Source organism: Sabethes cyaneus, chromosome 3 (assembly GCF_943734655.1).
Source record: "Sabethes cyaneus chromosome 3, idSabCyanKW18_F2, whole genome shotgun sequence".
Lineage (NCBI taxonomy): Eukaryota > Metazoa > Arthropoda > Insecta > Diptera > Culicidae > Sabethes > Sabethes cyaneus.
In genome coordinates, this window is record NC_071355.1 from 209,842,605 (window position 1) to 209,986,783 (window position 144,179).

Here is a 144,179-nt window from a genome sequence, read left to right on the forward strand (position 1 = left end):
CTGTGAGACCCAACTCCAAATCTTCGGTCAGACCTAAGTCCAAGTCCTCTGCTAGACCCAAGTCCAAATCATCGACAAGACTCAAGTCCAAATCCTCTGTTAAATGCAAGTCCAAATCCTCGGCTAGACCCAAGTCCGTGTTTTTAGTCAGACCCATATCCAAGTCCTCGGTCAGATCCAGGTCCAAGTCCTTGGTTAGATCCAGATCCAAGTCCTTGGTCAGACCCAAGTCCAAGTCCTCTGCCAGACGCAAGTCCATGTCATCTGCCAGACCCAAGCCCATGTCCTTGGTCAGTTCCAAGTGCAGTCCTCTGCCCAAGTAACACACAAAACATGTGAGAAAATAATATTCATGGATAGTAGTCGTTTAAGAGTACTATAAACGTATTTTGAAAACATATGTTGTTATTATTTAGGTTTTGAGATGTTTAGTGATAACATGAATTTATTTGACAGCTCTTATCAAATGAATAATGTTTGTTTTGGTCAACATGTCAACATGAAGTTTTTATTATGTCAACATTACTAAATTTTAACTAGTGGAACAGCAAGTTATAACTTATGCTATAATAACGTGTTAAATTCGTTTGAAATAACCTGATACATACTTCTTTCAATTGTTGTTTCATTAGACTTAATTTTTATGCACTTTTCTAGTAATAGAGAAGTTCCGATATATGTAACGCTCTACTGTTTTATAACAAGCTGTGTTGCTTGGGTGTTAGACCCAAGTCCAAATATTCGGTCAGACCTAAGTCCAAGTCCTCTGTTAGACTCTAGTCCAAATCATCGACAAGACCCAAGTCCAAGTCCCTGAACAGATCTAAGTCTCGTCCCTCGGGCAGATCAAAGTCCAAGTCCTCAGTCAGATCCATGTCTAAGCCCTAGGTCACATCCTTGGTCCAAGTCCTTGGTCAGACCCAAGTCCAAATCCTCTGCCAGACCCAAACCCAAGTCCTTGGTCAGATCCAAGTCCAAGTCCTCTGTTAGACCCAAGTCCAAATCTTCGGTCAAACCCAAGTCCAAATCATCGACAAGACCCAAGTCCAAATCCTCAGTTAAATCCAGGTCCAAATCCTCGGTCAGACCCAAGTCCAAGTCCAAGTCCTCGGTCAGAGCCAAGTCCGTGTTTTTGGTCAGACTCATATCCAAGTCCTTGGCCAGACTCAAGTCCATGTTCTTGGTCTAACAAAAGTCTCCAAACAGACCTAAATTCAAGTGCTCGGTCAGACCAAAGTTCAAGTCCTCTGTTAGACCAAAGTTCAAATCCTGGGTCAGATCCAAATCCAAGTCCTCTGGCGGACCCAAGAACAAGTACTCTGTTAGATCCTAGTCCAAATCATCGACAAGACACAAATCCAAATCCTCTCTTAAATCCAAGTCCAAATCCTCGGCCAGACCCATGTCCAAGTCCTCGGTCAGAGCCAAGTCCGTGTTTTTGGTCAGACCCATATCCAAGGCCTTAGTCAGATCCAGGTCCAAGTCCTTGGTCAGATCCAGGTCCATGTCTTCTGCCAGACCCAAGTCCAAGTCCTCTGCCAGACCCAAGTCCAAGTCCTCTGCCAGACCCAAGCCCAAGTCCTTGGTCAGATCCAAGTCTAAGTCCTCTGTTAGACCCTAGTCCAAATCATCGACAAGACCCGAGTCCAAATCCTCTGTTAACCCCAAGTCCAAATCCTCGGCCAAACCCAAGTCCAAGTCCTCGTTTAGACCCAAGTCCAAGTCCTCTGCCAGACCCAAGCCCAAGTCCAGGTACTCTGTTAGGTCCAATTCCAAAAGAAAGCAAGAAATAAAATATCAATAAAAAAGATAAAAGCAGGCTGAGAAAATGAAAACTGTAAAACGGCAAAAGAAAAAACGAAAGGGGACAACGAAACGAAAGGGGCCAAAGGAAAACAGTTAAAAGAAAGCAAGGAAGAAACACACAGAAAGAAAGAAAAAAAAAGTAAAGCAGAGAGAAAGAACTAACGAGGAAAGGAAAAGAAAAAACAAAAAGGAAAAGGTCAAAGAAATAAGGGATAGGAAAAAAAAGAAAAGATGCAGGTCAATGAAAACAGGGATAAAGTAAATGAACCTAAACAAAAGAGAAAACAAAAACCAATATAGAAAAAGGACAAAAAAGGACGGAGGAGCATATATGAAAGAAACCTTTATAGGAATTTCATAGAGCAAACCGATGCATAATTAGCTACGTGATAGAAGGTGAAGCTGACTGGGAAGGAGTCAACAAGGGGGGAGGGGGTAGATGGGGATTGGAACACGGAGCTTGACTATGGGTCCTATTCTGTAAGTCACGTCGAGTGTCACTTTGCTCGACTAGTCGACTTTAGGTATTATGTAAGTCACACGCGACCCGATTTTGTCGAGTTACTCGACTGAGTCCACCGCCAAAAAGCAAGTGACTAAACGGTTAGCAAATGACGCCTGAGCTAGCTTTGTTTTGGTCGTGCATTGAGCCGCTATGCTGCCCGTTCTTCTTGCACTCGACAGTGACTGAGTCGAGCCGAGATGCTCGACGTGACTTTCAGAATAGGGCCCTATGAATGTATGTTCCGTCATAACTCTGGAACGTCTGGACGTTTCTTCATCAAACATCGTTTGTCAAACACATATTTTTCAGCAGGTGGGTTAACAAAATAGGGAGATGGTTTCTTACAAGTGGGAGGAAAGTACAAATGGGAAAAGGGGTGCGTTTCTTTTGCATTTGAAACGAAAGCAGTCGTACAAGTGGCTGGATTTCTGAAAAGGGGAATAGGATGGCCAACATGAGGAAGGTTCAAAAACGTAAAAATGGTTTTTTGTCGATTTATAGGGATTACCAAGAAGAAGACAGCTTTACACGTGGCTGGGGGAGAAAAGGAGGGGAACTGACAAAAGGACTAGACACATTCAAGTTAAAAAAAATATGTTTTGTTTCTTGCATTATGTGAATAATCGTTAGAACAGATGTACAAGTGGCTGTGAGACGAAGGCCCCTCCGAGTAAAATCGGACACTCAACTAGTAAGCAATAAGCAATAAGCCCCAATTTCATTCAATTCTTGTGTTATTGTTCCTTTTCGGAAAAATTTACACCTTCACCTTTTGTTATTTGGTGCTTTGAGAGACTCCTTTCGAATTATGCTAGTACTAAGAGATTAAAAGGTTTAATTATAACTTTTCAACAAGTGAAACGATTTGATTAGATTTGGTAACAAACGAAACATACTTAAATGGGTATTTAAAAGATAATATTGATTCAAACCTTAAGTTTTATATAAGCGCAAAAATATCAAAAATATTTGATATTCCCTTTTTCCCCAGGAAATCCCTTTTTTTAATTATTGTATAGAAAGCTGAAATTTGTTACACAAACAGATCAAAAACTCAGGGATGTATATTTTAAAGATACCGTTTTTAAGGGAACAAAATTGCCGTAAATCAATGTAAACTCAAACTGTTTAGTTAATACTTAAAAGGAAACAAATAGTTTCGGCAAAAAACACCCGGAGATATTCGTTTCTTTACCAGAAACAACTCTCATTTTATAATTTCTTTGGTCCACAATCCATGAAAGTACCAAAAAGCAAATTTTTATAATGTTTTAGCAACTATGAAAAGATTTCATGTTCAAGCTAAAACTTTTCTGTAATGCTCATTAAAATATATTTATGAATCGATATATTCAATTTCGTCCTTTTTAAAAAGTGACGAAGTGTCTGGTGCGAAAAATGATAAATTGAATGAATTTAAATATCGGAATATAGAGCAAAAGCATTTTGAGTTGCTCAATGGCAGTTGAGGCTCGCATCCACGATCTTTCGATAGGTACCCGAATGTTTTACTGACTAAACAACTGTCGCACCCTTATATCAGGTGGACTAATACCTAGTTTTGTTTCTCACAATTCTATCATTCCACATACGCACCACACACTCGCCTCGTCGACCATAATTATTTTTGTATGACTGCTCTTTGTTTCTGCCACCGAGAAGATAGACTGTTATTTACTCGGTCAGTGCGATAGAAACAGGCAGTCTGTTGCCGGACGTCGCTATGGCAAGTTTTAGTGATTCTAACTCTACCGTTTCGTCCCAACCAAACTATCATAAAGATTTCACAAAATTCAAAATTTTATAAAAATTTCTTAAGAATTTAACCTTATGATCATTTAATGTGGGCTTTTTTGATACTTTTTAAAGATGTAGGATATATTTATAAAAAATGTTAACTATTAAGGATCCTAATAAGAGTTTCAATACGTGTCAGTTTTTTTAACAATTATCTGATAATATTCTCTACTTCACCCTGAATTCTATGTAATACGTGATATGTATCTGCAGCATTGAAGATCGACAATTCTGAATTAATTCTGAAACAAATATGTTTTAAAGTTTTTTGATATAACATTCCAAAAAGATATAAAATTTTAACTGTAATCTGCTAATGCAGAATTGCCCTTCCTATGAAGCAGCAGAGTTTCCCATTTATCGCTAAATTACCCCCAAATGGAAAACCGATCACGCGAAGTTCAGATCCCTCTTCTAGCTTTCTACATATCCGAACCCCCAACTTTTCCCCCAATAAATCATCGTTTGTCAATCGATAAACCCTTCGGTACCCCTTGCACACATCTTGAAAGAGCACCTTCACGCCTCGAACGGTTCGCTAATATCACGCGCAAAATCTACACCACCCCACCCCCTACAGAGGACAGGGAAAACCAGCCAGCGGCAGTGTCTCGATCAGCACCATCTCTCACACATTTTCCATCTTTTGCCAGCATCACGAACCGCGTAAATCAGGCACACGGCATCGGCGGCGGCGGTGGCGTCCGCACCACAGTCACAATTTTCCTGCAAACGACAAATTTTACTTCAGGCTTTTGTCACTTTGCCGGCCGCGCGCCGACCACCCGCACGCACCCACAGGCCGACTCGAACTCGAACTCGAACCAACCAAACCGGCGCGGCGTTCTCGTGAGGAGGCAGGAGGAGAAGAAGGTGGCAGTACCTTCCAATGGGCAAACTGCTGGAGAGCGCAACTTCCGCGAAATGTCGCGCCCATATCGGCACCATCGTTCAAAATTGGAAGCGAGAAAATGTCATCCCTCGTGGCGAAAAACGTGACACCGGCTTTCACGCTCATTGGTTGATGGCGGTTCGGAAGGGAAGAATCGCAAAAATAAATACGGAACCGAACACATGGGCTCCAGTTGGTTTCCTGGAAGCAGCAGCCGATACTCAAATAAATGCTCGAAATTTATGTTTTGATTAATTTGCATACATAAATTAATATATTGCAATAAGTCACTCTAGGGTTTTCTGTAGGGGGAACAGCATAGTGCGCACCTCTTTAGCGGATCTGGTGTGAGCTGAATTTGGTTGTTGGGAGAACATGTTCGCTTGCTCTAGAAGCATTCCCTGGCCGCTGTGGGAGGGGTTGCATATTTGCTGCTGGTGTCACTAATGCATTCGGTTGGTTATAAAAACGATGACAACCGTGGCTGTTCCATGCGAAGTGTTGTCAGTTCTTATTGTTTGAAATAGAACCAACTTCCTTCTGTCTCTGCTACAGTTGCCTATAACTTCTACATGGGAAAACATTTTCCATTCGCTACGGCTTCCAACACTGCGTTCAATTTAGGCAATGGATTCTCCGACAGTCAGTTGCCATTGTCGTCGTCCTCGTCGGTGGTCGTCATCGTGCCATTCCACCGACGACGTGGTCCCGCAGGAACGTATCAGTGAAATCACAAGCTTTCGAGGGCTGCGGTTACCGTCGAGCGGAAGCTGACGGGTGGTTTAAAACAAGACAAACGACAACATTTCAATCAATGTTTGTTTAGGCAAATTAGAACGAGAGGCGTCAGGGCGTATGTGTTGGCTTTCTAATTTGCATACGAGAGCGTGAATCTAGCCCGGCTGTCAGCTTCCGTTCTCCCGCACTTCCCGCATGCCATTCGCCAGCGATCCGACGCAGCACAAACTTCAAGTTTATAAAATATAAATTTGTTTTTTCCGATCTTTGCCCCTGCCGCGCGCCGTCAGGATGTGAAGAATATATGCGGCCTGTACCTTTCCGGGTGAAAGGATTCGGTCTGAACAAATTGGAACGAACAATTTATTAAAATTTTATACCATTTCGTTCAGAGCTTAGATTTTTTTATTACCTTCGTTTTGTCATCCGAGCTTGATGCATGAGCAAACAAATCAGAGGATCCGAATGTCAAACCGAGCTGCACGCTCGAATGGATGGTTGGTTGGTTGGTTGTGCGACACCGGCAGATCGCTATGTATGAAATATGGCTGCTGGGCTGCGAGAATTATAGACGGTTGGATAGGGTTTGCGGTTTGTTTTAATATGCAAATTGGCACTGGATTTGAAGATTAGAGAAGCGCAAACGTTGCTGAACGGAGATTGACGATTGAGCCATCTGATCGGTTTTCGGGTGTTCGATAAAATTAGGTACATTATTTGCAACTTCATAGTGGAAACCATATGGTTAAAAGTAAAGTTCCATCTATTTTTCCGACTGGTGTTTCTCTCTCCTAATAGTAAAGTATAGGTGCCACATTACATTACCCGAAATTGAATTTCTAATTTTATTTTATGATATTATTGACTCTATCAGTCACTTATTTAGGAGGAGATAAGATAACTGGTACTTGGGTATTAATTTGGATTTTATTATACTCTTATGATGGCATTTAAGACCAAAATTGGTCATGGAAACAACTATAAAAGTACAATAAAACTCAAATTGTTGCTTGGGTAGACCAGTGTCGCACCTTCTCATTTCCATCTCTTTGAATTTTTTCAATTTTTTCTTTTTACCTTATTCAATCTTTTATATTCTTCCATCTTCCACCTTCCATCTCCCATCTTCCATCTTCCATCTTCCATCTTCCATCTTCCATCTTCCTCTTCCATCTTCCATCTTCCATCTTCCATCTTCCATCTTCCATCTTCCATCTTCCATCTTCCATCTTCCATCTTCCATCTTCCATCTTCCATCTTCCATCTTCCATCTTCTATCTTCCATCTTCCATCTTCCATCTTCCATCTTCCATCTTCCATCTTCCATCTTCCATCTTCCATCTTCCATCTTCCATCTTCCATCTTCCATCTTCCATCTTCCATCTTCCATCTTCCATCTTCCATCTTCCATCTTCTACCTTCCATCTTCCATCTTCCATCTTCCATCTTCCATCTTCCATCTTCCATCTTCCATCTTCCATCTTCCATCTTCCATCTTCCATCTTCCATCTTCCATCTTCCATCTTCCATCTTCCATCTTCCATCTTCCATCTTCCATCTTCCATATTCCATCTTCCATCTTCCATCTTCCATCTTCCATCTTCCATCTTCCATCTTCCATCTTCCATCTTCCATCTTCCATCTTCCATCTTTCATCTTCCATCTTCCATCTTCCATCTTCCATCTTCCATCTTCCATCTTCCATTTTCCATTTTCCATCTTCCATCTTCTACCTTTCATCTTTCATTTTCCCTCATTCTTCTTCATTTTTCCTTCTTTCATCTTCCTTTTTTCTTTGCTCTTTCTTTTGTTTCCTTTTTTCTTCTTTTTTTGTCTTTCTCTTCGATTTATATTTTTTCCTTCTTCCTTCTTATCAATTTCTAATAATGTTCCTCTTCCCTTTTCCCTTTTCTCAGTTACCTTCCTATTTTTATCAATAAGGCAATTACAAGTATTTTTTAAAGTTTTTGTCCTTCCGATGCTGGACAACTGATGGAAGATGGGGGAAAAGTTGGTGAAACAAAAGAGATTTTTTTAATCACGCAAAAAAAATTGAGATTTTTAGGAATTTTTACTTAGAGTTTAATCGTGAAACCCGATTCTATTCTTGTTTTTCATGTATACGTTAGGCCATTACAAATGTTTTAAAAAGTTTTTGTCCCTCCGGTGTTGGGCCATTGGGGGGCGAAAAAAAACAAAGAGAATTTTCAATCGAGCAAAAAAAATGTGGATGTGAGGAATTTTTATTTTAAGTTTAAACGTGAAAACCAAATCTCTTCTTTTTTAATATATAAGTTGTTAATTTCCATGCAAAAATCTACGAAAAAAAAAGACAAAAACAAAAGAATTTTTTTTGGCCGATTTTCGGAAATTCCGTTGTATGAATTTCCATTTCTATTTCATGCTAGAAGCCTTAACTCAACTCGTACACCCATTTTTCAAGTTTTTCATGCTGTACAGCTCACAGACAATTGATTTAAAAAAAATTAACTCATATTCTACAAATTATTTTTTTGCCCCTCGATTTTTCAAGCCAATTTCCAAGGGGCCTCCCAAGGAGGTGACAAAAACTTTTAAAATGATTTGCAATGGCAATTATTTTCCATGCAAAATCCTTTCAAAATAGATTCAAAATCGAAAGATTTTTTTTCTTACCAATTTTCGGAAATTAGGCCATTGCAAATTATTTTCAAAGTTTTTGTCACCCCTCCTTGGAAATTGGCTTGAAAAATCGGGGGGCAGAAAAATAATTTGTAGGATATGAGTCAAACATTTTTTTATAAAATCAATTGTCTGTGGTCTCTACAGCCTGAAAAACTCGAAAAATGATTGGACAAGTTGAGTTAATGCTTTTAGCATGAAACAGAAATGGTAATTTGAACAATGGAAATTCCGAAAATCGTCCAAAAAAATTTTCCTTCGTTTTTGTCTTTTTTTCGTAGATTTTTGTATAGAAAATAATAAAGTATAGAATATAAGCAAGAATAGATTCGGTTTTCACGTTTAAACTTTAAATAAAAATGCTTAAACCCAAGTTTTTTTTGCTCGAATAAAAAATTCACTTTGTTTTTTTTCGCCCCCCCCCCCCTCCGGTGGCCGGACATCGGAAGGACAAAAACTTTATAAAATATTTGTAATGACCTTAATATTTTCCATGCAGAATCCTTCCAAAATAGAGTCAAAATGGAAAGATTTGTTTTTAGCAATTTTTGGAAATTACTTCCAATTTTGTTTCGTGCTAGAAGCGTTAACACTTCGTACACTCTTTTCTCGAGTGCTTTAGGCAGTAAAACTCACAGTTAATTGATTTTATATAAAAAAATTGCACTCAAAATTAACAAATTTTTTTTACCCCCGATTTTAAAGCCAATTTTGAAGGGCGGGGGGACAAAAACTTTGCAATGGCCTAACTTTCTCTTTACTAGTTTTGAAATTTTTTTTTTCTTTTGCATTTTTCCTCCTTCCTTCCTAAAAGAAAGGTGATATTTTCACTTCTCTTTCCTGTTTTCTTATTACATTTTTTTTCTTTTCTATTTTCTTTTCTTTTTTCCATTTTCTGTAAAAAAGTTTTTTCCAGTTTATTTTTTTGTAATTTTATTTCTTCCTGTTTACTTTTTTTCCTACCAAGACCTTGTGTTACCTACCCTTTTTCGGTTATTGATAGAGGTTGATTGATAGTTTTTGTATTATTATTGTACAATTCGTTCTATTGTGGCTTATGGACCGTTTTATGTTATCTTTATATTGATTTTTGAATATCTCTTACGATATTTTTGTATTATTTTTATATAATTTTTTTATTTCTAGTTGTGTAACATATGTGTAATAATTTTGTAGCAAATTTTTGTCTCATTCTATCATTTTTGTATCATTTATATGTTTTTGTGTCATTTTAATGTACTTTTATTCCATTTTTTATTTTTCTTTGTTTAATTTGGGTTTTCTTCTTTTTTTTAGAGTGGTCATTCACAAATTGGGTTTTCTTCTTGTCAACATTATTTTGGTGCCATGTCTGCGCTATTTGCCCATGAAATCAATATTTTATGTAATTTTTCAAGTAAAGATTGATCCAAAATGACACACTTATAATTTAAAACATTGAGTTTGAAGACAAAAAAATTGTTTGGACCTGTTTGCAGTCGTTTTTGTACCATGTTTGGGTCCTTTTTTATTTCTTTATCAGATTTTTTGTTATTTTAGTGCCTGTTTGGTACTACCCATGTGTCCTTTCATTTTTCTTTGTTTCATTATAGCGCTAGTTTTGATTTTTTTTGAACGATTTTATGTCATTTCTGTATAATTCTAGCATCATGTTTTAATTGTCACTCATGTAACGATTTTATTATTTTTACGTCTGATTTATGCTAGTATTACTTTGCATTATTTTAGTATTATTTTTATGTCATTTTTGCTAATGTTCTTTTCAGGAGCATATTAAGGAATGGGTAGATTTATCAAGGTAAGGTTTTGATAGAAACGTCGTCTCCGACGTGCTTTATTGATACAAAACAGACACTGCTTTTATGTAAATTCAGACAGACAGACAAGACAGACAAGACAGACAAGACAGACAAGACAGACAAGACAGACAAGACAGACAAGACAGACAAGACAGACAAGACAGACAAGACAGACAAGACAGACAAGACAGACAAGACAGACAAGACAGACAAGACAGACAAGACAGACAAGACAGACAAGACAGACAAGACAGACAAGACAGACAAGACAGACAAGACAGACAAGACAGACAAGACAGACAAGACAGACAAGACAGACAAGACAGACAAGACAGACAAGACAGACAAAACAGACAAGACAGACAAGACAGACAAGACAGACAAGACAGACAAGACAGACAAGACAGACAAGACAGACAAGACAGACAAGACAGACAAGACAGATAAGACAGACAAGACAGACAAGACAGACAAGACAGACAAGACAGACAAGACAGACAAGACAGACAAGACAGACAAGACAGACAAGACAGACAAGACAGACAAGACAGACAAGACAGACAAGACAGACAAGACAGACAAGACAGACAAGACAGACAAGACAGACAAGACAGACAAGACAGACAAGACAGACAAGACAGACAAGACAGACAAGACAGACAAGACAGACAAGACAGACAAGACAGACAAGACAGACAAGACAGACAAGACAGACAAGACAGACAAGACAGACAAGACAGACAAGACAGACAAGACAGACAAGACAGACAAGACAGACAAGACAGACAAGACAGACAAGACAGGCAAGACAGACAAGACAGACAAGAGACAGACAAGACAGACAAGACAGACAAGACAGACAAGACTGACAAGACAGACAAGACAGACAAGGCAGACAAGGCAGACAAGGCAGACAAGACAGACAAGACAGACAAGACAGACAAGACAGACAAGACAGACAAGACAGACAAGACAGACAAGACAGACAAGACAGACAAGACAGACAAGACAGACAAGACAGACAAGACAGACAAGACAGACAAGACAGACAAGGCAGACAAGGCAGACAAGACAGACAAGACAGACAAGACAGACAAGACAGACAAGACAGACAAGACAGACAAGACAGACAAGACAGACAAGACAGACAAGACAGACAAGACAGACAAGACAGACAAGACAGACAAGAAAGACAAGACAGACAAGACAGACTAAACAACCAGCACAAACAAGACATACAGAAGCGGCAAGACAGACGAGACAGACTGGACAGAAAGGATAAGCGGAATAAGAAGACAAACGTGACAGGCAAAATAGACGGGAGTGACAAGATAGAAAATGAATGTCTTGAAATGAAGAACTACAAGACATACAAGATAGATAAGAGAGAGGATAGAGATCAAACAGTCGGGACAGACAATACAAGTGGGATATACTGGGATTGTTTAAACAGGATAAAAATACAGACAGGCGAGATGGGACAAATTGGAGGAACAAGACATATGAGACAGAGTTATTATTCTTTTTGTTGGAATCAGCTTTTAATAAAGCTAAAATAAATTTACTTTTATGGTAAAACCTTTGTATACGGCAGTTCAAATCGACCAATTTGAATACAATATGTGATTTTAAAAATACAAGTTGTACCAACTTCCGATATGACATCATAGCAAGTGTTGTCTAAGGATTTTTTCTTTGTGTATCGACGACTATTGAATAATTGAAACGTAAAGAAAATATATGATATCCGTCTTGAATATTTTTCTTGGCTAAAACCAAATCATATTTTCAAACTAATTTCAGTGAATCTAAGACCAAGGTTACTAATTTTTACATTTCTTTTCAGCAAAGTGGATTCGTTATAGGCCCCTCTGTGACAAGTTTTCTGAACTTCACTTACAAATGCCTTTGCACCAATGTAGTGTCTTGAATCAGCCATTTCTTTCACCTGACTAAAACATGTATATTAGAGGCGAAATATCTTTCAAGATTGATTTTATTGCTTTCTTGATATCGTCAGGCCTACTATTCTCATTATTCTAAAATCTGTCTATATATAAATTTCTATATAATCTGTATCTGTAAAGTGGAATGCAATGTGCAAGTGGACGCAATATAGACTAACTTAAAAGCTAGATCTGAACGCAGAATGTTTAATCTTTCGCAACAGCTTGTCACTTGAGTACGCTCGTATTTGTGAAACTTCTCTCGAAGTTATTAATTCCATTCACAAATAAATGGCAGGCACACAATAAATAAATAAAGGCAGTAATTTGGAACCAACTTTCTTTATATTATTTCTCAACGACGCCGTTTCTGTCTTTGAAGTTGGAAAAAGTAGTATAAACTGATGATGAATCTAATTGACGGTGTAAAGGACAGGTTTATACTATATACGGGTCTACGTGATCTGCTTTGGCGAGACACAAATAGTTTTCCTCCGTACTCTTGTTGGCTCCGTACGCTCTTATTGGCTTGACATAACCCAGCAAATATTTTCGTACGTAGGGTATGTTGCTGCTTCGTCGTAATTGCCTATTCCCGTCGTATCCAACACAAATTATTAAAAATATCAGCGATTTTGATGACACACAATGCAAAACTAGTTATTCCCTAATATTTTAGTTAGTTGTCTATCATACGCAATCAATCAAAGTGAGCTGAGATCTATTTAAATGCTTTTTATCATTAAAGAAGTCCTACCAGCCAAATTTCCTACGTTTTTTCGTGCGACGAAGAAAACAATGTCGACTAATCGTGCTAATTTCCGTCATTCATAAATGAGAATAACTCACGCAAGGCATTGTCGTTATTCCACAGCCAGAAAAACTTGCCTGACCTGCAGAAATTTTGTAGAATAACGTTTGTCATGCCGTCCTACACAAATACATGCGCGTTAGCTTCGTAAACATTGTTGTGATTTTTAGTTCGGACGATGAAAAATTTTGTTGGACGGATTTTAAAACGGTACGACGAATTTTAGCAATAAAGTCAGTTGCGTAATTTCAATAATATGCTTTAATAGTCGCTTTTCAGTGATTTCAAAGTTCACGGATCGGAAGGTAAGTGTGTTTTAGTCAAATCAGTACAAGAACTTTTGGTGTATTCACTAAATCCATCCAGCAAATGATGAAAATTAGAATGGCTTTCCTTATTACGACGGGAATTAGCAAAAGACCCTATATCAAAGTAACAAATATGATATATGTACCGATATATATCTAGAAAAATCGCATTCGATGCACGAAACCAGCATATGCGTACTGTTTTGGAGGCGATATACGTATTGCAAATTATATGAAAACAATACTCATTCATTAGTATTTGCATACGATGAAATCCGACTCAACATGATTAGTTCCATAATGCAATACTATTCTGTGACGAAAATCGTATGTGGATCAGTTACTATCATTTTGTACGAATTGATGTAAACTAGGGTGCGCTTTATTAAACTTTATGTACGATTTCGAGATTGTTTAGCGATATTTAAGATGATTTTCACACATTATTATACAATTTGTGGTTTGCTAGGAAGAACGCGGACGCCGACGATACAAGACTTTTTTGCGACAAAAATGTTCGATGATGCCATGCGCCATGTGTCGTGAACGATTTCGTTTTCACGACTAGCTCAGTGGAATTAGATTAATTCCTGTCCCCTTCTCGAAGTTCTTGTAAAACGATTTGGATAAAATATTTGGACTGGTTAATCCACTTTTCCTAAGCCGCTGATGTTGGTTATTGTAGGCTAAGCAGACATCCCGGATTTTTCATTATAATCTCGGATTTGGAAGATTTATTTTGAATGACCAAACGTCCCGGAAAGTGTTCCGCATTGATTGAGCTCTATATCGTGCAATGTTGAAACCCTCAGAGAAATGCTCCGGATTATTTTCTGCAAATTTTGAAGAGATTTACAAGAAGTTTTTTGTTTACGAAGATTTGGTGAAACAAGCTTGGCTATCTTGGCAGTCTCTATAACTATCACAAGCTGATTCTTTCTTGAGAGCTACAGAAATTATTTTATCTCGTGGCAACAGAGCCCTTTCCACAGAAAGCAATTTTAGGGATTTAGCAATTCCTCTCATTACGAAGTATCAAACTACATCAAATAGACACGTAACGGCTAGCGAGCAAGCTGTAAATAGTACCCCAGAATGAATTACCTCGGTACTACCGTCACACATGGCTTCCTTCTAGCTCTAACGTAGTCCTGCGTCGTCATCATCCTCCTTATCGTCACTCCAAGTGTCGACGGCTATGCTCAGTCCCGCATGAAAATCCCCCTTCCTTAGACAATCTGCTTCTGATACAGTGCTAGGTTTCTCCCCGGTGACCGTGTCAGCGAGCTCGAAAGAGACCATTAGTTCCTGTCACAACGACGACGACGGCGACGGCGACTACGGTGATCAAACGGGAGTGAAAGAAAGAGAACGAACAATTGCGCGCACAAAAGCAACATAATTTTCTGTGGTTTTTCTTTTCCTGCTGTTCTTCGGTTGTCACCATCATCAGCACCGTCATTGACACCGTCGTCGTGGCTGGCGACGAAAACACGTTTGAGGTTTGCCAGCTGGGTTGAGCTCTTACTCACACATCGCTACGCTACGGTTGTTGGTGCACTGCACTTCGAGTGGGATGGGTTTATGCACGAGAACCGTATCCGTCGGTACTTCCAGTGAGTGCCGCGGGTGAGATGGCGAGCGCGCACGAGTCGTGAGCGCTCGAATGAGCAACGAATGAGTGCCCCAAAAGAGACACGAAAACAAAATGGTAGCGACCGGGTTCGGTGCTGAATTCCACCAACTGAGACGGGGTTCTCGTGAGATGCGCTACGATCGGTTTGCTGTTTTGTTTTGTGCGATTGTTCGTTCTGTTTACATGCGGACGTACGCACACATACGGATTCAGCGAGCAACTGGTTGCTGTTGAGGGGCGTGGCTTACGGCACAAACTGGTTCTTGTTTTGTATCGTATTGCTTCATTATCGCTGCATTCGCTTGAGGAGATCGTTGGGCTGGTGCTACGGCGGAGTCAACAAAACCGGCTCAGTGTTGCTTTGGTTCTCTGGTTTACTGCGTGTGTTATGTGAATGTTGTTGGCTTTGGCTGTGTTGGTTGATGTTGTTCTGTTCTGTCTGTTGTTCGCCGGAGAGGAGGGCTGTCGAACCAGTTGGAAGGAAGCTCGAGTGATAGTTGAAGTTCAGTTTCGAACTGTTCGCCTGAAGGCTCGTACATCGTATCGTGTCGTGTCGAAAGAGACTGAAGTATACAACGCACAGCGGGTAGGTTGTTTCTCAGCCTGTTCAAGTTTTCTCTGCCTGGTGGTACGCAAGTAGATAATAGTTTGCCGTCGTGCATTCGTGGTGGGTTGCAAGTGAGCGTAGAAAAAAAGCAAACATTGCGTGATCGGGTGCAGTTGTTTTTCACCGACCGTCGGTACTTGTGGAAAGACGAACCATTTGCATTGAATCGCTCGCAGTGACATGGTGAACTGTTCTCGGTGAAATTGAAGTAAATCGGTTGGTTGTCGCGAACCTACCGGACAACTGCGGTTAATTATATTTTTGGGTTGCCCATTTGCTGAGCGCCGCAGTGCTACGAAAAGTTATCAAAATTGAGAGAATAAAACGAAAACGTGAATCCTCTAGTGAGTTAAGTGGTAGCAGCAGTAGTAGCGGTAGCAGCAGTAGCAACAACAACAACAACAACAGCACCAATTCGGCAGCGCAGTTAGCGGCAGCAGCGGAAGTCCACCGGAAGCAGCTGGCTCAGCACGAAAGGATGCTGCTCGATACACAGAACAATAACAACAGTACCGGTGGTAGTGGGAACATGAGCGCCAGCAGCCGGAGTGTGGCCGCTTCGGCGGCAGCCCTGCAGGCAGCGGCCGCGGCCGCACTGACCGCCGCTAAGGGTGCGACGGATTTCTCAATTGCGGCAATCATGGCACTGCGGGAGGGCTCCGCAAGCCGGAGCCCTCTGGAAGCAGTTTTCGTAAGTGGCAAGTTTGTTTTCGATTTCCTATTACAAACCGCTAGCCTGTAAGGATTAGAGTTAAGAATGCAGGGAACAAGTTTTCCGCGTTACTACGGGAAATTGAGAGGTTCGAGGTATGTTACAGACGAGGAACTGGAATGAAGAGTTCCAGAGTTTCTGAAAGTTGTAAACACCGAATTTGTTTACTTAATTCCATATGTTCTCTTTCATATTTCGTTGCTGTTTAGGGCCACTACCTACATTAAGTGGCATTAAATTGGCATTAAAATTCCCAATCAATTCGATGTGAGTGTAACATACGACCTCTGTACGAATAAAAGTTATAACATTCCTTCTTTTTTGGCCCGATTTTGGAAACAGAAGTATTCGTTTTTGGCAGCACAAAATAATACAATAACAAAAATATATCTCAGTTTTCTCATACATGTTCTAAATGACGGGAAGATTATGCCCCAGTATACGCATAAAAAAAATTTGTGGTTCTAAAATGTTTCGGAAGGTAATATTTTAATTGCCTTGGGCCTACGTCTTACTATCAGTGTGTCAAAAATTTACTTGCATCGGGCGGACCGCTCCCGCCGGGCTTTTTAGATATAAAATGGCTATTCGTTGAAAAATCGTTAATTAATAATAATTGGTCAATTTATAACACATTTATATTCAATTTTCCATATCAAAAATGGGTCTCGATTTGGCACAGTTTCGATTTTGGCAACATACATTTGTTTCCAAACTCAAAATCCTGCTGTAATTCTTATGTATTGAAAAAAGAAGTATTGACCAATTCGAACTTAGTAGTTTTTGCAACCAATTTTTGAAAAATTGTAAATAGAATGGATCTAGTTAGAGTTCAGTAAAAATTACGATCAAAAATTGAGCACATAAGTCTTGTGCAAGGCTTGTCAAATCGATTTTTTGTGCCCCAAATTTTGCATTTTTTACGGTAACGATCATTCGATCAGTCGGTGAATATGAGAGAAAAAGCATGCTTATTTTGCCAAAATTTTGACTTAATTTTTAATTTTATAATCAGAACAACTATGTAGTTTGAACCAATTCAATCTCCATTCAACATTATGATCCATTTTCGCACAGTAGAGTTTTTACAAATCTCACTAGCAGAAAATTGATGAACAACAGCATTGAAAAATGAACGGTAGTTCATTTAAAACAAACACACTGCAGTGAATGATATTATAGTTTGGTAGAAATAAGGTGAATTGAATGAGTATGCGTGATATGTCAGAGTGAAACACTTCTATATAAATTCTGTTGGATTTTTCCGTTGGAGTTTGAATAATTAAATTTCATTGAATTGTTTATATGATTTCTTTTAAAGAAACCAATGTAACCACCTATTCTTTCCATGCACAAAAACATCCTTTCTTGCTTAAATAGAATTTTTATCTTTTCCATTGATATAAAAGTGAAATATGTAAAAGCTCTGTTTTCGTTTTTCTATATTTGATAAGGTACTTTTCGTAGTTCACGTGTTAGGAATTATATATTACCGCAAGCAAGTACCTCGCGTTACAGTGGAACCTTTTTTGTACGTGCAATTGTCTGGTGGAACCTCTTGATATAAGATTGATAAGCTCTCTAGCCGGATTCTACCAAGCCTGCGCCGAAAGGTTGGAAGGAAGCAATTTAAATTAGAATTAAATCAAAATTATGTTGAGTTTCAAAATTAAAATTAAAATCAAAATCAAATTGAAATAGTTCAGATTAAATAGTTGTAAGGTTATTTTATGTTTGTTTTTCTTTTCTCACCAAAAATGTGGTTGTTCGTCCAATTGTAGAAAGTAATAAGAAATAATTTTTACTCTACAAGTATTAGTCAAATAAATAAATAAATAAATAAAGTCTACTGCGCAGAATCAACGGTTCAGTAACCTTCAAGGTTCGATGCCGGTCTAACAAGCTAGTCGTCGTCCTATGTTCGAATCACGGCTGGTCGGTGCTGCTAGAGTCAGTAGGAACGTTGCACTAACTCTTTATTTATCCTATACTCTAATCCGGCTGTGAGGTCTGGGGATACAGAAGGGTAAAGTCTTAAAGACGTTTATTCTCAAGGCTTTTTTGCGCAGAATCAAACGAATTGCCATACAAACTACTTTTAAAAATCCGGGAGTTGGAACTTTTATAATAATTCATTTCGAAGTTGACTTTTTGAAAATTGTTTTATTAATTCACATTTTCATGCATAACTTTAATTGTTACTTTGTTTATCGATTCTTTGTGCTCGAACCCAAAGCTACTGTTCGAACATGCGATGTGTAAGCTATTTTAAGTTCTACAAATCAGCTTTCTTCAAATCAGCTCTGTATTTATAAAGTGTAAACCACTAGAAGCTTTTATTAAGCTGACAGCTTTTACTTTAAGGCTGTTAAAGGGTGTTACAGTGGTCTTACAAACTACTAGAATAGTTGGTCGGTGTTAAGTCAGACCGAACCAAGTCCCAAAACTCTGATTTCGAGAAAAACGCGTTCAAAGTTTACTGCTCTGTATGGTTTATACCTAACAATCGTTCGAAATCATCTCATAACTCTGGCTGTTTGCAACATTTATGGAGTAAAATGTAGCTTAGAAAATTCTTTATCGTTTGCTGTCATTAACTCGTTTTCTTAAATTTTGCGATTTGGTCCAGTCTGATTTAACACCGACCAGTTGATCCAATAGTTGTGGTAGCACCAATAGTTGCGCTACTATTCATTATTAATGCATATTTTCGTTGCTCAGGAGTATTGGTAGTTAAACTACAACATTTTTTTATATTGTTATTTTTAATGTGGTTTTAACCAATTGGTCATTCACCACTGCAACATTTAAATTTGAAGCATTAAGGTACACCGGGGCAAGTGGGACCTAAAAATGCATAGTTTGGGTTTATTCCACTGTGTTTTCTATACCTATGATAATTTAAAAATTCTTTTAGTACAGAAACTCTTCAGTGGTATCACTTGGAAGGATTAATTACGAAAAAGGCCTATCAATTTACATGAAATTAATCTGGAGGAGAATTTTCAAAATTATGGCGATAGGTCCCACTTGCCCCATTTACCGGGGTAAGTGGGACCTATATTCAAATTTGATTAAAAGCATGAAATAAGGCCATTGCAAATAATTTCAAAGTTTTTGTCACCCCCGCTTGGAAATTGGCTTGAAAAATCGGGGGGCAAAAAAATAATTTGTAGGGTGTGAGTTAATTTTTTTTTCATTAAATCAATTGTCTGTGGGGTCTACAGCCTGAAAAACTCGAAAAATGAGTGTACGAATTGAGTTCATTCTTCTAGCACGAAACAAAAATGGAAATTCGAACAACGAAATTTCCGAAAACCAGTCGAAAAAATTTTCTTTCGTTTTTGTCTTTTTTCGTAGATTTTTGCATGAAAAATAATAACGTATATTTATAGAATAGACGTTTAAACTTTAAATAAAAATGCCTGAAATCAATTTTTTTTGCATGATTAAAAAAATCTCTTTGTTTTTTTTCGTTCCTCCCCTTCAGTGGCCCAACACCGGAAGGACAAAAACTTTATAAAATATTTGTAATGGCCTAATAGTAAATTGTGTAAGTTAATATATAGCAATGTTAAAGCATTGCAAGAAGCAATCAAAAACAATATTTGCACGAAGGGTTCATTCAAAAATAGCGTTACAGATCGTGAGTAATTACGCTGTAAAGCAGTGATGGCCACATGTGGCCCTTCAAGATGATCCGTGTGGCCCGCGGACTGATCTGAAAGATGGAGGACTTATGAGAAAACTTCTTGATGACATAGGAGTCCCTGAGTTTAGTCGTAATGCCTCGTGCATGTTGTGAATCTGAAGGCTTTCCTGTTTAAATCTTGTGGCGATTCCTAGATAATGTTTTTTGCTGTCGCATATTTTGCATTTTGTTATGCACAAGAATGGTCAGAGATTATTGCGGCCCGCGGCATTCATGGACAATCTGATTTGGCCCGCACCATGCCTATGTCTGGGCACCACTGCTGTAAAGCATTATTGTAATGAAATATAGTTGAATACGTCGTTGTATCCAATTCTTGCGAGACGTAATTTAGGAACCTATTAAACCATTGTTTAATAGCTCGAAAATACGATTATGATCTGTTTGTTCTACCATGCCCAATTCGGTAGAGCTACTCATAAGAGACAGTTACGTTATAATAACCACAAAACTTTATTGTTTCAATTCCAGTTGCAGATTTGCTTAATTATATCAAATTTGACTTTCCAAATTCGATTAACATCGTTTGGGCGTAATCAAAATGTGACCAAACTGTTTGTTCCCTCACAAGCTGTGCATATGGGCTTCTTTTTTGGGCCCCTTGGTTTAGTCTTTTTCGGTTTTATTTTTAAGCTTTACTGGCATAAATATTATGTAATTGAACTGAAAATGTTCGATAGTTCATCTAAATAAATGTATTAAGACAGGAAGTTTTGTGCTGAAACACTTTATTTTTAATAGGTCCCACTTGCCCCGGGTGCTTTAAAGTGCCGACCTTATTTCGAGCCATTTTTTTTAATGCCGTTTGTCAAATTAGGTTTCTCAAACTAGTTTTCGGGTGTAATTTGTTAATACGCTCATTATGTTTACCTACTGCCAGAAAAACATGTACTTTTACGTAAAGCCTGTGGCCAAAATATCATTTATAGAAAGGTGCGTCAAACTTACAACGCAAATTGAAAATAACGCTCAAATTTAAAGTCCAATTTTGATGTTTGGAATGCCTGTTATAAATAAGCTATAATTTTAATACATGCGTTTGAGTTGTATCTTTCATTTCTAGAAAGGTTCGGTTGTAGAAAATGAGATTGAAGAGAGTTACGAGCTCCGTTCACACTTACCCCGTATTCCCACTTGCCCCGGTGTACCTTATTTGCTAAAATGCCGATTTTTTTAAATCTAACATTACTGTAGGCGCAGCTGAAAGACGCTCATTTCTATAGTTGCGCCACAGACAAACAGACATAACTCTTATAAGAAAAATCACCAAAAATTATCGTACCTCACATTTTGCCTGAACACTAGCACCACCTATGATCGACATTCCCAAATATCAAATAGCAACATGGGTATGGAAGTAGCAAGTATTTTTTATGGGGAATTCCACTTCTTTCGTCAAAAAGCGTCACTTTGACCAAAACGGAGACATTCCCAACTAAACCCAAATTTGAAATGACGGTTTAATCGGTACGAAGAATGGAAAATGAGTGTTATGTCTGTTTGTCGGTGGTTGCGCTATAATGCTTTTTCACCTAGCAACCTAGCAATGTATACTCAACTCGTATACTCAAAGCGTTGGACAAGAACAACGAAAAAACTATTTTTTGTACTCACAAACTTGAACTTCTTTTGATTGTACTTTCAGTAAAAATAGTCATTAGCTTTTAATAATAATAATTTCAATACAGGTCGGACTCGATTATATAGAGACGTCAAAAATTTTTCACTGGATATAGGGTTTATTTCTAATTCCCGTCGTAGTAAGTAAAGCAATTCCAATTTTCATCATTTGTTGGATGGATTTAATGAATACTCCAAAAGTTCTTGTGCTGATTTGACTAAAACACATTTACCTTCCGATCCGTGTACTTTGAAATCACTGAAAAGCGATTATTAAAGCACATTATTGAAATTACGCAACTGACTTTATTTCTTAAATTCGTCGTACCGTTTTAAAATTCGTCCATCAAAATTTTTCATCGTCCGAACTACAAATCCCAACAATATTTACGAAGCTAACTCGCATGCATTTGTGAAGGACGGCATGACAAATGTTATTCTGCAAAATTTCTGCAGGTCAGGCAAGTTTTCCTGGCTGTAGAATAACGACAATGCCTTGCGTGAGTTATTTTCATTTATAAATGACGGAAATTAAAACGATTAGTCGTCATTTTCTTCTTCGTCGCACGAAAAAACGTAGGAAATTTGGCTGGTAGGACTTCTTTATTGAAAAAAAGCATTTAAAAAGATCTCGGCTCACTTGGATTGATCGCGTATGATAGACAACAAACTTAAATATTAGGAAATAACTAGTTTTGCATTGTGTGCCATAAAAATGCTGATATTTTTAATAATTTGTGTTGGATAGGACGGGAATAGGCAATTACGACGATGCAGCAATATACCCTGCGTATTTCGCCTACGGCTTGCAGGCTTCATTCTACTAAGACGATCCAAAAACTTCAATTATTCAGTCTGTCTTGAACACACTTTTCATATTGCCAATTTAAAACAAACATCATATGTGGCTCTGCAGCTTCAGATGCGAAGGTCGTCTACGGACGATCTTACCCATTAAAGGGTTAAGCAGTTTAAGCGGATCACTGGTTGTTTTACTATAATATAAGCGATGGGCCGACTAAGTGTGGGATAACCTTCATGTTAACTTTAATTCTTTAAGCTGTAACCAATGAAAATGACTATTATTCAGCAAATTACCTGTTTTTTACATCAAAAATTGAGACGCTGGAACTAATTTTAATCAGTCCGAACGCATTTAGATAGCCAACGTGCTTTCTTAAGCGATTCTGAATTTTACTGATGTATTGCAAACTTATCACAAGTTATCACTGTTATAAGCTTGTGACCATTACGTCAAATGCTGCAAACGTTCACATGTCTTCAACAATATGTCATGTGAAAATTGAGTACTTTTAGAAATGCTGTAATCAGTGGGCAAAGTAGCGAGGTGGCGGTTCTCTTCAGTAGCTGAAAAAATGCAAGTTTTTTGAAAACTATTTTTAATTGATCATATTTCTTGTCGAAAACACAATAAATTGTGTTTGTCTAAACTACATCGATGGTTTAGAATCTATGATTAAGTATTCCAGATGATGTTCTTAACAAAAGATTCTGAAAATATGTAATTGTAAACATAATCAATAGTGGAATTTGATCGTGAAAAAAATTCTTTCATTTGACTTGATTAAATTGCTGTTCTTGATTAAACCCCGATTTAATTTAGTTGGCTCCTAAGGATTCTCCTGATCGGACATTCATGTTGATATTTCATGTGTAAAATTGAAAAACCTTATACCTCGATTTTTCGGAGAAAATATAAATAATTGAACAGATTATCGTGTGCAGTCATACTGATGGTGAATTAAAAGTTTCTTAAGCCAGAAGCAAACTAACTAAGCTTCATAAAAATTGTGCGTGGGGATTACAAGTACCTAAGGTACAAAAATTCTAATTGAAATATTATCAAATAATAAGTAGTCTTTTTCTAATTCCGGTCGTAATAAGTAAAGCCAGTCTAATTTTCATCATTTGCTGGATAATTTAATGAATACTTCAAAAGTTCTAGTGCTGATTTGACTAAAACACACTTACTTTCCGATCCGTGAACTTTGAAATCACTGAAAAGCAACTATTAAGCGATTATTAAAGCACATTATTGAAATTACGCAACTGACTTTATTTCTAAAATTCGTAGTACCGTTTTAAAATCCGTCCATCAAAATTTTTCATCATCCGAACTAAAAATCACAACAATGTTTACGAAGCTAACGCGCATGTATTTGTGTAGGACGGCATGACAAACGTTATTCTACAAAATTTCTGCAGGTCAGGCAAGTTTTTCTGGCTGTAGAATAACGACAATGCCTTACGTGAGTTATTTTCATTTATGAATGACGGAAATTAAAACGATTAGTCGACATTGTCTTCTTCGTCGTACGAAAAAACGTAGGAAATTTGGCTGGTAGGACTTCTTCAATGATAAAAAGCATTTGAATAGATCTCAGCTCACTTTGATTGATCGCGTACGATAGACAACTAACTAAAATATTAGGAAATAACTAGTTTTGCATTGTGTGTCCTAAAAATGCTTATATTTTTAATAATTTGTGTTGGATAGAACGGGAATAGGCAATTACGACGATGTAGTAACATACCCTAAGTTGATAAAATTAAAGAAAACAAAATTTTTTTGAGCAGTGGGAGAGCTCTACACAGGTCCTTTATATTGGAATTATTGTATTCAGAATGATCGATTTTTCTAAAATACAAGCAAACACACTATAAAAGCTGTGAAAATACATACAGAACTGAATATCTGAATCGGTTTTTGATCAAAATCGATGATCAAGACTGGTACATTCTCAGTACTAACGTCTCGATTAGTTTTACAAAACACACCATCATGGCTGCATTTTGTCGAGTTTCAAAACACTCACAACTCGAGTGCTGACTCGAGGACAGCTCGCTCACAGTTAGAACATATTCCGCCGATTTTCCTTCCCATAAAAGGGCATAAAAACCTGTCACACTGAAACCGCCACCGGGAAAACATCGGTAATAATCATTTGATTATTACAGAGCGGCCTAACAAGCTGCCTAGCATAGGATCGGATCGGATCGGATGGTTTGCTGGTTGACTCACCGCACTGGTCGCCGCAAGCCAGCCACCAATATGTGTGGTGGCATTCACGTAATTCAATAATAGCATACCTGGGTATTGAACCAAATCACCCCCAGAGAGAGTATTACTAGAATCAGCCTGATGCCTTCGGCTACTAAATTACAAGTGGACTAAATTAATCCAGTCGACAAACATAGACAAACACCGGGTGTAAAACCGGCAGCCAAGCTACTAGGCCCCGCCGTCTAGAAGGTTGATTAAGACAGAAATTGTGAAGAAAATTGTGCCCCTGTGTAACCACTACTGCCGCTCGGATAGGATACTTCAACAGTAGGTAAACACCGACGACGGCGACGCCAACAACAACGGTTACGTTGCATAACAGCATAAGTGCACTTATGGACAGGACAAGCAAGCACGGGTAAGGTGTGCAGCACGTCGCGCGACTGGCCAGCCTGCCGAGGACATTACAGTTACTTATGCCTTTAATGGTGGTGATAATCTATATTAAATGAATTTATACAGTTTGATAGCGGGGCTCACGACAAAGTGACATACGTGCCCAGGAAGCTAGGACGGTGGACGGCGGACGGTGGCGACGGGATTAACACCCGGATTGTGCTGCTGGCTGGAAGGCTCGACTGACTTTGGACGTCGGAATTTACGCGAGCTCGCGCAAATGTTAATCAGGGTGCAGCACATGAAAGGAGAAGGAAAAAAACTGTAAATTTTAGCTAAATCATCTCAACACCCGACGCGCAGTGCGAGCTGCCGGTGGCGGTGGTCGGCCAGTCGGCTTGCGGGAAGACAGCAAAACGGGCGGAAGAGGGAACTTCGTGTGTACACTAATCAGCAAACAATACGACATTCCACGGTTTCGGTGGCACGCCCACCAATGTGGAGGAAATAGATAAGCTGCTAATTAAGAACGACGAATGTTTGAAGCAAGGGGAAATACAGATGGGTCGGGTTCGCTCAAAAATTGCGGTATAGTTTTGCTGTTGAAGTTTCAACTTTACATTAGAACAATGGCTGATCTTTCAAACGATAATAGTTTTGAAACAAGAGATGTTTTGGGGTTTTTTATATTTAACTATATAAGGAAATATGCTAAATTAGACTGTACTTGAAAAAAAAAAGTTTGACAGATAAAACTGCTTGTGATTTTTTTTTGTCTGTCCGATTTTCTCCGAGTACTACTTTATGGTTACGTTTTTACAACAACCAGGTACCTCTTCTTTATTGAACCTCTTCTTCCAACCCAAATGTCCGCAGCTTTGCTTTCACCCAATTAATTAAATTTTTGTATAGTATTAGAACCAACTTGTTTAGACATTTTTCGCCACACTTTCTTCAATTTAGGTTCATTTTAGATCGTGCCTGAGTTTTGTCTCTGATGTGGCGGTCTCTGATGTGGCGAACGAATGACTCGTTTTGTCACATTCGCGTATCGCCTGTCATGCAAGAATTTTTTTAACGAATTTCGACAAATTTTTCTCGGGAGCTGCAAACTTAGGGATGGCGATATAATATTCCTGTCCTGGCATTTATCTGTGGGTTCATCTTCCATCACAAATACAGAACGGTTTGGTGAGCCACTTCCTGTAGAGCTTCCTTGCGCGAGTTTTGATCTCCGTGTTCTGTATGTCATTCCGGTTCGGTGCCTTCCGAACTTTGTACACATGAAGTCTAGAAGGTGTCGTTATTTTTTTGCCTGAAACAATTCGAAACATTTGCTTTTTTCCCACATTGGGTTTAGATTTGATTTGGTTAACTATCGTCCTGGCTTTCTTCAGATTTGCTGTTGTGTTTTTCCTATTGTTACATTTTTTTCTGTTTTACTTGGTAGTCTAATGTTGCTTGAGCGTTTTGATTAGTTATGATGTGGTTGAAATTGTGATTCCGAGATGTTAGCGTGAGTGCTTCTTTGAGTTTTTTGATCAGTTTTTCTTGTTTCAAAGCCATTACTGTTTTATTCAATCGATTGTGATGAAACTTTTCGATATGCACTGTCAACTACTTTCAGTCATTTTCACTCGCAAGCTGTAACACTGTAAACAAATGAGTTAATACATATTTTTAATGCAATTTTTTATGTCCGATGACCGATTCACATCATTCTTTATACACTCAAGTTGCTTTTCACGCAAAGCAAGCGTAACTTTCGAAGTACGCGCAAAAAACCGCGTAAATTGCGAAGCTTTCGTTGCCCTTCGCCCTTCATGTTTTTCAATTTGAGGAATTCACGTTGAAAAGGGGGCCATTACTGACACGATGTTTTCAAATATTGGGGTTTTTGTACTTTTGTAGAAATCCATTATTAGAATTGCACTTTGAATACCTCGAAACAGCGCGCCGCTCATTTGCCAAGGGGTCCGACAACTTAAAAAAAAAATTAATTTTCCGCAAACCTTGAGATCTATATCGTGTGATATTTCCTGAATTTTCAATGAAACAACTAGCAAATGGCATAGTTTTGTGAAGAACACGGCTTTCAAATGGAGCAAAAAAAAGTTTGGCGGCCATCTTGGAATTAGTAGCATATTGGATTTTATTAAAACATAGCCGGCTTTGCCATGAACCTCCCAATCGATTTTCATTTAAAAACCACCATTGGAAAGCTGCTATGAAATGCATTATTCAAATTAGATGCGCATTGGTATTAACCGAGGGCGAGGAACGTGACTATGAATGTATGTTCTGACATAACTCCGGAACGCCTGGTCGGTTCATCATCAAACTAGCGCACATGTTTTTTGGTTTGAAAAATCAACGCAGGGGGGTGAAGAAGCGGTCTGTTGCAGGGAGAGTGGGAAGATTCAGATGGATAAATGGGTGCGTTTCGTTTGCATCCGAAACGATAGCAGTTGTACAGGTGGCTAGATGACAAGAGGGGATTTCTGGAAAGGGGGAATAGGGTGGCCATTGACAATGGGGAGGCGCAAAAACGTAAAATGGGCTACGACTTATTTTACATGACATGTTTATAACGACAGGGAGTCCACAGAGGGGGGTACAGCTGACAATGGAAGTAGACACATTCAACTGAAGAAACAGGGTCTTGTTTCTAACCAGGGAATCAAAAATCATGAACGCACAACAAACAATGATATTGTCCTTACTTCAAAGTTTTGGGATAATATATAATGAAAGTTTGTCACTATTGCATAAAAGCTAGGACAATAACAAGATATCGTAGCTGTTTATCGTGGATACAGATACTTCATGGCAACCATGCTGATGCCACCGTAACGTTGGTAACTTATCAGAGGTAAGCATTGTACGTCACACTTTGGGTGAAAGCAAGCTAGTCTTTTTCTTGAGTTTTTTTACTGTTTATCACTTTTATTGAAGTTACTGATAAAGTATTGTCTTTAACCAGCCGACTTGCGACTATACCTGTAACACCAAATCAAGCGCTTGTGAGAGCGAGTGTGTATCAAAATATGTTCTCACCGAAAGTTATCCTGCTCACACCCGTGAGGCAACATTTGTTTGTCCCTTTATTTTGTTGTCGTGGTACATTGTGGTTGCTACGTATGTCTGTTTCATATGCAAAGAATAACCGGTTTATCGCTCTTCGATTTTGTCGTTTATTTCTGGGTATGAACAATGATATTGATTCCCTATTTCCAACATTATGATAATTTTCGTTACAATAACAGACGTACAAGCGACTGAGAGACAAAGGGGCCCCGAGTAAGATCGGGCGTTCAGCTAGTTGATCAATACTCCCTGGTGTACACTGAATTACAGCTAATTCTTCGATGTAAACAGTAAATTGTAAACTGTAAATTTTATTACCAAAATTAAATATATCCTGACTTAATAGATCAAAATAATGGTCGCAGTGGTCAAACCTTCCTACAAAACACCTCGCATTTATTTACTATGTTTTGGTTATGTATTCTTCTGGTCATAATCTCTCGATAATTCGCTTACGAATTTGCACCAATATCCGTATTTTTGCGAATCTAGAGATATTCACTTTTATTGATGAACATGGATGAAACTAGGGTAAAGGACCGTTATTTGACAAAAACAACAGTAAACAACCATTTTCCGTCAACAAATACCAAATAATCGAATTCTTCTTAAAGATTGCTTATTTATGACGAAACAAGATCAACTTTATCCCAGCGGAATCCAGGAATATGGACTTTTACGTCTCTTCATGTCGAGAAAAGTAAGAGAAATCCCCTCCCCCCTCTGTCCGATTGTGTCACAAAACTCAAACTCCCCCCCCCGCTTTGGACGTCACACAAACTCAAAATAAAAATGAAAAGCGTGTTGAAAGTAAAAGTGGTTTATAAAGCTAGCTTAAGCTTTTAAGAGTTAATGTATGATTAACAATTAATAAAAAATAATAACTACGAACAAGGGCTCTAACAAAATTCAATTGCAAATTGTTACAAATCAATGAAAAAATGAAGCTGTGGTTTCAATTGAAGTAGCATGGCTCCGCTTCAAAACAAGCTTCAATCTGCGTTGGCGAAGCAGGTTTCAATACATCGTGACGATAGCTTTTAGAGTTCATTATACTTTTCTATCCATTATTTAGTAAAAAGCTAGAAACTTTGATTGCAAATGAACTGAAATTGATGTGTAAATTGATCCTTCAATGTAAAGCGTGGTCTATATAGTTAACATTGACAAATTGTGCCTGACTTTCAAGCGCCGTCAGCTGGAACAATAAGTTCGAAAATGGAAATAAATCAATGAGTGATGAATGACTGAGAAACATTTTTGCTGCCTTTTGATGAAAATGCAATTTTTTTCGACGGACGTCACATTTGCCTAGACCCCCTCCTCCCCCTTTGTCTCAACCTGTCACAAAATTGACACCCCCCTCCCCCCATAAGCAATGGACGTTATCATTGAATGAACCCTAAGAGTAGCTTATTCAACTATTGTATAGCTAAAAGCGATGGAACAAGCGTAGAATAAGCTGCTATGCAACAAAAATGTTCCTTGGGTCCCCTTCTGTTGGCAAAACCGGCTGGAAACAGATGCGTACCGTTAACAAGCATCATACCATTGGAGTCCTTAAAAAAATATCTTTCTTTTGACGTCAAAAGATTGATCCTAGCTCAGCGCACAGTGGGCCAAAAGGGCGAAAAGCGGAACTTTTTTCTTAGTATCTTTTGCTTTCATTTTATCATTTATGGTCTTCAGCACTTTTGTTCGTATAAATATCCCCCTTAATCTAAAACTGTCAAAAGTTAGTCATTGCTTATTGTAATGAAAATAAAAAAATAACTTTTTTATGTTAGGAAATATAGACATAGTTTCTTTGGCAAAGTTGTAAATATTGGAAAAACAAGCAACTTTGCCAGATAAATAAAATTTCTATCTTTATTGAGTGCTGAACTATAGGACATATTCTTTGACATTTCTTTAAAAATTAGTTTTTCATTCTTAGCTTTTTTAGTTGCATTTTATAAGAACTAGGGGTTCTAGGAAATTATCGAAGCTCTCAAAATACACGTTTTTGCAGAAGACCGCAAATCTCTTGGACCCTTACTTGCTGAGTCATCGCATATTCATGCTTTAAATTTCCACAGCTTCACGAGCCCATGGGGTAAAATGGGGCAAGTGGATTTACTAAATCAGTGTTTCATCTTAAAGCTTAAGTCGAGTACTATAAACCTGTATGGGTTCCGCTTGTCCCCAACCACCCAAATGAGAGTACGGCAAGCATAAGTTTTATATGTTTCGCGTTCGCTAAAAGCTCGATACACGTCCATTGTTCTTGTGTTAGTAAATAGACGCTTGGTATCTTCGGCAAAGCTATGGAAAATATAAAGGCAAACAACTTTGCTAAGGAAATGACATTTCTATCTCTATCGAGTGCAGAGTTAGTTTTTTAGAGTTTTTCATACTTAGCTTATGTTGGTTGCATTTTAGAAGGACACATAGCTCTAGGCGATTATTGAAGGGCTCAAAATACACGTTTTTGCAAAACATTGCAAATCTCTAGGACCTTTCCTTACAAAGTTATCGTCTTTGGCTCGTGAAGTTAAAGAAAAAGAAGTTTTAAAGAATATGCCCTGTAGTTCAGCACTCAATAAAGATAGAAATTTTATTTCTTCGGCAAAAATGCTTGTTTTTACAATATTTACAACTTTACTGAAGAAACTACGTCTATATTTCCTAACACAAAAAAGTTATTTTTTTATTTTCATTATAGTAAGCGATGACTAACTTTTGACAGTTTAAGATTAAGGGCGATATTCATACGAACAAAAGTGCTGAAGAGGAAGACCATAAATGATAAAATGAAAACAAAAGACACTAGGAAAAAAGTTCCGCTTTTAGCCCTTTTGGACTACTCTGCCCATGGATGCATAGTCGACGTAACTGTGCAGCGGCATTTTGAGATATAGAGAAAAAGGACTTTTTTCCGAAAAAAAACCCACTGTGCACTGTTTGATCGGGATTGAATAGTGACAGCTTGTCAAGTCGGGCAAAAACGGACAATCAACCTCGTGTATTTACATTCACAAATATCACAAAAGAGTGTGTTTTATAAAAATTGCGTGCCTGGTGCTCCGATTTTACTGACTCTTAGAACCTCTCCTAGTGGACATTCTAAGCTGCGATGCCTGGCTTGTTAGCCCAGGGTCGTACGTCTAGGTCAACTGTAAGGCCCATATAACATAGCTACTTCGAGCTACTCAGCAGTCCATTTAAAAAAACTGCTTAGGTCATAAAGAAACTCGACCAAGAAGCGTCTCCATATCACTCCTCTCAATTTTCTGTTTTGGGTCGATTATATGCGTTTATTGAAACGAAAACAGCGAATGTCGCTGCGTCTCTTCGCTACAGCACAATGCCGAATGGAGAAAATAATTTTAGAAACCTCTTAACGTAGTTGCAGCATATATCTTGATAAACGGTTACATGAACCATACCGTTAATAACCGAATTGTTTCGTATATATTAACGTAGTCTTTTATTGCGAATAGCGAAAATCCGACTTTAAATTTGTAATAGGGTTTATGTCTAATTCCCGTCGTAGTAAGGAAAGACACTCTATTTTTCATCATTTCTTAGGTGGATTTAATGAATACTCCAAAAGTTCTACTGCTGATTTGACTCAAACACACTTGCCTTCCGATCCGTGCCCTTTGAATTCACTAAAAAACGTTGCGTAATTTGAATAAAATGCTTTAATATTTTATTCAAATTACGCAACTGACTTTATATCTTAAATTCGTCGTACCGTTTTAAAATTCGTTCATCAACATTTGTCATCGTCCGGACTATAAATCACAATAATGTTTACAGAGCTTACGCGCATTTATTTGTGTAGGACGGCATGACAAATGTTATTCTGTAAAATTTCTGCAGGTCAGGCAAGTTTTTCCGGCTGCAGAATAACGACAATGAGTTGCGTGAGTTATTTTCATTTATGAATGACGGAAATTAAAACGATTAGTCGACATTTTCTTCTTCGTCACACAAAAAACGTAGGAAATTTGGCTGCTAGGACTTCTTTAATGAAAAATGGCATTCAAATAAATCTCAGCTCACTTTGATTGATCGCGTATGATAGTCAACAAACTAGAATATTGGGGAATAACTAATTTTGCATTGTGTGTCATAAAAATCGATGATATTTTTAATAATTTGTGTTGGTTAAGACGGGAATAGGCAATTACGACGAAGCAGCAACATACCATATATTGCTTCTAGAATGCATGTTGGTTGGTAAACGGCTAGATAATGCGGAATATAGACCCCATAGTGGTCGTTAGCCTCTTATCCAGCAACTCCGATCCCGACCTCCTCGTGGTACCAGCCGGAATACGAGCAACCTTAGCGGAGATCGGGTAACCAACCCCGGTGGAAACTAAGGTCGTATACTAACCGGGAAGGAGGTAGTGAGTCTCGGCACTATAAGATGGCAGCCCCATCACGAGACTCGGTTGTGTTGCCCCAGTACGGCTACACACCTAAACAACACAAACTAACAACATTCAAGCATATTCGGAGCGGAATATTCGGCATCGACCTAGGCGACGAAATAAGGACGACGAATGGAGACTCGGGACTTGGAACTGCAGATCGCTAAATTTCGCAGGTTGCGAGCGGGTGCTGATTGAACAGCTGGAACCCCGCAAACTCGGCATCGTAGCTCTGCAGGAAATCTGTCGCAAAGGAGAGAAGGTATGGAAGATACGTGGCGGAAAGGCCCAGTTTTACCAGAGCGGTGGCGCTACCAACGAACTGGGAACGGGCTTTGTAGTGCTGGGCGGAATGCAGGATCGCGTGATAGATTGGAAGGCGATCAACGAGAGAATGTGTGTATTGAGGATAAAGGGCCGTTTCTTCAATTATAGCATCATTAACGTGCACTGCCCGCACGAAGGTAGACCCGACGATGAGAAAGAAGCGTTCTACGCGAGGCTGGAGGCTACGTACGACAGCTGCTCGTCACGGGACATCAAGATCGTCATCGGGGATATGAACGCCCAGGTCGGTAGGGAAGAAATGTATAGACCGGTGGTAGGACCCCATAGCCTGCACACCGACACAAACGATAACGGCCAACGATGTATAAACTTCGCAGCTTCCCGAGGCCTGGTGATCCGAAGTACCTTTTTCCCGCGCAAGGATATCCACAAAGCCACCTGGAGATCACCTGACCAACGTACAATGAACCAAATTGACCACGTTCTCATAGAGGGCCGGTTCTTCTCTAACATCACGAACGTACGCTCCCGTCGGGGTGCGGATATTGATTCTGACCATTACCTAGTAGCAGTACATGTGCGCTCAAAGCTGTCCACCGTATACCGGACACGTCAAAGCCGTCCTCCTCGGCTGAACATCAGGCAGCTAGATAACCCACAAGCTGCCGAGAACTACGCGCGAGTACTGAATGAGGCACTGCCTTCTTCCGAGGAGTTAGGTGCTTCAAACCTCGAAGACGGTTGGGGCAGAATACGCTCGGCCATCGGAGAGGCCGCTACCGCGGCACTAGGTATTGAGCCTCGGAGTACACAAAATGATTGGTTTGATGGGGAATGCCAACAAGCGGTGGAGGAGAAAAAAAACGCTTGGAAAAATTATCTAAGTATTGCCACTAGAGAGAACCTGGCCAAGTACCGACGAGCTAGGAACCAGTTGACCACGATCCTGAGGAGAAAAAAGCGCCAAAAGGAGGACAGAGATCGTGAAGAATTAGAACAACTATTCCGAGCTAATGACACGCGCAAGTTTTATGAGAAGGTGAACCAAACTCGGAAGGGCTACACACCGAAACCTGACATGTGTAGGGACGAGGGAGGGAATCTAATTACAAACGAGCGCGAGGTGGTCGACAGGTGGAAGCAGTTCTTCGATGAACACCTCAATGGCGAAGTCGCAGAAGGAGGCGGAACGGAAATTAACCTAGGAGCGCCCATGGAAGATAGTGATATCCTAGCACCTGATCTCCAAGAAGTCAAACGAGAAATCAGGTTGCTGAAGACCAATAAAGCCGCTGGGAAGGACCGCCTACCGGCAGAGCTTTATAAACATGGCGGGGAAACGCTAGCAAAGGCTCTACACTGGGTTATTTCGAGGATTTGGGAGGAGGAAAAGCTACCGGAGGAATGGATGGAAGGAGTGGTTTGTCCCATCTTCAAAAAGGGTGATCGGCTAGACTGCTGCAACTATCGTGGTATTACGTTGGTAAACGCCGCCTACAAGGTACTCTCCCAGATCCTGTTACGCCGGCTGTCACCGATAGCACAAGGTTTCGTAGGGAATTATCAGGCGGGTTTCATGGGGGCTCGCGCAACTACGGACCAAATGTTTACTATCCGACAGATCTTGCAGAAATGTCGGGAGTATAACGTGCCCACGCATCACATCTTTATCGATTTCAAAGCAGCATACGATACAGTCGATCGAGACAAGCTATGGCAGATAATGCACGAATACGGTTTTCCGGACAAACTGACGCGACTGATCAGAGCTACATTGGATCGAGTGATGTGTTTCGTACGCATCTCTGGGACACTCTCGAGTCCCTTCGAGACGCGACGAGGGTTGAGACAAGGTGACGGTCTATCCTGCATGCTGTTCAACATCGCTCTTGAGGGGGTGATCCGACGAGCGGGCATTGAAACGAGAGGCACGATTTTTACCAAGAGTAGCCAACTTCTAGGCTTTGCAGATGACTTCGATATCATAGCCAGGAACTTTGCGACGGCGGAGGCAATCTACGCCAGACTGAAAGCGGAGTCTAGGAGAATTGGGCTAAAAATAAATGCGTCGAAGACCAAATACATGAAAGGAAGAGGCTCAAAGGAAACAAATGCGCGCCTCCCACGGACGGTAACCGTTGACGGCGACGAACTAGAAGTGGTAGAAGAGTTCGTGTATTTGGGATCGCTGGTGACCGCGGACAACAACACTAGTAAGGAGATCCAGCGGCGCATCCAAGCGGGAAATCGGGCCTACTTTGCCCTTCGTAAAACGCTACGATCAGGAAGCATACGCCGCCGCACGAAGCTAACAATGTACAAAACCATTATTAGACCAGTAGTTCTTTATGGACTTGAAGCCGTGACGCTGCTTACGGAGGACATACGCGCCCTTGCCGTGTTTGAGCGGAAAGTGCTGCGGACGATATTTGGCGGAGTACAAACTGAAAGCGGAGAGTGGCGGAGGCGTATGAATCACGAGCTACAGGCACTGCTTGGGGAGACTCCCATCGTACATCTAGCGAAAGTTAGCAGGCTACGGTGGGCCGGACACGTCGTAAGGATGCCGGACGACAGTGCGACGAAAACGGTCCTCTTCAACAACCCCACCGGCACCAGGAACAGGGGGGCCCAACGTGCACGATGGCTCGACCAGGTCGAAAGCGATTTGCGACTTCTGAGACGACTAGGAAATTGGCGACGAGTGGCCCAAGACCGAGTTGAATGGAGACGAGTGCTTGAAACAGCACGAGCCACCCCGGCTCTATGCTGCTGAAGAAGAAGAAGAATGCATGTTTAAAGGCATCTTAATACAAAGTTATATAAATTTTTCAGCTGAATGTACTTTTTGCAACAACATTCAGCTGGCACAATAAAAAATTTATCAATGCAGAACACTTTCCGGGACGTCTTTCGTCATTCGGGACAAGTAATCCAAATACGGGACTGTCCGGCAAAATCCGGGACGTCTGGTCAGTCTATCTTAGAAAAAAAAGCAGAAACATTCTGTATTTATCTGGTAGACCTATGAACGCTGAAAGCCTTACTTCTAGTCATAGTTCAGAAATATTACAAATTTGTATCTAAATTGAAGAAAATCTTTTCAAATCTGTTCTAAAGAACACAATAAAGCATTGAAACTAGTCATGCAATTTTTTTGTTAGATTGTAGTCACTTTAACAGCATGGGTCATTCGTGACTTCTGCAGGATTGGGATTTGGACCCGGGTCCTCGGCGCGAGAGGTGTGAATGCTAACCACTACGCCGGGACTGACTCCAATTAGGCAATTGTTTGACAGGTTATGTGCGCTTTTTCTGTCAGCATTTGCACTTGTGCACATGTTTGAATCGAATATCTAATATCTAGCGCTATTTCTCATTATTAAAAATATAAATATTTTTTGTGAAATATTACCGCAGTAAATCTGACGCTGTTGTATGACAATAAACTATTGAAATAGACAATAAAAAAAGCGATAGCCACAGCTTGAAACTCGTTGTCGGCTGGCTGTTAAAACTTGTAGTTGCAGTATTTCATGCCTGTCATCATTAACCATTCTGTCCATTCACTCGATCATTGGTACTTAGCAGTACAAATTATCATAAATGTCAACAGTGTCATGGGAATCTTGCTTACGAAATCAGACCCATCGCATGGTGTCTTAAACAACGATTCGAGCAAATAAATGTTGGATGTTGATGGTTACCAGCTCGCTGGTAATTTTAATACTGAAATTGACATCTGGCTGTTTTTTATAGGCCAGTAAAGATACCCTATTATTTAACCTGTAATCAACAAAGCTTTTGAAAAATTCTAAAAAGTTCTTAAAAAATGACTTGACGTTGATTGTTTTGACGTGTTTGTTCCAGAATTGATCACTCAACAGTTCATACCGTTTGTTGCTTCCAACTCGAACTTGTTGCACACGCACACGCAACATCTATCCAGCGCTGCAGCGACTTAACGGGGAAGCCTTCGCGTGCCACCGCACAAGAAACACTCTCCAATGAACGGCTTTGCTAGCCAGTTAGCCAGTTAGGCAGCTAGCTAGGCGATAGGAGATGCTTTTCCATTGGTTTTCCGTTCCGTAATCAATCCATCTTGGTTGCTGCCACACTGCACTGGTACAGAGCCATCATGCATTGGCGGCGGTCGGTCGGTGGCACGAACGATCTGAGCGAAATTACAACAAGAACAAACACCAAGCTTGAGCGGCATGGCGCTTGCACGACTTCGGGGGGGCTTACGTCAATGCAATGCCCACGCCCGGGAAGGGAGTTGAGAATGGGCCTGCTGAAGCAACTTTCATTACAACCTTTAAGTAATCAAATTGCGTACATTATTTTAATAAATAAATCAGCCTCGCTGATTGAGTGATTTATAGGTTTATTGAGCAGAAAAAAACATGGCCATAGTTTGCAGTCTAATAAAGTGTTGAAAACAATGCTAGTTTGAAGGAAGCGATTTCGGGAAATGTGCGTGAGTTTAGCATATTAGCATTGAAATCCGATGTTGTACGTGAAGCGTTATTGCACTGACATGATTGATATGAGTTGTTTGCGGAAAGCGTGATTACAAACTTATCCTTCATCTAACAGTTTCAACCACCAATCAATCATCGTGAGTTACGATTAAAACTTCCCGTTAAAATGGTTGCTTTTTGTGAAATATTTTTCAACATCGAAAGCGAATGTGACCTCCGTCGCTTGGCCGAACATCTTAACTTCACACCAAACCATTTCCTCCGATTCGTTTTACCCTCATTTTACCTGCCTGAGCCTTCGGCATGGTTCCTCAATTATTTAACCATTAGACTCTTCAGCTCTAGATGAGGCATAATCTATCAGCAGCGAAACCACCTTTAACAGTCCGCAAGTTTAATCCTGACCGACAGTCAGCAACAGCATCGGCCCATCTGGTGGTTCCCGGCTCTGGATCGTCATTCCGGAAGGCACTCTATAATTACGCAGGGACATTAGAACACTCGCTTCGCGATACTTCAGCTAATGGATACTTTTTTTTCTGCTCTTCGGACTCTACGAGAATGAAGGTTCCGCGCCGTCAGGTTGCTGCTGTCCGTTTTATTCAAATTAGCCACCGCCGCTGCCAACAAGAGGCGTCAGGATCTCTCCGAATGTAGGAGAAAAAGTTACGCGCCACGCGCCAGATGGTGCGGTTTTGATTAACCTCAATTTGGTGGAAAAACCGCACCGACTGCACACTAATTTGCTCGGTCGTTTCTGGCTGGCGAAGGGCAGCCAGCCAAATGGCCAGTTGGTTTGGCTTCAGCAGCGTGGAGTTAACGATATTTACATAAGCCTAATTTGATTTGACGGTTCGCTTTTACGCACTGCCAGTGCATGTGTGGAGGAATGCCAATTTCTTCCATTTTCTTTAATTGGCTCACGCCTAATTTACATGTTAATTGAAACAGTCTCTGCCTATCGCGCTCTCTCTCTCTCTCTCTGTTGAACGTAGGCGTGATCTAACCCGATCATTTTCCACTCTCGGCTGGCTTTCTCTGAACCCGTTTATCAGAAGCCAGAGAGGTGGAAAGTTCGGTGAAAATTTATGAGCGTTAGCTGTTTGATTTATTAAACACGCGCTAATGGAGCAGTATCATGCTGAAATAATTAATGATTGTTTTTGTTCTGGTCCAAATATTTGCGGCTGGAACCTACTAGGCTCGGGAAGGGGTTGATAAGCGAACCCGGTTAGATAAGAGTAATCTAATTAGTTGTCATTTTTTCATTTTTTCATTTTTTCATTGTTTCGTTTTTTGCTTTGTTTTCTCCAATACAGGACCCCCCAGTTCGGTAGATCGGTTGTCCGAAGTGGACGATGAAGTGGATGTCGATGTGGAAGAGTGTTCCGATTCGGAGGAAGCTTCCCGGTCCGGGCAGGATCGGAATTCACATTCCCGCGCGACGGCAACGCCTAACAGTGTTTCCGACGAGGAGAGGCTCACCCCGGAACCGGCATCGGTAAGTTGGGAGGCGGGATTGTGTTTAAATGTGATTTTCATTATTCTGTGCTTTAATATACCTGAAATTGGAAGTTTGATGTGATGTGACGAATTTAAATGTAGAAATTCGCTGGACATTGTAGTAAAGAATAATTGTAGGGTGGTTTTTTAAGTTCGATTTGAATACGATAAGTCCCCTAGAATTTGAAAATTAATTTTATCAAGTGAAGTGCAATTGAGACTTTTGAATGTTTGTTATTGTTAGCGAATTGTTAGTGAGTTTTTTTGCTTTATCATTTATTTATCACTCGGAAATTGGCTGATCGAGATGAATATGCGTCTTAATTTCAATTTCGTGGGAAATGTTTGTCGATCGATCGCTTTCAAACTTTCAGACAATTAAATATGACCCATTAGTAAGTTTTTGGCATATTTATTTCATTCAACTTCAATACCACAACCACATGCTCGCCGCTTACGCTAAACTCCACACATAAGGTTCTGTACATCAGCCTGCAGTTTCTTCTGTACGAAAACCTACTTTTTCTTCATCCTAAATATCAATTTAGATTTTATTACACTCTTATGATGGTATTCAAGATCAAAATTGGTCTTGAAGACCATCATAAGAGTACAATAAAACTCACATTGTTGCTTGGGATGTCTTTCACAGATTTGTCCTTCTTAGGATGCTTCCGTAGTCCCTGATTCACAATAGCCAGGTATTTGTCGATGAGTTTTAGGTCTGGTGCATTGTGAGGGTTCATGCTTCGGTACGAAAGTAATCCCGATGACTTCGTACCACTCCATGACATCCTTTGAATAGTAGCACGAAGCTAGATCCGGCCAAAAGATCGTAAGGCCCTCGTGTTGCTTTAACAGAGCAAGCAGACGCTTCTGTAGGCTCTCCTTGATGTAAATTTGCCCGTTTACAGTCCCGGTAGTCACGAACGGTGCACTCCGTTTGCCACATGAGCAGATCGCTCACCAAATCATGCATTTCTTGGCAAACTTTGATGCTTTTGCTTCCTTACTTACTTACTTAGGTGGCTTGCCGTCCAAGACAAAGCCTGTTGAACAAAGTTTCTCCATGTAACCCGGTTGAGGGCTACCGCTCTCCAATTCCTCGGACTCCGAGTACTCTCCGCCATATCTCGCTCCACCAGGTCTAACCATCTTGCCCGTTGCGCTCCTGGTCGTGTTGTTCCCACCGGATTTGAGGCGAACACCATCTTTGCAGGGTAGTTGTCCGGCATTCTTGCAACATGCCCTGCCCATCGTATCCGTCCAGCTTTAGCTACCTTCTGGATACTAGGTTCGCCATAGAGCTGTGCGAGTTCATGGTTCATCCTCCGCCTCCATACTACGTTCTCCTGTACGCCGCCGAAGATCGTTCTTAGCACTCGTCGCTCGAAAACTCCGAGCACTCGCAGGTCCTCCTCGAGCATTGTCCATGTTTCATGCCTGTAGAGAACAACCGGTCTAATAAGCGTCTTGTACAGGGTGCACTTTGTACGGGGACTTAGTCTGCTCGACCGCAATTGCTTGTGGAGCCCATAGTAAGCACGACTTCCGCTGATAATACGCCTCCGAATCTCACAGCTGGTATCATTGTCCGCCGTTCCAGTGAGCCAAGGTAGACAAGTTCTTCAACTACCTCAAACTCATCGCCGTCGATCAACATACTACTGCCCAAGCGGTGTCGTTCGGCCTCGGTTCCGCTGGCCAGCATGTACTTTGTTTTAGACGTATTTACCTTTAACCCAATCTTTTCTGCTTCGCGCTTTAGTCTGGTGTACTGTTCAGCCACCGCCACAGATGTTCTGCCGATAATATCCATGTCATCGGCAAAGCAGACGAATTGACTAGATTTGTTGAATATCGTGCCCCGCGTGTTGATATCTGCTCGGTTCATAACACCTTGTAGCGCTATGTTGAACAGCAGGCATGAAAGACCATCACCTTGACGAAGCCCTCTGTGTGATTCGAATGAACTTGACAATCCACCCGAAATCCGAACACAGCACTGTGTACCATCCATCGTAGATTTAATCAGTTTGATGAGCCTCCTGGGGAAGCTGTTCTCGTCCATGATTTTTCATAGCTCTTTCCGGTCGATGGTATCATATGTGGCTTTGAAGTCAACGAATAAATGATGCGTGGGAACTCTGTATTCACGACCCTTTTGGAGGATTTGCCGCAGTGTAAATATTTGATCCGTTGTAGACCGACCTTCGACGAAGCCGGCTTGATAAGTTCCCACAAATCTATTCGCAATTGGTGATAGACACATACATAACACATACATTGAATATAATCGACCCTTGATTAATTTATTTCGATTTTACACATTTTAACGGTTTAATATACGGTGCTTAAGTGTCAAAGTTTGAATAACTTTTGAATAAATCGTCCGATTTTCAGTAACTTGGTTTCGTTTGATAGATCTCAACAGTAACTGTCAAATAATAGTAAATTGTAGGATGTTTCCTTTGAATTAATGTTTATATGTAACAAAAACCTGTTTTAAATACATTTTTTCCGCATACTTTTATGTAACTTTGAAACCACAAGCCCATTCGTCATGAAATCTAGAAGTTAAGGTTTTGAAAGACTCCCCTTTCATCTGCAATCAATTTTGTTCAAATCGGTTAAGGGGCCTATGTGATAATGAAGTCCCATATTTTTCATATTTTTATACATAACTTTTGAACTAAAAGTCCGATCAGTAAGAAATTAAATAGCGAACATTGGGACACCAAGACCTTTCATTTGACACTAAGATCATTAAAATCGGTCCAGCCATCTCCGAGAAAAGTGGGCTCAATGAAAAGCGTTCCACACACACACACACACACACACACACACACACACACACACACACACACACACACACACACACACACACACACACACACACACACACACACACACACACACACACACACACACACACACACACACACACACACACACACACACACACACACACACACACACACACACACACACACACACACACACACACACACACACACACACACACACACACACACACACACACACACACACACACACACACACACACACACACACACACACACACACACACACACACACACACACACACACACACACACACACACACACACACACACACACACACACACACACACACACACACACACACACACACACACACACACACACACACACACACACACACACAGAAAATGCTCAGTTTTCGAAACTGAGTCGAATGGTATATGACATTCGTCCCACTAGGCTTTCTTTCGATTTTCGGTTTTTCTAGTGATTCCTATACCTTTATACTATATTTTCATATAGTAGAAAGGCAAAAACTATTTAATATATTAAAAGGCGAAGCATAGAACACTCGTTCGGCGTTGAGGATGATACGACTCGTAGGGTAAGCCTAAGAGGAACTTTTACTTCATGTAACTATTGTTTTTGTCTTTCCAATAATGTGGAACCTTACCCCTCTCTCTAGTCCGTTAGGTAAATGTTTCTTCACATGCTTTATTGTGTCTGTTTGGACCTGCAGTATTCTCTGCCTGGGGATTTTGCTACTAAATTTTTTGATCAACGGTTGTCTAATTCTTGCTCATTTCCACTTAACGTATCCAACTCCTTCTATGCTTGATTCACATTGAATTGAGCCATCTTTTCGACAATGAGCGTACAAAAACATTTTATTTATCAATAATAAAATCATGCTATTTCATGCATCTGTGGTCTTACCGGTTCATGTCGTGCAATTCAGTTATGGTTGTACTGAACAATATACTTTATTCAACAATAATCATACCGAGTCATTTAATTCTTCTATGGTTGTACCGAACCATATAGGCCATTTAGCAATGATCGTACTGAATCATTTTAGTTATAAATGATCGTACCGAACCATATTCTCGGAATCGTCGAAAAATTCGAAACTATCGTGGCATCACCAGTCCTTCTGGTTCGTCCAAGCTATTTGAAATAGTTGAGAGCAATTTTATTCTTGCTGGAACAAAATGCTATATCTTCATCGACCGACATGGATTTATGCCTGGTCGATCCGTAAGTAGAAACCTATAGGATTTCACGTCCACTTGTATATCCCACATGGAATGAAAAGCACAAATTACTGTAATCTACACCGATTTAAAGGCTGCGGTCGATCGTATAAACCAGCGTTTCCCAAATGGGAGTTCGCCAAATATTTTGTTCGCAGCAGAATAGTGTAGGGAATTCTGCCAAGAAGTTCGTGAACCAAAAAAGGTTGGGAGCCGCTGGAATAGACCATAAAATACTGCATACAGAAAATTTCGACTTTGCGCATCGCGGAATTTTACGAAATGGGTCAGTTCCTACCTATGTGGCAGAGTTCTACGTATGCAGCTTGACTCTTATTTCTCTTCCAAACCTTTTGGATGTACCACAAGGCAGCAACATGGGACCGCTTCTGGTTTTGCTGTTTGTGAACGATATTGCTTCGCTGCCTGCAGTTGGATGCAAGCTTATGTATGCTGATGGTTTGAAATTATATTCAGTAGTTCATTCCATAGATTCCATTGTATCCGGCTTCAAAGGCTCCTGCATGTGTTTGTTGGCTGGTGAAGAAAAATTGGCTTGTTATCCATATCACAAAATGTCGAGGAATGACTTTCCACCGCATCGCCAGTCCGGTTGGTTTCAACTACCAAATAAATGAGCATGTACTCACAAGAGCTGATCAAGTCAATGACTTTGGGGTACTGCTTGACACCAAACACACGTTCGACTTACATCGTACCACGGCAATATTAAAAGCGTCCCTATAGCTCGGTTTCTTCGCTACAACTTCGCATGATTTCAGTGACCCTCACTGGCTTGCGTAGAGAGACTTAGCAAGCTGCGACCAAAGTGAATCTACCATCGTATGCCGATCGTTGCCGTTTATTGGGTCTTCAGACTCTTGAACAGCGTAGGAAGGTTCCGCAGATAGTGTGTGATCTTAAATGGCGAAATCGATTTACCGACTATTCTGTATTTCCTTCGAGCCAATAGCTGCCTGAATCCCGACTTTTTCTTACTGTTGAAAGCTTAGTTGAATTTAACGAATCGTCACATAAATTTGCTAAAAAATTGTATAGTTCTAGCTTTTCATAAACCGATCAGAAACATTCAATACGACAATCTATGTCAGTTGACTTTAAACAAACATTGATCATACCGAATCATTTAATTCATCCATGGTCATACCGAACCATATACTTCATTCAACAATGATGGTACCGAATGATTTAATTCATATATGGTCGTACCGATTATACAATGAACGTACCAAAATAATTCACTCACAGGTCGTATCGACGTTTTTTGTAACATACGACCAGCTTAACGTATGGATATTTGGATAAGATGCTTCAAATGCACTAAAAAATGAGAAAAATCAGCAAACTTATAATCGAATTATATCATCAAAATTATAGGGGATTGAAAAACATTAATAAAATATTTAAAAAAATAATTACGTTTCGCAACGTCTTATTTTTTAGCTCTGCCGGCCACCTGACGTGGTTCGAAAAACGATAAGCATCAACTAGCGCCAAAACAACCAAACATTCCTCTTTTTCCCTTTAGTTGTTTTGGTTTATCACCAAGCTACCGTCACAAGTAACACTTTTCAATTCACTTTCCCAACTGTTCCCAACACAATTTCCCCGAACTGTTCATACCGTTTATCGCGACGGCAGCACAATATAACCACAGACAAACAGACGAGACACTCGCGATAATTCCATCGTCCAATCAAAAACCGCTCATTTTTAAAAAAGCATGTTTCGCAACATGGCCACACCGCGGCGTGCAAGTGTTGTTTTGAGTTTTCGGTATAAAACCATTCAAATGTACAAAACCCTACAGCATAAAACCCTGCAAATACGAGCTACTCCGCAACATGCATAACAGAGGGTGCTAGTGTGCAAGAAAAATGTGCAGGACGATGGTTTTTAAAGGATTTTCTTCTAAGTGTCATGTCAGTTCGTCAGTGATATAACTCTGCCGAAATGGTGTTTTACGCGAGACATGTTCTGATGCTAGCATAAGCGATATTCTGTATCAGTGCCTCTAATCTAATAAACAAACAAACAAACAGGAGGATTGTGAAAAAAAATATTGCGCGTATATTTCCGTTTTTAAAAGGATATCTAGAACAAAATGATTGGCCTCAAAAATTTTTTATCAGTAAGGCCATTGCAAATTATTTTTAAAGCTTTTGTCACCGCCCCCCCTCCTGAAATTGGCTTTAAAAATCGGGGGCACAGAAAATTTATTGGACATGAGTAAAATTTTCCGTATTAAATCAATTGTCTGTGGCCCCTATAGCCTTAAGATCTCGAAAAATGTATGAAGTGCTAACGCTTCTACGCTAACATTGTAATGATCGAAGAGGTTTTTTCCGGATTTGTCTCTCTTTTTGCATGGAAAATAATAGCGTGAATATGAAAAGCAAGCAAAAATTTGATTTTCAGAAAAAACGCTTAAATTTTTTGCTTGTTTAAAAAAATTACTTTTGTTTCGTTAGGGGGTTGTTGCAAGCCATTATCCGATTTATGGTCAAATTTCGGCTTTCTTTTATTAAATATACATCGTGAGCCACATTTTATTTCATCAACAGTATCAACAAACAAAGAAGAAAAATATTGCGAATTTTCACGAATAGTTTCTTCTATTTAACAAAACCAGTATGAAATAAACCTATCGAATTATTTGATCACAGAGATGGAATACTTTTAAGGTTTTAAATTGCAAATTTGATCAATTTTTTATCACTATTTCGACCAGTTTGTGACTTTTAGTCAATATTTTTACATATTTAGTAACTAAAGAAACGTTTGATAATTGTTTCCATAGCTATTAGCCCTAAATGGTGTTTTAAATTTCCATTCTGCTCATCCGTTCCTTTCAGAAACGACCGACGATCGTTGGAACGTGCAATTCCGACGATCTGCGGCCGGTCCAGTGCCATCTGGAAACCAAGGAGCTGTGGGATAAGTTTAACGAGCTCGGCACCGAAATGATCATCACCAAAACGGGACGGTAAGTACGCTCTTTTACCCACCATTTACAACAACTTTACAAGGGTCACGAAACCAAGGTGTTCTGTGAAGCCGTTCGTGCGTCGTCCGTTATTTGATCCCTCCGGATTCGGGATTTTTGAGGTGTCAAAAATTGAAATCATTTTAAAAGGGATTAGTGGAATTTCGCTGTGGTTGGTTGGGCTTCTAGCTTTCTCCGAGGGGTTTGCTTTGCTGCCGTCGAATCGGGTGGTCCATAAATTACGGCGAAAGCAACCGAAGAAAGTGTCGAACCCACAAGAAGGAGCAGATAATGAGAACGTAGATAAATATCTAAGACAAAATACAACCATAATAACTGCCGAAGCCCAGATAATAAATTGAAAGACATTAGTCAGTGTATAATTTTTGGTTTAATTGCCAGGGCAGTTCCCGTCTGGCAGTTTTGGCTAATGCTTTCGTACTCCATTACTCTTTTTTCCCCGTGGACTGAGGGATTGAGGCACACACATATGCTGTGGGAACTTTTTCGCTGCTGGAGCCTTGCGACAGTCGTGAAACGAAACAGCTTCCCACATGATTCAGCGCAAAATTGAGCCATCACGAGTCGATCGATGTCGATCACACGGACGGGTCGCGAATCTGAAGAACGGAGAAGAAAAAAGTAACCGACAATGTACAAAGAAGTTGGCAGCCATTATTGAACACATAGCTGTCATCGATTCAGCCTGAAACAGAGTCGGTAGCCATCGCATCCGGTGAGATTGCCCATATCGTTGAGATCATGGTCCGAAAGAGCAGAAGAAGGTTGTGATGCTGGTGGGGAACATTAGCATTGGGGCTCCCTTCACCGAACAATTAACGATCGATTGCACACGATCGGCTGAGCCGTGCCAAGTGATTAGGGTGAAGGTGCTGGCTTTTTTTTCTTAAATAGAAATTTATCCACACCGGAGCCTCACTTCTTCTGTTGGCTGGCTGGCTGGCTCGGATTGCTGCAGGTATTATGTTTTCAATCAAACCGAGAGGCGCCTGCTAATCGAGTGCTGTGTTCGTGCTCGATCGATGAAGTTGGTTTTTGTGTGTGGCTTCCTGGCGGTTGGTCGATCGGTCGGTCAGTCTTTTGAGGCTGCCTGGCTGCCGGGGGCTTAATCTTGCGGTAATAGCGATTAATTTCCTGCACATTGTTATTGCGGAGATTCGCTCAATAAAAGGGAAGGATTGATGGTTTTCGGTCTTCGGGTAGGTGGTTACCACGGTACTCAATCGGACAATTAGATCTGTTTTTTTTTGTCTTCTGTGGTTTCACCGATTACGGTGGGAAAAGGTTGAGGTTGATCAGTTTTATTGTAATGGAATTGTTGCATAAGTATTTAAACTCTACTATGTTGAATTGATCGGATTTTCAAACAGAACGGAAACTGTGCGAAACGCTCTTCCGAACCGACAAATGTTTCGCGTGCCCTAAATCCTACATTTTCAATTGTTTCCGGCCTGCGCTCGACAACTCTTCAGAAGGGAGAAAAACATCGAATGACAACCCATTTAGTGTGTGTTTTATTGTTTTACCACTCGCCATCACCGCTGACCGGAATCGATCGAATCGGGAAATTTATGGCCATCGGAAAAAAGGCGGAAAATCCCCGTACTTGAAACACAGTGCTGGGTATCGAATCGGCCATATTTGCTGATACTGCGCTCACAAGGAACGAGAATTTATTTTCAATTTTAAAATTTAATACCTTGTTCGTGGGACTTGAGTTTCAATTATTTGTTTTAGTTTCCGGCTGCTGCTGCTCGTTCGTCCGTTCGGTGTGGGAATTCGGGCACATGTGTGTTTGCAGCGAGTGCGCGCTGCCTACCGTCGGGACTTGCGCTTCCGCGCGTCGTCATTGATGCGAAGTTCGGGGGAAAAAATGGCCACGGTTGCTGCCAAAGCTGTCAAACGTGAGCGCTCGAAAAATCGTTCGCTTTTTTTTCTCCTCTCTGTCGATAAATGTTTCACTTTGGCGACGACCAGTGAGGCCAAACCCAATTCACGCCCGTTCATAAATCCGGCATGTCGTTTGTCAGTTTAAATTACGTCGTTCATCGTTTTGATGCATTTTATTGCTACCCGGCAGTGTGGCAGCGGAGGACCATTCGGGATGGGACGTCCAAATACAAATCAGGCACAGCTGAACACAAACTGGTGTGCTGGGCTTTCGCCCGATCGAAAGTGGGTGGTGTCAGCCCTACCAGCCCAATGTTACAATTATAGGCTTCTCGTGGCCTCGGAAATCGACTGCGAGGCTGAAACCGGTGTGAACGGTGGAAGACAGTTTCTCGAAAGACCAATAGATTAACCGCCGTTATGTGACTGATTGTTCACCAGAAATACGATCGAAACGCGAAGGTAGCTCACCCGCAAGAACACTTTCCACGGTAAACATCAGAACATCGAGCGCCATAATTGATGCGCCACTTACCGAAAAATTCAACCCTTCCTCGGGGTGGGGACTCTATTTCGGGCACGGAAGCCGCTCGATCGCACGCAAGTGGTTCAGGCCTCGGCAGATGATGAAATTCTCAAGGGTCGCGCTAAGAAACGCCCTATTTTACACAATAACTGTCAAAAATTGAATGGAAGATTAAAAACCAGCTCGCTTTTTCCCTTGGTGCGACCTACGAGAAGAAGGGTCTTCCAGAGAACTGTCTGGCGGAGGGCTAAAATGACTGCGGTTGGCTGATGGCTTTGGTTCCGGGAATTGATTGCGACTTGTGTTGCTAGCCTTCCAGAGAAAAAAAAAGAATCCGCTACCTGGCTTCTACGTTTGAATGCGAGAAAGCCACATAAATAAATCATTTTTTACCCAGTCTTGTTGCCCTTGCGGTTTCTTGACTTGTCTTCCGTTTTCGAACGGAAAGAGTCGACTTTGAAAAGAGCTTTTAATTAACGACTTCGGCGAGGAGTTTGTCCATTGCCCGGAATAGGATATGCAGGAAAGAAAAGGAGGGTTGCCAACACTCACAATGGCACTGTCTACAATTTAACTAAGTAAACAAACAGCTGTCAAAATCGATTCTTCTAGGTGAAGAAAAGGACGAACGGGACGACACGAATGTCTTGTCGTCTAATTAAACGGCCCTTTGCGGTAATAAAGTGGAAAATTGAGAGCACCAGCAGCAGCGGCAGCTGTTGCTCATAGAGGTTTGCGTTGATTGTCTATTTTTGTCTAAATATTGAGTGTGTTGAGTTAGAATAGAGCAGGACGGTAATAAAGGTCGGAATTCTTCCGAACCTACGCGCCTTTTTCGTTCGGTGCTAATGGTGATTTACGATTTTAGGAGGGAATTAGTTATTTACATATATCTAGATGAAACCATAGAACATAATGCAGAAAATCAGGACCTCTTATGAGGTTCATATTATAAATAGTGCATACTTAATCGCTTTTACTGGCATACCCAGACGTTGGTAAAAAGGTCCCTAATTGTATTATATAATAATACATTTTAGCGCACTCTCAAGAGTAATTCGATTCTATTCTCTAAACTGTCTCGATATCGCAATATTTTTTATTTCTTAAATTTATCTCACAAGTAAAACCCTGGCGCTGCATTCCGATGAAATGCATATTTTTTTTTTGTTTTCTATCACGTAAATCAGTATTATTATTTAAATAAACAGGGGTCGCCTATTTTAATCAGTTGAAAATAAATGAGCTTGAAATGTAGTATTTTGTTCATATTTCCAGAAACTTTTGATATGATCGTGAATCACTTAATAATAAATGCAATTAATGCAAACACAATTTACAAGAAATGTGACGAATTAAAATTTGTTGTCAAAAAACTTGCATTTCTGCAGCTGCTGAAAAAGGTAATTTGGACAAGTTTGCAATAAATCTTTAAAATTCGGAACTGCTTAAGAAAGCACCTTGGTGATCAAAATGCGTTCGGACTGATTAAAATTTGTTTCAGCGCCTTAATTTTTAATGCAAAATATCAGAAGCTTTGCATAATAGTGGCATTCGGTGGTAACCGCCAAGCGGTTACCACTAAAGTTAACATGAAGATTGGTCTGCTGATATCTCCCACCTGGTTGACTCCTCGCTTATAGTAAGACAAAATAACCACTGATCCACTTAGACTGCTTAAAATGGGAGCCCTACCCTATGTTTAATTTATTTAGAATGTTGTATTCATGTAGATGCTGTTGTCAGATGGATCTAAGAAAATAAATGTTAAAAATGTTAAATTATTTTTGTCAGTTTTGCATTGATCTTGCGTCAGTTTTGTTTGCATTTTTGCCATTTCGGTATTTTTTTTATACTATTTTGATATTATTTTTATATCTATTTGTCATTTGTGGCAATTTTTATTAATTTTATGTCAATTTTCGCATGACTTTTGTTTTATTCTTGTGATATTTTCACATTTTCGGAGCAATTTTTATACTATTTGTGAATCATTTTTGTATACTTTTTACATCTGTCAGTTATTTGTCATCCGCGTCAGAAGTAATACAGCAGTCAGTTTCCCCTTTTGTTCCCCTATTAAGAAAGAGAAACGATTCCTTTCTCCTTATTTGAGCCTCCTCTTTACTTGTCAGTAGCCACTTTTTTCTTTTCAGGCCCCTCTTCCAGGCCTGGATCTGAAAATTCGCATAATGCAAGATAAACAATCTCCCTTTTTCCTTGGGTCTCCTCTTCCCTGTCCCGCCTTTTGTCAATCTCCTGTACTGTGCTGAAGAACCGTCCAAGGATTCAGCGGTTATGGCGGTGCATACAAATACACTTACAAACATACATTCACTTTTATATGTTTAGAGCGGCGTTGCCCAAATGGAGGCTCGAGAATCCCCAGGCAGGGATAGTCCGATCATTTTGATACAATTTTAATTCCTTTGACAGTACCGTCTCAGCCGAGAAAAATTCGACAAAGTTATATATGGGACATTTGTAAAACTATTAATTATCTACAATTTTGTTGAATAAAGTTTTGCTGTAACTTTTGTAGTTATGGTGCTAATGAGGTACTAGCATTGTAGTTCCGTAACTGCAAAAGATGCAACAAAGCTTTATTCAGCAAGATTGCAGATAATAAGTAGTTCTACATATGTCCCATATATAACTTTGTCAAATTTTGCTCGGCTGAGCAGGTACTGTCAAATGAATCAAAATTGAGTCAAAGTGGTCGGACCATCCTTGTCCCCAGGGATTCGTCAAAGATTTAAGTTGGAAACCTATGGTTAAGAAGATTTGGACCTTACCCCTCACCCCCTCCTTTGTTACACAGCTATTTGCACATCTATTTGTGTTTCGAAAATTATCATAATTCAAAAAACGAAGCTTATTTCCCTCATTCGGATATCCGTGCCTTACTTTTTTGCTCCTCCATACGTGCCACGGTCACTTATGCAATCATTTTCGAAATGGAAACAAAGTCTTTCTTCCATATCTTGATACCCTTTCTTAGTGGAGATTTTGCCCCTCCTTTTTCCCACGCATTTGTACATCTGTTAACAGTCCGAAAGCAAGAAAAACGCAGCTCCTTTTACTTATTTGGCCCTCATTCCCCTTGTTTGATACCACTTCCCTTTTATCAAGCCTGCAGTGCTAATTGTGTTAGATCAAGGAACATGTATGCCAAATTTGGTGAATAACGGTCCAGGTGTTTCGGAGTTATGGTGGAAAGTACATGCGTTCCCTTGTTTTAGTTCATTATATTTAAAAGATTTGTATAAAATTACCAGCATTATTTGTCATTTTTGTAGCCTTATTATTTTGAGATAATTTGATTGTCATTTCAACAAATTTCATGAAAAAAACCTGATTTAATCCACCTAGTGGTGAAAGGAACCTTTGTTATACGGTCTTACTAGCTATTTGAGATAGAAATCCACACGTCTTCGGAACATAATTCATCTATTGGTAAACTTTGTGTAGTGCCTTGGTTTGCATAAAATTGCATAAGTTTACAAAACTTGGACAAAATAGGAGTACTTATAAATTTTGATAGATTCTTTTTTCACGAAATTGCTGAGCAAGTATGGGAAAATGGTTACTAATTTGAGCAAGTGCAAATAAAAGTAAGTTGTTAGACGAAATATTTTTCTTTGACATGTACATTGCGTAGTAAAGGTCTAGTTTATAGGTTTTTGAACTATGCATAATTTCCTGTAATGCCATTCTATTTGAATCACATCAATAAAGTTTTCTGGAATAAATTTCATCAATTTTTATTAATCTGTTGCCATTTGTACAACACGTGTAGGTTTTTGAATGCCATATTGTTATAAAGTTATAAATCGTTATTTAACTAACGTATATTCTTCAATAAACTTGTTATGAGCAAAATGTCATATTTTTTTATTTTTTTTTCTCTGAAAAGCTAACACCTTTTTATAGAATCAGAGGCAAAATTCAGTAAAGTATAATTTTAGTTCTTGCGATACAATTTTTCAAAAACACAAAGCTGCGAAAATGCAAGGGATATGCATGGTCTTTTATATTTACCAGCAACGGAAGGGCAAAACCATGCAGAAATGTGTGTTTCTTCGCCAGAAATAACCATTTCAGTGAAGACGGATTAAAGTCTCAAATAACATACGTCATTATGTATTGTTTTTTTTATTGACTTAGTGTTATTTTTCATTTAGCACAAGGCTTCTAATTTTCATTCTTGTATTACTTTCAAATAATTTTTTTAGCTTGTCTAGTTTTTATCTATTTCATGTTATTTTTGTGGTCTTTTCCATTATTTTTTTATTCTTTTCATGCCATTCTGTTATATTCTTGTATGAAGTATGAGTTTATGAAGTCATTTTTATATTATTTTTGTGTATTTTTTGAGTTACATATTCTTATAATTTTTCTGTTGGCAATCGTTTTCCTCTGTTGGGTTTACCTTCAATTCAGTTAACAGAATGAATCATAAGCAGAGCCAAGTTCAGTCACTAATTATAGCACATTTTGAGACCTCTAAGTCTAGCTACCCACAACCTGACCGGCCAATGTGCGTCCTCAACTCCCATCCGTTGTGTATCCGCGAAGCTTTCCATCCACTGGAAGTAGTTGTGTAGTTTAGAGGCGAAGACGAATCCCACCGGACAAGCAGCAGCAGACATCCCAAACTAGGCAGCAATTGTCTTGTCCGATGTTTCAATTAGCATAATGTCAACGCTTCCTTAGTCCCGTTCCCAGCTGCTGAAATCGGAAACCGAACGCGATGACCGATGTCGTCGACGCATCACGGTGATGTTGGTAGCCAACGACTCGCATACTCGTGGTCACCGTCACCGTCGTCGTCGTCGTCGCGGTGGGCCGCGACAACTGACCGGGGACCAAGCAATCTCAATTAATTAAATCTAGATAAAGCGCCTGTGCCGAGCTGCCACAACAGCAACAACAACGGGGGAATAAATTGGATGCTTTTTCGGTAAGCCAACACCGACACTAAGCGGAGCTCCAATAAAATCCGTTGGATTTGATCATAAAATTCGATATTGATCCGAAATCTTCCTCGGGACCCAGCGAAAAACAAAGGTGAGCCTAATCCAATGCGACAATCGCGCTGAATAGATGTAATTTATGGCCAATTCTACAGCTGTAATGGCCACATGTCAGTCGTCGTCAGAATCCGTGGGTTGCGATGATTGGAATTTAATTGCGAAGAAGCTAATATAATTTGCTGTTTTATTCATAGTGGCGAGGGGTTGGCAGCGCGCGCGATTCGGATGATTGACAGATTAGCAGCCGAGCAGCGCCAGCAGCGTCGCGTCGTCACCGCCGGTGGAAAAGAATGGAAGCATAATAGCATTAACTGTCAGGTTGCAGTTGGTTGGTTGGTTGTATACAACGCAGCTGACGAGGGTTCGGATTTTCTCACCTTTCTAGAATTTCCCTCGGCGAAGAAAACGAAACGGCACAACAATTGGTCCGTTTCTCACATCTAACCTCAAATTATCGATTTGACACTTTGACTTATTCAATTTAATTCAATTTCTCCACTCGGATATTCGGTCTCGGATCGGACCAGCTCCGGTCAAAGCTCGTGTGAAGTGATTGTTTTGCGGCGGTAAACAATTACACCCGGAGAAATCGTTCTGCGAAGTGCAGCCAACTTCGAATAAAATAATATGAAGATGACTGCTGGCTGAGGTTTTCGGAAGCGACCGTAGGCCTATGTGAATGTGAAGCACCGCCGAGTGTGAAGTGCGATTTTCTTTGTCGGGCAGACGCAGGCTGTCTCATTGCTGTCAGTTTCGGTTTGAGCTGCGGTTTGCCATTCTGACAGTCGGCGTAATTGAAAATTTTCGCCTTGGGTGGGCCTATCCCGATCAGTTGCACGCGGAAAGTGCAGTACGGCCAAATGTTACTCCATCACCATCACGTCAGCTACAGTAAAAAATTTACATGACGATTTACGCATGCTTTATCCCATGCGGATTGGTCGGATTGGGAATGGGGAATGATTTAATGCCCAGCTTGGCGATGAGATACCGATCAACGAGACCACCACCGAAGCACGACTGACTCCGCGAGTAACCTAATGCCTAATCAATCAGGCTATGAATGAACTCGGGCGCGATCCGAGTGAAGAAAAATTCCTGAAATTCACCCACCAAACCGAAAACGAATGTTGAAATTTTAACCTACAACCTTGCTGTGAGCTACGTGGTGCAACTTTTCGAGCGAAACGTTGATTGAGTTATGATTCATCTCGAGGCAGCAGTGTGAAGTTACCAGAAACAAAATATGCCTCCTCGACTCCCCACATTCGTGGATCCTCTACCTTTGCTGTTCTCCTATCTATCGAATCTAATATTAGAGGATTATGACAGACGTCGGAATAAAATTTCACATTATCGATTCACAAGTAGTAAATTATGCAAATAGCTCTACGATTGGGGATCAGCTTCCACTTTTGGGCGGACTGGCTGGCCACGCATCGACAGCACAGATCGGGGTCGGGTTGTCGAGCCTGATTAATTTGTACATTCATTAATCCCCTCGGCGGCAGCCCGCAAGCAAGAAGCAGAAGCAGAACGTTTTGTTTTTACGGATTTTTCTTTGAGCGAGTGCCAATCAATGGACTTAATCCCGCGTTCCGATCGATCCTTTTCCGGATACAGTGTCCGAAAACGAGTGCTGTGCTGTGGCACGCCTGGACCCAGCAGCGTTCGAGGGCGAAGAGCCCATAAATTATCTTGATCACTTGCAAAGCGACCTATGAAACTGTCAATACCTTTCGGCCGTTGTTGTCGATCCGGAATGCACATAGAGAGACCGTGTCACGCAACCCACTAGACCGGGCTTTTGGTAAGTGTTGTCACTCTTGCAAAGAGACCCCTACTGCGGCACTCCGAATGCTCACCGATATAAAGGGACAGACTTTATTGCCCTTAAACATACAAACAAGTTCGGCCAGTCCACACTGCGCTGCATTCCTTCGAAAATCACCGCCGCGCTGTGGTTCTGCCGGTGCTTGTTGGTGGCCATAGCAGCACGAAACCATGTATGTGCATCGTGTGGCCAAAGCCATTCAACAAGAAAAAAAAACATTCAGCATGCTGGTGCCTTTTTTTTCTTTCCTTTGTCAGGAGAGACCAGGTCCGAACCACGGGTGGTAGCCGGTATTCGGTCCCAGACCAGAAGGAGCGTCCCATCGTCGTTTTCATCGAGAAGCTCGAGATGCTGTTCGGATTTACACTCGGCAGCAGCACGGCAGCGTGCAGCAACCGACCACCGATCGACAGGCAGAGAGAAAGAGAGGGAGAGAGAGAGGATCGTAAAAATTAACACTTTGCTGTGCTTCGCTCGCTCTGATTCGAATCCTAACGCTGCTGCTGGCTGCTGCAAGCGCGGGGCTAAATGGTAATTATTTATCGATGCGATATTAATTTCCGAAGTTGTGGGGTTCGTCACTTACTGCCTACGCACAGGACGGTGTGATGTCTCTGCATCACCGTGCGATCGGATCGGTGACTAACCTTCTTTCTGTCCCGTCCCAGTGCTAGAGAATGGTTTGCAAATTTTTAAAGATGAGTTCGAGATTTTAGTTCAAATCAATGTGGTGAACCAGTCAAAGCTTTTGTGGTTTGATGTCAACAAACAACAATAAAAAAAAACAGAAAACATGCAATTGCACGGTTAAAGTAGGACTACGTTAGGCAGGTATTGGATATATAACTTTGAATTAGAAGACTTATCACCCGCTCCAAAGGCAGCGTGCGACAGTTTTTAGTACCGCTGCCTTGGAATGGTTATTATCCCTCCAGAACAAAGGGAATGTAGCATTTATTTTACCCCAATGTACCTCAGCACACGATCAACAGAACAACACGACACACACTCAAGTTGCGGCTTGCCGAAAATGTGCTCTGATAAACAATTACATGCCGATCTCCAATTTCCAACAGACAGCAGATGGAATTGTGAAAGAAAAACAAACCATCGCGTCCCAATAGCACTCTTGATAACTGCAAGAATGCCTACACGCTCAATTCTCATTACCGATCTCACACGATCTTGATATCGCCAATCGAAGAACGAACCAAGTGACCGATAGCACTCACCAGCAAAATCATTCCGTTGGTGATCGCTCAAACCACCAGTTAACAGTGCGATCAAAGATAAAACGTGCCCATCGAGGCGATCGAGTTAAATCGGCTCTGCAAGCTCAACTTTTAGTGCCTAAAAGAAGTGTGAGCTGCGATTAACCGTGCCCTTCGAGGCCATCCAGCTAAATTGACGTTAGAAATTGATCCTTGACTACAAACGGAAGTGAATTAACGAAGTGCAGCTAGGCGGGGAACCGCCGGCCTAAGCCCATTAGTGTTTTAAGCAAGGTTGGTACCGGCAACCTGGCTGTTTTTTCCCAAATTTGCTATAAAATTGCTATTTCACCAGACAGATTGAGCTACATTAATCTGCACGAGATGAGCTGTAGGTTCGGGAAAACGAACGCAGCCATGGAGTGGTGAACCTAAGGAACAATAGAGATCGGTAAGCAGTTATCAGTCCTGTGATGCGTTATCGGCCATCATTGCTAAAACACCCTTTCGATCCCACCATACAGGCCTATTATACTTTGGGCAAATATCGCCTAACCACCAACATGGCATGCCTGGGCTGCAGCATAGTATTGCTGCGATGCACTGGGTGCATTAAGGGAGTGGACCGACGTCGAAGGCAGCAGAGGAGCCGCACGTTGATCGATGCCAGGGGAACACACCACCACACTGACACACACACTTCAACACGATAGCAGATAAGTGAACTAGTTTTAAATGGTCATGGGTGGGACAATAAAGTTAATAAGTTTAGTTAAAAGTTAGCCATTTATTTTCCCAATGTTCCAATATTTTAGGAGTTCCGCAAGGAAGCAACATTAGGAGCGTATTATTCAAACTGTTTTTCATCAACAACAAATTTGTTTGTGGTAAAATTGCCGATAGCGACTTGATACCGTGACGCTGCTCACGAAGGACAAATGCGCCCTTGTCGTGGTCGAGCGGAAGGTACTGCGTACAATACTTGGCGGAGTACAACCTGAAAGCGGAAAGTGGCGGAGGTGTATGGATCTCGAGCTACATGCTTGGACAGATTCTCTTCGTACATCTGGGGAAAGTTGATAGGTGGGTCAGACAGTTCGTAAAGATGCCGGACGACAGTGCGACGGAAACAAAGTGGTAGATGGTTGATGGGGCTCAACGTGTTAGATGGTTTGATTTGCGATTTCTGATTGGAAAATTTGCGACGAGTGGCCCAAGATCGAGTTGAATGGAGACGACTGCTTGAAATAGCATGAGCCACCTCGGTTCTAGGCTGCTGACGACGACGATGATGACGTTGTCTGAAAGATCTTTATTGCTCTCTGGTTTGTCCTCTATACTAAAAACTGCTGCTAACTGCTAACCTACTAATCTGTTAATCTGTCAGGGGTTCCCTCAAAGAAGTAACTTAGGTCCATTGCTTTTCACACTATTTATGGATAATCTTTTATACTGCTACGACCCGAATGCTATTTGTTTTATACTGACCAATGAAGTTTTCCTGAAGTATGTTCCGTACTGAGTCTTTCTTGCATTCATGAATAACCGAAATACATTTTTTATTCTTTTTATCAAACAATTACCACCTACTCGTAATACTTCCAGTCAGTTTGTTTGCTATTTTAATATCTTTACATGAGAATAGTTAGTGCTTGCCTTCAAAGCTTCAATCAGCAACCTCACTTTTGCTATTTTTGCTCGAAAATCTATCAAACAAAGAGTATTGCCTTCAATAGCTTAGGTCAAAATCGAAACGCCCCTACACACATTACAGTTGTAATTGGATCCGGTAATATCCCTCCACTGGCTGGTGTACCATTTCACACATAACTCAAACGACAGCGCGATCTCAGTGCGTCACCGCCAGCCAGCCAGTCAGCCAGCTAGGGCCACCAACGACCTCATCACCCTTCGGGAGCATTGTGAGCAGCAACAGCAGAAAAAAAAACGCTCACAAGCTGGATTAGATTAATTACACAATCAAGTGAAGAGGTGTATTCTCACCATAAATAAACATGTACTTAAGTCTCGTCGTTTATCCCGGTGATGCGGTTCCTCTCCGGAGGCACCGCCGTCACCGTCACCGACTGAAACGTCGTCATCGTCGTCGTCGTCGCGTCGTCTCAGGCTGGAAGCTGCCCGGAAAGAAAAAGCGTTCGCTCTATCCTCTTCGTTCAACCTGGCTGGCTGGCCGGTCGAGCCAGCCGAGGCACACACGGGAATAAGAAAAATGATTATTTTGACATTTCAATATGATTATACAAATACAAGAATAACTACACTCATTTGTTTCGCCCTGGCCAGCATCATTGTCAGGTACGCGCCCGCACCGAAACGCGTTGATAGAGGTGGCTTACGTGAGAGATGCGCACAACAACGCTCGACAGCAAAAAAATAAAGCCTGAAAAAAGTATCCAAATGTAATCTTATTATCGGTAGGATTTGGAATTTTTCAATTAATTATTATTTATCTTTTCCCCTGGCGGTTGCCGGACGCGAACTGCTGCTGTTGCTGTTGCTGCTGCTGCTGCTAGCTCTGGATGGCAGCTTCGGGTTCGATTTCGTTCCCCCTGTTGCGAGCGCAGAGCACAAAAGCCAGAACCATTTGTGGAACGATTTTTATTGCTACAACAAACACCTTGACACCCAGCGGGGTTCGAACGCATGCTGGCTGACTGGCTGGTTGGTTGGCTGGTGCATAGCCGTAAGAGAACCCGGTTAGAACTGCACGACGGACAAAGATTGTCACCACCGTACCGCGGCGATACTGGCTGCAGGCCAGAACGGGAAGACTCCTCTCGGTCTTCCCTGTGATGCCTTGGATAGCCAGCCGCAGGCAGACAAACCGGGTGCGGTGAGAGCTTGTTGAGGAAATATGGACGGACAGCCGTAAAAGTGTGGAATTATATGTTTGGGTTTTTCTGTTGTTGTGTGAAGCGATTCCGTCTCGGAAATAGAAAGGCGTACGAATTTATCATATCTTTTTCGAACGTATGCTGCGCGAAGCGCCCAAATGGCAACAAGTGCCTGTGACCACACGCAATCACACACTATCTCGCACCTAGCTAGGAGGAATTTCCGAACGCCAATCGCTTTCCGGAGTTCGGTGAAATTAGACAAAATTAGAAGGCAACCAAAATTGCCGGTTACAATATTGGTTGGTCGGATGGCGTAGATTGGCCTCAACCTAGAAAAGGCCTGAACCACCCAGGCTGACTGACGAAGATCATTATTGACAGGTAGGTGGCAAAACGATCGACTCGATTGCCGTTTCTTGGCTCTAAATGCGACGTGTTGAAAAGAAACTCTACGATTTCCTGCACGATGAAAAATCACTGCCGGCCGGGCCCATTCTCACATAATTAGTTTCTGTCGGAGCGTTCGGTGATGAACTAATGTTTAGTAATTGTATACAATTGGCTAGATTTGATAATTTTGGAATTTGTGTGGCATTCGCTTTGTGTGTCCAACTTTGCTGTTTTTTTTATTGCTTAAGTTTTAGTGGACTTTTTTATTTTGTTAGACAGTGACACCCTAGCAGCAAATTGATGACCGACAACGGAACAGCAATGTTCCGTTACCAACAACGGCCTTCCCATCCGAGTGACGGCCGACGGTGCAGAGCAACCGCGCTTGCAGTCGACCTGTGCTAATGATCGAATTGCATGTTGACACCGGGCGGGCGGAATTTTCGCCTTCCTGTTACTATACTACTGGTTGCAGACTGAGACTCAGTCTCGATTGGCAGTAATTTCTGTTGCTGTTGAATTTAGTCATTCATATTTGCTCGACCGACCGGCATACGGAATGTTTTGTTGGTTTTTCTATCGTTTTTACCTGCAGGCATGCAGTTGTGGTGAACTTCTTTTGTCCGCCGCTGACAATTTTATCGCCGAGGTGATTATGAGCGATAAATAACGATAATGTTCTAATTGTGGCAAACGGTGTGTATGCGCTGAGTTAGACAGGAGGAAGGGGGGTAAAAAACAGCGGGACGAGCGTTTTTGCTAGCTAACTCGTTGGCATATATTTGATCGGGTGCGAGGCACGGAAAAAGTTTTTTGTTAGCTTACACCTTCGACGATTAGGATTCCGCATGGAAATAGGTAAAACTGCGATCGTAAATTATGTTGGGAAATTGTTGTTAATGATTGGGTGATTTTTTGACGGGACCTGATGGTGGTGTTGATTAGTGCTGAATCATATTCGGGCGAACTAAGCGAAGGGGAGAAACTTCTGTCGTCTTATATTGTTGGTCTTGATGGAGCCAAATGGATCGATGACGCACTGTTTGAAAGACAATACTTCGAAGGGTAATTTTCTGTGCATTAAAACTTTGTTCCTTTTGTAAATGGGTAGTTTCCTTTCAAGCATGTATGCTTTAGAAGTTCTAATTTCAGTATAATAATGAAGGACGGCACACTGAAAGCCTAACTTGGCATTATATAGTGGTACTGTAATTTCAATTTTAATTTAAAAAGAAATTACAACGCGTTTTTTATATTTAGTTTATTAATTTTTCATATGGCATTTAACTAAATTTGGCATAGAGCCAGGGTGAGTCTTGCTGTATCATGAATTCCTCTCCACTGTACTCGGTCCCGGGATATTCGTCGCCTCGTTGAACGTTTCGACAAACGCAAGTCGGCTTCAACCTGATCGAACCATCTAGCACATTGGACCCTTCTTTTCGCGGTGCCGATGGGGTTCTTGAAGAGAACATATTTCACTGCAGTTTCCAACGTAGTCTGTCGACTTCCGCTAGGTGTACGATGAGAATCTCTACAAATAGTGCCTAGTTCGTAGTTCATACGCTTGCATAACTTTCCACTTTTCATTTATATTCCTCCAAAAATAGTTCGCAACATCATTCGATTCAAAAACGGTAAGTGAGCGTATGTCTTCCGTAAGCAAAGTTACAGTTTCAAGTCCGTAGGTAGAGGAATACTGGTCTGATTAGCATTTTGTACATCGCCAGCTTTGTGCGGTGATGTATGCTCCTTGATCGAAGCGTCTTGCGGAAGGAAAAGTGGGCCCGACTTCCAATTTGAATGCGTAGTCGAATCTCCTTACTTGTATTGTTGGCGCCGGTGACCAGAGATCCCAAATATATGAGCTCATCAACCATTTCTAGTTCATCGCCGACAACAGTCACTGGCCGTCGGAGGCGAACGTTGTTTTCTCTGAAGTCTCTTCCTTCCTTATATTTGGTTTTCAACGCGTTGATTTGTAACCCAATCCTCCTAGCCTCCGTTTTTAATCTGGCGTAGATTGTCTCCACCATCCCAAGGTTTCTAGTAATGCTGGCGAGGTCATCTTCGAAGGCTAGGTTTTGACTACTTTTGCTCAAGATCGTTCCTCTTGTTTCGAAGCCCGTTCGCCGGATCTCACCTTCAATAGCGATATTGAATAACATGTAGGACAGTCTTTCGCCTCATCGCAATCCTCTGCGCGATTCGAAGGCACTCGAGAGTGCCCCCGAAACATATACGTAGCACATCACTCGCTACAGGGTAGCTTTAATCAGCCACGTCCTTTTGTCCGGAAAACCGTCCTCTTGCGTTATCTGCCGTAGCTGTTTGCGCTCAACTGTATCGTATGCTGCCGTGAAATGCACGAATAATGATGCGTTGGAACGGTGTACTTCCGACATTTTTGGATTTGTTGGAGAAAATTTGATCCGTAATATTGTATGAAATTTCTCGCTACTGGGGATAAAAAACGTAACAAAATTTAGAAGAGCACATTGAGTCAATTGTAATAGCGCGTTGATCAATGTAATAGCGCGGTAATTACAGCAATCGATCCGATAACCCTTTTTCTAGATGTGACAAACCACATATTTCATCCACTCATCCGGTAGTTTGTTCTTCTCGCAAATTCTTGAAAATATCCAGTGGAGTGCTGTTGCTAGTGTTTCTTTGCCAGTTTTGTAGAGTTCTGCTGGGAATCGGTCCTTTTTGGCCGGTCTATTATTTTTCTGCAGTCCGATTGCTCGCCAGATCTCTTCGAGATCGGGAGCCGGCACGCTGTTACCTTTTGTAGGCACTCCTAGGTTGATTTCCGATCCGTTCTTATTCTGTAATAACGTCATTGTGATGCCCATTGAAGAATTGCTGTTAACCACATTGCGCTCGTTGAGCAGGTTTTCCAGCATCGGTCATATTAGTGCATAGTCAGTGACAGAAATGTTCACTAATGTACCAAACTTAAATGCTTTTCACATGCATTGCTCTTGCATTGTAATAAGTTTTTACCTGGTCGCAGCATTCATCCGCAGGTCAACAGTTCCTTAGACCTTACGTAACAATGTGAGTTTTATTGTACTCTTATTGCTGTTTGTATGACCAATTTAGGTCATAAAAACCATCATAAGAGTACAATAGCACTAATATTGTTGTGTAAATATATAGAGGAACACTGAAACTTAAAAAAATGGATCGCGGCATTTGAACTTGGATCTGGGTTTGAATTTGAACTTGGGTGTAAACTTGTACAACTTGTAGAACTCGAACTTGGGTCTGAACTTGGATTTGGTTTTGAATTTGGATTTAGATCTAAACTTTGAGTTGGGTCTGAACTTGGACTTGGATTTGAACTTATGCTTGAGTTAGAACTTGGACTTGGGGCTGATCTTGGATGTGGTTCTGAACTTAGACTTGGATCCGAAATAGGACTTGTGCGTAAACCAGAGCTTGAAATAACCCAAGTAATCAAGAGTTCGGATAATGATTTCTAACGAGAGTTAAACAGCTTTATGTATATTGATCATTAACTTGCTAAGCAGTTTCACTTTTAAGTAATTAACCGAACTTTCAAGTTGTCTTTAGTTCGCTGCATAGAACGCTAAGCAGCTTCGAAATAAATTGTCAAAAACTAAGAAAAAGCTAATATTTAGCACTTGTATGTTCTATTTTTATACTTCTACTTAACTTCTATATTCATTGCATTCGCCTGCCGTTGGGATTGAATTCGAGCGTTCCGCGTTGTTGTGATGTGAATTTTGCCAATGAGTTGTTCTTGAATGTAAGTTCGTTTTAGAACTTGCAGCAGTTTGATGGAGCGCGAGTTAATTATACAACATTAAAGTTCTGAGTCAGGCAATCAAGCAGTGGTGAGATACCTTAAGAATATATTATTGATTTGCGCATAGTTGGAAAATAATGAAGAGCATTGCATTCTAATTTATATTACCAATTAGAAATGTGCGATGATTAAATTTATTCGAGTGATGAAATGAAATAAAAATGATGGTTTGATGGTTTGATCACCAGAAATGTAAACATTAAAATAATAACAATCATTTCGTTTCCAGGAGCATACATGCAGAACTTGTTAGCAACTAAGGTTACTTAACAACTTCATGTAGCATCCCAATAGCTTTGAAGTATGTAGATGTGGTATACTACCTTACCGCAGTCGAGATCCCGACATCCCCCTGATGGATCTGCCATCTTTGGTATACCTTACGGGAGACAGCATCTCAGATTCAGCCACTCGCTTCGAGACAAACGCTATTTGCGCCGCCTACACATTTGCTAACTTAGCTGCTCCAGTGTGTACATGAAGTATTTTCGGGTATGGCAGTCGAATATCATCTGCGAGGAGGTGCTAGGTAGAGGTTAAACAGAACCAGAGCTATGTTTGGCGCTTTTTCTAGGTAACTTTGGAACAATTTCTAGGCCATTATTGTTACAAACCTTGTCAGACTCAGAACTTAGCAGACTCGCATTGATAATTTGAATTCTCATTCCATTGCTTATACTCTTGGTGTACCGCAAGGAAGTGTATTAGGACACCTTTTGTTAATAATTTAAATAAATGACATGAAACGAGTTTTAGGGGTTCTGTGACGTAAATTTGTTTGCTGACGACACTGTTCTATTGTTCTGGTCATTACGGCTAAGGACTCTAATGAAATTGTAATACATTTAAACCAAGATTAACATTATCTTTCGAATTGACTAAAATTTAAACAGCTTAAACTGAACATTAGCTAGACAAAATAATTGATTATTTTGGCCAGCTCCAGACCAGGCTTAAACGTTGAAATTGATGGTGAGGTAATTGATCGGGTAAACGAAATAAAGTAATGAAATAGTAAAGAAATAAAGTATAGTAAAGAAATAAAATAAAGTAAAGAAATAAAGTAATCTTGGAGTAATCGTTGAGGACAAGTTAATCTTTAAGTCTTACATTGATAATTTCATCAAAAAGTACCAAAAAATTTTGGTATCTTGTGCTGTTTAAAAATGAGAAAATCATGTTGCTGATTGATATCTTAGTAGCAAACTGATTTTTGCTACTAACACATCGATTGCCTAGTATGTGGTGATAGAGAACCTGACAATTTAACAAAAACAGTAATGATTTGTGATAATAAATTATGTTTAAGCCGTTTAATAGCAATTTTGTTTAAAGATTTTATTAAGATTAATACTACAAAATTTGTTCCGACTAACAAAATAAATCTTTCATCTGAAAAGTGTAACGATTACCGACTCATTATTATCGCATTACGTTTCCCGTAGCTTAGCAACACGATCAACGCGATATTTAAGACAGCAAATGAAGCCATTCACATGAGATTAACAACCACGGCTTACGTGTGTCTGTGTGCATGCGTACCGAGGAAAAGAATTCTCCGCTACGTCCCAAAGCCATTCCCAACCAGCCGTAATCTATTCAATTGATAGCAATAAAACTTCCCCACACAATTTATGTGACCTCTCCGAGGAGGTTCCAGTTCGTGCAGCTTGCCAACCATCCGGCCAGTCAGCACACCTACCGCAACGGCACTGACGGACACTGACTGCGTGTGTAATGATTTTCTGACACCCAATGTGAACCCGAGCTTGTGATGGTAGGTACTGTAGTCCGAATCGCCCCGAAAAAAAAGGACCATGGCTATCATTTGTGTATGAATTGAATTTTTACGATCGATCATAATCGCTTCAACACCAGGTTCGAACTGGCAACCGTTTAAGCTTTTTCTGTTATTTTCTTCGATTTGCCACCACCGCACCGGCATCAACTGGACAGGTCGATGCTCAGTTTATCGCTTTATAGAATGGGATTTTTGGACCCAGAGTGGTTGCCGCCGGTATCCGCGCTGCCGCCGTTCGTCAATAAAGCGATAAAAATATTAACCACCGGTTCGCACCTTTCCGGATCGGAGCAGAATTCGATTCAATTGGTTGATTGCTGCATGGTTGCTCGAATCTCGCGTTAAGCAGCTCGGTAACGCAACGGGATCGGGATCTGGAACTGAAAATCAATCGTGTCCAACGAGCGTTAGCAGCTTTAGCCCGTTAGCGGACGCAGCGCTGCTGCAAATCTTCCACAATGAAGCCTATTAATTTGTCCTCCCGCTGGGGTGGAGAAATCCTCGCTAATTTGCTCACTTTCGACACATTTCCACCACTGGTTCATGGTCTCAAATTGACTCCATTTACCGTGATATCTGTTCACTTTAATCAGGTGGATCGCTGCCCACTGATAAGAGTTTTTTTTTCGTTTCGATTATTGTACCTACAGTGGGTCTACGAAACAAAGACCACCGAGGCCAACGAGCTCCAGTCAGTGAGGGGTGCATTTTAAATGTCATCGCATCCATTTTCTTTTCAACAATAGCGGAGGAGCTTACCGGCCGGCCGGACAAGGCGCGCCGGGTAAAAAAGTATGGGTTTAGATCACGCCCGCCGCCCGGGCTTGTTTTCCGAAACTGGTTATTGTGTTGTGTTAGGTGGCTGTTTTAATTTCAATTCGTGGGCTCTGTGTTACCACTGACTGAATTTATTTCAATTCCAAGTAGAGCCATTGACCGGAACTTGAGTGCGGGAAATTTTGGCTAATGAAAGTTAAAGATGGCTTGTTAGACCCGGTTCGAGCTGGGAGTGGAGTTTTTTTGAAGGGTTAATTAGCCGCCCTCTTGTTTTTGTTATTAAATAGAACTAGAAGTATAAGCATAAGAAGTATAAGTTTGGAAAAGAACTTAAATCGTTTACAAGTAAGTGAGCTTATGGTGCGAGATTCCTGCTTGTGCATCGTTTGCATCTAGCGTGCTCCCAGGATCGGCGACTTTCTTTCACCGAGTGAGCGGTCATTAGATGCGCTATTCATCGCCTTCTGGGCTTTCGGCTTCGCGCTGCAGCAAGCAGCAACCTATTTACCATCATAAATTTTCTCCGTGACGTGTGACCTTTTCGCCAGTGTCGAGTGCGCCCCTTTCGCTTGTCTTATTCGTGTTGCTCGGTTTCATACGACTTAACAAACATGTTGTTCCGAGCGAGATCTCTGTTATGTGCAGATGTTTTGTGGTGTATCCATTTCTGGTATGCACTTCGCCAGCAATTTTTCTTTCGCCAGAGCTAACGAGAAGCTCTGCATCCTAGGGACATGCCCAGACACAATGCGGCGGGAATTTCACATGTGAAAAGGACCACCCACGCATGCCAGCACAATCTTCCTCTATAGGCATCGTTAGTAAGGTGTCTCTAGCGCTTACCCGGAGGAGATGAGAGTTTGCCCGCTTGGCGAAAAGTAACTGAACGCTGTCCGGGGCACAATCGAAGGCGATAAATATGCAAATCACTATCATTAAGTGGCTGCTGAATGGAGGTTGCCACAACAGAGCCCACCTCCAATGCTATTTCGGTTCGGGTTCATTCATGGTTGAGCTCTACATACACCGACATCAGCAGCAGCACCAGCAGCACCAGCAGCAGAAGCACGCTGAACGGTTGGCTCTAAATCGTGCCATTATGCTATCTGGCACGTTCAAAGATCCGCCGTTCTCCTTATCGCCCAACGTTATCCATTGATGGGTCGTAAAACACACCTCAAGCAGTTGTGATGTATTCGACCGAGGAGCGTACATGCGCTTCAGTGGCAACGTAGTGCAACTGTTTGTAAGCAGTTGGTTACGAATCAACCGGTTCATTTTTTTTCTCTCCTGGTCCGACACCACTGCTCTGACGCAACCATCCGATATCATAAAAAATTTGTTTCATATTAAAATATTTCTTCTCACTTGACTTAATTCCCGTTTCCGACCCCGTGAAACCGTGGTGAAAAGCGGGACCCCTTTCGGGAGTCTCTATAGAAGCGATTAAATTCAAGCGTTAACTTCACTGTACGAGGAGGACGCCTCTAACGATGAGGACGGCGACGGCGACGACGATGACGATGTTGAAGATCGTTATCGGGGCTGACCATCGGGTAATAAATGTAAATGCAGCAACAGCCGCAACAACAGCAACCTTTTAAGCCTACTGGCCAGCAACTTTACATGCATTCTTACAAGGTGTGTACGCGAGCCTCGCCACCATTTCCGTGAAACTCGTGGCGGGGACGAGCCGAGGGTGCGCTGGAACCGGGGCTGCATTTGTGACTTAAATATGCGATCGCAATATTGAATATGACTGAGTACATGAATTCCGGCCGAGCTTGTTTGATTGATAAGGAGGAAAAACATTGTAGCGGGAAATATCCGCGGATGCGGACACGGACGGATGAGTGAGGATCGGAAAAGTGACAGTACAGATAACGCACCACAGGTGACAGTGATGCAACACTTCGCTTTTGCTTGTGTTCCTAGAAGTTTGCAAGAACTGTCGAAAGTGAATTATCGGTTGACTTTTTGTTCGAAGAATCTTAGTAGGAGTCAATATTTTGTTACAATAGGCTTTATTGTATATTTTGATCAGTAGATTTACTGGTCCAATCAGATTGGTTCAATAGTCTTCAACAATTTATCATTGTTCTTACGTTTTACCATCACTAACACGCAAAATAAACACCAGTTTTGTCAATCCTGATATCGAGAATTGCTCGCTGCCTTGTTGACAGCGCAGTGTACAGTCCTAGCGATTAACCGTTTTGCACATGACGAATATGGTGACCAAAAATGTTTCAGGTCGTCGGCATACAGAAACTTAGGAACTTTCCGGTAAAGATTAACGTCAATTTTTGAAAATTTTCTAAACAGTAATGACTCTAAACTACTGCCTTGTGGGACATCCTAATGGTTGTTCTTTTGATTCTGTTGTTCCCAATTTGATGCACAGTCAGGTACGACTTGAGCTAGTAGATAAGGTGTGATGACACACCCAGACGGTTTGGATTAGCTAGCAGAACACAGTGATTGACCCTTTGGAAGGCTGCGTTTAGGTCGGAATAAATTGCATTAACTTCAAGCCCCTCATTCATGTAGGAAGGGTAAACAATGATAATTGGACGAGATTGGGGACGGTAGATCTATCAGAAAGAAATTCATGTTGTTCTGTAGAGTAGAGTAGAGCTGTAGAGTTTTGCAACTTGAAAAAGAAAGTAGAAAATTTTACTATATAGGCCAACAATATATTGGGTCGTTTAATGGCAGGTGAGGCTCGAATGTTTACTAACTAAAATACTGTCGCGCCTTTCTATTCGATAGTCTAATATCCAAATTTGTTTTATTCTCCTAGTTCTATCACTCCAAGCACCACACACTCGCCTCGACGATAATTATTCTTTGTATGATTACTCTTTGTTTCTACCGTCGCGAGGATCGAGAGTACCACTCGGTTGATGGGATAGAAACAGGCAATCTGTTGTCGGACCTCGTTCCGGCAAGCCTATTGTAATTTAACACCACCGGTTGGTAATTTCTTTTTGTTTTAACTTGTGTATGACTCTATACGCGATCATGATGTAAACTCTTTTTTGGAAGTGAGGTAGTTTTTTAGCGCATTTTGTGTTCGCAGGACATACCGGCCGCACAGAGTTCAATTACAAGATTTGTAACTAGTGCTTGTGGTCCTAAAATGTTGTATGTTGGCTGAGTTCCAGTGACTGGCGAATCGCCTGAGCATCCTGACACGATTTTGTGTCAAACGGTGATGACAATTATTGGACCATAGAGGTGACACGCGAAGTTGTTGAAATTGGCCAACTCGATCGTGTGCAGTGTTCTCAAACATGTCCGTGGGTTGTATACCCTCGAACGGTAGGACTATAGCAAGTATCGTAATGGAACTAGGGATCGGAAGCTGCATTTAAAGGTATTGAGAACGATTAAAGCAAAACAGGGGCTGTCATATTATGATATTGTCAAGAAATTCAATGTCAACATGCGACCAAACAGGACACTGAAGCAGAATCTAGTAGCAAAAACACGTGTCCGGAACAATAAGGTTCTTTCGAAATACGAAGGATGCACCCTCATGGACGACGAAACGTACGTGAGGATTGAAGCCACTGGCCGTCACTTCGGCAAGTTCATATTTGTTTTCGCCGATATATTCGCTGACAAGCCAATGATCTGGTAAGGTATTTGCAGCTGCTGACGAGGAATCCTAGTATTCCTGACAAAACAAGACTTTGGATTCCAAAATGTACAAGCCGGAATGCCTGAAAAAATGTAATCTTCCGTACATTAGAGCGTACACAATGGACCTGTAAAGTTTTGGCCTGATTTGGGAAGCTAGCATTACCGCGTAGTTGTACTACAGTGGAATCGAGACAACGGGGTGGATTTCATCGAAAAGGCGATGCATCCGCCAAACTGGTCTCAATTCCGCCCAATTAAGAAATATTGTGCAATTGTTAAACAGAAGTTAAAAAGGTGGAACAAAAATAGTCGCTCAGATTTACCAACAGGGCGTCCAAAATATAATAACTGGTATTCGAAGAAAAAATAGAGATTTCTTCTAATCCAAACCAGAATATGTCTTTTTAGGTGCAATGAATGATCCGGTGGTAAATTTAATCCGAGATCTGCCGTGGTGAACGTCGACAACGCACTGCTGTGTTTCTATCACATTGTCCGTGCAAATAATAGTTCTAGTTTCTCGGCGGTAGAAAACAATCAGCAGTTACACTACTAATATCGTCGCAATATCGTGATAGAATTGGGAGAATAAAACAAAATTCGGTATTAGACTACTTAATAGAGCGGGTGGCGGTAGTTTAATTAGGAAAACACTCGGGTACCAATCGCGAGAACGTAGGTGCGAGCCCCATCTGCTGTTGCCCCGATATATTTTTGGTTTATATCGAAATTTTCCTGTTCATTCAATTAACTATGCTTCGCATCAGACACTACCTCACTTTCCAAAATGCAATAAATGAATGTTGACCACCGTGTACTGTTCTATCAGTTCTTTATACCATTGTTTCCATTTGATTTCCAAGAACTGATGTTCCACTAGAAAACATCGATACAAACCATTGGTGCTTCAAGTTGCTGCATTGATCAAGTTGAAATGCAAATTGAACTGCAAAACTGCTTCTAGAGTAATTATTTTATATTTATACTAGTTTTCACTTCATAGTATCAATACTAAAATTTCAATTATTAACACTCCCTAGAAGCACTCGTCGGCTTTGGTACAAGTCAAAGTTACACAATCATTGTCATCTGCCGGCCGTCAAATGGAAATGTAAAAGAAATTAACAAAAATGTTCCGGCCAACCACCGCAAACGCACGTTGTGAAAAAAATTAAAACAGAAAACATAAAAAATATTATTTATTGGAAGCGATAAAATTTCTATTAATGAACTTCCCCAATTCTTTTTCCGGGTGCTCTGCGCCTGCCCTGAGTCCATTCGCGCTCGCCGATCGATAAATTACAGCCGGGACCTTAAAATTATCACAATAATTTGATCATCGTCAGGTTTAATATTCCGACCGAGAACCGAGGAGCAGTGCTCATGATGTGTGCCGTCCGTCTGCCGCTTTAGGACCTTGAGTTCTTCGCACCACCACAGCAACCATCGCATCGCATCGGTGTTATTTATTTCGAAAATTCGTGTCTTGCTTCCACTTTTCGAAAACACTTTGGCTGTCCCAAGGTTGCCTGAGCCCGAGTCCGGCGAGCAAGGCGAACAAAAACATGCCTCGTAATCGTTTGTTTCGATGTTAATTAAGAGCTTAGCTCGAGCCGCGCCGAAGATAACGGGAGCGAGCGAGATAGAGAGACAGAGACAGAGACAGCAAAAGAGATGAATAATTTCTGTCCGATGAAAACGGAAAGAAATTAATTCCATCGGAAAAAATGAACGAGCAGAATCGGAAATTAATTTGCATAATTAGAACCGCTGCGCGGTAATGAAATTGTGTCGGTTCTAATGTGTAGGGCCATTTGGCACATACACACATTTACGTCCGCATGGTCGAATTAGAAAATGGTTCTGCCAAAAGATGATGACTGCGCTGAAGGGAGCAGATGGCACTCTGTTATTATGTACTAATTTTGTTTACAACGACTTAGCCAACAGATCATTAATCAACCGGTTTGACAACGATAACCCTTTTTTTCTCAGCTGTCTGGCAGTGACAATCAGAGTAACCGGTTGACATAGGCCGAAAGAAAAAACTGGTTGGTTTGTCTTGTAAGGTGGATTTTACTACTGTAATTTTTGTTTTAAACACAATTTTATTTTAGCATTTTTACAAGTTTTGCAGACTATTTCCACATATATTAAATTTGTGTCGATATTCAGTAGAATGAAAATAGCGTGTACTTGTTGTTTGCTTTAGAGCTGTCAGATTGAGTAGACGCGTGCAAACGGACGCTATAGTTTTTCGCTGTCAAATGTTTTCGCTGATATCTTGAAAAGTATTGCATTAGTGACTTTTTCAACTGCCGGGAAGTGCATTTATTAAAAACAAAGTTTTCAAACTAAAGTGCCAAAACACGTATAAATGTTAGACGAAGACTGGGCAAATAAGTGAAAAAGTTCGTTCTACCTTGGATCTTTGGAGGTGGAAGGTTATGAAAACTGGCTTCGAATGTAGGTCAAATCAAGCAAAGTTTACGAAAATATTGGTTGTCTGCACAAGTAATATTCAGAAGAGAAATGTCCCTTGGCTGTCAATGGCTGAAGATGGAAAAATTCAAACAGCGAACAATTATTGATAGAAAAAGGAAGTAGGGTTACGGACCCTCTTCGTCATACGTAAACACGATCCAGACTTTATTGCGAGCTTTTATAACAATTAATCCGCAAGTATTCAAGTTTTTTACACCAAATAAATCTGACACATCTTGCCTGTACATGTATACCCATTTAGCCTGAAAAAATATTTCGGAACTTATATTTCTCAGTGGAACAATTTTTCATGCTCCAGCGGGAGTTCGTCATACGCACGTATTCTTTGAGCCGTGTCCAAGAGCTACCCAACTACTATAAAAAGAGTGGAAATAGTTTGAATCACAGCTAAAAATTTCAAGCAGTTACTCTTCGTCATACTCAAGCTTCTCTTCGTCATACTCAAAACTGGTACACTGAGAAAACTTTTCGTATAGTTTCTATGTGTCCCACACATAGATTTTTGCCTAGTCAATGAACTTTATATGCCACACAGTTATAATTTATGGGTACGCGAGACTTTTGCACATACTATTCATATACGTATATTTTTTATGTGTATAATTGCACATACTATTCATATCCGCATAATTGCTATGTGTATTTCTAGGCGGATTGTGTTTATATGCGGCACATGATAATCATCTAGTTTTTCTTATGGAAATTTACCATTAGTTATGTGCAGAATATTTTGAGTGTAGAAAAACCAAGAGGACTTCTATTTTTTGAACAAATACATCTTTTCCTCGATAGCGAAGATACAATCCGTAAATATCAATACCAGGTTGGTTTGACTGTAATTCGCATCGAAATTGGTTATAATGCTGGTTTCTTGTCGATATGTCTGCAAAGTAGACGAAGACCCGCCGTAGACGAACCCATCCAGCACCCTACCTATAGGTAGTCCCCAAGACGAAATATACCGTGCTTATGCTATGCTTTAGAACTGTCAGATTGAGCAGCCGCTGCTGCGGTATAAACAAAAGTGACTTTTACGCTGTTAAGTGTCTGATGAACGAAATCATCGCGCCAATATCGCAGCAAAACGCATTAGACGGGAACACTGATTCAGCCATCACACAATTGAATGAATCTCGGTCGGACCACCAGACGGGGTAGTAGGTTGGGTGGGTTAGGTTAGAGCCTTTACAGCCTATAGATCCGAACGGAATCATTTTCATTGCCGTACGCCGTACTTACTAGACTAGCAGGTGCTCATCTTTTGCTTGTTCACAGGTTTCCAATCGCGATAATGAGGTGCGGTGTTAATTTTCAGCAAACACACGTCGAAATAGCGGAGCAAAGGCGCGTAGCCAGAGTGGAACATGGGTGTACCGTTTCTGATACGTAGGCTTGTGCTCATTCTAGTGAGGAAAAGTCGGAAAAAACTACGTGCAAAATGTTTGCGTAAAGAGGACGAATGCAGTGTAAAATGCTGGTTCGTACAGTGGAATGGATCCAATTTTTTTTAAATGATCGGAATTTGTGTGCTCGAGGTATGATTTGCATTGCTAATCAGGTTTGGATTCATTATCACTTTAGCCACTTATTTGTGATTCAATTACCGTAAAGACGGGGTAATGAGAATGGCGGAGCTGAACCCGCTTAAGCAATGTGAGATAGACAGAGAGTGAGAGCGACGAGATAAATAGAAAGATCGTGTGAGCGAACGGGAGGCAAGTACGAGATCTACCAGTGCAATCGACTTGCAATTTTTCGATATCAGGTGTGTAACAGCGGAGAATCGCCACAGTCTGGGAAAGTGTGTTATTATCTTAATGGTGGTTATGATTATGTGCAGAATGTTCTGCCGTTGGAATGATTTCCGCAGGCACAAAAAAGTGCCACAATGTAGTACTTTTTATGACTTACCGCCGAAGAGCCGCCGGTGCATATCTTGATACAAGTGCAATTATGTTCCGTTGCCAGCCAGGTGTTTTATAGTGCCATAAAAACTTTTGCAACTTGCTCCACAAATAAATTCCTCCTTCTGAATTGTCTGAATGCTGTCTGAAGGTCGGTCGCTACTTGCTACAACTAGACAGGACCGAAAAGGCAAACCCCCACCTGATTCGAATCTAACTGGAAATGATACCTTACCTTGAGCCTGCAAGCCCCTCGCTTCATGGATGGTTGAAGCAATGCACGAATTCATAAATTATTGGTTTGTAAACAGCAATGTTTTCCGAACGGTAGAACTACCTCTCCGACATCGCTGTCTTGTTCTATCCGAGTTTGACAGTTGAGCTGACCCCCTCGATGCTGAACTCCAAACAAGAACGGCCGTTCTAAGGATGTGCCCGTTTCGCAGAACGTTCTATCAGGGCTTCTGACGTTTCTGATTTCAGTCACAGTAAAATGACGACATGCCGATGGGTGGCTGTCAATGATTGCACTAATGATTAAAGCTGTCAAAAGGAAACACTATTTTACACCTGCACGAACGTACATTTCGTTAAGCCACCCAAGCGCTTAGCCCGGTTGCAGTGTATTAACGAAGATTAGCTTGCGAACAAGCATAATTTCCAACACATTTTGACAGCTGATGCCACGATTAAGTCAACAACCGATTGTGCCAGCGGCATTTACGGTAGCTTTACACAAACACACTCACACAAGCGCAAGCAAACAATGGTGCGTGCGTCGGAAAACGGTACCAAAAAATAGGTTGTCGGGAATTTTCAATTACCTCCGTGCATACATCAGCCAAACTAGTACCTGTACTGTAGTTGTTTTCTCTTTTTCGGTACATTTTCTGACCTTTTCGCTTTAAACGATGCGCGAACCCCTTTTCGCCGTCGGAATATTATTGCGCGCCGCTGTGCTGGCAATGCTTCAAGTGCAACGCTTCGACAATTACGATGATTGAAACAATTAACGACATGCTTTACAGACGGATAGCGGCGTCAAACGAAACGGAGCTTCTTCGCTAGCTACCGCAGTGACCGCATGGCGGCGCTTCGGTCACGCCAACACTCTGTCTTCGTTCATAGACAATCATATTTAAATGAATAGTTTAATGATTGTTATTACAGGAAATTATTGATCTCGTTTTGCCTGCAGAGTGGTTCTGCAGATCATTTATAAACTCTGTGAACGGTGTAATAATAGCGTCCAGCAGCAGCGATGGCGGTGGTGGTACGGCAGAAATAGCGCAACACAATGTGAAACATTTCAATCAGGATGTAATTCTGCTTCGGGCTGCTGTTATTGCTACTGGAAGTGGTGCAATAGTCATTTGTTTAAAGCGAGAAGGAAATTGATAGTCGTTTGGTAATATTATTTAACAGATTGGCGCGAAATTAATACCAGCTGTCACCTACCTCGTATTGGGGCGAACCACAAATTCCGCGACACCGAAACCAGTCACCAGTCAGACGTGTTTAATAAGGTGAAAAATTGAAGTTTCTTTTTATGAGCGCCGAGCTCATTCTCAAAGAGCCATGGCGAAGGGTTCTAACTCAGGCAAAAATTCAACGAAACTCGGGGTCCATAAAACTGTAGCAACAAAGTAGTTTTCCTTGGGTCGACGATCGCTGACTGGCACTCCGTTCCGCCACGATCCGATCTTCTTGTTAGGGTGCTTCGTTTTATGATGCCATAATCTTTAAAAACCAGTAGAAATAGCATAACGATTTGCTGGAACCAAGTAGAAGCAGCTCTTCGATGCGGTTGGCTTATTTTGCTGCCGAAAAGCCGACGAAAAGCCTGAGCAACCCTGTGGCACATTCGCATTCCTGCTTCCAGCAGCATTGTTTACCGAATCAAGTGTCACCTTTACGCCAAGGGTGGCGCCACTGCCGAACGGCAAACGGCAAGGAAGACACGTCAAAACCACAAACATATTACCGAACCAATCACGCTTCAAACGGGCGAAAACATAAATAACCATTGCCGTGTATCGCTTCTGCACTGCGCCAGCCAACCAACCAGACTGCCAAAGCGAATCTCCGGCGCAGGAGGAATGAGAAAAAGTGCACCTTAAATAATCATAAATTTAACACTTCTGCATCCCGGTATTGCTGTTGTTGTTGTTGTTGTTGTTGTTGTGATGCTTGGTGGTGATGGTGGTAATGCTCCAGCAGCTTCCCGTCAGAAGATAACTTTTCCGGCTGCGCTTGCTGGCACGCAGCTTCGTATGCAAAACTATCTACCGGCCGGCCTGGCCGGTCGATGGCGTCCAGCGAAAAAATCGTAAACTAGCGATAATAAATAATAAATTAATTAAATTCCATCAACATTTTGCCTCCTTAGAAGGCTGACTCGCGGCAGTTGGTGCGTTCACACCGTTTGGCATCCCTTTCTGCGACAGGTAGGGTTGGTAGAGGTAGGCACAGGCGAGAAATGTGTGATAAAAATAACAAATATTTGCGCATTTGTACTAAATTGTGGACCCCTCGGGTGGTTAGCGAAGAGATGATGCCAGTGTGTGCCGTTCTGTATGAATTTGCTACGAGCGACCGGCATGTCCACGGTATTATGTAGGCCCAGATCACTTCGAGTTGGCAATGAGTCGAAGAGTTAGCGAAAGGAAACACGGGAAAAATGGAAAGTGTCTGATAATGTCACGTGGCCGATCTTCGGGTGATGCAAAATTTTCACTAGATTAGTTCGATGCTGTGCTGTTAGTTAATTTTGACATTCCATCAGGTGAAATCTTACAGTAAGAAAGCTAATGAAAATTTTGTTAAGTTATTTAGCAGCAAAAATTGTTTTCATTGCTAAAACGCAAAGCAGCGTTGTCAAATTTAGCATTTTCTACCATATATCGAACAAGTTTGTAATAATCTTTTTACTTTTCAGTAATATTTGCTGTTTTGAAATATCAAAATCGGCTGACAGCATGCTGGCACTGCCAGCCACTCTTCTTGAGTTGACAAGGTCGTCACCAATTCAACCCTGAGCAAAACTTTCCGTATCCGCCAATATGTTTACCTACCACACGCGCACAGGGTGGACCTCCCTATAGTTACTATATATATAGTTCGGCGGATAGAAAACCAGGCGAATTGGCATCCCTGATTTATGAAATTAAATTTGAAATTATGGTGAAATGTGCAGGTTTTTACGAAAAATAATCACTGGCGGGTGTTGAAAATGACTAGTTCTATGAAAATAAAGTGTATTTTTTTAACATTACTCCTGCATTTTGGATTTTGAAGAGCTTTTGGCTCCGCTTTTGACGTTTATTTGGCTCCCGATTTTCTATCCGCCGAACTATATATATAGTAACTATAGACCTCCCCTGTGCGCGTCGTCGGAGCGGTCAAGATTCGTGCCCATCATCGGTGGTGACAGTTGCACAAAAGGGATCGCAATTACGGCCAACCATTGTTCCCACTAGGTAGGTACTTGTCAGCGGCACACGCAAACGCGTGTGCAGGCAGCGGCAACCGGCAAGCTACCACCCGACGGCCGCACCGGTGTACCGGCCGACAGACTAACATGGCGAAGCCTACCACCGGTCGGGCGGGCACGGGTAGTGTTCAGCGGTCTACACACGACCCGGGCAAACAATTGACAATAATTGGACGAACAAGCGCGAGTTGTTCTAGTTTCAGTTTTTTGCGACTTTATATCCTCGTTTTTTTGCTTGCTCAATTCGTCCGCATGACATGTGACAAGAGATATTTGTCAAATTTGTTCGTTGATATTCAAATTTGCACTGTTTAAGTAGCTTATTCATGTGAATGTTTGTTAAAGCGGCTTTGCCGCTTAGATTTAATTTTTCATTCAATATCGAGACAAGCAACAGCTGTTTTTCCTTCCTTTTGGTGGGCGCCCTATAATTTTCCCAGTGACCCCCGGAACTGACCCCACTTCAGCGAGTGTGATTCCAAACGAGAGCGGACGGCGCTTTGATCCTGCATGTTTCGAAAAGCCTGCTGAGCCATATGGCAACACGTCACAACAGTGAGTGCCTCGATTTGGTCCTTTTCATTCCAGCCCAGCTTGCTTTTTTATGTTTCCCGACTTTGCTATGCGCTGGTTTGCCGGGGCTGATTAAAATGTAAGACGCATAAGTACTGGGTAGGTACTGGTGCGGACTTATACCTACTCCAGTGCACTCACTGCACTGGCAACGCCGCACGGTGGTTTGAGGCCCCGTGCAAATTATGCTAATTTGGCTTTCGCTTTGAACTGACCGGCACACCGTCCGACGACGGTTTGGCCTTGGAGACGGGGAAAATTGCACCTTTCTGCTGTTGCTGTTGCTGCTGTTCCAGTACTGCCTGCCTGGCTGGCCTGGATGATCGATGAGATCAATGGCAATGTGTCCATTAAGCGAAGGGTGCACGCACGGGGTGACAAACCGAACTGGATGACTGACTGTTAAGCTCTTTGTTTCAGCCTGATGCAGGTGCGATTGAAAGTGAAAAGTTGAGCAGTTGTAATTGAGTTATTTTTTAATCTTTAGAAACATTATGGTATGATTAATAAATATTTAAATCACAGGATAATGAGGTTAAAACCTGCAAGAGTTGAATATTCAATCTGTACGATACACTAACACACAATTTGCTTGAATAAAAGCTCATTATATTGTTACGTTTGTATTAAGCAAGCCAGCAAATCGAGTTTAGCAAGAATCCTGGCTCGATATGACCACTTTTTGGCTTGAGTATGGCATTTCCGACGGTCGAAAAACGAATCGGGTGCTGCCCGAAACTCGTGTGGTCCAATTTTCTCATATGCGCGTACTTGTTCTAACGGACAGATTGGCATATGAGTATCTTTTTCGGACTCCTTTTCTTTTTTTTCATGTCCTGCGACGAGTTTTTGAGATTGTCTATTTAGCTATCAGCCACGGTTGTCCCTTTCACCCGTCATTGCAACCCGAACAATATGAATCGATCGCTCGCGAGGCTCCCACTCTTACCAGCATGTCTAAGCGGGGGCATAAGATGAAGAAGAAAAAAAGAAGCAAATAAAAATCTACAGCCAAATATCCTAGTGTGCCGCACTCGCTCGCGGCCTGTCGACAGCTCACGAGCTGTTGGCCTCATGAGCGGCCTGTGCAGAAGACGCTACAAAGCTGTGCGCTCGCGAGTGTGTAGGTAGCAGAATGTCTGCACATAGTACAAACGCAATTGAAATGATTGTTTGTGGCTCGCATCAGTTGAGTACGCGGTCGATTCACTCACATTCACATTCACTCCAATACGAGTAGGCATCGTTTACTTCTCGCTCGTTTTGCAACATTGATTCTCGGACAATGGATTTTTTAGCGTCTTGAGGATCGTGTATTTTATGTTCGGACCTTGCTCATTATAGTGGCTCCTTGGATTTGCGTTTTGCATTGCACTCGAGAGCCATTAGGCCGCATGAATAAAAGAGTTTGCTTTACTTCTTCCATAAGGTTTGTTTACACGGGAAAAGCAAAGCAAACTGTTTTATTCATACGGGCTATTGTGTGGTCGAAGTGAAGCTTTAAATGTTATTTTTCAGCCATTCTTGGTTCATTTGAACTTTGTGAGGTCTTGGAAAAACGTTCATGGTCTACGACCAAAATGTTTGACTGCGCTTGGTTTTACAGCAGCCTCCAGGATGCTTTCCGGACAATCTGTCGTATTTATCTTGATGTCAGGCTGAACGAAAACGATTAAGGAGCTTTATTTGTGGCGGGTGCTGATTTCGTCTTCTCATGTTGATGTAAAAGCTGCTAATCAGTGCAAAACCGCAGCAATACTTTCTTGAAGGGAATCACCGATGAAACACGCCTTACAAAGCTTACACGCTTACAAAGGCTCTCATCACTCAGTAGATTAGGTGGATCACGCCAGCAACTGTACTGCTTCCTTCTGGGGGTTAAAAAGTAGACCAAGCAATGGTGGAGTATTCCAGCATAGGACGAACCAGAGTACAATACAATATTTTTAGGCAATTCACTTGAATCCTTGAAGTATTGAGCAAAAGGGATCAGAAAAGCTATTTGCGAGCAAGTTCTAGTAACAACGAAAAAAATGTGGTCCTTGAAAGCTAGTTGTGAGCCAAGTATGTATCATTCTCAGATCTTTAAAAGTCATTTTACGTTGTTGGTGCATCTCACGAAGAGTTTGATCATGCGAATACATGATACCGAAGGATACAAACAAGTACATTTAGTGCTATCTTGTTAATTCGGCACCAATTGTCAAAGACTTTCAGATCCTGTTGTGGGCGTCATTAGGGGTTTGTACTGTTTAGTAGATCTTCAATAGAACAGAAATGGTCCCAAATTGCTGCCCTGGGGGGCGCCAGATGTAACTGCGAAGCGCAACGAAACGTATTCATCAATTTTGACAGACATAATTGTCGTGAATGTATAAGTTATGGTATTCAGAGATGACTATCTCGTGTTTAATACGACCAAATAGAGATGTCCGTTAATCGTTCGAATAATTCAACTTATCGAATAACACATGGAATATTCGAATAATTTCTAATCGAACAATGCCAGCACGAGTAGTTGAATTAATCGAATAGTTCAAGGAGTACGAATAATTCCCGAATAATGCTCGTTAATCGTTCATAATCGTTCGATTAATCGAATTAATCAAAGAAATATTCGAATATTTTTAATCGAACAACACTGGCACGAATAGTTGAATTAATTGATTAGTGCAGACAACGGTCACCGATTAATCGGTAATCGAACAATTGAAAATTTCGGACACCACTAACCAAAAGCTACAGAAAGTTCGGTATATATGTTATCAACTTGATTGCTTTCTTAGACTGTACGAATGATGTACGATGTAAAGGCGATTAAATTGGTTATCATCGAGCGTTTTGGCATAAATCCATACTGGTCAGGAGAGATATAATGTAAGCAAGTTTTGAATAGCTTTTCTTCCAGAATGATTAATTCACATCAAAGTGCTTCACGGAAAAACGCTGGAAAAATTACCTAATTGACCGATTCTTTTCAAACTTTTAGACAATAAAATATAATCCATTAGTAAGCTTTTGGCACATCATCTTCATCATTATTCAGCCGAGAGCCGGGGTGGCTCTTGCCGTATCAAGAATTCCTCTCTATTGTACTCGGTCCTGGGCTACTCGTTGCCAATTCGTTGCGCGTCTCGACACACGCAAGTCGGCTTCAACCTGGTCGAGCCATCTGGCACGTTGAGCCCCTCTATTCCTGGTGCCGGTGGGGTTGTTGAAGAGAACGGATTTCACTACACAGTCGTCCGGCATCCTTGCGACGTGGCCGGCCCACCGTAGTCTCCCAACTTTCGCCAGGTGTACGATGAGAATCTCTCCAAGCAGTGCCTGTAGCTCGTGATACATACGTTTTCACCACTCTCCGCTTTCCGTCTGTACTCCGCCAAAAATAGTCCGCAACACCTTTCGTTCGATAACGGCAAGTGCACGTATGTCTTCCGTAAGTAAAGTTACTGTCTCAAGTCTGTAGACGACTACCGGTCTGATTAGCGTTTTGAACATCGTCAGCTTTGTGCTGCGGCGTATGCTCCTTGATCGAAACGTCTTGCGAAGGCAAAAGTAGGCTCGATTTCCAGCTTGAATGCGTCGTTGGATCTCCTTACTCGTATTATTGTCGGCGGTGACCAGAGATCCCAAATATACGAACTCATCAACCACTTCTAGTTCATCGCCGTCAATAGTCACTGTCCGTGGGAGGCAAACGTTACTTTCTCGGGAGCCTCTTCTTACCGTATATTTGGTTTTCAACGCATTAATATGTAACCCTATCCTCCTAGCCTCCGTTTTTAGTCTGGCGTAGATTACCTCCGCCGTCCCACGGTTTCTAGTAATGATGTCGAGGTCGACTTGAGAGTGTCCCCGAAACGCTCACTAAACACATCACTCGTTCCAGAGTAGCTTTGATCAGCCGCGTCAGTTTGTCCGGAAAACCGTACTCGTGCACTATCTGCCATAGCTGTTCGCGTTCAACGGTATCGTATGCTGCTTTGAAATCCACGAAAATATGATGCGTACTCTCGATATTTCTGGAGGATTTCTCGGAGAGTAAAAATTTGATCCGTAGTAGCACAGGCCCCCATAAAGCCCGCCTGATACTGCCCTACGAATTCTCTTGCTACACGACGCAACAAAATCTGGGAGAGCACCTTGCAGGCGGCGTTGACCAACGTAATGCCGCGGTAGTTACAGCAGTCTAGCCGTTCGCTCTTTTTGTAGATGGGACAGACTACGCCTTCCATCCACTCCTCCGGTAGTTTCTCTTCTTCCCAAATCCTTGAAATCAGCCAGTGAAGCTTTTGGCACATTGATTTCATTAAACTTTAATACCATAACCGTTTGCTCGCACCTTACGCTTAACTCCAGCTATAAGGTTCTGTACAACATCTAGCTGCAGATTCTTCTGTTCGGAAGCCTACTTTTTCTTCATGTCTTCCACCGATTTAACCACCTTGGGACATTTCCGTAGTGCCTCTTCTTAATAACCCAGTATTTTTCAATAGACCTTAGTTCCGGTTCGTTGGGGGGGGGGTTCATGTCCTAGGGTACGAAAGTAACCCTGTTGGCTTCGTACCACTCCAGAACATCCTTTGAATAGAGACTCGAAGCTAGATTCGGCCAGAAGATCATAGGGCTCTCGTGCTGCTTCAACAGAGGAACAGACGTTTCTGTAGACAGTCCTTGAGGTAGATCGGCCCGATGACAGTCCCTGTAGTCTCGAACGCCGCACTCCGTTTATCACATGAGTAGATTGCTTGCCAAATCATGTATTTCTTGGCAAACTTTGAAAGTTTCTGCTTCTTGATTTCCTCCGGAGCATCAAACTTGTGCTGGGCGGTGCAGAACAGTAGCCCCGAAAGCTGCCGGAAGTCCACCTTGATGTTTGTCTCATCGTCCATGATGACACAATGAGACTTCGTTAGCATCTTGTCCACTGGTGTGCGTTGAACCTTCCAATCACCGGTTTGTATTCCTTCTCCAGGCCGACCTGAGCATTGAAATCCCCGATGACGATCTTGATATCATGTTTTGAGCAGCGGTCGAATTCACTCTGCAATCGCGCGTAGAATTCATCGTTGTCGTCATCGGTACTTCTGATGTGAGGGCTGTGCACGTTGATGATGCTTATATTGAAGAATCGGCCCTTGCTTCCCAACCTGCACATTCGAAGATTGATTGGCCACCACCCAATCACCCGTTTTCGCATCTCGCCCATCACTATGAAAACTGAATCTAGCTCGTGTTTGCTGCCGCAGTTCTGGTAGATGGTACGTCCATCTCTAATCGTACGTAGCGTTGAGCTCTTCCAGCACACCTCCTGCACCGCTACGACATCGAACTTGCGGCTCTTCAATACGTTGGAGAGCACTCGAGTGCTGCCTTGGAATTTGAGAGATCGGCAGTTCCACGGCCCGAGTTTCCAATCCATAGTCCTTTTCGGTCGCGTGAGTCTATTCCGATTGTTCCAGTGAAAATTTCCTTGTTCTTCGTTCCGTGCTCTAGTATTGTTCGTGGTGACAGCTTGCAAAGCCTGCTACACCAACCTCCTGTTTCGCCGGAGGACCAACGAAGCTCGAAAGAGCCCTCCCTTCCTGTCGGCATACGATCTTGGCTTCCACCGGGGTTGGTTACCCAATCTCCACTAAAGTTACTCGTATCTCGGCTGGTACCACGAGGAGGTAGGATTAGGAATTGCTGAATAAAAGGCTGTGAACCACTGTAGGCACCGACGGTACGCATTATTCAGCCATTTACCAGCCTCATGCCACCCACGTTTTGGTAATAAATCCTGTAAAACACGTTATGATGTTGTCAGGGTAGGTTCTGTAGCGGGTGTGCGGACGACGTGCTAGAAATATGGAACGAGTTAGTGGAGGTTTTGAAAATTGGCAATAATGTGTTTGCCTGGCCGGGAGGTTTTGGAGCCCTCTGTCGTAAAACCCCTCAAGGTAAGACCGGAACGGCTGCTCGTCGGTGGCAGGAATTAATCGACTGAGGTTGACAGGTTTTGGAGATTTCCATAACACCAAGGTCGGTGCGTCTCGGCGTCTGGTGATCTAAATTCCGGCAGAGTAGAGGTCGACTGACGGATCATCTTAAAAGCATTACAAATCTAAAGCTCTAGAGAAAGTTGATTTTGATGCATTCCAGCGTTCTGTGGAAAAATAGCAAATGAGATCTTATCATGATGTAAGAGCAATTAATTTCAAGTTTTCGGAAAAAAACTTTAAATTCTTAAATACTGTTGATTTTTTCACATATGACTCAATAATGCTTTATTATTTCATCATCCAAATAGAAAAAATGGATTTTTTTACTGAATTACTGCTGCCTAGAAATGCGAAATAGTAAAAATGGCAAAGTAAGGGGTTTCTCTTTGTAATTACATTATCATATGTTGATACGACAGAAAAATAAGGAAATTCTTGCATACATATTAGGGCGTACATTGTCTGCTTACATTTATTCAGTTGTGAAAAAGTTTCTTGATGGTTAAAGAAATGTTTCGAGTTGTGTTGAATACATAATATATTGCTAAAAGAGTTTGTATACAGCATTTATCGCCTCTAATTATTTAATTCACTTCGAGTAGATTAGAATTTTGTTAAATAACTAATTTGCTGATGCAACAATCCGTTGCAGTAACGAAGACCACCCAGGGAAGCCACGCGATTGCTAATTTCACCTAAAGCTAATAATGCGGTTATCTGTTAACACGAGCCTAAAGTGTTGTTCACTATTATCTGTCAGTGCAGAGCGCACGGGGGAATGTGCCGACTACAGGTGGGTTAAATATATTTTGTTCGGTTGAACATGCATTTTTTAAATTTAATACACTCTCTCGCTGGTCGATCGATAAGGTACTCACTTAACTGTCAACGCCTAATTGATTGCCCCGCTGACTGCACATGTTTACCACCTTCGGAAATGCGCAATTATTCATAAATAAGAGGCAGCGGCAGCGGCAGCGGCAGAAAAAAAATATGCGCGCACCTTACCTACGTCGGCATTGCCTTGGGTATTTTGTTCCTCTACGACAACAGAGCGGGCGCAATTGTGTGACACTCAAAAGTGACCCTCTTTTGCACCCAGGTGCGATAATTTGCGATAAGCTCGAATCGCAAAGGAGAAATGCTAATGCATTCTGCACGCATCGGCCGGCCGTTGGGCTGGTCTGTACTGTCCGCTCCGTACAAAATTAACCGACATCATCGATACGGGAGGGAAGTTCGGCTTCGGGAAGTCCGAGCCTAATTCATTATGAGTCCAGTCATAACTTCTTTTTTCATGACTTCATAGCTGAAGAGCATCCACCGTATCCACATTGTATAGATCTCATCGCAGCACGCTAAGGGTTTCCCTGTGGTTGAGTACTGCGGGGCAAGTTCGACATTTCCAACCTAAGAATGACTCGTTTGTTTACCTTCATTTGTTGACACATTGAAAAACCTTTGCCTTTCGCATTTGCTTCGGCTTAGCAGTCCATTTGCACCTTTCCATCCCATCAAACGGTGGATTAGCATGAGCTTAAACTGTTCAGCTGTTAATCAGCCAACAGGACGAGAAAAAACAACAACAGCAACTATCACAAATCAAGTCATTACAGCACTACTTTACCACCTCCGAACAACAAATCGACAGTCATGAAGCGTCAAATCCCGCTGTTGAAAATCGAAAATCTGCACCTCATGTTCGCTGCCACGCCCACCGTGCCGCTGCTGCTAGCTTGCCACGTTCGGTCGGTCGGTTGGTGGTTCCGCGTGAGCTTTTCATGATTTAAATTAATAACTCATTCGCACCGGGACGGACGGAAGGGGGTACTGGCACTGGCTGGCCTGGAGTAGAACCGACCGAATTGTCACCCTTCGGGCGGCGGAGCGCGCAAGCAATATAGAGATATTAAGTCCCGTCACGAATCCCGGCCGGCCTACCGACCCGTCCGGCCCGGGTGGACATTTTATTAAATTAGATTTATGGCCTCGGGCGGTATCGGTGCGGTTTTCGGGCTACACCGTCATCATAGTCACACATATATTTTGGCAGCTCGCGTGGTGACGAAAATCTTAGATTTTTATGGTCCCGATAAGAGGCCCGAGGGTTATGACGATTACGGTCGGCGCGGTTAACCGTTCTTCTTAGCCGCTGCTGGCTGGGGTCGTAAATTTTGCCGCCGGCCGTCCGTGGAGTGTTCAACTTTCAGGCTGACAGTTTACTTCCGGCTCCGGGCCGTCGTCGGAGGGCAAGAAGGACTCTGGAGAAATGCGGCCACATTTGACGGCCGTTTTAGCTATGTATAGCATTATTGCGTGTTAGGGGAACGTTTATGCTTGCCAGATTTCAGCAGCCAGCGACGATGACCGACACGAAATGAGTTCATTTTTTCATCACTACTAAAGATGTTTGTTTCTTCGAAATGCTTTGGCGTTTTTTTCCTGTTACGGAGGCGGTGTAAATCACAACCGGCAATGGTTCACTTTCACCAAATCACTTTGATTGCTTTGTGTATGATCGGTTTTGACAGCTGACGGTTTGACCCCGGGGTTGAGGGGTAGGACACTCATAAGAAAAACTGTTCTAATTTCCATTTATTTTCTGTTTCCCATTTCAGTCGCATGTTCCCGACGGTGCGCGTCTCCTTTTCCGGACCGCTGCGGCAGGTCACCCCGGCGGACCGTTACGTGGTGCTACTGGATGTTGTCCCGGTGGACAATCGGCGCTACCGCTATGCGTATCATCGTTCCGCCTGGTTGGTCGCCGGTAAAGCCGATCCGCCACCACCGCCACGGCTCTATGCTCATCCGGATACTCCGATCGGCGCGGATGCCCTGCGCAAACAAGTTATCTCGTTCGAGAAAGTCAAGCTAACCAACAACGAAATGGACAAGAATGGCCAGGTACGTACGCATCACACTCAGGTGTAATTTGATCTTCCAGCCTCTCGGGAGAATCTCGTTTTGCTTAGGTCGTTTGACGACATGGTCGATGTCGTGATCATGATAAATTTCGGATCATTAGTTCCCGCGCGCACGGTGCCGAACATCGTGCTGTGTGGAACATGAACATTTTTGTTCGGAGTCAGCTTCGGGTGCCGCACAAACGAAGCAAGGATGAAACAACCGATGATATACATGATTTTTTGTAGTCAGTCAAATTATTTCAACCTGACTTGATTTCAGCTCGTGCGATGACGTTTTTCTTGCGCAAAAGAGGCAGCTAATGATTTCGGCTGCCGATCAGTATCGCTTGACTTGTCTGGGGACGGGGGATCGGAGACCACACCGGGAAACTCGACACTCGCACCGTGATGACTCGTTGTGGTTCCCGAATTCCCGGAATCCTAGATGGGGACCAGAAGTCCCTCTCAGCGTGTTTCACATTCTTTGACTGTCAATTTATCTCCACGGAATATGGGGCGCCATAGATTGAACGGCGCTGTAGCTTGCCGCCGCCGCCGCCGCCGTCGGATTTCATCTGTCTTCTGTTTTGACAGATGACAAGTGTATAGTGACACGAACCATTAATTATTTACCCTTTCAAATGTTATTCACTTATTCATTTTGGACGAAAACTTCATACTTAGTCGTCAGTCACTCACTCACTGGTTCAGAAATAAAAATTATGAAGTGCGATAGTCGTTCAATGTTGCGTACCTCATAAAAACAAACAATATTTTAATGATGGTACCTCCTTTTAGGCTGGAAAACGGTGTTCGAAATGTGTACGTTGTCGGCTTACCTGTTAAAGACTCCGAGACAGCGCGAGAGTGTGGATTAAATTTCCATAATTTTCCAATAACCATATTTTCGGCTGGCCTCGTAGATTTGGGCTCTTGTTGGTCGGCAAGCCACGTGCGGTTTCGGACGGAGAAAATCGATAACCAGGCGCGAACCTAGCAGCACACCGAAACTGTGGCATAATTAGGATTCATAAAGACAATAATTTATACTTCATTTACGAAACTCACCTGGAAAACCTGAAAGTGGGAAGCAATTTTCGTTCGCACTTCTAGCTGCTGCACGGCGGCGGCGGCTGCTGGCTCATAACTTGTCGGTTTTATCGAGCTTTTCACCCATTTTGACAGCTCAGCTCAGCAAGTTCGCTCGCGTGGAGGAGCCGATTTGAATAAGGAAATAATCCTTGTTTTATACCACTTTCGGCGCCTTGCTTCCGCTCGGAGTGCCGGAGGCTAGTTATCTTAATGCCATTCCATTCATATTAATGAGGCTGAATGCTCCAGTTTAGGCCACTTGTTTTCTTCCGGCAGTTTGCCAGTTCGCCATCTCCGTCTGTCTAGTAGCGGATTTTCACGAGTTAACACGTTTGTTTGTTTGGTGCGGCACAGCAATAAACACGTTGGCAGCTCGGCCGTCCGATCGTAGGCGGCCGCTAGCGCTACTACTGCCCCACAACTGTCATCATGGCGGCTAAATAACCGATTGGTTGTTGATGCATCTGAGTTGAGTGGCGATCACTCGGCAAAACTGGTATTTAATAGTTCCAACCGGTCCTGGACTGGACGTCGCGCCGGTCAGTCAGTAGCTGTCGATATCACCGTTTCTCTCAGCTGAAGCTGTTGGTCGATTATCAATCTTAATTCGTGCAGAGGCCGCCTCACTTCAACACGTCAGTTTCTCTATATGATAAAATCCTATCATGTAGGCCCAGAATTGGCTGTGTCATTGCTGCTGCTGCTGCTGCTTTTGATACTTCCACTACCGATCGGTCGTGATCAGAGTGCTTGCGTGCATAGCGATCCCGTGGCGATGAAAAAAACCTAATTTTTTCGAGGCCGTCGCTGAACCGGCCCACAGGGTGAATAATGCCTTTTCGGACGACAGAGCGAGACTGGCAGCTGGTGGTTCTGCACGTAATTTGTAGCTGAAAAATGTTCCAGTTTTTCTTGCATGTGCATTCTTGCACTATGTTCAGGAATTCCTTGAAGTCTTGTTTGTGCAAAAAATAACAGAAGTGAGGTTAATTGAATTATTGTTGGCACTCAACCGGTCAGATATGAGCAGATCATGTTCATTTTTTTTTACGTCAATTTTATTCATTTTTATTTGTTGTTGTATAATCGGACACGTTTCAAGAAGTTGATAGTAAGTTTTATAGCAATAATACCGCAATTGAGACCGTTTTAATTAATAAGGCAACACAAAGTTTCACGTAAGCTTTTGAGAAGGTTGTAAGTAGATACTGTGGTAATGATTATTATTATAAATTTCTCCATTTTGGGCGTCCCTAGTTGCGTTGTACAGTTCTTTCAAAATTATATATCCATGGATGAAAAATATAAATAATTTCTGGTTGTAGAGCCGGTTGTTTTAAAAATGTATGACATTTTCAATTTTCAATTTACATTCCTAAATTTTCAAAAATAATCAACCAAATGTTGTAGAAATGACGATATCCTCTTAGGACAGGATAGGTATATCAAAGTATTCAAAAAACAGCTTAAGAGTCAATATAAAAGCATATAAAAGTTTCTCACAGAGTTTTTCTGAGAGAAAAACTCTTGAACAGAATAGTTTACCCTAATGAGTAATTCACTTCCGTACTCAAATTTACCGTAATACTGTCACGGATATTCACATTAATGGTGACACTGCTATTTTCCTGGTTAGAGCACGGGAAAAAGGCAAAATATTACCACCGGCGAGCCACACGAGGTTCGAATCCGGCTGTAACGCTCGGATTACAGCTTGTTTCGGTCCATGGAATACCCCAGCTTGGATTGTGGTACACAACTTCTTAAGGGGGGACCCTACTCTGGAAAGTCGGAAAATCGAATTTTACATTTTTACATTTTCGTGACGCTTATACCTTCAGAAATGTCATGCCAAAAGCATTTTTTTCTGTCTGATCTCGTTGAAAACTTACGGTAAATATTGTGGAGTCACCTCAAGGGAAGTCCATTGCTGTGCGAAACTTTGAACGCGTTTTTCCCGAAACCATGTTTGTTGCGGCAGAAAGCCGCATTGTAATCCATCGCAGTTAGCGTCTATTGTCCAGCCGAAGCTAGTCACAAAACGCTATTGTCCGTTCAACTGAACGTGATGCACAAAGGCTATTATTCTGACCATGTAATAAATCTACCGCAAGTGTATAAAAGGCGAATAATAAATAGCAATCAATACAGTGCACTAGCAACCACCGCTGTTGGCGGATGGTTGCCGTAAGATAAATCTAGCGTTTTATTTTAGTGTGAAGACGTCCAGTCCCGTTGGTAATCGGCCCCCCTAACGACGATCCGGAACAATGTTTCTTTAGCTGGCGGTACGTGTATCTCAGAATCTAGTGGACCAATTTGACTGAAATTTTATTTTGTTCCTATAGGACAAGGATTCCAACTCAAGTACCTAGTAACTTTATAAAGAACAATCCAACAGTTTTACCCATTAATTTCTTATTGAGACTTGTCCCAATACAACGAAAAATACAACGATAAGTTGACGGAAAGATGACGAAAGACGACAAAACTTACTTACTCACTTTACTTTTTCTGCGACAAAGATTATCTAATCTGGGCCGAATTTAGAATAGAAATCGTCTCCATGTTTCTCGGCTTTGGACTGCCACTCTCCAGTCGCCCCCAACACTCGCTGTTCTACAATTCTCATCTGGTCTAGAATACTCATCCAACGGATACGGAGTGTAGCTCGAAGTCGACGGCTTCTGTCAGAGTTTTTGTTGAATAGTGTTTCGCTGGTTTCTCATCCGGCGTCCTTGCTACGTGGCAGGCCCACTGTAGCCTGCCATGTTTTAATCGCTTCACAATATCCACAACTCTCTATACTTGGTAAATTCCGTAGTTCATGCGCCTGCGCCACACTCCATTTTATAATAAGCCGCCAAGAATTGATCGCATGATCTTACGCACAAAAAAAAATGCAAGAGGTGGTCGGTCGCTCTCTTTCAACGTTCACTCTTCGTGGCCGTAGAGGCCACTGAGAGAATTAGCATTTTAGAGAGCGCGAATTTCGTATGGAGTTACAGGCTGCGGGACTTCACCTTGTTACGTTATCTGTAGAAGGCCCTGTTGGCAGTCGTTATCCGCCTTTTTCAAACGGAATGCGCTACAGCAGATTTCGCTTAATTGAATCGTACACCGCCTTGAAGTCTATAAACAAATGGTGAGTTTTCAAATGCAATTCTCGGAATTTATCGAGGATTTGTCGAAAGCTGAACATTTGGTCCGTCGTCGAGCGTCCCTCTCGAAAACTGCACTGATATTCGCCAACAAAGGTTTCCTGTAACGACCTCAGTCTAACAAACAGGATGCGGGAGAGAATTGTGTGTGTAGAATTAAGGAGAGTAAAGTCCCGATAATTGCTGCATCCGAGTCGATGACCATAAGTAGGGCATATGAGACCTTTCAACCAGCTCGTAGGTAATTCCTACTCACTCCATTTCTTTAGTATAGCCTGATGGACCGTTCGCTACCGATTTTCAAAAGTTCGGCGGGATGCCGTCCTTTCCAGCTGCTTTGCCGTTTTTCAGCCCTCTCGCTGCTTTTCAAACCTCGCCCCAAGTTGGTGGTTCCACAGCTTGTCCATCATCCTCTATCGTTATCATGTCTCTGTTGACCGCTCCATCTTATTCACCATTCAACAATGCATCGAAATGATGTTTCCAACGCCTAGCCACCTCCGATCTTTCGGTAACCAGGTTCCCCTCCTTGTCATTACACATAAGAGGAGTTGGCACAGTCCGGTTCCTGATTCCGTTGACCATTTTAAAGAAGTTTCTCGTATCGTGCCTCTCGAAGCAATTCTCCACCTCCGCAAGAACGCGATTCCAGTGCTGGCGTTTCTTACGACGGTGAAGTTTCTTTTCAGCAGCTCTAGTATCTCGGTATCTCTTCCTGCTCTGGCGTGTCTTCTCTTCTCGTCAGTCACCAGTTGGCACTCTGCGTCAAACCACTCACTGGAAGTGGCTGCAGCAATTGTACCCTGCACCAACTCTTTCCGTTGATAACCGCCAAATGTTCTGTCGTATTTTTCGACTTGGTCTCGATTTGAATACGTTGGACAACCGGAGGCGAATCTTGTAGTAAGCAAATAGTGGTCCAAGTCGATGTTTGATCCCCGTAAGAAGCGCACGTCTGCGTCATCAGAAAAGTGCTGGCCATCAACCAGAACGTGGTCGATCTGAGAACAGGCTTCTCCATTAGGATGTTTCCAGGTGTGCTGGCGAATGTTCCGTCGTGCAAAATAATTACTCCAGAAAGCCATTTCTCTGGCTGCAGCGTAGTTGATTAGCTTCGTTTGTGGTAGGATGGAGGCTTTTTGTATCAGTAATGAGGCGAAAGTACTCTTCGCATTTGTATCCCCGATGACTATGATGAATCCGACGAACCCGACTCCATACTCTGCTTTACTACCGCCACTGTAGTAGATATGATACTTGAATGTTGTGCCCTTAATGGGGTCTTCCGCGCGGAATTCGCGTTCTCCCGTCTTCGTCTATTGCACTTCATGGATGGCCAACCTTTTACCAGCCTTTATTTACATAGCACGTGTGGAAAATAAATTTAATTTCTCATTGTTGTATGTACTACTTTTCGATGTCGTCTGCTTAATACGCTCCAGCATTATATTCGCAATGACGAGAGATAGTGGTGAACCCATGGGTATTCCAAATTTCCCCATTATGGATTAGTCTGGTAACACAACATTGCATTAATCGCATTTAGCATGACCTTGCCGGATGCATCGATGACCCCCGTGACAATACTTGTATAAATAACTGGTATCACGGCACACTTGACCCACCCACCCTTCTTCTTCGGTTTTCCTTCTCTTGATTTGACCGGTATTCCTCTATTGACCTTAGCTCTGGCATATTGGTCGGCTTGCACTCTTTGAGAACCACACCCAAGTAACAACGGTGGTTTTGATGGTTCTGGTGACCAATATTGGTCATTAAACCCGCAATAAGAGTGCAAAAAAAACCTTAATTGTTACTTTAGCAGTGGCACCATTGTCATTGTTCTAATATTTGGTTGATCTTGATTAGTGACAGCTTTCCAAGTCATGCTCAAAAAGGCAATCAGCCTCTTCTGAAGTCACTTTTATAAATTTTCTGGTTCACGCGTCTATTAAACATCACTTTGTAGTCTGCTACGGCTGGCTGCTTGCCAAAAGTGGATCTTTTACGAAAACTTCGACCTCAATTCTATTTTGCAGTCTTCCGCGGTACTCTACCGGTCGAACGAAGTATCAAATTTTTGTCCATGAACTGGTCCAAAAACTGTCTTACAGTACATTGCACCAACCATAACTATTTAGAACAACCCAGCTGGCATTTTCATATGTATATAAGAAAATTTTCATTTCCGTACTATTTTGGAGGCGATATACGTGTTGAGGAATAATTATATGCGTTACGAATATGTAAGTATTTATATACGATAATATCCGATTAAGCGCGACCCGCTTCGTACTGCTGTACGATTCCGTCCTGAATATCGTATGAATGTCAGCTATTATCATTATATACGACTGAAAATCATTTTATGCGAACTTTATTAAGCTTTAGTTACGATTCCGAATTCGTTAAGAGTTATTTACGATAATTTTCGGTTATTGAAATATGATTTGGTGCTAGCTGGGAATCGTGTTTTGTCAGCGAATTCTCGCAAAGCGTTACAGCCCGGGACAAGCGGTCCTGCTCTTTGCTTTGAACATACTGCCTTATGCTCTATTTCGAAGGACCTGAATTTAAGGCATAAGCATAGACATAGGCGTATGAACCACGAGTTGTAAGTATTACTTGCAGAGATCCCCATCGTACACTTGGTAAAAGTTGGGAGACTACGCTGGGCCAACCACGCCGCAAGGATGGCGGACGAATATGCAGTGAAATCCATTCTCTTCAAGAACCCCACCGGCACCAGATGCCTCCATTGAAGAAACAATCACGCGTACTAAGTAACCGAAAATTCGACCATTATGAGACAAACAAGAAAATTTAGTGTATTTTTTATATCTTGATCACAATAATATTTCAAAACTATCAAATAGATAATCATACAACGAAAGCGAATAAGGTAGGAATAGTTGGAAATTGGGCGATTCGTAGGACGAGAATGTTGGCGCTGGGGACTTGCAAACCCAAGCTACCAAAAGTTCGATTTTCACTTAAGGAACGAACTTGGAAGTTCGTATTTGGTTCAAATTTGGTTCCGCAGAACTTTCTTGCTGAACAACAGGACACTACATTTGTAAACCGAACTTCATTCTTAATCAGGGATGGAAAAAACGAAGAACGAAGAATGTTTAAAGAGTTTTAAAGTCGAGTTTTAAAGAAAGTGGAATCCAGAGGCTGACACTTGGCTAAAAGTTCGTTGTAGCCCAACGATGGCTCCGTTTGCTGCATAATTTGTCTTTCGAAACGGTATTTGGAGAAACATTCTGCTACGAAGAGGTCGTGGTTGAGGTCGTAGATTAATATGGTTGAGAAGCCACGGACAATCGGCCCTCGCCATTAGGATATCAGCTACAAGGATTGCCTCTTTATTTCGACGGACCTTCATTTCGATCAAAACTTTTTCAACATTCTGTCGATAGACAGAATATATTTTAGAGTCCAAATACTACACAACACATATGGTTTTTTGCCAAGTTCCGCAAATTCGCCACAAAACCCAAGGAAAACCGTCAAATGTTTGCAACCTAACCGTAACCCTAACCTTTGTGTTTGGGTTAAAAAAATTCTTTTCTGAATGAACGGCCGTGGCAAACTTTTTAAAGCATACTTATATAAAATACGGCGATGATTATTCTTATTTATAAAACACATCTTCTTTTATACATTTTCTTCGCAAATCTTCTCCCGGTTCAGATTACCAACCCTCTACCGTACGCGGATTCGCGAGCGGGAAAGAAGGGAGAGAAGAAAAAAGAACAAATCGGGATAAAAACTTATCCGTACAAATTACGATTTGATGAAACTGATATCGATTCATAAGTGGCTAGGAGAAACAAATATCAATAATAGAGATATGAGCGAGGTTCGGCCGTGCAAGAAGAGGGTGAACACAGGGACTGACAGCAAAGCTAGCAACCAACCAACACGAGCAGAGCACACATACAATAGCCGCAGATTAAAAACGAATCATAACCTCAAACGCCTAACAAATGGAAGGGATTTAGCTCGCTAATCTAAAACAATCTTTCTCCCTCGGGGAGATGTCATCCGTTTGTTCGTGTAAATTTATTTTCCCCTTCAGTTGTCCCTTCTTCATTTCGTTAGTTCCGTTTTTCCAGCTTCCCCGGATAGTCCTTGTTGCCGCTGCTGCTGCTGCTGCCGAGATGGAAATATTATTAGCATTGTTTGCACTTTTTGCTTGTCGAGCAGCCAGCAATATAGCAGGCAAAACACCCTCGCTTCGGAGCGAGGGAAGAAAAAACTTTTTTGTACATAACCTCAATTGGTCCACGACCCCTGAAGCAAACAATAGACGCAACAGCAAAACACACAAAAAAGCGGGCGTCATGTCGTTGGTTGGTCGTGTACATATTTATATCGCCCGGAGGAATCCTCACACTTCACGAACGTTCCAGCTTACGTAAAACACAGGGAAATATAACAGAGAGTGAAGAGGGTTCTCCGAAATACCATCGGGATGATCTCTCTTGTCGTAACTGTTCCGACTGCCGCTGCTGCTGTAATTTATGGACGGCGTTTTTATTGAGACATTCCGGATAATTAGTATGAGGGCGGTTCCCTCTTCAGTGTGCGCTAAAGTGTCACCCTCGCCCTTGTCAAACAAATCGATTCCACGATTTCCGTGTACTTTGAAGGTGTGGGACAAGAGGAACATATAAATTAATGTAATTTATACCGGTACTACGGTTCCCTTTTCGGTCCCCCGCTTCGGACCCGCTCGTTTGTTAGGAACGTAGGTTCTAATTGAAACGCTTGGTTGAATTTGGGCCAGTCTATGGTTGGGCTCCGGGTAGCCAGAAAATCAATCAAACCAACACATAGCCGTCGTCTGCCTTCGGTATCGTGTGCGACACTCTCGATAACAGATAGTTTTCAGTCACATTTTAACACGTCTGAAGCATCCGGCATCCGTTCAGAATGCTGCTTCCGCTCTGCTTTGGTTCACCGGTCACGGTTCAGTAAGCTTTAGCATCCTTCTCCGGATTGAAACCGCAAAGTTCCGCGCGTCACCATGCTTCGCCGTTCTCTGCGCCTGGAATGGAGTAAAAATTACCCAGGGAAAGGATCAATTTGTCAAGACCTTACCACGCCACACTGGCACAGGCACGGTAGTTAAATTCAGCAGAAAATTTTCACAGTGTGGCCATCTCCGCCATCAACAGCGTATTTTATGCTTCGTACCTAATTTATCAAACTAACACCTCGCGCTGTTTCGCCAACACATCCTCACCGGGAGCAGTGGAAAAAGCCATTTTTATGCTAAACACGCTATGCATTCGTATACAAACTATAGTTACTATATATATAGTTCGGCGGATAGAAAATCGGGAGCCAAATAAACGTCAAAAGCGGAGCCAAAAGCTTTTCAAAATCCAAAATGCAGGAGTAATGGTAAAAAAATACACTTTATTTTCATAGAACTAGTCATTTTCAACACCCGCCAGTGATTATTTTTTGTAAAAACCTGCACATTTCACCATAATTTCAAATTTAATTTCATAAATCAGGGATGCCAATTCGCCTGGTTTTCTATCCGCCGAACTATATATATAGTAACTATAATACAAACACCCCCGCAGTGGGCACCAAACCCCGAACACAAACCAAATCTGCTACTGCTTCTGTGTTGGTGGTGCACGGGAAACTTTTTAGAAGACATGCGCTCCAACGATGTTCTAATCTTTCACACCAATACCACCGCACATTAGCTCTCGAAGCAGCGGGGTTCCTATGGTAACGACCCGACACTAACACACAGGCAGCCTATGCGCCCCACCACCGAAGGATGGATGCTATAACGGAAGGATTATCTCCACACTATCCCTTGGTTCTGCTTTGCTGACGACAAATCGATTCTCCGTCGCCTTTCGTTAAAGCTTTTCACAGCTCATCTCCATCGGCAACTAGCCACGAGAGGGCGCTTGAATGCTGCTACCACCCACACCCACCAGCCCACGGTTCATTTCACGGCTGCGTTCCTCGTTCGCTGCTAGCACCTAATCTGGCAAAGGACATTGTCAGCATATAGAACGGTTCATTTTCAACATCTTTAATTACCAAGGCTTTGGCATCGTCGTCGTCGTCCTCGTCGTCGTCATCGTCGTTATCGTCAGCACCATTGTCGTCCTTGTCTGAGGAGGCCACGAACTAACTATTTGCCACCGGCTAATTTGTGATTATTTACGATCTAGATAGAAGCTCTGCCAGCCTCGACGATTGTATCAAATCTGTTTGCGAAACAGGAACATATTATTTCCGGATGAAATGATCCACAAACTCGTCTCCTCGATTGCGCTTTGGCGGCGGTTGGTTTGAATTTTAATTGCCCCATTATCGTTTCGATTTGCATAAATTAGCGGCAGAACACATATGTGACGCACAAAATTGCCGATTACCATCCGACGGCCCGGCTGTTACTAATGTTCGTTTTTCTAATTTTCTGTTTTTCAGATTGTTCTCAACTCGATGCATCGCTATCAGCCACGCATTCATCTGGTTCGGCTGGGACCGGGACAGAACATTCCCGCCACTCCGAAGGAACTGCAGGATGTGGACCACAAGACGTACGTGTTTCCGGAAACCATTTTCACCGCCGTTACGGCGTACCAGAACCAACTGATCACCAAGCTGAAAATTGACTCCAATCCTTTTGCCAAGGGCTTCCGAGACTCCTCCCGACTAACGGATTTCGATAGGTGAGTTGAAAGAAAAAATGAAAGCTTACCATTTAAGGCGAAACTTCCTCCTGTTTCTTACCGTCGACAAACGAAGCTCTCAGCTTTCCAACCCCAACCTCAACTGACTGGTCCCCCTTTCTGTATGTTTCAGTTTCCCTGGCATGTAAGTATCCGGACTACCGGAGGACACTGATCCGTAAATATGAACCACGATTTCATACTAATTTTACTCTTGAAAAAGAACAAAACAATCAGCCCTTTGCTTACGCTAACTAACTACGCTTGCTTTTAAATTATTTGCTTACGATGCCGCCGGCGCTGACATTGTTGTACTGCTCTGTGTGTGTGTTTTGACAGTCGAGCCTAAATGGCCGTCGCCGTCGTCGTCATCGTCCTGGTCGTCGTCGTGGTAACGGCATTACGAATCTCGACTCGAACCGCATTTTTATCCCTCTTAATGCAATCAATAACGCTAATTTTTTCCCGTAAATTGTGCTGCTTGATTGCACTAGATGCCGGGCCACGGCCACGTTGTTGCTGGCTTGTATAGCGAAATTGCACCACCCGCCCGGGAGATGGTTTATAGCAAAATAATTGTTTTCGGCGTTAGTTTTTCCCCATTAATCAAAGTGCATGTTCTGTCGGATCGCGGCGGCGCGGCTGCGATCGGAAGAACGATAAAGATGACGTCTGTTAATATCGCGTTATATTTATGATTATTACCGGGCTGAGAGTTGAGTGGTGCTGCTGCTGGTGGCAGAAGCAGCAGCGACCACGGCATTCCGGCTGTAATTACCGGTTCTTCTCGGTGTTCTTGGTGTTGTTGGAGTTGTTGTTGCCGTGTTGGAAATACATCGATGTGTGCCCCGAAGGAAAACCCGGACAGGCCGGCGATATGCAAGTCCAAGCGACCAAGCGACCATACGAGAGAGAGAGCACAAAGGGCCGCCGCGTTGCCGAGGCCTGTCAGCGCCTGGCTTCGTAGGAGCAGCCTGGATTGCCGGAGGATAATAGGGCGGTGGTGATGGTGGCCGGTGCAGGTATGCCGTTTTTCTGCCGCCGGGGGAACGGATCGATGCGATGGTGTGTATTTTTTATGGCATCCTTTTTTATTGCATCATCATCGCAAAGAGGCTATCAATCGACGACGACGACGACGATGACGACGGAGCACGGGTCCAGAAGTCGGCAGCACTAGTGTATCGCGAACCAATTCGGGGGAGTATGGATGGGCCACAAAAATCTCTTTTTACGGCTGGGGGACCGTGCAAATTTAATCGAAAATTCGACAAGGGCGTGACAGCTGAAGATTTAGCTGACTGTCTCCAAAATGGTGGGGGAGGTTGAGAAATCGTTACAGCGACCAGGGCGCTGTTGTGACCGGTTTCTTGCTCATAAAAATCTAACTTTCACGTTGTAACGAAGAAGGACTGTAAGCTAAGGATAATTTACACGTGTTTTTAATGCTCGTCACCGGGGGAGACGCGTCGTAGCTGACAGTAATGGAAGAGATGAGATGGGAGACACGCGGTAATTACAAGAAGTAGGAGAATGTGGCTCTTTTTCATATCTTCATTGTTGTTTAATTTAACTTTGTACTGGTTGTATTGCAAGTGATGCTTGTGATGCTTCGCAATAACCGTTATCGAAAGCTGCAGTTAAAGGGTGTAACGATCAAAATTCGGTCAAACAAGAATTTTAAATTATAACAATCAAACTATTCAGTGTTTTGCGCTCAATAAATCTTGAAGGCTTACACCATACGCTCCCAAATGCCCGCCTAATGGGGTGCAGAAGGAGGATTAAATGATCAACGAGTCTAGTCATTGGTTAATACAGCAATTCTTTGCTGATAGCCTTCAAATTAGTGCCGGTGTTCGAAATTATGGCACCCAATCGGAGCTCTGCTTCATAGAACGAGTTTGCGTATCGCCATGATACATATGTCAGAGTTCAGCTTACGGACCACTTCCAAGTGTATTGCTCGGACAGACCTTAAGCAGCCCGACAGCAAATTTTCTTCGAAATCATGTTTGTCGCTTCAGAACATTAAATCCCAAGTATAATCGACTATCATTGAATGGCCATATGGTTAACCATATGGTCAAAGGTTGGCTAACTGTTCGTCCTGAGAGCAATGTTGCAAATCGAACGAGCAGCCAACGATGTCTACTCTCACGTGAAAGTGTATGAGAAGCATAGCAGTCAACGCTTACGCCGCTCACACAAACGAAAGACAAACAGCCGTCGTTACTATGTGTAGACATTCTGCTACCTACACACTCGTGAACACAGTCTCCTATCGTCTTTCTGCGTAACTTACTCGTGAGTCAAATAACTCGTGACCAATCAGCTGCCCATGAGGGCTGTTGACGCACTGGGATACAGATTTTGCATTATTATTTCTTTTCTTCTTCAGCTTCCCCTTCTCTCCGTCGATCCTGTCGAGCAGACTTGTAACAAATGCAGCTCGGAGCCAAACGGTGCACATGTATGAACTGCAACCGGGTTGTTTTGAAAATTGTTGCAGTTTCGTCACTACGTACTGGCACGCCACAACCAGAGAAAGCAAGCACCCGAACGCCGTTCCATAATTTCGGGTCGCACCTCGTGACCACCGTGCCAGCGAACCTACATTACATGTTTTCGTTCTTCGTTATTTTTTATCTGGTAGATAGCACGAAACGAATAGGAAACGAGAACGAATAAGATGCGCGTGTGTTCGGCTACCGTTCTTTAGCGGGGTGCCGCACGGTTGCGTTCCGAACACATATACCACCGCACAAAGTGGAAAAAGTTTGTACCGACGTGCGGTTTCACGTTAGTTTCTGACGCAAGTTGGAAAAATGTACCTAAACCGGGTGCGTGTTAGTTATGATTGGAGCAGAAGCTTGGAGCAACGGTACCGGTGCGGTGCGTGCATTCACAATTCTGCTCACGAGCAGGAGTGCGAGCCCTCGCGAGTAATCAGTATCAGCAGCATCTTGGGCTGCAATAATAAAAAAAGAGCGACGACCGTAGCTGGCAACTAAATACACACTCGCAAAAACTCGTCGCAGTGTATGCGTAAAAAAGAGCGAGAGTCCGAAAGGGATGCTTATGCCGGTGTGTTCGTTAAAATGAGTGCTCGTGTGTGAGAAAATTATACCACACGAGTAAGATCTTCGCAACACTGCCTTAGAGTATGGTAGTGAAAATCAAGATCACAGCTATCTCATGACTCCAGTGAACCGTGTCAATGTCCTCTAAAGAACAGGAACCGTGGTAGGGTGGTAGTTCTTCCTGAGTGGTAGATTCCTGAGAGCAAACTTTTCAAATGTCTTCTGAATACCCGCGATGCACTGAATATATACGTGTAACATTCTGCGGACGTCAAATGACACTGATGAAACCTAATTTGCTTCTGACGAGACCTTTGTAGATCACCAGTATAGCATATAATGACCATCGAGTCGAGGTCACGGCCAAATCTTCTAACAAACGCAGGCGCTCGCACTATAAAATACTATCTCGGTGAACGTACTCGAGGGGTACTTTGAGGGGCTCTGTAGCCGCAAGGTTACCGAGTCTGCTTTGACAAGCGAATGGTCATGGGTTCGAATCTTAGTAGAATCAGGCCATTCGATGTCAAAGTGACTTTAGCATGGGTTTATTCTCAGGCCCCTCATCGCCCTTCCTTCATGCTGAGTTCTATATTATCCCGATATGGCCTATTGACAGTGCAAAAATGAGACCCTTATAGTAAAAATGCACTGGTTTGCTACGCCAGGGATGACTATAATTGGGGACTGTGCGCTGTCATGTGGAACGAGGTGGGTAAAGTAGAGTAAAGTATTGAAAGAAGGGTACCCAATTACACACAAGCACGCATAAAAAAATTCAATAAGCATATCGCTCACTCAATAGCGACTATAGCCAAAATAAAATGCAGTGCGGGTTATACAACAAACACCCGGGCGATATCACAATAGATCTAACCATAATGGTTGCAGTGATGAGTCCATACAGGAAAAAAAAAAAAAAACGTACTCGAAGATCACAGGACCAACATTTCCAGTGAATCATTGAACATCCATTCGCATTAACTTTCAATTCGCAGTTTTTACAAAATCTTTCAAAATTCGTAAAATCGAGGTGCAATTCAAGCAATCATCCATGGTCTTAAGCGGTGAATTTTTTTTTTACATTATGGGCTTAAATTAAAACGGTTGCGCGAGGAATAGCTCTAGGCAGTTTGATTTTTAAAACCACGAACAATAATGGTCCTAAATGGCTACCTGGTGGTACTCCAGAGTGCACGGGAAACGGGCAAGATTTGTGTGCACCAAGTTTTACAAACTGCGTTTTAGTTTTGGGATATGATCTCAACCAGTTATATCGCGAGCCTCAAATGTCGAGCTCTTTTACTACTTCCACCAAAATGCTATTAATACTCACAGCATCAAATGCTTTGCTCATATCTGTGAATATGCAATCCACTGAGGTGAACTCACAAAGGTTGGTAATCAGTGACGTCTTCTTCAAAAATCCATGCTCGGCAAGGGAAAGGCAACTAAATATATTGTCGTAAAGATGACTACAAACAAGCAACTCGAAATGCTTCAGAAGCCAATTGCATAGCAACTCCACGATAGTTTTCTACATAACCTCTAACTCCTTTTTTGGGATTACCTACGAATGGCCGAAACACAAATGGCCGAATCACGAATGGCCGAAACACAAATGACCGAAATAATAAATGGCATAATATATCTAATGGCCGAATCACAAATGGCCGAATCACGAATGGCCGAATCACAAAAGGCTGAAACATGAATGGCCGAACGTCATATTCGGCCGAAAATAATCACGGCCTTCAGCCTGCCCAAATGTTGGGTATTTGATGTCCTTACTCACTGCCGCTCGTTCGGACTTAACTAAGCGATAATCCCTACTAGTCAGTAAACCTAAGAAAATGCATGCACCTCATAGTAGGGGTTTCTGAGGGGGGCTGTTCCGCTTCCGAATGATGCAGATCATCACAGAGCTGCGAGTTTTTGTTTCACTCGCAAAAGAGGAGAAAATTTTAAAGGTTTTTCAGGGGGATGTTTCAAATTCGCGAAGAGAAATAGATGAAAAAATTATTCAAAATGTGTAAGGTCTCACAAGTCACAACATGAGCAATAAAAATGTTGTTGATATGGGCATTCTGGGAAAATTCGGCGTTTCGTGATTCGGCCATTCGTGATTCGGCCTTTCGCGATTCGGCCTTCTGTGACTGTTGTTGAAATTCGGCCATTTGGATTTCGACCATTTGAGTTTCGGCCATTTGGTACCAGCCCCTTTTTTGCACACTCAGTTAGCTCCGGGGTACGATGCTGGTCTAACAAGCCAGTCGTCGTGTGCTCGAATCTCGACTGGGCGGTGCTGCTTTAGAGTCAATACGATATTTGCACTAGCCCCGTAATTTTCCTGTACTCTAATATACGGCTGCGACGTCTATCGATAAAGTAGGATTAAGTTCCTAAGGACGTTTATACCCATGGCTTTGCTTTGATAACTCCTTTTTTACAAACCGGAGTACCGCGCAAAATCTTCCTGATTATCGGAAAATGATCAGAAGCCAGTGACGCGTTAAACAAGCCGAAATTGCTTTAAAATTTTATGTAGTAGCGTATCAGAACCTGCAGCCAGCTCGGGTTTGATAGCATATCAGGATCGAAGGAGGCTTTGGATTCGTTTCTCTATTTGCATAAAGTTTCGACGTTCAGTAGTTTACAACGGTCCTTACAGGGAGGTAGATTTTGGTGGTCCGTCCATGAAAGATGTCCTAACGTGTGTCTGATAAATACCCGTTGCACGGTTTCACAGCTAGCTATTTTAAGCACGGAGTGTATTCGCGAAAAGTAAAGGGCTACAAACAATTCGGATCATGGAAATTTTTAGCCATGCACCTAATAAAAGTCAGATTACAATTCGCTTTTAAAATAATGTTCATGTGATGGCTGTTGAAGATCATTCTAGTATCCAGCTCGACTGCTACGTCCTTAACAATGGCGTATGTAGTCAAACCAAAATCGTAACAAATTTTTAGTTACTTTCCGACGTTTCCCTTTTTATTTCTAAAGCTTTTTTAAGGAATCGTAACTACAGCAGTTACAGTTACAAACAATAAGTCGAGACCATACTATGTCCTTAACAATTTTTACTCGTTCAAGACAAGACTAAGATGAAATTAGTCGTCATCGTCATCGTCATCGATCGATTCTGCAAATTTCAAAAGTGTGATTTTTTTTTGTTTGAAACAAAAATGTTGTCCATGAAAATATATTCGCTGTGTTCAGATTTCCACGAAGAAAGCAGTAAATACATTTCTATAAACAGAACCCCGCTTTTGGGCCCAAAAACTGCTTCCGGAATTGGACATGACTGTTAGTTTCCCGTTAAGATTTCCTAATTATGTACGATAGGGGTTTTGCTTCGTATGAAAATGATGACTGAGCATTTGGAAGTGCTGATGGTCATGTTGTTTAAGCGTCGCCATTTTGTAAATTATTTAATAAAGCTTACAGTCCTCAATGGATCGTAAAGAGCGAAAAACCATTAGATCATCAGCGTACAGTAGTTTGCAGTCTGATAGGACCCCAGAACAAACGTCGTTAAAATTCATACTGAATAGAAATGTTACTAGTTTGCTTCCCTATGAAACTCCAGATTTATTGCAAAAGCAGTACTACTCAGAAGAGCCTAAATTTACTGAGCAATGCCGATTTGTTAGATAAGTCTAAAGTCGGTAGACGAAGCAAATAGGTTTGAATATTGTCAGAAGCCGAATCACCGAAGAACACACTAGATGGTAGGCCATTTTGCTTACGCTTATCATTGAAAAACGACCAGAATCGCTTTGGATTTTTTCTCAAGTCATTTCGAATACGGTTTACAAAGCTCGGTCGGTTATAAGCTCTACATTCATCGCTAATTTGATTAGAAGCACGCTTCGTTTCGGGATTATTCTCTGTTAGTAGGATCGTTACGTATTTTGGACCCCGTCAGCAGCTGTAGATAATTTGGACATTTACTGCAAAATCAAATGGAAGCGTCCAAATTATGTACAGCTGCTGATGGGGTCCAAAATCGGTTGGTTATCCTATGCTTTCTCAAAGCAACAGCAAATGACAGACTTTGTGCAATTGGACCACAGTGGTTTTACACACGGTCGAGGAGCACGAGTTTGAACATAAAAGAATCAAGGGGAAACAGGCAGACATAGTCTCCTTTGAGTCCCCCGCACGTTCTGATAGTAGACCCGGATGGAATTTCTAATCGATTTTGCCTGTTGTTGAAGCTCCTGAGTTGGTCGTGGTTCGGCACTGGAATTAGGAGCGGAACAGATCTTTGCATCGTCTCTCTTACCTCAAATTGGAGTTTGGAAGATCTCTTATTAGATCCCACTTACAAATCCGGGACGACTGCAGGACGGTGACTGAAAAAGTTCGATTACGGTAATGAATTGCCGGCCATTTCGTTTACCATCAAATTCTGCCAACTACCTCCAGTCCACTTTGTTTGCCGCAGAATGTTAATTTGTCTTGTATTTTTTTCGCTTCCAACAGTTCTTTGGATCTGTTAGTAGCATACTACTCCACGCACTTTATTCTGTAATGATAGAATGCTAAATCCGGCCAAAACAGCACGGAACAATGGTAGTGCTTGAAGAAAGAATTTTTCACGTCCCATGTACCGATAGTCTGGATATTTCTTACCGAACTTCAGCAGTTTCGTATGCTTGAAAATGTCTGCTATTTTTCTGCTTTCGGTTGTCCAATAAAATTCTTGTCCAAGGAGATGTTCGAAGTCTGCCTAGACGTAGTATTTGTCGGCCATCATTACGCAATCCAACTTCATAAATAATGTTGTGTATGGGCTCCGAGGTCGTGTTTAGGCCATCTTGTTTTGTTAATCGTCACATCTTCACTACTTGGACTTCAATAAGTCGACAGTCCGGCTTATTTTGTAGTGCGATGCATGGTTGTTGGTGACACTTCCTGCTTGTTTGCGACGCCTTGGATAGAGAGGTTCGGGTTCCGCTTGAAAGCGCTGGTCACTCTTTTTACCGTCGATTTTCTCCCAATTCAGGGTTCCTGGCTGTCGATAAGCATGCCTAGAATGCTTATATTACTTTGGTGATACTTGATTTGGTGACTTTTAACTTGATGCGTGAATAGTTTAGATTTTCGCGACCCATGAGCAAAATTGTGACACGTCGGTCCTCTTGCTTGGACATTATTTTGATAACTGAAAAGTAAATGTCAATAGCATAATAGACACATGAGTCTAATTGCATACACTTACGAAATGGTGCTCGAGTTTTTAAAATAGGTACATGATAAAAAGTTCAAGTCGACCAAATTTTGATCGTTCCACCCTTTAGTTTGCGATGCCGTCGGTAAACCGGTTGTTTACCGGAGCCACCACGCAATTCAGTTGTCGTCTTTTATGTGTTAGTGGAAAGTGGGCGGCGCAGAAATCATCACCACGATCGTAGGCGGTGAATCGTATGCTATCAATGGACTGAACACCATCAAATTTTATTTGAAAATCCATCCTGAAATTGTCGCACTCTGTACAGGAATGTGCACCACAATTACACACCCGGAGTTCCCGATCCAGTTTCATCTTTCCGGCACCGAGCGTGATTATATACCATTCCAATCCAATCCCTTTTCGGTTGGCCGTCATCGTGCGTATCGCTGCAATCGAATCGAAAAAAAACTGAACCTACCCTGGCTTCTTATTAATCTCTTCGTTTCGTCGTCAGTGGCTCACAAAATTGGCGCGACCCAGAATTCCGGCCACCGTGTGTAAATTTGGCAACATTGCCTAACCGGTGCAATTATGCTGGCCGACCTGAATTGGTTCGAAATCGAGTGACACGGTTCTGGTGCTTTCGTGCGTTCGTTCGTTCGTTCGTTCCGCGTCTTACTGTCTACCGTGGCAGAGCGTCAGTGCCAATTCCGAATCATTCGTGTGGGCCTTGAAATCATAAATTATCGCGCAGCAAAACTCTCGCCGCCGCGGAACGTAATACGTCTTCATACGTGCGTACGTTCCTAGCCGGGGCCCTTTTCTGGACGCGTTTTTTTTTCGAAAGGCATTAAAATTCATCAATTTAGTATAAATTATCCTTCCGAAGGCTCACTCACTGCAGGGCAGGCAGGCAGGCAAGCAGTCTGCCGAAAACGGCCGAGAAGTACAAAGGATTGCCACTTGCGGCTCATGGAAACTGTTTTTATCAATCATTACCGTCCTGATGGCAGGCTTAGGTCGAACAACGTTCACCAACACACCGGCTTCGGTACGATGATGGGTGCACCATGAAACATAATAATTTGCCGCAGTTCCTTCTCCCAGGTCCAGGGAAGCAGTGAATGTCCGCGCGTCCGGACGCTCACTTACTCGGTCTTTTCGCAACGGCGAACAAAAGTCCCGAACAATTACGGCCACTTTTAGCAGTCATTTAGTTTGGGTTCACGTTAATAAACAGTTTACGTGAAGAATGCCGCTCTGTAATCAACACTTTTTCGGACTTTCAGTTCGAGCAGAAGATAATAGATGCCGAGTATCTGAAGAGCCGGCAGCTATGGAAGGGGGTGGAGCAGAGGTCATAATGAAATTAACACATACATGAGAGACCGGTACCGCCGGGCCGGGCAGGGTTGAAGTTTGGCATGATCAAGCACAATTGCTCCTCCTAACGATAGTGTCTCCATCTAGTTACTTTACCTCCATCTAGCTGGCTACCATCATAAGTAACGCAGATATAACCTTCGGTCAATCCTTACGGATCGACCGACAAATGCACGCCTGTCAACTGTGTGTTATCCAACATCAAAGTGCGCATCGCAGTGTACAATATTGTGGTAGAATGTTTTACATAATTTCGTCATAATAATTTCGAATTAAAAATTATGCTTCACGCGGTCGATAAGCTTGACTTGATGATCGAACCAGGCAGAAGCAAAGGACGATAAAGTAACTTTTTTTTCGAATACCCCTTACTTGTTCGACATTTACTTCTTATCAGATGTTCTAATGGGCGAAATAAAGCTCACTAACCCGAACACACCTGAAAGGAGTGTTTTATGCTTCCATGCAGCAGGAGCTGCAAACTAACTATTCTCCCGGTCGTAATAATGATGGCTTAAGCGTTTCGGCTTCACTTGAAAGTTATGCTACTGCTATGTGAGCCTCCTCTTTATGTTCACAATTTATTCAAATTATGCGTTAATTATGTTGAGCGAGCGAGCGAGTGAGCGGTCTGCCCGGAGAGAAAAGCGATGTGCCGCACCTTTTTGCACCTTTCGTCGTAGTGTGTTGTTGTCTTTCGAGGAGAAGATTCACATGCAGCAGCAGCAGCACATCGTGATGATGATGCTGATGCGGAAATCCGTGACGGTGATGACCTGCGAACCGGTTCCAGTGTGAACATGCAAAGGTGGTGGCCCCCTTTGACAGGTTAATGGGACACTGCCGTCGTCACCGCGCCCGACCGTGGAGACATATCGACAATTGTTCGGTACTGCCGAGAAAAGGCTGATAAGGACATGTTGAGCATGGGCACTGTATGTACATCCGTCTTACGACGAGTTGTTGTCACTTCTGAAGAGCAAGTAATATTACCGATTCAAATTGCTCACAAAGTTAGACCATAAATCTTAAAATGGAAATATGTAGATGAATAAAATAAGGTATGAATAATAAGGTACAGAATTACTAGCATCTATCCGGTATGATGAACCAGAATAAATACCCACAGCCCATTCTGGAATAAAAGAATACCTGCGTCAAAATGCTCCGCCCAGTCAGCTTCGAGGTACGATGCTGGTCTAATAAGCCAGTCATCGTATGTCCGAATCTCGGCCAGGCGGTGCTCGGTGTCAACAGGATTTTGGCACGAGCCCCGTAATTGTCCTGTACTGTAACGTCGGCCGTTAGGTCTGTCGATAAAGAAGGGCCAAGTCTTAGAAAGACGTTTAAGCTCAAGGCTTTTCGCGTCAAAATACAGGAAAATGTTACATTCGGTCCAAAAGTTGGAGAATTCGCAAAATGAAAATATTCACCTAGTATCGGTACGCAAAATATTCAAGAGAAAACAGAGAAACAAATGGTGCCGACGGTCGGTATCAGACTGCCAAACTCCTACCACATTGCAGTCGATAATAGCGAAGACCTCATAACAAGCAGCTCTGCCAATATTCGGGAGACAGCTCGGAGATGGTAGCTCGCTCTACCGGCCAAGGTGGTCACTGGATGCATTTGTGTGAGTGAGTGCTATAATTTATTCCGCCATGCCAACATAGTCGAACAAATACCAATACAAAATTTCGGTGAGCTTACTAACACTCATGCAAAATTAACCACCTTCGCAAATAGAATAATAGAAATAGAAATTCGTGTGCGTACGAATGGTTAGACTGGAATCACAGAACAGAAGTTGAAGTATAAATCCAAACACGTACATACTACTTTTTACAGATACTAGCGAACCTGGCGGTGGCGAGTCACTTTTTCCTTCCCAAAGAAAAAAAAATAGCAAAAAAGACTCTGTTACCAGTTTTGATTGCTGAATCATTCAGACTTCCACTTCTGTTCTGTGCGGGAATGATCGAAACTAGATGTGAGATTATCTAATATAGGGTGTCGTGTGCTGATAGTTCAATTGTCAAAACAGTTGGGCACAAACCGAAAGAGTGTGGGTTAGAGCCCCACTCAGCAATTGAACTACGCAATATATTTTTGGCCCCACATCGAAGTTTCGCAGTATCATCCAGTTCACCATTCTTCCTCACCAAACGGTTCTGCACCTTTAATACAAAAATGTTACATTAATAACAAGAAAATGATAACAAAATGAATCCAAGAATTACACAAACAACAAAAATCAGCGAAAAATAACAAAAATGATTCAAAAAATCAGAGAGGTTGTGTGCAAGATACGACCGCATATATAGGTTACGCAGGACCACGTAAGTCTCTTTGTAGTGATAGTAGCATGTTTTCATGCTTGTAATCATTCGATTCTTCACGTATACATACTATATGCAACATATATACATGCTACATGCGTTGTATGTAACGTTTATCAAAGTAGTAACATTGCATACGTTCAATTCTCAAAAGATTGAGAATTTGAAAACAATTTAAAAAAATCAAGAACACAAACTATTACTTTTCTGCTACCTTACTGAAATTAAAGATTGTTTTTATTATCCATGGTTTCCCACGTTGAAGGGATTTTACCAATTCAATCTTATTTTATCAACAGCACATCTTTTCACTACACTTTTAATGAAACGGCAAGCATGCGTATTCATACAGAGTATTATAACCGAACACTGCAGCTGTAGCACATTTTTCCAACACAGATATCAAATTCGCCGAGGTTTAATCGTCTAGCAGTCGCAGTAAAGAATTTGCGATCTGTTGGGACAACGAACTTGTGTCATTTTTGCTGGCACACTTCCCTAACACATACATCAGATTGGACTAGGTTTAATCGCGTTCGTAAGAAATCTGTTGGCTCGAGGGGGCTTTGTCACTCTCTCTGGCGTACTTCCCAAGCAAGGACATCAAAATGGTCTAGGTTTAACCACGGTGTTATATATAATCATATATCAAATTGGTATAGGTTTAGATAATCGTAAAGAATCTTCCAACCAATCACGAAGCGAGAATTCTGGTAAAACATAGGTTCATTATTTTCAATTTTTCAATAGTTCAACATCAAGAATCCATACTTTTCTTCATTTGGGTCAATTCTTAGAAGATTTTCCGATCGATTGGTGTAAGAATATTGAAAATCGATCGGAAAAGAGCTGAGCTATTAGCGCTCAAAACCTTTCATTTTTCGTGACGCTCGCATTTTTCGATTTTTTGGAATGACACCCTATCTCAAAACTTGCCGTAAGACGTAGTCCTACGTCAAAAGACATACAAATACTCCATATGGCATCTACGGAATACTGTTTGGCATAAATCCATTTGGAGTAATAGTCTTTTAGCATATTGTCCATTCGGTATAATGATAATTTAGCAAAGTTGATAATGTAGCCAGAGTTTGTTGTTTAGTGCTTTCAGAGATCAATCCATGCGAGGACTAAGGAATACTAACTCGTAGTCGATAAACCTAGTGAAATGAATAAACCTAGACTGAGGTGATTTCTGTGAGAAGGTCGGCATTTCCGAAACACTACGGTCTGCGGTCGTCACGCCCTGAATTATCTAGGAAGCGAGCATATGGTTATGAAATTATGCTAAATATTAAATAATACAATAAAACACAATAAAAATAACCAAAATAACCCAAGCATGATGTGAAAATGACAAAAAAAATATACAAATAGTATTTACAGATACAAATATGAATAAATTATTTGAGATCCTTATCAGTGGCTCGTTGCACAGAAGTGTTGCGCAATAGGTCTCAACTGATCAGCATGGTTTTGTTCCTGGTCGCTCGAGTAGCACAAATCTGATGGAGTTCAGTTAATTTTGTCAGAAACATATGGATGATGGAGCACAAGTCAACACGGTGTATACCGACATTAAAGCTGAGTTCCTTCATGTTGACCACACCATACTACTAGCCAAAATAAAGCATCTCGGTCCTCTCTTGCCTTTGTCCAGTCGTTGAAATCCTTCCTTGAAGACCGCTGTCCTTCTGTGAACCTGGGGAGCACTTGCAACTGTCGCGGTACGTCAGGCGTTCCTAAGGGCAACAATGTCGGGCCATTGCTATTTTCGCTGTATTACAACGATATCTGCATGTTACTTCCTCGAGGATGCAGAATCGTTTGCGCTGATAACCTCAAGATCTACATTGTAGTTCGCTCAGATGCTGATTGTATTGAATTACAGAAGCTGATCGACATGTTTTATGTTTGGTGGTTATGCAACCGGCTCAGTATCAGCGTTGCCAATTTCTCCGTAATCAGTTACAGCCGAAAGAAAGCTTCAATCCAATACAATTCTTCCATAAGCAGTCAGAATATTGAACGCGTAACAGCCGTCAGGAACCTTGGTGTTCCATTGAATACTGGATTTACATTACAGGACTACTCAGTAACATCATTTCAAAGCAGAACCTGGCATTCAGAGTTCCAAAAGAGTTTCGTGATCCAGACTACCTAAAAAAAGCAAAGCCATGGGTTTATACCGTCTTTAGACATTACCCTTCTTTATCGACAGACTTCGCAGCCGGCTGTTAGAGTACAGGAAAATTACGGGGCCAGTGCAACGATCCTATTGACTCTAGCTAGCAAGCACCGCCTAGCCGAGATTCGAACATACGACGACTAGCTTGTTAGACCAGCATCGTACCTCGAAGCTAACTGGGCGGCTATCCATACTACCTGAGAGCTTTGTATTACGCGCTTATACATTAGAGTGTCCCAAAATAGCACTATGTCAGAAAACCCGGGGGTTCACCCCTCAAATGATAGCTTAGGGTGTCACAACAAAAGTTTTATTTGGCGTCAACATTCGTCGACGCGATTTAGGGGTCGCACATTTGAGTTTTATGAAAAAACTACCTAACCCGACAAACTTCGTATTGCCACAAATTAAACTGTGTTGTACATAAATCGTGAATCTCGGATGACCTTAGTCACAATCTCGAGTTTTGCAAGTTTCTGGGGAGTTCATGGGTGTTTTAATATACAAATTTTTCTCACAGTAAAGTTAAAGTAGAAAACAACTCCCCCCATTGCTTAGCCCGATAAAATAAAGCGGATAGTATTTAAATATTCGCCATCATTACAAACCATTTCGCCGAATACCATTTTGCGGAACACCAATTCGTTCGACCATTACGCGGAATATAGAGTTTAGCAGAATACCATTTCACGAAAAACCTTACACGGGATGTACCATTTCACGGAAAATCTTTTCGTAGAAAGTACCATTTCGCACGGGTGACCCAATTGAAGGAAAGTAATAGAGGCCAGTAGATCTAGGAAAATAAATAAACCTAGATAGAGGTGATTTATACAGGGGGCTGCTCCCCGCAGTGGCCGGCGCTTCCGACGGCAGGTTGCCGGCAACACTCGTGGCCTGTGGCCGTCTCGCGCTGAATTATCTAATGTTACTATTGATAGTTTTTGGTGGTTTTGTTATTGATTAATGTTTTATGAAAGAATCTAAAATTTCTCGAGTTCGATTAGTTTTTGAGTTACGCAAAAATTTTGTTTTATTTGTATGAGAGTCCTTATCCCCCTACCACAGGGGTGGGGGTCTCAAACCATCATTAAAAAAATGCCAAATTTGGTTCGATTTGCTTGATCACTTCTCGAGTTATGAGGAAATTTGTATTTCATTTGTATGGAAGCCCCCCCCTCTTAAAGTGGGGAGGGGTCCTAATTCATCATATAAAATATTCTTGCCCCCAAAAACACCCACATGCCAAATATGGTTCCATTTGATTAATTAGTTCTCGAGTTATGAGGAAATTTGTATTTCATTTGTATGGGAGCCCCCCTCTTAGTTGGGGGAGGGGTCTCTAACCATCATAAGAACCTTCCCTGACCCCTATATGCAAATTTGAACGCCGATCGGTTCAGTAGTTTTCGATTCTGTAAGGAACATTTGGACAGACAGACAATAAATCCATTTTTATAGGTATAGATTTGTATGGGAGCCCCCCTCTTAGTGGGGGGAGGGATCTCTAACCATCATGAGAACCTTCCCTGGCACCAAAAACCCCTACATGCAAATTTTCACTCCGATCGGTTCAGTAGTGTTCGATTCTGTAAGGAACATAGGGACAGACAGACAGGAATCCATTTTTATAGGTATAGATGGCATTTTTCAGGAGTACATTCAAAAAAATATTATTAGAAATGGTTAAGTAGACGAAACAAGGTACTTAACTATTTCTTTCAGAATCATAGTGATCTGATACATTCATAAAAAAATTATGGTGACATGTCTGGAGTCTTATTTGGTTACAGAAATTTATTCATTGGGCAAAATATTGAAATTTTCGAAATTTCATTTAAATAAACGTCAAGGGTATCGACCAGTGTCTCAGAGCAACGTAGCTATACTGTTTATATGGGAAATTTTAAGATGAACAACTTTGCCAAGGAAAGTATAGACGTATGTTCAAATCATTTTTTGTCAGATTTTGTGAAGGCGGAACAAAACACATTTCTGGAATTTTCAACTTTTAGCCGTTTTATGGGAAAGAGGTGAGTGACAAAACTTGAACTATTTATACACTTATCACTGGAGATGACAGCTGTTGTTTTGAGCCCTTACACTGGCCTTTGGACGAATTGAATCTCTGCAAAGAAGGTTAATCAGTTACGCCCTTCGTGATCTCCCCTGGATGGATCCAGCCGAACTTCCTCCATACGAACACATGCGTAAGCTGCTGTACATGGACATATTGGTAAAGAGAAGGGACGATGACGATATACATTTTAATTGTCAATATTATTCCGAAAAATAGTTTTCAGTCAAGTAGGGTTTCGACCTTTCGTGATTCGGCCAAGTACAAATTCGACCTTCTGTGACAGTTGTTGAAATTCTGTCATATGGATTTCGGCTATTTGTTATTCGACCAATCGGTATCAATTCGGTGAGTCGCTGTGATGGCTAGGGAAAACTAACAAGAGTCGGTAGACCTAGGAAAGCGAATAAAGCTAGACAGATGTGATTAATGCTCGGGGTGGCCCCTTGTTAATGGTTCAACGTTGCTTCCATGAGTTATAAATTTTTAAACTAAGTGATGTCCGAGAAAATCGAAAAATTAGCCTTGGAGTTGTCTGAAAAAAATACTATTTAGGAGATTTCAGAGTTTTTAAAAAATATTTTCATCAATATTAACCAATATAAACCATTTCATGAAGTTTTGAGACGCTTCACCCAAACTTATACGATATATTTTGAAAAATCACAAAAAGCAACACAAATTACAAAAATAGGTCCAGAATATTGAAAAATTGACATCAAATAATATACCCTGACCTGATGGTTTAGCTCTTAGTCTAAGAAACTGACTAATCTGCAGGACAAATTTATACATATAAATTTTTCTAGGCATTTATCACAATACCACCAATAATAAATTTAGTAAAAATCATAGGTCTATGTAAACCCCGCGTAAGCCCCGCACAGATCGCCATACGTTTACATACACTTTTTTATGCTTATTTCTTCTTTACAATGCTCTCGTATCGACCCATTTTACTAGAATAACAGGCACACAATTTAATTTTTTTCTGAAATCATACCATGACCCGGCGTGAAAGTCAAACAAGAATGTTACTTTCAAAGCGAACCCACTCCTAATGGTGCCTCACAAATTAAGTTGTTCGCTAACTTCAGAACTAGTCTCACCCGATGATAGCTGGGAAAAACAAAAAAAAACTTAAACATTTCTCTGCACTGTGAATATTCTCGACACGCACATACACGCACCACCCGACGGAGGTCGGATCTCAACTTGCAAGCGCGTCACGACCACCACCGGAAGCCCATGGCCGCGCTCGAATCACCTTCCGTCTCGTCGTCCGTTCCTCGTAGCGTAGCGTCATCCGTTTTTTGCACGTCAATCTGCGAGATGCACACCAGAAGACAGCCTGTGCGATGCAATCACGCGATCAAAAACAGCCCGCGTTGATAGCCCTCCTCATCGGTTCCTCATCGGAGTTCCTGTGCAGAAAGCCACTAATTTGTTGTACACGAGGTGTGAAGAAATCTGCTCCGATGGTGCGTTTTCCTCGCAAACTCATTGCCGTCGTCATCATCACCATCATTGTCATTATCATCGGAGTCATCATCATCATCATCACCATCATCATCGTTCACTGCCATGCCCGGTTTGCCGGTGAACCTAGTGCGAGTGCAACCAAGAGGAAAAGGCCTTTAATCAGCGATCCACCATCGGAAAGTTCCACTTTTGCCAAGCCGAGGTTCTTTTGTCTTTAGCCACCGTACATTTGCCAATTGCCATGCACCACACCGACCGCGACCGTATGAAGTGGCCCGGTCCGGGTCCCAAAACCGAACCAGACAGACCGGCAGGCAACGCGCGCGCGGTTGAAGTGCCACCGCGCTCTGCCCGCTTCACGCTTCCTCGGTTCGTCCTGACGTCCACCCGCATCGAGAACCGACCTTCAACACTCAACCGGCCCGGTTTCGAACACACGAAAGCGGGAAGCAGCCGGGGTGAAAAAATCGATATTTCCACCCGTTTTGGCCCCGACAGCATTCCGGCTGTGGTAGTCCGTTCTTGGGTTCGGGATTCATTCAGCAGAAGATCTGGCGACGGCGACGACGACGACGACGACGACGACAGAAAAGAGAGGCTGGACCCTTTGGCTAATATCATCACGCGCGGCACCGGCGCAAATTACAGGGCGGCATATTGGCTTTTGATGAAAACGCGCTTCAACAGTACACACGTGGGGGATACTAGCCGTAAGAGGTCAGAGCAGCAGCGGCGGTAGGCAGGAACGAAAAATTCCGAAACGAGACCAGGCCACGGAGATGAGACTCTGTGCACTGTGTACTCGGTCGCTCGGTTGGTTGGTCGCTCGGTCGGCCGTGGTCCAGCAGCAGCAGCAGCAGCAGCAGCAGCAGCAACCGTTTCGCGAGCGAAGACCACAGGACGATGATGATGATAGGTTGTAAAAGTCGAAGGGTTCGTTTTCCGCGCGGTAAAAAGGGCGGAGCACCGGGCTTCGGATGCACAGGTTCCTCTTAATTTATTTATGATCGTGTGAAATTGAAAACAGCTTCGAGTCGGTTTTAGAATCTAGGAAGCACCACCGGGATGAGTCTGCCAGTTTAGAACAAAACAAAGGAAAACCATGAATGAAATTGGCTCAGGATCAAGCTTTCTGTGTGGAAGGTTCGGCGATGACGTGAATCCTTTTATTAAAAAGATATTAGGAAACATTAATAGAAGCTGCAATTAGTGCGGGAAACAGGGTTTATTCGAGCCTGTGCGGTGAAGGATGCGAAGCCGGGTAAGGAAATCGTAAGAAGATCGATTTTTACCGCGTCGCTTCTCCTGCCACCTGCCGTGTGATGCGATGCGATGGGGACCGGCTTTATGCTCTTTTATCTGCACGGGGACCCCTCGGGGGATACTTATCACGTCTCATCGGAGAATGTTGTCTTCGGCTGGAAGGTTGCGTGATTTTTTGCTGTGGCCCGTACCAATCAACTTCACACCTAACCATATCATCATCTCCCAGGCGGCGGCAGTTGCGGCGGTCTTTCCTTGAAGAGACTCTTCAATCTCTTGAAGTCTTAAACTTCGCCTCTGGTCCGCCTCAGCACCGGGTCCGGGACCGAACGAAAACGAATCTCAGGGGCGTTCGGATGGACCTTTCAGCGGTTATTAGGACGGTTACGGACAAAGCAAAAAAATAAAAAAAAAGAACGCAGAAGGCCCAACTACGGTTTTGTATCGCACGGTGTGAATGCTAAATTGGATGATAATATGATAATTAACTGTAAGTGTCGGTGAAGAGATGAAAGACGTTTTCCCAGTTACTAGGTGAACGATTTTGCAATTTTCTTGAGCCTATAATTGCACAAACATTTAGTTTATGTGGCACAGTAACTGTGCGTTAGCTAGGAAAATTGTCTACCGGTGAAAGGAAAGCCCCGGTTGGGTCAGTTTTTCTCAACTCAATGAGCGGCAGAGTTACTAATTATTTCTGTTATTGTCGATTTATAAACCGGCTTATGTTTATTTAACTTGTTTAAACACCCGGTGTTGTTAAGCCATACAACGGTGGCCTTGTTGGAACGCATCCATGCTTCTCCGATCGATCATCCCGTCATCATTGTAGTCGTAGTTTCGCCATACCGCTCCGCCTACGCCGTCATCCAAGCAGAACCGCTGCAATATTAGTTTATAATTTATATGACTGCGCACCGCATAAATTACATGCGTTTGCGTGCCGTACTTTTTACATTTACGCACATAAACACACACACACTCTAACGCGTCGCCGACGTTGCTACCTTTCATTCGCTTGAACCTCTCACGCTGCCATAACTGCCATTCTCATTATTATTTTATAATTGCCTTCCCGCCCGCGAAATAAGTCAGTAAAACTAACTTTGTTACCATTTCTTTCTCTTCTTCTGCTTCTTTCAGGGACCCGATGGACGCACTGCTACTCGAGCAGCACCTCCGCTCGCCGCTTCGTCTCTTTCCGGATCCGTTGATGGCTCAATTTGGCGGTGCCGGCCAAGATCCGGACGGTGCCCAGGCGGCTCTGATCGAAAAGGCACGCCAACACCTGCAGATGTGGGGTCGTGCCACACCCTACGGCGATCTACTGATCCCACAAATGTACCAACGACCGAACCTGGGAGCGCTAAACCTAGGCCATCTCTGGCAGAGCCAGTGGCCGTCGCAATTCCCGCCAGGATTTCTTCCGAATGCTGCGGCCGCGGCCGCCGCTGCAGCAGCTGCTGCTCCTCCACCTCCTCCGCCGCGAACAACTCCCCCACCGGCCACGCAAACCATGGCAAGTCCCGCCAGTTCCGCCGGTTCTCCCTCGCCGGATCTTCGTGCGAAACATTTCTCGCGCTTCAGTCCGTACCAAATCCCGCAAGCACACCTTCATCATCCTTCGCAAGGTTTGCCGCCTTCCGCTTCATCGTCTGCAACCCACCAATCGTCTCCCTCGCCGAGGAGTCCATCGAACTAGAATAGACCTAGGGCCAACCAGCAACCAGAGGCTTCTCCGTTGTCAGCACCCGCGGGGGCAACGACTCTCGAAGCAAATAGCGAAGCAGTATTATTAGCTTGCTGTGCAGTAGCCGAACATAATCTCGCAACTAATCAAATGTAAATATCACTCGATCATTATTATTTGTCACTCATGCGAACTGCAAACAACCCCTGCAGAGGCGGGGAGAGGGAAAAAGGGGAGCGTTATTTATTACTTTCCGATAGCGCGGTCGTCTGCAGATTGCAACGTTATCCAATCTCGAATGTTTTTTTTTTGTTCTAAAATAAGTTAATTCGAACGCTATGGGATCTCCTACAGTAGACTAGAGAAAATTTCCCTTCGAAAGGAAACAAACTATCAAAACTAGATAAGCTGTTAATTAATGTGTGTGGCTGTATGTGTGTGTGTGCGCGCGCGGACGTACTACTACTAGAGGCCCCTTCCTCGTGAAAATTTTTCTATCAGTTCTGTAAATAAACGCAAAAATTAATGAATTTATAATCAAATGAGTTGACCACACACACGCAACTAGCAATTAGAATTATACGGTAGGTGATAAGTAAGTAATATATTCGATTCGATTTGCTGATAAAAAGATGTATCGTGTTCCTCTAAATAAACATGTTTCTCATTTAATGAAAAAAAAAACAGATAATAAAATTCAATAGGTGAATGAGAACCGGATGAACCGGTTGATGTAGAGAAAAAAAAGTGTTATGAATGGCAATATGTATTCTGCTCGTAAGCGAACAAAAAACAAAACAAAAAAGATTCTGTACACATTTGCAATTTTCCACTAAGAGCGATGAGAACTACAATCTGCTACTACTTCAAAAGTAGGTAATTGAGCTAATGACATTGCGTACCATTTAGATACTGGATCACATAATCACACTCACTCACGCAAGAAGGATGGGAATCTTCCTGTGGGATTAAGCTATAAATTATGCAAATTTATGTACTTGAAAAACACGAGATCGATGTTGTATAGGCAAATTCATGCAAATAAATATTAGTACTATTGAATAAAGATCTAATGTTTTATTGTTAATCAGAGTTTGATGACCGCTTCCCAGTAGTATAGGAGAATTGAAACGTTTGCCGCTGATTTTCGAGATTGTTGCATGACTAAACACTAACTACTCTGTAACTGCAACAAACCTGGTCATCTGTTGACTAAAATAAAATCGACGACGGCTTAATTAGATAAAGCCATAATAAATAAAAGATTGAATTGTAACCAAATGGGACTAAATTTTAGCTCAATATTTTCTCTAAGTTTCCAAATAATACTTACTTTACTCTAGTGGCGTCGACGGTGCGCTATCGATCCTACCCCGAACGAATTATGGTTCTCCACTTCTCCAGTACTGTCGGTTCTAGGCTGCTGTTCACTAATCTCCTCGAACACCACACCAGCTGAACGTGCATCATACTCGACAGCGCACATCCAACGGGTGCAAGGTCTGCTCCAAAGTCTATGACCTCTTCCTGGTTCTCTGCTGATGGTTGGCATACGAATTTGAGGCATAATGGACGTTAGGCATAATGGATGATAGATATAACAGATGATAGGCATAATGGACAATAGGCCTAATTTACAAAACTTCGCTTTTCTATGCATACGCACTTGAACCAAACTTTCCTCCTTCACAATACAATGAGAACCCAGTTATCTTTCTAGATAGTCAGCAGCGCAAGATATAGCCTGTACAAGAATATAGCATGTATACTAGCGCCGCGTAGTGATACAATTCCGAAATACTATAACCCAATGAAAACCCGCTAATCTACTGAACAATTTCGTCGGAGACACCAACGGAGATCACGAGTTATTTCATGTTGGAACCAATTAAGTTCATTCCAATATGCTAATCAATATGCCAGTAATCTGCGACGATACACGGATGAGTTTTCGTTGAAATCGAATAGGTCAGCAAACTGATTGAATTGACAGACTATTGATGTGATTGGTGAGAAGGCTGCATACTTAATTTGGTTTGACTGAAATTCTACCAGAAACATGATTCGCGATCGTAATACTCTGGAAGGTGTGTAGAATCTGACGTGTACTCGGCAGTTATCAGTTTAACAATGAATACAGCTTGTACAGTACGTCGACGCTGGTCTAAGGTCTTGAGGCCCAATAAGCGACAGCGATCTTCGTAGGAAGGCAAGCTATGAGGATCGTTCCAACAAAGATTACGCAAGGCATAACGAACGCTCTAGTCTCTCAATCCAAGTTTCCTGATACGGGCACTAAAAATACTAGCAAAATCTAATCGAACGGACTAGCAGACAATACAAAACTTGGAAGCATAAAAGGTCATGGAACTCGCGAGCAATCTATACCTATAAAAATGAATTTCTGTCTGTATGTTCCTTATAGAATCGAAAACCACTGAACCGATCGGCGTGAAAATGTGCATGTAGGGGTTTTCGGGGCCGGGTGAGGTTCTTACGATGATAAGGGACCTCTTCCCCCACTAAAAGGGCGGCTCCCATACAAATGAAACACAAATTTCTGCATAACTCGAGAAGTAATCAAGCAACTGGAACCAAATTTGGCATTAGGGGTTTCAGAAGCAAGAAATTTTTTCTATGGTGAATTAGGACCCCTCCCTCCTTTAGGAGGGTGGCTCCATGCAAATGACATACAAATTTCCTCATAACTCGAGGAGTAATCAAGCAAATGGAAGCAAATGGTAGGGGGACCCGGGGCAAGATGAGCACCCTAAGCTCAGTTTCAGTTTTGGTTATAAAAAGGACAATTTTTCTTCAGCTAACTGTTGCTAAACAGTTCTTCTATTATCCATCTAACTTTCCTATACAATTTTGATTTGAAATATTTGAAACTATATTGAAAAAAATGTAATAAGAAAATAGTTGTTTTTTCACCCGCCTGAAGCATACCGGGGCAAGACGAGCACCCCCACGGGGCAAGATGGTCACCTGTTTAATAAATGAATTTTTTAAAGTTACGTTCCTAGTTTTTAGCAAAGCCTTAATTACTAAACATTAGTTCCATAAGCGTCGTGTTAGATGAAAAAGACGGTGGTGGGGTAACATTTTTAAGCAACTCGATTAGTTTACCAATAGTCACTTTTAAGTTTCGAGCTTTAGGGACTGAAGTTTGTGAAGGGATTGGAGGCTAAAGTTGCATAACTGTTTTTGGAATTTATAAATTTGCATGGCTTTCTATGAAAAACCATTGCATTTTTATCGAATGAATGAGATATTGTTTTGTTTTGCTAGTTTGAATGCTAAAGCTCCAAGGGATCACTCCATACTAGCATTTTTAATTTCAAGGATGTGATGGATTATCGCTTTCTCTCGTTTCTTGCTGAATATGATTTTAAATGGCCTCATTTCATTGGTATTCGTTACCTGCTCAAGCATTTTGGGATATTATTCAAGAATTCACATCGGCATGCCATAGTTTTTTGCGTTTCTTCCGTATCTTCTAATGAAATAACCTTTCACATTCAACGCGCCAACGACAGCTCGAAGAACGTTATTCGTTAACCGTTTTCGTCCCAAAAACATTTAAAATAATGAAAATAATTGAATTTGGTCCCAATTTTTATTTTTGCAAGCTATGTTGTAAAGTTTAAGGGCGCCCATCTTGCCCCGGGAAATGGTGCTCATTTTACCCCAGCAAAACGACATATTTTTAAACTGTTACAAAATATAAAAGAATCACTAGAAAATATTTTTAAACGATTCAATTGGGAAAGTACATGTTGTTCAATCGTAAAAGGGCTGTAATTTATGAATATGCATTTTTTATTTATTTAAAATGCTTATTTTCTGATGGCAAAATGTTATAAGAAATCAAGGCTGTCAGAACGATATTTTATTTCATGGAATTTCTCCAACAAGCGCGTGATATTTTATGTTCAACACTAAAACATTACTTCGTTTCTACACAATTTACTAGTTTGTGAGAGTTTTATAACCAAAAGCTGTTTTGTAGCTGTGGAATAGAGGGGTGCTCATCTTGCCCCGGGTCCCCCTATGTGGGGGTTTTTAGAAGCATGAATTTATTTTATGATGGTTTGCGATCCCTAACCCCTGTGGTAGGGGGATAAGGACTTTCATACGAATAAAACAGGCAATTTCGCGTTACTCAAAAACTAATCGAACTCCAGAAATTTTAGACTTCCATAAAACATTAGTCAATAACAAGACCACCGAAAACTATCTATAGTAATATTAGATGATTCAGGGCGAGACAGGCGCAGGCCGCGAGTGTTGCCGGCGACCCGCCGTCGGTAGCGCCGGCCACTGCGGGGGAGGGCAACCGCCCCTCGGAAATCACCACTGTGTAGGTTTATTTGTTTTCCTAGGTATACTGACTTCTATTACTTTCCTTCATTTGGGTCTGAACGAGCGACAGCGAGTAAGAAGAGGATCACCCCTGCGAAATGGTACATTCCGCAAAAAGGTTTTCCGTGAAATGGTACATTCCGCGTAAGGTTTTTTGCGAAATGGTATTCGACGAAATGTTATACAATCACGGCGAATATTGCTACCAGCTTTATTTTATCTGGCTAAGCAATAGGGGAGTTGTTTTCTACTTTACAGTGCGGAAAAATTGCCATTTTGTATATTAAACTACCCATGCTTTTATAGTTACGTAGCTGCCAAAATAAATCATCCAAGGTTGAACTCCTCAGAAACTTGCAAAACTCGAGATTGTGACAAAGGTCATCCGAGATTCACGATTTATGTACAACACAGTATAATTTGTGGCAATACGAAGTTTGTCCCGTCAGCTAGTTTTGAAAATAAATCCAAGTTGACGGCTTGCTTTTACAATAGTCGTTGAGATTTGTGGCCTGAAAGTTAGTTTCTCATCCCGTATCACACCTAAGTTGTTCACCTGTTCCACTCTGGTGAGTTTGGTGCCTAAAATATTGTAATCAAATTGGATAAAATGTTTTGTACGATGGTAACTGATGACGCACGCTTAATGACAGCTTATTCCTCTTACACCAGTCGCTAAATATATTTAAGGAATTCTGTAATTCTAAGCAATATTCAGTTTGCCGGATAACGGTGTATTTTTTCAAATCGTCAGCAAAAAACTATCGTCCGACTCGATCTAGAATCAGCGCTGCATCATTTATGAATAGTGAGAATAGCAGAGGGCCCAGGTTACTACCCTGCGGTACACCCAACTGATTCGTAAATGTAGCAGATTGATTATTTCCAATCCGTACGTAGAGTTTCCTATCAACAAGATATGATTCTAACCAGTTACTCGTTCTCCCAGTACAGCCAAGTCACTTTAGCTTGCATACAAGTATTTAAAACGAAATTAAAAAAAAAGAAAACAAAAAAAAAGAAACCAAAAAAAAAGAAAACAAAAAAGAAACGAAATTAACGAGTTTTTTTTTCATGTGTGGACTCATTACTGCGACCAGTATAGTAGATCTATTGTAATATCGCCCGGGTGTTTGCTGTATGACCTGCACTGCATTTCTTTTTGCTATAATCGCTATTGAGTGAGCGATATGCTTATTTTAAATTGTATGCGTGCTTGCGTGTATTGATGTTTACCCTTCCTTCAAAGCTTGATCTACTTTACCCACTTACTCCTCGCTGCCAGCACTATCCCATATTATAGCCATCCCTGACGAGGACTCATTCGTACCTCTGACCAGTACACTTAACTATAGGAGGGACATTTGCACTGTCAAGAGGCTTCAGAGGGTAAATATAGAATTCAGCACGAAGGAAGGGTAAATGGAGGGGCCTGAGAATAAACCCATGCTAAAGTCACTTGACATCGAAAGGCTTGGTTCTACTAAAATTCGAACCCACGACCACTCGCTTGTCAAAGCAGACTCGGTAACCTTGCGGCTACGGAGCCCCCCTAAATTAACGAGATTAGTTTCCACTGCACGTCAACGAAAAAACCCGTGTTGCACTATACTGATATAATTCGGACAGGCAGCAAATAATTGCAAAAAGAAACTTATTATCAATCGGTTTTCTTGCCGCAGGAAACAACTAAAATGATTTTGCTAGCAATTGAGATTGACTAACTGAACAAATTTATTTTGGTTAAACAACCAGTATCCGAAAATTGTGAAATTTCAGCTACGCGTTGCTTTTATCTTCCTGCACGATATACACGATAAAATTTAATGCGCATATTTGCAGCACATAAACCAACGGAGATTGCTCAACATTTATTGATTATTGTATTGTAGCGTCAGTGCCAAGAAGCGCGCCCTTAAAATATAATATATGGCGGACATTAATCTCAAGTTTAGCACAAAAACTTCCGCGACGGTAGTTTAATTTCATTTGTCATTTACCTTACCACTCTCAGGGGCAACCCTCTATTTATTGTCGGTGCATAATTTTACTCCCAGTTATGTCATGTTTTGGACTAGCGCAATTTTTCGTGACCACCAAAACATAAACGTCACCGTGTGCTTTGGGTCACCTACGGCTCAGCGCACGAATGGTCAACTCTCATGAACTACCACATGTTGAGTTCGCGCGCAACGTAAAACTCTCTCAATTAACATGAGTTTTGCTCTTCTCTCTCTTTTCTCAACAGCTGGTAGGAATTCTCTAAGTAGAAAGTTCTAGTACTTCTTACCAAGAACCAGGGATGGCTCGATCATTTTGACTCAATTTTGTTTCATTTGAGAGTACCATCTCAGCCGAGCAAAATTTGACAAAGATATATATAGGACATTTATAAAACAAGTTATTATCTACAATTTTTCTGAAGAAAGTTTTGCTGTATCTTTTGTAATTAAGGCGCTACAATACTAGTAACTCTTTGGTGACTAAATGAACGTTCGTTTAGTTAATAAAGAGGTACTAGCATTGTAGCAGCGTAAATACATAAGATACAGCAAAACTTCATTCAGCAAAAATGTAGATTAAAACTAGTCCTACAAATGATCTATACATCACATTGTAAAATTTTACTCGGCTGAGACGGTACTGTCAAATGAATCGAAATTGAGTCAAAGTTATCGAACCATCCTTGCTTTAAGAACATTTAACGAGTGATATGAAAACCGGCGGCAACACCGCTAGCAAAGGTTGATTAGTTTATTAGTATTTTAAGACAGGGGTTCAGAGTTACTTCTCTTGGTGCAACTATTAGTTTAGTAGTGTTTAAAGGGGGATAGTAAAATTAGATTCTTGTTCTAGTGTGACTTAGTTAGAAAAGTTCTTTTACCGGAATTACCTACACTATTTTATTATTTATTTTATTATGGTCGCTATAAATCAAATCGATCAGCATAATCTTTACAGTAAAACTTTAGCTTTTTTACTGACGAATGTATTTTCGAGTTGACAAAGCAGGCGGACTGGGCTTTTTACCAGAGCGATTAAATTAAATTAAATTAAATTATGGCGGTGGCTATCAGGCAGCGAAAGCTTATTCGGTTTTATTTTTGCTTTCGGCAGAGCGTGATACGACTACTTGAGCTTATAACCTGATTCTTAAAGAGGTTATAAAAAACTTCTGAAGAGTTAACCACTTGGTCTGAAAGCAGTTTTATAGCGGTCATCAGGAAGTTCTGGTAGACCTCATAGTTTTATTGGCAGTTCTATGAAATTGGTCATGAAAATCACTAGAGGGACGTAATAAAACTTAGAATTGTTACTTAGGTTATGTCTAACGTCCGTATGCCCAACGTTCCAATGCCTATCGTCGGCATGCCTAATAGAGTACACCCTGAAAATAGTTCCGACTACTCTTTCTTCGGGCATTCTGGTCACGTATCTGGCCCCCCCCAGCCTGCCACATTGAACTACCATCAAACTATAAACGCATTTTTGTATCCAGCTTTTTACGAGCCATAATGGTGGACGGGTACGTAATATTTGGACAGCATTTTTGACGTTTCACTAATGCATCGCACGTCTTGTTTCCGTACGTTCAAAAACAAACAAACGTAGCAACCAGAATGTATCACGATAGTATAATAATAGGATAAATGAATGTCCCTTCATCCCAGTGAGAAGGGTAGCTTTTGGTGAGAATATATTTTGATACAAACTCACTTTCAGAAGCGCTTGTGGTTGGTGATGCAGGTTCTGACCGTTCTGATTCAAACTTCTAACACTTTAAGCTAAACTGAAATTTCGAACAAGATGGTATACAATAAGCATAATATTTTATCATATTAGCGATACTATCGAGTTCTGAAGTGTTTGAAGTTTGAGGCTGTTCTTAGTTTGAATCAGAAAGATATACAATAAAATATGTGTTTGTCGCAAGTCGGCTGGATAAAGGGAATAATTTAGCGGCAATTTGAACAAAAGGGACAAACAGCAAAAACTTCAGAGAATCAGAGGGACCGCATAAGTGACGTAGGACCACGTAAGTCTCTTTGTAGCGATAGTAGGATGTATCCATGTATGTAATAATACGATTCTTCATGTATACAAGCTACATACGTAACGTTTATCAAAGTAGAAACATTGTATACATTCAATCCTCAACCGATTTTGGAGTTATATCCATGAATTGATTGAATCTATTTTATTAAAACGAAACCAAGTCAGTAACTAAACCAAACAGTAAATAAATTTTTACGATCTGTTTCTACGTTGAATAGTGCTTTTCCTCTGGTAATCGGTGGACGGTACGCACGAGTTTTCAAAAAGTTGAAAAATTTTCGCAACTTTTTTGCGGCTTACAAAAGAACACTGATAAAGCATTTAAAACCTGCACACGTTTTGGAAGTCGCAGAAAATGTCGCCTGTGACCAGAAAACTTATTACCGTCATTGGTTGGTCGTCCGCAATGGCGAAAAATTCAACTTTTCCCTCGTTGACTGTGTTAATTATAGTATTAACTGGGCAAGAAAATATAATAAACTCTTCAATCGTTGTGTGGCCCTTAAAAGAACCGATTTTTTGATTATAATAACTCCTGCTTGCAATAAACTTGCACTAACGCACTTAACGTAACTCTCTGTTCGGTAAATTGGAGTACCGATAACCGCTAACCAGGCACGGCTTGTTGCAACGGACCAACCGGAAAGCCTCAGCAGCTATGCGATCAACGAAACCGTTCGTGTATGGTCCTGAATCACGATGAAATACCACTCCAAGTGGCCAGCTGCAAGTAACGTGGGATGCTTCTGGTCGTTTTGTTGTCGCGAGCAGCAATTTCCTGCCAAGTCCAGAACTTCAGCAGCCAGATATGCCATCACGGCAACGAAATGAACCACCAGCAACAAGCGAACAAAACCACGAGGTGATCGGTTAAAATTATTTGATAAGAAGTGAACAATTAGAATCAATCTAAATTAAATAGAATTAAAATCAATCAGCAAAAATTCCTCAAATCTTCATGAACATATGCTTCAGCTCCAACACACGGTCACACGGTCAGCCGCCGATGAACACGTGCACGAGTCAAACGTGACTCCCGTTTGCCCTGGCAAACGATGTTGGCACTAGCTCAGCTAGCGTTTGAATAATGCTGTTCGCCGGCTTACCACGTGTTATGTACCAGAGCAAGCGACAAGAAACGGCCACACCCATTTTTCATGGTCCTTCATTCTATCATCTACATTAAATAAAATAGAGCATTTCAATTTCAGTCTGAACAAAAGAACAAAGTTACCAGTGAGCCGTTCGCCTTTTGCTGCCAAAGACGCTACGTATTATTACTTTAGCATTGGTGATGGATAAATTTGTGATGCTAAGATGCAAAAGATGTTACTAAAACTCTTTCATTTGATTAAATCCATGGTTTCATTTATTTTGACGCTTGACCGAACACATACCGAATACACACGCTTGACCGAATAATACTTGGAGCTAGTATATTTGTTGGCTGCTTCTTACCTTCCGAGACGGCCAACTCAACCAGCGTTCAACAGCAACAAGCGAACAGAAGCGCGAGAGTTGATCGGTTAAAATTATTTGATAAGAAGCGGACAATCATTTCAATCTAAATTAAATAGAATTAAAATCAGTGAGTGAAAATTCCTTAAATCTTCTTGAACATATGTTTCGTTCTTAAAAGAACGGTTTTTCGACGTGATATGCTGGAAATTTAAGCCTTATTTTCCGTCTTCTTGGGCAGCAACAAAACAGTTTGGATGTTCGGAAAGACACTTCTCATAGCAGTGGTGACACGGGACAGCAATTTGTTCAACTCTTCGTTGTTGCGGATGGCCAGCTGCAAGTGACGATAATTCTGATCGTTTCGTTGTCGCGACCAGCATATTTCCTGCCACTTCCAGAACTTCAGCAGCCAGATATTCCTTCACGACAGCGAAACGAGTGCTCCAGCTCCAACACCTCGCTTGGTGAATTTGCATGTCTTCGTTGCCTTATCCGTGGGAAGCAGCAACAGCTGAAGCTCAACAATTTTCGATCGGATTCTATAGGGCGTAAATTAAATACAATCATAAGGAAGCTTAACCCATAGCTTATATCGTATATATTTTTGTCATCCGTGCTAGGGAAGCACTGACGAGGGAATGCAAAAATATGAAAATAATTCAAATTTTCAAAATCAATTCAAAAACAAAAATTTTTCAAATTCAATTTCAAAAACAAAATCAATAGTTTCCTATATTTTCAATCGATTTTCCGATCAATTGGTGTAAATATCTTGGAAATCTATTGAAAATTGACTGAATTATAAGCCGAAGCGTGAAAACGCGTTTCTACTTTGATGACGTCATTTCCAACAACCAATCACGAAGCGAGAATTCTGGTAAAACATAGGCTCATTATTTTCAATTTTTCAATAGTTTAACATCAAGAATCCACAGTTTTCTTTATTTGGATCAATTCTTAGAAGATTTTCCAATCGATTGGTGTAAGAATATTGAAAATCGATCGGAAAACCGCTGAGCTATTAGCGCTCAAAACCTATAATTTTTCGTGACGCTCGCATTTTTCGTTTTTTTGGAATGACACCCTATCTCAAAACTTGCCGTAAGACGTAGTCCTACGCCAAAAAGGTCTCAATTGACCATAAAAAAATTCTTGCATTCAGAAGCTCCCAAATGCCAAATTAGGTTCCATTTGCTTGATTATTTCTAGAGTTATGAGGAAATAAGTGTTTCATTTGTATGGGAATCCCCCCTCTTAGAAGGGGAAGAGGTCTCAGTACACCGTAGAAAGAAATCCTGCCTTCAGAAACCCCCGCATGCCAAATTTGGTTCCATTTGCTTGATTAGTTCTCAAGTTTTGAGGAAATTTGTATTTCATTTGTATAGGAGCCCCCCCTCTTACACCCTCCTTAAAATTGTTCTCTTAACAACCTATAAAATTGATGGTCATTTTATCTTTCCACCGACATATGAATTGTTCAGTTTCGTTCAATAGTTTAGTAGTTATTAGCATTTGAAATCTTTCATTCCAACGTTACACTTCTATTTTCATTTTCACAAAGTGCTACCCAGTCCCAGTATAGTAAACAAAGACGTATTCCTACATCAAAACCTATGTAGAACTCATCCTGTTATAAATTTGTTATTTTTATTTGATCGGGTTTGAACATATATTCGTAATAGTATTTGAGCTCACGAACAGCTTAACGAAATACAATGACGAACATCACTCGAATAACTTGTAGCGAATACCGAAACAAAGCTAGGTTCGTAACTCACCAGTTTACCAACATATTTAGTCTGCGAGGTCCCGCAAATGACTGCGAAGAGCAAAAGCAATGCACGCACAGACGGCGCTGAGGCACCATGTGCTCTCTCCACACGGGTCTGCCAGCCATTAATCATTTTGTAATTAATGAAAACAAACATATATCATCCTCATTAGTTAAAAAACATATTAATAAAAATTATTGATGATGATTTCCGATATTTGCTGTACGTTGTGTTACGGGATATGATCCCGCGGGAGTATTATTTTTTGTCTGTTTTGGTGCTGTGGTTTGGCAACAATCATTTGGTGCATGGCTTATAATCTGTTGATTGGTTCGCTGTTATGCCCCGTTCAAGCGGTCGGGTAGGTGGTGGACCACAGCCCCCACAGGGATAGAGGAACGAGAAGTGCAGACTGGGTCCTTCCACCCGGCCTATAGCAAACAGTTTTTGTTAATCTCACTTCAGTATCCTATATGGATGAGGTCGCTACGGTAGATTAAATCTTATGGTTCGGCAGAGTCCCCGACTGACCGAACCGAGGATTTTTCTAGCAGTTGGAGGTAAAATTTATTTGAATTGATCCCCCTATTATAGTTGCTGCAATGTTACTGTTGGTCCCTTGCACCAATTTTCACCTAGAAAGCGAGATATATTCGATACTATGTGTATCAGCAGGCTTTCGAAAATCGATTTTTATCCATCCAAATTTATTGTCTTCAATCATATAGAAAACATTACAAAAAAATAAATGTTGTTACCGGTGGAAATATGACACTAGGGCAAGCAAATTGATTTCGCCAATTTAGAAACACTCACGAAGCACCCTATCAGCTGCGATGAAATCAAATACCCGGACACATTGATGACATGCTCGCTTCTAAGAATTACTATTCATTACTATTATTGTCCAATTTGTTCACACTTTACCTCCCGTCTCGTACGTCACTCGTCACTCGCGCTACCTATTCCTTACGAACCATCGTACCAACATGCACTCCGAACGAGGTGACGATAAAAATGTCTTAATTTTTCAAACCTGATAGCATTTCAGCGGCCCTTCGCCAAGCCACTCTCCAAGTGTGGTTGGTATTGCTTTCAAAATATCATTTGTTCTGCTATTCTTCAACCGTATAGATCCATTCTCAGGGTCCGGGCCAACAGGTCAGGTTTCAACCTCCTAAGCGATCTTTTATCACTTCCACCCGATTTCCATTTATTTGCCTCAGAATTCAACTTTTGTGGCACTTGCTTCTTTCGAGTCTTGCCGGAATCGTTTCGGCAAACGACGCGCAGCTCGGAGTCAGTGCAGTGTACCGGACTGGCTGATGTTGGATTCTTATGGCTCCTTATTGATTAATTGTTCCTCATCAATCATCGCGATGTTGGCGTTGGCTGTGAGTTGTTCTTTGGCTCTCGTTTCCGAGGAACCGACGAACAATTGAACTCGCGAACCGTACGTTCGTCCGTCCGTCCGACGTCGCATCCGCCTTCTTTTCTTGGAAATCTTACCCATCCTTATGATGGTGAGATTTTTGCCTATCGATGCTTCCAAACTATCAAATTACAGCCACACTTTATCATGTTTTACGATGGGATTCTGTTCGTTCAGTTTGTTAGCTACTCAATATAGTAGGTACAAATATCCGAACATTTATCACACACGACAAGTTCAACCTGAACCCTCTTCGACTCCATCCATTTGGGACCACTGGATCTTCGCAATCCACCGGTGTTGTTGCTTTACCTCGTCCTCACGACACGGCAGCCGCGGGAAGAGGTGTTTCTCTTATCTCGAAAACATTTGCTTAACAAATGCATCTACAACGGCGTTACACGGCTACTGGTTCTTCGTCGGGATCTTTCTCGACAGCCATTGACCACCTCATTTTCGTTGGCTTCCTTGCCCTACCCTGCCCTGCCCTGCCCGCACTGGACTGATAATGTTCCTGCTGAAGTCGTTATTTTCAGCTGCACTAGGATCATTCATCATCACCCGTCCCGGCCAGATAACGACGACAGTTGACCGCGCTAGGGATTGAGCCGGACGCTACTGAAAGTGTAGTGCCGAATGGTTTTATGGGTTCCCTGTTTGCAAGCACTGCCACGCTGAGAGTGGATACTTTTGTGGATGTATTTTAGTTTAAGTATCTTTTATTTTTTGTTGCCGAGCTGCTATTTTTTTTTGTCTGTCGGCAATGACATGTTGGACCCGTAGTATACAAATCAGCGAATCATCATTCATCTATTTTTTATTTTCAGTGTTACTATCAGCTTGGCTGTTTTCCAATGCTTTTCAGTGCTAAGTTGGTGAATTCATCTAGTTTAATTAAAATAGAAATGATTACCTACTATTTCCAAAAGTTCTAAAAGGAGACTCATAAGGAAAGCAGTAAATCATCTGAAAATTATTTTTTTCTAAAAGCGATTATTTATCAAATAGTCAATTTCAGTTTGAAATTGTTTGTTTTTTGAATTACCGGAAATGTAAAATGTGTATTATCATTGAAATTGTTATATTTACAGAAAACTGAGAATTTAGGGCCCATATTTGGAGGAAATTTATTTTCATGCTTAAGCATTATGGAAAGCATGAGAATTGTTTCCAAATTATTGCACGTTCATTACGGATATCTGCGGATCTTAGGCCTATAGTCAGAAGGTTAACATAACGTCATTTGGTGTTAAATGACTGTAGAATGGATTTATACTCAGTCCCCTCCATATTTTGCCTTCGTACAAACTTCAAAGGTAATGTAGTATAATGTGCCCCCTGAAACGACTGATTGTTTCGGATTATTTTATTACTAAAAGTCGCGGAGTGAACAATAAATTTTATATAATTTTTAAGTAAACTTTTATAATTAGGACCGTTCAATAAGGCTATCAGTCCAAGACTGCCCACTTCTCTCCATCGCGTACACGGCTGCAGCCTCTTCGTCGATTTCGTCTCAATTTTTCGCAGGGTTGAAGTCTATGGTGTTACATATGGATGTATCTCAAACGAGCTTCCCAAGTTTAGTGATACAACTACGAATACATGTTAGTTTTTGAGCTGAAAATCAATTGCAACTGTTTACTTCCTTCAACATTGTATAATAAAAATGCTAGGAATTATTTAAAAACGGCATCTAAAATTTGGGTCTTTCGTCTATGTGAGCAATATGCCCCATCTGCAGTATAATATGCTCCACGTTGTGTTTCGAGTATTTTTGCAATTGATATGCTTACTCTATTTTGTAGAAAGTTAAACTCTCTTAGATACTGTCAAAATATTGTGTTTTCATATAAAATAAACCTAGTTTTGGTCTCCTGGGATAACTTTTCTTTTCTACATGGGGCATATTATACTGCAGCTAGGGCATATTGCCCCGCATAGTTAAACAACCTTGAATTTAGACGTGGTAGATAAATTATTCCCAGCACTTTCATTCTACAATGTTAACTGAGGCTAATAGTGGCAATAAACTGTTACTTATATCTATTTATGGTTATGGAACCTTTGGAAGAATTTCTTGAAATTATAAGCTCTATCGTATGATGATGTTCAATTTTTGATTAATTCCCCAAAAAGTGAAATAAAAATTTTATTTTTCTTCACTTTCAATTTAACACCATGATTCGCACCATGTTCTGTAAAGTTTTAGAGCATATTATTACAAGAAATTTTGCTGAAGACACTAACCTTCTATCTCTTCAACGAAGCTAGAAAAATCCTGTTTCTTATAAATCAATCATTAAAATCAGTTTTTCTATTTTGGCTTTCTTCGTAGTTGTTGTATGACTTTTTTTAAGTTCTACAAAGTTGTACAAATAATAAAAATACACAACTTTGCTGAATGTAGTATACCTCTATCTTTGCTAATTTAGGAACTGTAGAACCTTTAAAGTCAAAAATACCCCAATTTTGACCCCGAATTATTCGACTATGTGCAGACGGCGGTAAATTAAACGAACTTATTTAGAAATTAGATGATAAAAGTTACTAAATCCAGAAGGATTCACTGCAATTGTCCTCTACTCTAACAGCTGGCTGCGAAGTTTGTCGTATGAGAACGGAAGATCAAGTTTCGATAACGGAATGTAGCACCTAGGCTTTGCTTTGCTTTTACTGGTTCGAGGGGCATAATGAAACATCTAGTCTATGAGCAAATGTAGAACGTTGCAACGTAGTAAAAGCATAAAGAGAAAAATGGAGAAAACAAGCGACATTTAAGCACAGATAACAAGTAGTTTGCTCATTTTATAGCAATAAAGAACCAAGTACACTAAAGTCGCTTTTTACGCGAAGGATACATTCTGCATAAATCAAGATCGCGTAAAAAAAATCGCGTAAATTTCTAAATTCGCGTAAATCCCGAAACTTGCGGTAAAAAAACCGCGTAAATTCCGAAATTCACGTAAAAAACCGCGTATATTCCGAAATTCGCGTAGAAATAACCGCGTAAAAAACAAGCCGCGTGAATAGCGACTTAAGTGTACAGACTGTATTCACTTCACTAAACACTAAAACACTTGGACGAATTTTACAATAGATCTAAAAACTGGTCCCGGTAATAATGTCTACACAGAAAAAAAATCTGAGGAGCTGATACCTGTGCACTGAGCCGATTACGGTGCGAAAAACAACCACAATACGAACAGAAGCACAAGTAATGATTCTTCAACAAGACAACGCTTGGTCTCATGTTGCCGAACGCCTGTTTAAATCCTGGTTGTAAACATTCAAATGGGAAGTATGATTTGATGGCAATGGGAAGTCATACCTCACCTGCAATATTCAACAGCAGTTACGTAGTACGACTATTGCCTGTTCCATTCGCTAGCACATTTTCTGGATTCTCAGAAGTTCCGTTTATATAAATCAAAAGACGAAAATTTTTACCATGACGGTATTCGAGCTCTGCCCGCAAAATATAAAAAATGCAGCTTGCGATCAACAATATGTTATATAATTTAACTTGTACTTAGTTGAGCACCAAATAGAGCTATATAATAAAGCTATTAAAATTATACTTTGCATTTGGTATTGTGTTTACTTGAAGGGGACATCAGCAATCTGCGATCGAAGGCTGCGATTAGATTAGGTTTGACTCATTACTACGGCTGATGTAGACATAGCGCATAAGCGTTTAATTTCGTTGAACATCAATAATCAGCCCGGAAACTACGACTAGCTGCTGAAAAATCATGCTACATTCTGCACAGTTCTGTCGTGAAGAGAGGTTGTAAGCAGGTTTTATTGCTATGTTACTCTCACTGGTTACTTCTTCATTAATTATTTTATTAGTATTACAAGTAACAATGACAGCTGCATTTCGAGAGTAATAACCTGAGACGAGATGTAACAACTAGTGTTATCGACAAATTTAAATATATTTTTGCTGATAAATTTGCTAGAAAACTCCTGATCTGGCAATGGGTATTCAGTTCCGACCAGAAAACCAAACTTTTCATTACAAATCAGACTAGGAAATAGATCTGTAAGCAAGAGTGCCTAAAAATACATACTACTATACAGCACTGCCCACCAAGGGTCCTGTGAAGTTTTGGCCAGATTCAGCTGCCACTACAACCGACAGACAACTCAGTGTTACCGTGACAACGGAGGAGTCTAATTGAAAACAACCTTAACCCTAAGTAATCCTTATTTCTCCCGATCGAGAAAGATTAGGCCATTGATAAGCGAAAGCTGAACAAAAGTAACTATCTGTGATTTCCCGCGAGTCACCAACTAACACAAATTAACTAGTCATCCCATTTACGCGTGAAGCTGTCAAACGTCCAGCGACTCCCGACACTTTCTCTCTGTGCCAGTTACACGCTACAGGCAACTACTCAAATAATGTGTCATAAATACACATTACACATTTAAGGCAAATCCTCTAATATGCTGTAAATACCAGGAAGACACATCCACCTGCTGCATAAATTTCATTACAAAATGTATTCCATATTTATTACCTCAGATTTTACCTTTAAAATTACACTGAAAGTTCAATTACGACAAAAGATCGCCAATGTGATGTCCTGCGGTTCACCATCCAGCGCAAACTAACTACTCGTCCCATTTACTTGCGAAGCTGTCAACCGTCCACTGACTTCCGTCATTTTCTCTCTGTGCCAGTTCCACGCTTCTGGCAACTACCCAAATAAAGTGTCATCATTAGGGACATTACATAGTCAAAGCAACCCAGCAAACATTTTCGTACGTATATCAAAGTAACAAATATGATATATGTACCGATATATATCTATAAAAATCGCATTCGATCCAGCATATGCGTACTGTTTTGGAGGCGATATACGTACTGCAAATTATATGAAAACAATTCACATTCATAAGTATTTGTATACGATGAAATCCGACTCAACATGATTAGTTCCATAATGCTATACAATTCTGTGACGAAAATCGTATGTGAATCAGTTACTATCATTTTGTATGAATAAATGTAAACTAGGGTGCGCTTTATTAAGCTTCATGTACGATTTCGAGTTTGTTTGGGGATATTTAAGATGATTTTCACACATTATTATACGATTTGTGGTTTGCTGGGAATTCCTCTAATATGCTATAAATACCAGGATGCCACACCATCGTCGTCGTCGTCGTCAGCAGCATAGAGTCGGGGTGGCTCATGCAGTTTCGAGCAGTCGTTCGGCATCCTTACGACGTATCCGGCCCATCGTAGCCTACCGACTTTCGCCAGATGTGCGAGGGGAATCTTTCAAAGGAGTGCCTGTAGCTTGCGTTTCATATATCTTCGCCACTCTCCACTTTCAGTTTGTACTCTGCCGCAGCACTTTTCACTTGAGCACGGCAAGGGGAATCACTCGATCCAGTGCAGCTCTAATCTGTCGCATCAGTTTATCCGGAAAATCGTGTTCGTGCACTATCTGCCATAGCTGATCGCGATCGACTGTATCGTATGCTGCTTTAAAATCAATAAAGATGTGATGCAAGAGCTCGTTGGATGGTAAATGGTTGAATAATGCGCTCCAGAACTACCACGAAGTTCCACAGCCTCTCATTCAGCAACTCATATCTCTGCCTCCTCGTGGTACCATCCGGGATACGTTCCTTAGTGGAAATCGGACAACCGGTGGAAACTAGGTTCGTATGCGGACAGAGAACTCATGCGAAGGCTAAGTGTAAACTATCCGCCTGCAAGATGGTTCTTGTAGGAAGTAAGACTACTAAGAACCAAAGCAGATGATCCTAAGCCTCTAAAGGAGGATGGTTTTATTAACTGTTATCCATGGCTATTATGTAAAAACTTAAATGGATAAACCCCTAATCCAAGGTGTGACGCGACCCGCGCCGAGGGATGAATGGTGGAGGGGGTTCTATAAATTCTCACGCCGCAACGGAGCCTGTGGAGTACCAGGGTGCCCTTCACAGTAATTTGTTCTTGCTGCATCAAGCTGGTCACTGATGCAGCGGACGATTTCTTACCGTGCATGCTGATTTGTGCATGCAATATCATCTTCGGATTATCGGTTTCGTACAAGATGGTATTTAACCTCGGAACACTTGCTCTACAGTCGTGGAGCACAAATAGTACGCAGACTGCAGTACACTCAAGTCGCTTTTTACGCGAAGGACACGTCCCGCGTATTTGCCAATATTGTGTCTTGCATCAATTTTACGGTTCCTACACAAATTCATATTTTAATAATGTTTGTCCTGTACTTACCAAATACATTGAAAACACGCTTGTTAAGCAAGGCGAGGTGCAGTGGGGAGGCAATAACGAAAAACTGATGGTTCAAATTGCTAAATTGCAAACCTGTGTGGCACACTCAGAAAATAACCAGGATTATAATTTTCACGTGGGAGTCTAAAAAGGTGGAATCTCTGCAATAACACGTAATTTTATATGATTTTCCATGGTCAAAAGACGTATATTTACAGAAGTGTAGTCAAGCCAGTTGTTCCGCTGATTTTGTTCCACGTGCCCGATGGAACTCTCCGCTACACTACAAAATAAAAATGTCGATGTTCTAAAAAAATTTGTATTCCGTCCATTCACAAGTTTCCGTTTTTCAAGCAATTTGCAGCTGCGGACAGAAAGGTATTACTCTCGTAGCTTCTGCGAACATAAACCAGAAAATTTATCAGAAAAAGTGCCTTCAAAACAAGTTATGGCCTTTGCTGGAGCTGCATGAGGCTGATTGCTTGACCTGGCTTGACAATTCAAATTCGACCAAACAGTGTGGTACAATGACAATGGCGTCACTATGGTTTCAAAAAAGCGAAATGTGGTCAATGCAACGGAATTAAGGCCAAATGATGAAAACTGGCGATTGTGAGAGGCCATTTAATAAGCGTGAATACATTAAAGAATGAATACTAAAAAGCATAATTTTATCGTAACTAGATTTTCGTATCCAAATTCTCTCGTGCTCAACTTTCATATGAGATGTGGCCCAGTTTTCGATCCATTTCATCAATGGTTCTAAGGAGATGATCAATCCTTCGTACATATTGCATATGCTTCACTGGTGTCTGTGAAAATTCCAACATTGTATCGAGTTCATTAGTGCAGCCAGTAACCAACGATTCCATTAACTTGGCGTAGTTTAATCGAACGATGTCGGCTTAATTTCGCTAGGCCCATTTTTCCGTCTATTAACCGATATCGATTTTCCAGCTGGGCTCATCTGTGTGGGGCAACTTGAAATTCAAATAAAAAACAATCACCAATCCGATCGGTATGGCCGCAGTGCAGCCACTTTTCACCAGTTTCAGTTTTCCGTTATATTCACACATTATCACCGCACAAAACATTGTGGCTTCGGAATGGATATACCAACCTAGAGACAGAGAAAGAGAGAGACAGCGAGATCTACACGGGTAGCGGTGGGTACACTTTGGCACGATTACAATCTGCCTCGTCCATAATCATCAGCATTTGCAGTTAATGAAGCCACCTCACGCCTAGCTTGCAGTGTGTATAGTTATGTAGGTCTGCGATGCTGCTCTGCTGCTGCTGCTGCCGCCTGCCGGTTGATGATGGTGACGCCTGACGCCTGACGCCGAACACTGGCAACCGCATACCGTGCACAATCCGCGGAATAATGTCGAAAAAATATATAATTTTTTTCCATCCTGTCAACGATCTCCACTTGTTGATGAGTATGTGAGCTGAAAATTGCCTTTTCGCACAGCTTGCGACAGAGTGCCGGCCAGCCAGCCAGGTCTACATACATCCCTCTTTACACAGGAGCTCGGCGTTGGCTGGCTGGTTGGCTGGCTGGCAGGCAGCTAGAAGAACCGCTGCGTACAACTAGCGGGGCTAGGAAAAATTAACAACTCGCGAAGGTCTCGCTTCTTCGGTAGTGGACCGACTGGCTGGTGTCCGTGCCCGGCCGGAATTAGCAACATAAATTATTGGATTTTATGATTTTACGTTACGCTTTGGTAATTATGCATTTTTCCGACGTGTATCACCATCTGTACACATTATATTACACATACACGGTGTGTGTATGTGCGAGCCGCAAGACATCTATGGATTCTTTATAATATAGTTTTTATTACCCCTCGGTACAAATGAGCGAAGGACGTTAGACAAGCGCCATTTGCTTCATTATTTTATTCAACAATAGGATTGTACTCCCACCACCGCGCGGCGTTGGATGGTGTTGTCAGTCGATGCTCGACGCTCGACTTATTCGCTTGTTCGCTGATAGTTAACGAACTAAAAGAGGACCATTAACACTTTCCTCATTATGATTGCGGTAATTAATGAACGAGACTTCGCCTCCGAATGGACACATAAAACGCCGCGGACCATCCGTCCGTGGACTTCAATCAGCGAGTTAGCGAGTAGACGCGGAATCATCTGATGGAAATCTGCGAGTGATTTACAACCGGTCCGGCGAAATTCGGTGGATCCTCTAATTTCGGGACAAATTGAGCTGCAATTGGGGCAGACCAGCGGGATGGTCGTTAGCAATGAAATGTTTAGTGTTTTTTTTATTCATTAAAAAATGACACTCCTACTAGACGCTGCTCTTTACGACGCACGTCGAGGGTCTTGTCAGGCCAATGAAAAACAGTTTGTCGTCTGCTTTTTTCCCTTCGTGCGATTATTTCTTTCTTGATATTTATCCAACCTGTAAATCAAGTCACTACTGTGTACACTGGCCATTCGGGATGAGCGCTGCGGGATGTTTCGCACCCCGACACGGTTCGTCAGCCACAGTACCTTGCTTTATTCCATTCCGGTACACACGGTTTTGCGTTACACCCAGCCAGCCGATCGCAAGCTCCTACCGCGAATGTGAGAAATAAATTTCATCCACTCACTACATGGTGTAAGGATTATTTTGAAACGTTGAAATTAATGATGAATTATTGAGTCTGTCGTTCTGTGCGCCGGTTATGACTGTTTGTGTTTATTGATTTTTCTACCCTACTGCTGCTGCTGCTGGCTGCTTCTGCTGCTAGCTTCGCTTTGTTACCGAATTCAACGCCTGTATTTTGTTGGTTTTTACTGTCGAACCGGTGCGCCTCACCAGCCAGCCAGCTTAACGGAGACTCACTCTAACGAGTGGTTCGTCAAATTGTGCTGGAACAAATTCCTGTTGATTGATCTCATTTATCACCGCACCCGGAGACGGATTCCTAGAACTTGGCCCAAATTCGAATGGCTCTTCACTGGGCCCAGCAATCCAATCAAACATGCTTTTGTTGGTAACCTGTTCTTTGTTGGTTTTTATAGTCCCCGTGAGATTGCGGGCACGTTGCGGTGGAAATGGAATTGTTGTGGAAAAAATGGAATGCATTTTCGATCAACTTTTATTTCATTTAAATGTTATCGGATACATTTGGAAACTAAAAAGAAACACAGAAAATGTTATTAATTGCCGGGTTCATTTGCTTTATTTGGTGAGAAACGTTATGCCATTTGAAATTGACATGAGATATCGGTTAAATAATTGTCACGAATTTTTTTTTCAATTTTCAATGATTCCGTGCAGGATTTCAGCTGGTAAGGCCGTTATAAAGGTTTTGAATTGAGGCTGGTGTATTTGCGTACATCTTAGGTTTAATATATCGCTTCGAAAATAGTCTAACGTAGTATTGTAAGTGACGTAATATCGTGGAATAAAATTCAATATCAATTATTCGACGTACAGCGAGGCGGTCATGTCTTGCACAAAATGCCATTTCATGAGTATTTTTTCGTAAGCTACAAAACTTTTTGGATTTTGATAGAATGTTTCCAAACGTTGCACTATGGGCAAAAACGAGCAAAAAAAACGGACGCAAATAAGATACGGCCTACAGGCTGCTAAAATATAGGTGATCTTATGTAAAATTTTCCGGAGAATCGCGTGGTGCCAACCCCTTTCCTGGTTGTCATCGGGAAGTGCCCCATTTTGTTCATTTTCCTCAATTTTTAACATTTTTATACATTTATTGAGCTAAACCAAGCAAAGTTTTGAGAAAACAAAACTTGAAAACCCTATAATTTTGTGCTAAAAAGTCCGCAGAATCGAATAGTGCTTATCCCATTTAGTTTAGAGCACAATAAGTTTTTTGGTTGAACTCGCGTTACCAAGCCGACCATACCAAACGGGAACTCAACCAATAAAATTAATGTGCTCTAAACTAAATGCGGTAAACCCTATTTGATTCTGCGGACTTTTTACACAAAAATATCAGGTTTTTAAGTTTTATTTTCCCGCGGTCTAGCTTGATATAGTCCAATAAGTGTGAAAAAATGTTAAAAATAGGGGAAATTGAGCAAAATGGGGCACTTCCCGATGACAAACAGGAAAGAGGTTGGCACCACGCGATTCTCCGGAAAATTTGACATAACATCACCTAGATTTTAGCAGCCTGTAGGCCGTATCTTAATTGCGTCCATTTTTTTGCTCGTTTTTGCCCATAGTGCGTTGTGCTAACGTGAAAAGTATATCAATATTGACGTTAATTTTTACTTTTTTGTTCGGCTTTTCATTCTTTCATAGAAATCAGAACAGTTTTTTAAATTCAAAATTTTAAATTTTAAAGAATTAAAAAAAACAGTTCTGATTTCTTCAAAAGACTGATAATCCAGGCAAAAAAGTACAAATCAACGTGAAAAAGACACCAGTCGACAGAATACATTATATCGATATTGTTCGTGGTATTTGTGTGGATAGTATTTGCATTTATCACCATACATTCGATTCTATGAGAGATGTCATGTTGTTTCGGGCGGGCGGCATTCGAATTCGTTTTCGTCCTCGGATAGTTCTCGTTGTCGATACATAAAACTCTCAATGATGTCACAGTCTCGTGCGAGTAATTTAGTGATAGTGTATGGTTCTTCATACTGATGAATAAACAATGCTTGATAACTTACGGTAGCAATATACTAGTGTTTGCGCGACGGACATCACTGCCGGAGTCGGGACGAATGTGATTTGCAAATCGTTTATATAGAATATGAGATTACAAAGATAAGGCAAAGCCTATACCAATATTTTACCCCGGTAATACAAAGGCTATTGATAGCGATAGAATTGATCGATTAGAGATCTATTGGCTAAGCGTGATTGAAAAGGAAGAATGCATATGGTGAGATCCTTTGGACAAAGTTAATTTAAACTAGAGGTGCTCGAATAACTGGGTTTATTAAAAAACAGCCAGCTATTCCAATTGGTCTTGATGATATTTTAAGACAACACGTCGTGTGCTGACATGAATAAGTAACTCTTTTACCGGGATAGACAACGCAGTCTGTAGAAGTACTCGATTGAAATAATCGAATATCCTAGCTAGTCGGTGCTAAGAGACATCGTGGGTGTTTTAATGGAACCACACCGAAACCGCGCGTAGCTTTCGACAAATTACTTTATCTATTAAGATGGAATTTTATCTAGCTCTCCCCTTCTACTAACAACAAATTCCTCTCCCGAAATGCTTATGAAGACGCAGAGGATTCCCTTGTCCTTAGTAGCAATAAGTATTGGACTGCCCAGCTAGCACCAACTCGTATATCAATGTACGAAAACTATCGTAAATATCTCCTAACAAACTCGAAATCGTAACTAAAGCTGGAAAAAGGGGCATCAAGTTGATTTTCTGTCGTATATAATGATAATGACTGACATACATACGATTTTCAGCACAAAATCGTAGAGTAGTACGGAGCGACTCGCGCTTAATCGGATATTATCGTATATAAATACTTATATAGTCGTAACGCTCAAAATTATTCGTAATCACGTATATTGTCTCCAAAATAGTACGGATATGCCAATTTTGCGCATGAAATACGATTTATTTACCATGTATATCTGTACGTAAAGCTGATTTTTACCTTATTTATACATATGAAAATGCTAGCTGGGTGACATACCTTCCCTTCGCACCAGGACCCGCATTTGGACGGGACAGGCGTCGGTATTGATCTGCGTGCAGGGACCAGATAAGATTGTACAATGAGGAATGGCACTTGCATTGATATTTATTTTCTCCGAAAACCGAGAAGCAAATAATGAGGAATAGTGTGCTTTCCAAAGTATACTTTTTCCAGCCATCATTTTGCAATTTTCGTCGGTCCTAGTTAATAACGGAGGAGCAGCACACGGGCGGTATCCTATGCTTATGCTTATGGTTTTCGCACGGCTAACGTGTGCATTAAAAAACGGACTAATTTAGTGATTTTTCATGCCACCTGGTGGTGATTACCCTGCCACCTACATGTAAGTCCACCTATCCAGCTTTCCATGAGCGATAATGGTGGCTATTCGCGACTACGAAGCTGAAAAAGATTTTTAAGCCTGTTCGCACTTATACGAAATCCCATGCCAAACTGTCATTGTATGAATGATGACAAAAGCA

At 41.6% G+C, this 144,179-nt stretch overlaps 1 protein-coding gene across 1 annotated transcript; it reads left to right on the plus strand.

The window, feature by feature from the left end:
* Positions 1 to 15,984: 15,984 nt before the first annotated feature.
* Positions 15,985 to 118,691, plus strand: LOC128742012 (T-box protein H15-like). The gene is made up of 7 exons (XM_053838183.1): positions 15,985 to 16,204; positions 38,574 to 38,755; positions 45,692 to 45,822; positions 86,733 to 87,018; positions 97,748 to 97,992; positions 98,126 to 98,137; positions 118,133 to 118,691. The coding sequence occupies exons 1-7, from the start codon at positions 15,985 to 15,987 to the stop codon at positions 118,689 to 118,691; spliced, it is 1,635 nt and encodes a 544-aa protein (XP_053694158.1).
* Positions 118,692 to 144,179: the final 25,488 nt, after the last annotated feature.

Excerpts from the sequence above, each read along its gene's own strand:
- LOC128742012 (XM_053838183.1), top strand. The coding sequence starts at position 15,985 with ATGCTGCTCGATACACAGAACAATAACAACAGTACCGGTGGTAGTGGG. Across the intron at positions 45,823-86,732 it reads ATCATCACCAAAACGGGACG|TCGCATGTTCCCGACGGTGC; the intron begins GTAAGTACGCTC and ends TTCCCATTTCAG. Across the intron at positions 87,019-97,747 it reads AAATGGACAAGAATGGCCAG|ATTGTTCTCAACTCGATGCA; the intron begins GTACGTACGCAT and ends TCTGTTTTTCAG.